Source organism: Leiobunum rupestre, chromosome 7 (assembly GCF_980474605.1).
Source record: "Leiobunum rupestre chromosome 7, qqLeiRupe1.1.hap1, whole genome shotgun sequence".
Lineage (NCBI taxonomy): Eukaryota > Metazoa > Arthropoda > Arachnida > Opiliones > Sclerosomatidae > Leiobunum > Leiobunum rupestre.
The window spans coordinates 7,143,860-7,287,540 of NC_143390.1; the positions used below are offsets into that span (position 1 = coordinate 7,143,860).

General features: G+C 36.4%; 13 protein-coding genes and 1 long non-coding RNA gene across 14 annotated transcripts; 8 read left to right on the forward strand and 6 right to left on the reverse strand.

The window, feature by feature from the left end:
* Window positions 1-31,115: 31,115 nt before the first annotated feature.
* On the forward strand, window positions 31,116-43,758 carry LOC149934313 (sialin-like; the record flags this gene model as incomplete). Its single annotated transcript, XM_090153408.1, has 11 exons — window positions 31,116-31,247; window positions 33,233-33,467; window positions 36,448-36,489; window positions 36,651-36,811; window positions 38,037-38,270; window positions 38,337-38,514; window positions 39,379-39,509; window positions 40,104-40,250; window positions 40,336-40,468; window positions 42,878-43,033; window positions 43,703-43,758. Coding segments are annotated over exons 1-11 (1,605 nt in total), but the record flags the coding sequence as incomplete, so codon positions are not given.
* LOC149934314 (uncharacterized) lies at window positions 43,737-46,666 on the forward strand. Its single transcript, XR_016472304.1, has 2 exons — window positions 43,737-43,788; window positions 46,242-46,666. It is a non-coding gene; the product is annotated as an uncharacterized LOC149934314 (long non-coding RNA).
* Window positions 46,667-48,539: 1,873 nt separating this feature from the next.
* On the forward strand, window positions 48,540-50,547 carry LOC149934315 (uncharacterized). The gene is made up of 6 exons (XM_090154315.1): window positions 48,540-48,883; window positions 48,959-49,099; window positions 49,172-49,271; window positions 49,333-49,382; window positions 49,441-49,709; window positions 49,772-50,547. Exons 1-6 carry the CDS (start codon window positions 48,787-48,789, stop codon window positions 50,462-50,464), a joined length of 1,350 nt encoding a protein of 449 aa, XP_090010441.1. The 5' UTR covers window positions 48,540-48,786; the 3' UTR covers window positions 50,465-50,547.
* Window positions 50,483-53,795, reverse strand: LOC149934316 (uncharacterized). Its single transcript, XM_090154314.1, has 5 exons — window positions 53,245-53,795; window positions 51,318-53,165; window positions 51,049-51,255; window positions 50,859-50,988; window positions 50,483-50,791 (listed from the first exon to the last, which is right to left on the reverse strand). The coding sequence occupies exons 1-5, from the start codon at window positions 53,497-53,499 to the stop codon at window positions 50,544-50,546; spliced, it is 2,688 nt and encodes an 895-aa protein (XP_090010440.1). The 5' UTR covers window positions 53,500-53,795; the 3' UTR covers window positions 50,483-50,543.
* On the forward strand, window positions 53,723-54,959 carry LOC149934317 (uncharacterized). The gene is made up of 3 exons (XM_090153409.1): window positions 53,723-53,780; window positions 53,853-54,121; window positions 54,184-54,959. The coding sequence occupies exons 1-3, from the start codon at window positions 53,723-53,725 to the stop codon at window positions 54,874-54,876; spliced, it is 1,020 nt and encodes a 339-aa protein (XP_090009535.1). The 3' UTR covers window positions 54,877-54,959.
* On the reverse strand, window positions 54,895-58,207 carry LOC149934318 (uncharacterized). The gene is made up of 5 exons (XM_090181286.1): window positions 57,657-58,207; window positions 55,730-57,577; window positions 55,461-55,667; window positions 55,271-55,400; window positions 54,895-55,203 (listed from the first exon to the last, which is right to left on the reverse strand). Exons 1-5 carry the CDS (start codon window positions 57,909-57,911, stop codon window positions 54,956-54,958), a joined length of 2,688 nt encoding a protein of 895 aa, XP_090037412.1. The 5' UTR covers window positions 57,912-58,207; the 3' UTR covers window positions 54,895-54,955.
* On the forward strand, window positions 58,135-59,371 carry LOC149934319 (uncharacterized). Its single transcript, XM_090153410.1, has 3 exons — window positions 58,135-58,192; window positions 58,265-58,533; window positions 58,596-59,371. Exons 1-3 carry the CDS (start codon window positions 58,135-58,137, stop codon window positions 59,286-59,288), a joined length of 1,020 nt encoding a protein of 339 aa, XP_090009536.1. The 3' UTR covers window positions 59,289-59,371.
* A 357-nt stretch (window positions 59,372-59,728) lies between these two features.
* On the reverse strand, window positions 59,729-62,619 carry LOC149934320 (uncharacterized). Its single transcript, XM_090181340.1, has 4 exons — window positions 62,069-62,619; window positions 60,142-61,989; window positions 59,873-60,079; window positions 59,729-59,812 (listed from the first exon to the last, which is right to left on the reverse strand). The coding sequence occupies exons 1-4, from the start codon at window positions 62,321-62,323 to the stop codon at window positions 59,753-59,755; spliced, it is 2,370 nt and encodes a 789-aa protein (XP_090037466.1). The 5' UTR covers window positions 62,324-62,619; the 3' UTR covers window positions 59,729-59,752.
* Window positions 62,547-63,783, forward strand: LOC149934321 (uncharacterized). Its single transcript, XM_090153412.1, has 3 exons — window positions 62,547-62,604; window positions 62,677-62,945; window positions 63,008-63,783. Exons 1-3 carry the CDS (start codon window positions 62,547-62,549, stop codon window positions 63,698-63,700), a joined length of 1,020 nt encoding a protein of 339 aa, XP_090009538.1. The 3' UTR covers window positions 63,701-63,783.
* Window positions 63,719-67,031, reverse strand: LOC149934322 (uncharacterized). Its single transcript, XM_090181283.1, has 5 exons — window positions 66,481-67,031; window positions 64,554-66,401; window positions 64,285-64,491; window positions 64,095-64,224; window positions 63,719-64,027 (listed from the first exon to the last, which is right to left on the reverse strand). Exons 1-5 carry the CDS (start codon window positions 66,733-66,735, stop codon window positions 63,780-63,782), a joined length of 2,688 nt encoding a protein of 895 aa, XP_090037409.1. The 5' UTR covers window positions 66,736-67,031; the 3' UTR covers window positions 63,719-63,779.
* LOC149934323 (uncharacterized) lies at window positions 66,959-68,195 on the forward strand. Its single transcript, XM_090153413.1, has 3 exons — window positions 66,959-67,016; window positions 67,089-67,357; window positions 67,420-68,195. The coding sequence occupies exons 1-3, from the start codon at window positions 66,959-66,961 to the stop codon at window positions 68,110-68,112; spliced, it is 1,020 nt and encodes a 339-aa protein (XP_090009539.1). The 3' UTR covers window positions 68,113-68,195.
* A 357-nt stretch (window positions 68,196-68,552) lies between these two features.
* On the reverse strand, window positions 68,553-71,443 carry LOC149934324 (uncharacterized). Its single transcript, XM_090181341.1, has 4 exons — window positions 70,893-71,443; window positions 68,966-70,813; window positions 68,697-68,903; window positions 68,553-68,636 (listed from the first exon to the last, which is right to left on the reverse strand). The coding sequence occupies exons 1-4, from the start codon at window positions 71,145-71,147 to the stop codon at window positions 68,577-68,579; spliced, it is 2,370 nt and encodes a 789-aa protein (XP_090037467.1). The 5' UTR covers window positions 71,148-71,443; the 3' UTR covers window positions 68,553-68,576.
* Window positions 71,371-72,607, forward strand: LOC149934325 (uncharacterized). Its single transcript, XM_090153414.1, has 3 exons — window positions 71,371-71,428; window positions 71,501-71,769; window positions 71,832-72,607. The coding sequence occupies exons 1-3, from the start codon at window positions 71,371-71,373 to the stop codon at window positions 72,522-72,524; spliced, it is 1,020 nt and encodes a 339-aa protein (XP_090009540.1). The 3' UTR covers window positions 72,525-72,607.
* LOC149934326 (uncharacterized) lies at window positions 72,543-75,841 on the reverse strand. Its single transcript, XM_090181284.1, has 5 exons — window positions 75,305-75,841; window positions 73,378-75,225; window positions 73,109-73,315; window positions 72,919-73,048; window positions 72,543-72,851 (listed from the first exon to the last, which is right to left on the reverse strand). The coding sequence occupies exons 1-5, from the start codon at window positions 75,557-75,559 to the stop codon at window positions 72,604-72,606; spliced, it is 2,688 nt and encodes an 895-aa protein (XP_090037410.1). The 5' UTR covers window positions 75,560-75,841; the 3' UTR covers window positions 72,543-72,603.
* Window positions 75,842-143,681: the final 67,840 nt, after the last annotated feature.

A 143,681-nucleotide genomic window follows, 5' to 3' on the forward strand; every position in this document is an offset into this window, starting at 1 on the left:
CTTCCTTCGATAAAGGTCCAGTAATCCTCAATTCTGTCGCATTTCGCGAATTGAAGACAAAACGTAGAATGTAGGCGGTGATATGAATGAGTTTTTTAAGCGCTGAAAATTTGGAAAGGAGCGTGAGAGATAAGTGGGTGCGTATGCCGATAAGGGGGCACCTGCGGGCGGGGGAAACGGGGGTGAAACGGGCCCCTATAGGGGCCCCATTTTGCGTACATTTTCGGCAGGTCAAAAGGTTACCTGTTTTACGAGGTTGATTTACGATGTTAGGTCAATAGGTTATCTGCCCCTATGGACACGACGCAAACAGCCGTTAAATAAGGGTGAAACAGGCCCCTGTAGGGTCCCCCATTTTGCGTACATTTTCGGCAGGTCAAAAGGTCAATAGCTGGAGGCACCCCATTTTAGGGTCAATAGATGATTTACGAGGTTGATTTACGATGTTGGGTCAATAGGTTATCTGCCCCTATGGTGGCGACATGATGTTATGCAAACAGCCGGCCCGTCATAGTTAATAGCTGGAGGCACCCCATTTTAGGTCAAAAGGTTAGATGATTTACGATGTTATAACCCATAAAACCCATGTGCTAACCCATTATAGGTCAATAGGTTATCTCCCCCTATGGTGGTGACACGATGTTATGCAAACAGCCGGCCCGTCATAGTTAATAGCTGGAGGCACCCCATTTTAGGTCAAAAGGTTAGCTGATTTACGATGTTATAACCCATAAAACCCAGGTGTTAACCCATTTTAGGTCAATAGGTTATCTGCCCCTATGGCGGTGACACGATGTTATGCAAACAGCCTACCCGTCATAGTTAATGTCGGGCACAATTCGAGTATGTTTTCGCCGACAAACACTTTCGGGCCCCTAAGCGTACCGTAAAATAGCGGGCGGTCATCGGTAAAAGTGTTTTGGGAAAAAAAGAGAAGAGTGTATACAAATTATAAGGTTTTATTATTGCTCCCAATCGCTAGAAATTGGCTTTTTTTTCCCATTCACTATAAATCGCAACAGTTTGCCAGAATTAGTTTTATCTCTCCGAAATAATTAATGTACCCAAAATTGGACCGCCAGTTTATTATTCTTTTTAGGGGGATCTCTATGGGCGTTTAACATTACAATAAAGCTAAAAGGTCCAGTTTGGGGTACATTTGGTCCGAAATGGGGTACATAGGGGCGAAAATGGTGACTTTGGTCGTTTTTAGGGTACATTTGGTCCATTTGGGTCCATTTTTGGGTACATCCGAATTGCAATTGGAAAAACGAAGAGCCGTAATTTGTTCCACCCATCCCTAAACTCCTTAAATTTATTGCTATAATTTATTTATCGCTGGCGAACCCTAGAATATAATTAATAAGGACAAGTTATTTAAATTTAATTTAGAACTTTTGTTTACATGATTACGACTAATCCGATATGATATATAATCCGTTTAAATCGTAATTTATCTATATAATTGTAATTAATTCGACATTTTAAAGGGTTGAAACGAACTACCTTCTGCAACTTGTATAAATAATTTAATTAAAAGTTCTAACTCACGTATTTGTAGTGTCTAGCCGCAGTATCGTCTGACATACGAGGGACAGCGACTTCCCACCCCACCACACCCCACAGTCGCATTCGAATCTTCTTTAACTAAGAACTCTCTGCATAATTAATTTTTATAAAGTAAAAAAATAACCTTATTAATAGTTAATTAATAAGATATATAAATAATTATGCTTTATATGCTTTACGTAATGTGTTTACTTCTATATTAAGCTATTTTAAATACCATTATTGGGCTCAAGTACATACCATAAATATAATACAGCAAATTTGAGGGTGTGTATTGACAATATAAATACCAAAACAGTAAAAAAAAATAACCTTGTTTAGCGTTTTTCGATTAGAAATTTATTATCAATGATCGTTATATAGTGATATACCATTTCTTATCTTGATAAGTTTACAGATAGAGGTAACCATTGTTACGTTACAATGCGGTTTTTGTTACGGAACCAATGACAATAAGCTTTAAAATTTGCTTATCTTTGAAAAAAGTCTCTTATTTCCAAGAACTATCTTATCGTGTGTAGATGCTCTAGAATTTTTAAAGAGGAAATGGCTGTGCGATATAATATTATTTTGGCGTATTTCAATAGGTTTTTCTATAAAATGTTCAACGGCCGGTCTCCGTCACGCAACGCCAACTTCACTAATAAAAGTTGGCAGTACTTTTTTATTTCCTCTTGACCATCGAAATCTCATATGTATCTAGAATGCTGCCGCCTACGGCCGAGCTTGTCGCCAGTTCGTTTTGAACCTTCAGCCAATGAGAGGCCGTAGAGTGGTTCCACCAAGGAGGATAATAATTCTCCTTGGTAAATATAATAAAATAGAAACTTACTTTTTTTTCTCTTTGACGGTACAAAGGGATACAATATTTCCATCAACGTGACTTCCCACCCCACCACACCCCACAGTCGCATTCGAATCTTCTTTAACTAAGAACTCTCTGCATAATTAATTTTTATAAAGTAAAAAAATAACCTTATTAATAGTTAATTAATAAGCTATATAAATAATTATGCTTTATATGCTTTACGTAATGTGTTTACTTCTATATTAAGCTATTTTAAATACCATTATTGTCTCAAGTACATACCATAAATATAATATAGCAAATTTGAGTGTGTGTATTGACAATATAAATACCAAAACAGTAAAAAAAAATAACCTTGTTTAGCGTTTTACGATTAGAAATTTATTATCAATGATCGTTATATAGTGATATACCATTTCTTATCTTGATAAGTTTACAGATAGATGTAACCATTATTACGTTACAATGCGGTTTTTATTATGGAACCAATGACAATAAGCTTTAAAATTTGCTTATCTTTGAAAAAGTCTCTTATTTCCAAGAACTTGTATAATTATCTAGAATGTACTAGAGCTATTAGATATTTTGGATGAAAGGCGATCTAAAATTTATGCTTGTTTACTTAATTATTTCATTTAACCTCATTTTGGGTATGATCACTCTAGTACAAACATTGATCATAATCGATATCCTGAAACAATCATCAAATTGATAATATTATATTTTTAATGATTAATTAATCGCTTGTTTTATTTTTTATTACCTTACATTATTTATCGTTATTTAGTTTTTCGTTGAGCAAAGTTTTTTGTCTATGATTATTTGATAAAAAACGTCTCTTATTCACAAGAACTTGTATATTTATCGAGAATGTACTAGCGCTATTAGATATTTTGGAGGAAAGGCGATCTAAAATTTATGTCTATTTACTTAATTATTCCATTTCACTCTAGCCTTAACCCAACCAGTGTTTATTCTTTATATTTAAATAAAGCATATGATGTTTTTTATATTGACAACATTCCGATTAAACAGAAGCGAAGATATAAGAAAAGGTTTTTATTGGAATATCCATTTCAGAAGACCAACGTCAGTGAATGAATTGGGCTAAATTTGGAATGATGTAATGAATAAGGGAATTATACATAACATAAAACTGAATTGTTGGAAGATACAGGGTTATATCAAATGAAGGTGCTGAATAAGTAAACGTTATCTGAAACACTTAACTTGGAAGAAAATCAAAATAGGGCTGATATTATTTCTACCCTCAGAACCCACATTTTATACTTTATATACGGAGATCCCTCAAAAATCGAGAACAGTTTATGAATAGACTCGATTCGAGTAAAACGTATGTGTTTGTCTTCTTCGAATATAATCCAAATGGGTCGAAACAAATATATTCAGTGTCCAAGTTGCGAGAAACGAATACGTGGCTATAGATTAAGAACCCATAAATGTAAACGTACATCGTGTACAACATGCAATAAATCGTTTAAATCACAACTGAGTCGGCATATTAGACGGTGCAGTCTAAGCCCTCACAAAGTAAACTTGGGTAAAGTAGAAGCGGAAATTGATAAACAACGAGTCCGCGCAGAAGCCGTTGCTCGATCGGGACTACCATCGCATCTTTTTGGAAATTTGACAAGTGCTTGGGTGGAACAAATGAAAACCCCTAAACGAATAAACAAAGATATAGAACTTAGACCATGGCAGAAAAGTTTATTGGAACATTTAATTCTCTCAGACAGAAAAATAATATTTGTAATAGGAAAAGATGGAAATGAAGGAAAATCGTGGATGTTAAATTACTTGAAATCCCGTAAGCCCGACTTTGTACATTGTCAGCAAGTGACAGTTTCGGGGAGTGAAATGCTTTTTCAATTGAAAAAAGTTTGCTCTGGTGTGAACCACTTTTTCTTTAACACCTTGAGAAGTATAAAAATATGCGACGAACACTTGGCAGTATTTGAAAGTTTAAAAGATGGTGAAATTGTTAGTACGAAATATAATTGTGTGAGTATAAATATTAGTACTCCAAATGTAGTTTGTGTTTTTGGAAATTATATGCCTGAATCTTACGGTTTAAGTTCTGATAGAATTGTACGATTTTATATAAAAAATAATTATTTATGTAAAAATTAATTATGAAATATGTATAGTAGAAATGTTAATATAAAATTTGCATAATTGAGGACGTGTGAATATAAAAATAGTAAACTTAAGGTTGTTTGTGTTTAATTCCCGATTTTTTTGGTATATGTTCATATTATAGCCGTCCTCAGGTTATCTATATAAAAACAAATGGTTGTACAAAAAAATGAAAAGAAAGAATAATAAAATTGTTGATTTAAACCAGAAAAGGTATGTCGGTCAAATGTTTGAGTTTTCTTAAATTTATTTCATATACATTTCTACATGTTTTTATTTCACTGTAATAAAGTCTCTAACACTTATGAATAGATAATTGTATAATTGATTTACAAGTTATTAGAGTTAGAAATTTAGTCTTAGCAATTGTTTTTTCACGCTTTATTTAAGTCAAGCAATAACATTTTTAAAAATGAAAGCTGTTAAACGAAATAAAATAAGCATTTCTGAACTTTTTATATTAATTATGTTTTATTATTTATAACGATATGGATTTCAATACATTTGAAGAAGCGAGTAAACTCAGCTTATCAGACTTGGGCAAAGTGGTTTTTAATTGATGGTGTTATATAATAAAATATACTTCAGCTTTTGAATAAGATTTTTTTCTATCCAACCGATATCCTTTATATAAAAGCTGAAGTAATTTATCCATTCAATTCAACAAGCATTAAAAAACCCGGTTCAAGTCAGAATAGCTGTGCAAAGTACTAATAACGTAGAAAATGTTTTTGGGGGTTCCATTGACCTGATGAAAAATTTTCATAAGATAAAGTTACTGGACTGATGGAAGCTTCAGTGTTTTCAGAGCGAAGTCTTAATTGCATATTCTAAGTTTTTTTAAAAACAAGTTTATTTCTAAAAATGAAAAGGACATGTTTTATCGGGGGCAAACTTTTTCCGTGTGAATGGAGAAATGATAATTAAAGAGTTAGCTATTTACGATACGGAAACGGAGAAGCATAACGTCTGGACCTTTAAACCACCATATCCATATTCCAGTCTTACGGAAGACGATAAATGGCATTGTAGATGGTTGTATTGGAACATTTGTGATCTCCGTTGGGACGACGGACAGGAAGACTACAACAGCCTAGGAGCCATCGCGAATTATATAAAAGAACAAGGGTTAAAGTTTTTTTTTGGAAAGGTTTAGTAAAGGCCAAAGTTTTATCGGATTTCATAGGAGTTAACGTCAAGAACGTCGAGGATTTAGACTGTCCTACCATTCTTTGTATAAGTGCTCCTAAACATTGTCATTTTCACCGTGACCCTAATAATTTCGGCGTTGTGAAATCTCACAAAATCGCTGTGTGGTACCGAAAAATCGTGTGTAAGAAAATATAAGTCGTTTTAAGATTATTTTTGCTACTTTTTCATCACATTGGTTTTACGTTATGTCTGTTTTCTAAAATTACGTTTCTTAAATAGCGTAATGTATTAAAGTTGAATAAAGAGTTTTTCATTTTATTTTAATTTTAGTGTTTTTATAATATCTTTCTGACTACATGTGTATTGTTTAACTTCTTTCATTTTTAAAAATGAAATTGCTTGATTTAAATAAAGCGTGAAAATTATTAGTTTCGAAATGATATTTACAAATCTTATCCAATCTAAAGTCCATCGTTCGGGTATTAGTAAGTATTTCATACAAACTAACTTAATTCAGTATTTTTAGAAGTGAAGAGAAAACACATTGTGAAAAACCAAATGAAAAGAGACTTTAAACGGTTTTAAAAATCTTAATATATATATTTAAAAAATCCAACGTTTCGGCAGTGTAGCATATGAAAGTATTAAGTTTCAAAAAGTGCATTTAAATTGAAGTGAGGCCTGTTTTGGGATTCCCCTTGTTCCTCCTTCTTTCATCTCAGCATGTTTCCCCTTTTATCATGGTTTCTCTCCAAAAAATAGCCAAAAATCTTAAATCAGTAGGTCTCGATCCTATTTATCTCCCACCGCCCAAATTGTCAGCTTTATTATGTAATAACAAAGAACCAACAAGGCCATCATTTATAAAATCTCCCGTGTTTGTGGTGATTATTACATGGGGGGGCAATGCCGTAGCCCATGTAATAATCACCACAAACACGGGAGATTTTATAAATGATGGCCTTGTTGGTTCTTTGTTATTACATAATAAAGCTGACAATTTGGGCGGTGGGAGATAAATAGGATCGAGACCTACTGATTTAAGATTTTTGGCTATTTTTTGGAGAGAAACCATGATAAAAGGGGAAACATGCTGAGATGAAAGAAGGAGGAACAAGGGGAATCCCAAAACAGGCCTCACTTCAATTTAAATGCACTTTTTGAAACTTAATACTTTCATATGCTACACTGCCGAAACGTTGGATTTTTTAAATATATATATTAAGATTTTTAAAACCGTTTAAAGTCTCTTTTCATTTGGTTTTTCACAATGTGTTTTCTCTTCACTTCTAAAAATACTGAATTAAGTTAGTTTGTATGAAATACTTACTAATACCCGAACGATGGACTTTAGATTGGATAAGATTTGTAAATATCATTTCGAAACTAATAATTTTCACGCTTTATTTAAATCAAGCAATTTCATTTTTAAAAATGAAAGAAGTTAAACAATACACATGTAGTCAGAAAGATATTATAAAAACACTAAAATTAAAATAAAATGAAAAACTCTTTATTCAACTTTAATACGTTACGCTATTTAAGAAACGTAATTTTAGAAAACAGACATAACGTAAAACCAATGTGATGAAAAAGTAGCAAAAATAATCTTAAAACGACTTATATTTTCTTACACACGATTTTTCGGTACCACACAGCGATTTTGTGAGATTTCACAACGCCGAAATTATTAGGGTCACGGTGAAAATGACAATGTTTAGGAGCACTTATACAAAGAATGGTAGGACAGTCTAAATCCTCGACGTTCTTGACGTTAACTCCTATGAAATCCGATAAAACTTTGGCCTTTACTAAACCTTTCCAAAAAAAAACTTTAACCCTTGTTCTTTTATATAATTCGCGATGGCTCCTAGGCTGTTGTAGTCTTCCTGTCCGTCGTCCCAACGGAGATCACAAATGTTCCAATACAACCATCTACAATGCCATTTATCGTCTTCCGTAAGACTGGAATATGGATATGGTGGTTTAAAGGTCCAGACGTTATGCTTCTCCGTTTCCGTATCGTAAATAGCTAACTCTTTAATTATCATTTCTCCATTCACACGGAAAAAGTTTGCCCCCGATAAAACATGTCCTTTTCATTTTTAGAAATAAACTTGTTTTTAAAAAAACTTAGAATATGCAATTAAGACTTCGCTCTGAAAACACTGAAGCTTCCATCAGTCCAGTAACTTTATCTTATGAAAATTTTTCATCAGGTCAATGGAACCCCCAAAAACATTTTCTACGTTATTAGTACTTTGCACAGCTATTCTGACTTGAACCGGGTTTTTTAATGCTTGTTGAATTGAATGGATAAATTACTTCAGCTTTTATATAAAGGATATCGGTTGGATAGAAAAAAATCTTATTCAAAAGCTGAAGTATATTTTATTATATAACACCATCAATTAAAAACCACTTTGCCCAAGTCTGATAAGCTGAGTTTACTCGCTTCTTCAAATGTATTGAAATCCATATCGTTATAAATAATAAAACATAATTAATATAAAAAGTTCAGAAATGCTTATTTTATTTCGTTTAACAGCTTTCATTTTTAAAAATGTTATTGCTTGACTTAAATAAAGCGTGAAAAAACAATTGCTAAGACTAAATTTCTAACTCTAATAACTTGTAAATCAATTATACAATTATCTATTCATAAGTGTTAGAGACTTTATTACAGTGAAATAAAAACATGTAGAAATGTATATGAAATAAATTTAAGAAAACTCAAACATTTGACCGACATACCTTTTCTGGTTTAAATCAACAATTTTATTATTCTTTCTTTTCATTTTTTGTACAACCATTTGTTTTTATATAGATAACCTGAGGACGGCTATAATATGAACATATACCAAAAAAATCGGGAATTAAACACAAACAACCTTAAGTTTACTATTTTTATATTCACACGTCCTCAATTATGCAAATTTTATATTAACATTTCTACTATACATATTTCATAATTAATTTTTACATAAATAATTATTTTTTATATAAAATCGTACAATTCTATCAGAACTTAAACCGTAAGATTCAGGCATATAATTTCCAAAAACACAAACTACATTTGGAGTACTAATATTTATACTCACACAATTATATTTCGTACTAACAATTTCACCATCTTTTAAACTTTCAAATACTGCCAAGTGTTCGTCGCATATTTTTATACTTCTCAAGGTGTTAAAGAAAAAGTGGTTCACACCAGAGCAAACTTTTTTCAATTGAAAAAGCATTTCACTCCCCGAAACTGTCACTTGCTGACAATGTACAAAGTCGGGCTTACGGGATTTCAAGTAATTTAACATCCACGATTTTCCTTCATTTCCATCTTTTCCTATTACAAATATTATTTTTCTGTCTGAGAGAATTAAATGTTCCAATAAACTTTTCTGCCATGGTCTAAGTTCTATATCTTTGTTTATTCGTTTAGGGGTTTTCATTTGTTCCACCCAAGCACTTGTCAAATTTCCAAAAAGATGCGATGGTAGTCCCGATCGAGCAACGGCTTCTGCGCGGACTCGTTGTTTATCAATTTCCGCTTCTACTTTACCCAAGTTTACTTTGTGAGGGCTTAGACTGCACCGTCTAATATGCCGACTCAGTTGTGATTTAAACGATTTATTGCATGTTGTACACGATGTACGTTTACATTTATGGGTTCTTAATCTATAGCCACGTATTCGTTTCTCGCAACTTGGACACTGAATATATTTGTTTCGACCCATTTGGATTATATTCGAAGAAGACAAACACATACGTTTTACTCGAATCGAGTCTATTCATAAACTGTTCTCGATTTTTGAGGGATCTCCGTATATAAAGTATAAAATGTGGGTTCTGAGGGTAGAAATAATATCAGCCCTATTTTGATTTTCTTCCAAGTTAAGTGTTTCAGATAACGTTTACTTATTCAGCACCTTCATTTGATATAACCCTGTATCTTCCAACAATTCAGTTTTATGTTATGTATAATTCCCTTATTCATTACATCATTCCAAATTTAGCCCAATTCATTCACTGACGTTGGTCTTCTGAAATGGATATTCCAATAAAAACCTTTTCTTATATCTTCGCTTCTGTTTAATCGGAATGTTGTCAATATAAAAAACATCATATGCTTTATTTAAATATAAAGAATAAACACTGGTTGGGTTAAGGCTAGAGTGAAATGGAATAATTAAGTAAATAGACATAAATTTTAGATCGCCTTTCCTCCAAAATATCTAATAGCGCTAGTACATTCTCGATAAATATACAAGTTCTTGTGAATAAGAGACGTTTTTTATCAAATAATCATAGACAAAAAACTTTGCTCAACGAAAAACTAAATAACGATAAATAATGTAAGGTAATAAAAAATAAAACAAGCGATTAATTAATCATTAAAAATATAATATTATCAATTTGATGATTGTTTCAGGATATCGATTATGATCAATGTTTGTACTAGAGTGATCATACCCAAAATGAGGTTAAATGAAATAATTAAGTAAACAAGCATAAATTTTAGATCGCCTTTCATCCAAAATATCTAATAGCTCTAGTACATTCTAGATAATTATACAAGTTCTTGGAAATAAGAGACTTTTTCAAAGATAAGCAAATTTTAAAGCTTATTGTCATTGGTTCCATAATAAAAACCGCATTGTAACGTAATAATGGTTACATCTATCTGTAAACTTATCAAGATAAGAAATGGTATATCACTATATAACGATCATTGATAATAAATTTCTAATCGTAAAACGCTAAACAAGGTTATTTTTTTTTACTGTTTTGGTATTTATATTGTCAATACACACACTCAAATTTGCTATATTATATTTATGGTATGTACTTGAGACAATAATGGTATTTAAAATAGCTTAATATAGAAGTAAACACATTACGTAAAGCATATAAAGCATAATTATTTATATAGCTTATTAATTAACTATTAATAAGGTTATTTTTTTACTTTATAAAAATTAATTATGCAGAGAGTTCTTAGTTAAAGAAGATTCGAATGCGACTGTGGGGTGTGGTGGGGTGGGAAGTCACGTTGATGGAAATATTGTATCCCTTTGTACCGTCAAAGAGAAAAAAAAGTAAGTTTCTATTTTATTATATTTACCAAGGAGAATTATTATCCTCCTTGGTGGAACCACTCTACGGCCTCTCATTGGCTGAAGGTTCAAAACGAACTGGCGACAAGCTCGGCCGTAGGCGGCAGCATTCTAGATACATATGAGATTTCGATGGTCAAGAGGAAATAAAAAAGTACTGCCAACTTTTATTAGTGAAGTTGGCGTTGCGTGACGGAGACCGGCCGTTGAACATTTTATAGAAAAACCTATTGAAATACGCCAAAATAATATTATATCGCACAGCCATTTCCTCTTTAAAAATTCTAGAGCATCTACACACGATAAGATAGTTCTTGGAAATAAGAGACTTTTTTCAAAGATAAGCAAATTTTAAAGCTTATTGTCATTGGTTCCGTAACAAAAACCGCATTGTAACGTAACAATGGTTACCTCTATCTGTAAACTTATCAAGATAAGAAATGGTATATCACTATATAACGATCATTGATAATAAATTTCTAATCGAAAAACGCTAAACAAGGTTATTTTTTTTTACTGTTTTGGTATTTATATTGTCAATACACACCCTCAAATTTGCTGTATTATATTTATGGTATGTACTTGAGCCCAATAATGGTATTTAAAATAGCTTAATATAGAAGTAAACACATTACGTAAAGCATATAAAGCATAATTATTTATATATCTTATTAATTAACTATTAATAAGGTTATTTTTTTACTTTATAAAAATTAATTATGCAGAGAGTTCTTAGTTAAAGAAGATTCGAATGCGACTGTGGGGTGTGGTGGGGTGGGAAGTCGCTGTCCCTCGTATGTCAGACGATACTGCGGCTAGACACTACAAATACGTGAGTTAGAACTTTTAATTAAATTATTTATACAAGTTGCAGAAGGTAGTTCGTTTCAACCCTTTAAAATGTCGAATTAATTACAATTATATAGATAAATTACGATTTAAACGGATTATATATCATATCGGATTAGTCGTAATCATGTAAACAAAAGTTCTAAATTAAATTTAAATAACTTGTCCTTATTAATTATATTCTAGGGTTCGCCAGCGATAAATAAATTATAGCAATAAATTTAAGGAGTTTAGGGATGGGTGGAACAAATTACGGCTCTTCGTTTTTCCAATTGCAATTCGGATGTACCCAAAAATGGACCCAAATGGACCAAATGTACCCTAAAAACGACCAAAGTCACCATTTTCGCCCCTATGTACCCCATTTCGGACCAAATGTACCCCAAACTGGACCTTTTAGCTTTATTGTAATGTTAAACGCCCATAGAGATCCCCCTAAAAAGAATAATAAACTGGCGGTCCAATTTTGGGTACATTAATTATTTCGGAGAGATAAAACTAATTCTGGCAAACTGTTGCGATTTATAGTGAATGGGAAAAAAAAGCCAATTTCTAGCGATTGGGAGCAATAATAAAACCTTATAATTTGTATACACTCTTCTCTTTTTTTCCCAAAACACTTTTACCGATGACCGCCCGCTATTTTACGGTACGCTTAGGGGCCCGAAAGTGTTTGTCGGCGAAAACATACTCGAATTGTGCCCGACATTAACTATGACGGGTAGGCTGTTTGCATAACATCGTGTCACCGCCATAGGGGCAGATAACCTATTGACCTAAAATGGGTTAACACCTGGGTTTTATGGGTTATAACATCGTAAATCAGCTAACCTTTTGACCTAAAATGGGGTGCCTCCAGCTATTAACTATGACGGGCCGGCTGTTTGCATAACATCGTGTCACCACCATAGGGGGAGATAACCTATTGACCTATAATGGGTTAGCACATGGGTTTTATGGGTTATAACATCGTAAATCATCTAACCTTTTGACCTAAAATGGGGTGCCTCCAGCTATTAACTATGACGGGCCGGCTGTTTGCATAACATCATGTCGCCACCATAGGGGCAGATAACCTATTGACCCAACATCGTAAATCAACCTCGTAAATCATCTATTGACCCTAAAATGGGGTGCCTCCAGCTATTGACCTTTTGACCTGCCGAAAATGTACGCAAAATGGGGGACCCTACAGGGGCCTGTTTCACCCTTATTTAACGGCTGTTTGCGTCGTGTCCATAGGGGCAGATAACCTATTGACCTAACATCGTAAATCAACCTCGTAAAACAGGTAACCTTTTGACCTGCCGAAAATGTACGCAAAATGGGGCCCCTATAGGGGCCCGTTTCACCCCCGTTTCCCCCGCCCGCAGGTGCCCCCTTATCGGCATACGCACCCACTTATCTCTAGCGTGAAATCCATTTGATGATGTGTTACTAACGAAATAATTCGTCTTTCCTCGGATAAACATTCATTTGGCTCTGAGAGTTCATGTAGTTCTTGCGTTGTTGCGGCGAAAATAAGGCACTGCGGTCCATGCCACCAGAGACCATGATTTCCCAGTTCGCTAGCGGATATTCCTCGAGAAGCGCAATCTGCAGGGTTGCTGTCTCCTGAAATGTGATGCCATTGCGCTCTCGGTAGTTTCTCGTGGATTTCTGACACTCGATTGGCTACGAACGTTTTCCAACGTTGCGGTGGAGCTTTCAACCAAGCTAGGACGATTGTTGAGTCCGACCAGCAATGTACATCAGCTATATCCAATCTCAATGACTCCCTGATCAGTTGAATCAGAGAAGCCAAAAGTAATGCACCAGATAATTCCAGTCTCGGAAGTGTGATTTGTTTGAGCGGAGCGACTCTTGTTTTCGCAGCGATCAGTTGTATTTTGATTTGTCCGTTGTTATTCACCGTCTTCAGGTATACGGCAGCTGCGTACGCTTTCTCCGATGCGTCACAAAATCCATGCAGGCTAATGTCTGTAGCATTAGCTTGCGAAATGTGCCGTTGAACCGTAATGTTTTCAATTTCTGGTAAATCGGTTCGAAACGACCTCCATTTAGCTTCAAGTGGTTGGGGAAGTTGCTCATCCCAATTCAATTTTAGCTGCCACATTTCCTGTAACATCAGTTTCGCTCGAACGGTTACTGGTGCCAACAGTCCCAGAGGATCGAATATCCTTGCTGTATCCGAAAGAATCGTACGTTTAGTGATTGAACTTCTTGACGCTGGAGAAGTAACCATAAACGAGAAATTATCAGCCGAAGGAGTCCAATATAGGCCGAGAGTCTTGACTGATTCGTCGTTCTCGATGCATAGTGGCTTTTGTAAATCCTTCATGTTGGCTGGTAGTGTATCCAATAATGCAGCTTCATTCGACGCCCATTTCCTTATTTCAAATCCTGCTTGAGATGTAGCTTGAATGATTTCTGACTGAAGTCTTAAAACGTTCTCAATCGTTTCGTCTCCTGTCATTAGATCGTCCATGTAGAAGTCATTTTGTAAAGCCGAAGATGCCAACGGAAGTGTCTCTTTCACGTCATGGCCGAGTTGCTTCAAGACTTTAGTTGCTAGGTATGGCGCTGATCGATATTTGCAACTACGGCATCGTGAACCTCATCCAAGTCTTTCGATAGTTTTTCCACCTTGATAGATTCGTTGCTGTTTGACCCACCGCATTTTCAATCCTGGTGATCTGTCCCTTGATAGCTGCTCTTCTTCTCACCAGAACATCCATGATGACTTATGTTGATTCGTTTACGATCGGGATATGATCGATGGTTTAAACGGTTTCCAACGGAGAATCCACGCTAATTTTCACTGTCTCTCACGGAAAGATAGCCGATTCGATGATTAGTTGAGGAACATAATCAAGTTGACGAATGTATCCGGCTCGACTTTCACGCGCGCGTGCGCTATATAAACATTTGAAAACTAATATAGGTAGATGTACTATACAAAATTACGATGTGTACAACCGAACAGCTAGAGTAACACTGCTGAATTAATTAATTAATTTAAACGACTATCGAGTATTTAAATCAGGCAAATTTAATTATTGAAATTGAAATTCTACCTGGGAGGGGGCGCCAATGTTTTGTCCCGCCCCGGGCGGCTTAAAGTCTTGTTACGCCACTGTTTTTATCTCAACTGCAGGCGTTAACGGAAACTCGGAAAGAAATTGTATTAGGCCTAACGAGGATTTCATAAGTTAGCGCCCGCCGTCACGGCGTCACGGCGATTTTGCCAATTGACGGCTTTTAAAATTCATTTTGCGCGTGAAAATACCTCTCCATGTTATGGTCAAAAAAGCACCCAAAGAAGGCTGTGTGCCCAAGACATGTACCTGTAGTGTCGCGCGCTAAAACGTCATTTCAAAATCCGTCAATTAAAACGCAAAAAAACTGAAAGCTTTTTAATGGCTGTAGCATTTGGTTTATAAGATTGATAAACATGAATGAGATTGATCTTCTCAATATACTGCATTAGTAATCCACATATTTCGAGTTGTTGGTTAATTTATAATTTCACTCCATTTGCCCAAATGAAAAGATTTAATGTTCGAGAAAATACAAACAATTTTTGAATTTCTTCCATTGTTATTTTGTTAAAGTTTCCGTGGCGAAAACGAACTTATTATAAATACGCCTTAATATCACGGTCCCGGAAGTTGAGTTAGATTAGTTCACGCCGCCGCTACCGAGTGGCGCTATTTCGAAATTTTTTACGTCACTGAAAGGATGTAGTAAAACATTCATACCTGCGATATTATGTTACTTATCATTTAACTAGCTACCAATGCACGGGCCCATTTTCGTTACTCCGTGGCTCCGTGCATAGCTCTTACTAAAATATTTCCCAAAGAATCATACTTTTTGATGAATATTACAGACTTAGGTTTTAAGCAATGAGGCAAAAAGTGCCCAGGTTTAAAGTATCATTGTAAGACGTTATAACTTCTAAGGTACACTGTGACATCGTATTTCCCGCCCCTAGCCAAGTAATAACATTACGTACGACGGTCTGAATAGTGAATACACACAATCCTCCTGATGTGTTAAGTTTGTTTGAGATATACAAAACCTACAACGCCGGTGACGGTGACATAACCAATATATATCCACAGCCATACTTATTTTTACTTACACTTCTTTGTTACTTCGGTGGTCACACTTATTTGTTATTTCTGATCACACATAATTGTTACTTCTGATCAAACATAAAATAGGGTTCAAAAGTCGCTTGATGACTTAGGTGGTGCCTTGGGTATTAGCTAGCCTAGCTGATTTTTATCATTATTATTAAATTCGAACGCCGGCAGCACTGTAACCAGGATTTAATTTCAGGGTGGGCACGCAATGGAAAAAATTAAAAAAAAATTAAAAATTGTACATACAACCCGAGCGCCCCCCCCCCCCCTGGTTACGGCCCTGAACGCCGGTGTGGTTTTTTAAACTTAAAAATTATTATTATGTAATTATTAGGTAATTTTTATCACAACAATTAACAACATCGGCGCGGGTTACAAGAAATTTAGATATTAATTCATAATAATCTTGATTTTGTGGCCCTTTAAACTTAAAGATGATTAATATCATGTAATTATAGAAACCCCCTCCCCGTGTTAGGTAATTTGTGACAACTATAAACAACATCGGCGCTGTTTACACGAAATTTATTTATTCATTCATAATAATTGTAATTTGGAATTTTTGTTGTATTATAGCCTAAATAAATACTATTTTCAAAATTGGCTCGCCATCCCGTGAGCAGCTCTCGGCGAACACACTATACCGTAGCTCGACGTGAAAAATGTCGCGCCCCGCCGGTTCTCAAAAATGAACAGCCCATTTAGTCGCTCGAGAAAAAGTATCTCAGCGGGCATTCAGCGCTTTGTATTGAACAGACAACTTCGTGGCTAGAGGGGGGAAAGCTTAAAAGTGAGCAGGCTAGCGCGACTATCGGCGGATCTTGTTCACCGCGTCGTGAAAACTCACCGGGTGAGAGAAACTTTCGGTTCTCGTCGAGAGCTTGTTCAGTTTCTCTCTCGCACTGAAAAGAGCAGCTGACCTTCGAATTTTAACTGCTCACTCGTTTCGAGGTGATTTTCCAAAACGAGCGCTCACAATTTTTGCCCACCTCTGCTAAATTATGGCAGTGATAATACCCAAGGCCCAAAATTTTAACCTAACTTTTATTTAAATCGATTTAGAATTATCAAATACCGTAAAGTGACAAAACTTAGGTTGAAAAGAAAGCCAACTATATTATTTACCTTTTATCATCGAAGATTTGTTCGTTTTAAATCATTATGTTTAAATATGTTAGAATATGAAAATTAACATTTCACGCGGGCAGCCGGGCACGCGGCAGCGGCGGCATTAAACCCGCCGTCAAAACGAAGCCGTGTCGGCAAGTTGGCAACTTTTTTCCGACTTCCACCCGTTTCCGTTGCGCATGCGCGCCAATCTGAAACTTAAAAGGGAAAATGGTTGCCTCGAAACCGTAATTTCCTGGCTTCAAAAACTTATAATTTCTCGGCGTTATTGATTAAATTATAAATCGTGAAAAGACGGGCCTCTGAAGTGAAACACGCTGATTTTAAATCCGTTTACAGAATTAAAATACGAGAAGTGGTTGAGGTTAGAGTGCGACACAAAAAAGGCCTAAAAGTCACTCAAGCTGAGTTAACGTCTTCCACGACCAAACCGGTAAATTGCCAATAAACGCGCAGCAGAGGTGGAAATGGGGAAAAAAGATGAGCTCTAAATATACTCCGCGGCATACTCCGCGGCCGCGGAGTATAATACCCTTGAGCTTTGAGCCCGCCTATTTCAAAATAAAACGATAAAATATATCTTATAGGCTTTTTTGGGGTCGATTAAGCTGGCCCTCCTTTTTTGATTTCCCAGAAAATTTCTATCAATTTTACGCACCCACAATGCGACAAAATGCGACAACAAGAAAAAGAGATGCGACTTAACCATTATCGAGATATAATTAAAATTAGAAAGGGGGCTAAATTAACGTCTGCCTCCCTAATTTCGTTATTCAACCAGGATACAATATCATAGCCACAACATGTCAATGCGAAGAAATGCGACAGATATAATTTTGATTGCGAAAAAATAGTTTATGAGAAAATGAATAGTGACAGTGTGGGGGGCTAACTTAGCAGTAACCCCCCATATTAATTCATAATTGTAAATAACCTTAATATAAAGAGACGTCAATGCGAATTAATGCGACAATATTTTTAACGAATGCGACAAATTAGGTTATGAGATAATAGACAAACGAAAAAAGGGGGCTAATTTCATGACAGCACCCAAATTTTTAATATATAATTTGTAAAAAAAATTACGTCGTTAACGCGACAATCATTTCTTCAAATGCGACATCAATAGAAGTAGTTCTTCCTAACCAGGTTGTTATGTGACCAATAATAGATAAAAAAGGGGGCTAATTTAATGGCAGCCCCCAAAATATAAAAAATAAGTTAAAAATAATTACATTACGTCCTTAACGCCAACCAATGCGACAATCATTTTGGAATATGACCAATAACAGATAAAAAAGGGGGGCTTGTTTAATGGCAGCCCCCAAAATATAATAAAGAAGTTTAAAAAATAATTTGCGTGTTTAACGCTAATTAACGCGACAATCATCTTTTCAAATGCGACCTCAATCAAAGATAATTTAAACTCGTACCCTAGATTCGAATACTGAGATCTTTCCCATTGACGGTTTTGTTACGAAGCGTTTACCCTTTTCCGGCACGTGACCTCAGAAAAATCGGGCTCCATCGGTTGTGGCACGGCCAACTGCGATCACGCGCTTCCGCGCTATTGCGCGGCAGCGCGTGATCGAAGTTGGCTGTGGTTGCGGTAAGGCGCAAACCATGGAGCGAATTTTTTCTGAGTTCCGGCGGGAAGTGGGTAAACGCTATCGGCAACGCGCGAGAGAGTGATTTCGAATCTAGGGTACGAGTTTAAATTATCTTTGCCTCAATAGAAAGAGTATTTCTTAACCAGAATTTTTTTTATTAGAATTAGAAAAAAAAATGTAAGGAGGCGTCAATCAAATTAATGCAACACTATTTTTAACGAATTCAACAAATTAGGTTAAGTAAAAAGGGGGACTAATATATTGGTAGCCTCAAAATATTAATGTGATAATGAAAAATGTGATAAAAGGTTTGCGCTACAGACTAAAGATGAATTTTACCATATGTTGAAGCAGCTTCAAGATTCGAATTGCAAATCTGCTGTGCTTACTATTCGCCACCGAAAACTACAGCTGCGCCACCTAGTCACACTGCCTAGAACTATATTTGGGTGATACGGGTAATGGCGTTATGCGAAAATGCGCGTTTTATAACATCAATTAAACAAGTTGGCAAGCCAAAATATACCTCTCCTCGGAAGCATTGTCCCTAGTGGTATTAATTTCTCGAGATGACCCTCTAAGTTTTATCTCCCCAATTCAGAGTTATTTACTAATAACGTAATCCCGGTTCAATCCCGCCCGGTATAAAATTTTAATTTGAATTAAAATAATTGAGACGAAACAACCGAGATTAATTTATTCAGAATATTATAAATTAAGTAGTTACAACAGTGAGTTAGACGTACTAAAACAATGCACAATTGACTTTAACCCTATTTACGGTACACGTTTAGCAGTTAAATATAATACGAAGTCAATTTTAATGAAAGAAATATCTACAGAGGGTATTTGTATTTTTGTCGCTTACGAAATACTTGCCGCATAGTTAACGCTCATTTTATTTCAACGTTCGCCCGATCAAGATACCGTAGATATCTGGTAGTGGACGACTCGTAGACTGTCGGAACCATCCTGTTGACGTTGTGACACATACCGCATGAAAAAGACCAAAACCGTCCAATTTCCAATATCATATAATGACTCGCACACCCAGGATATCAATGACTGCATTAGGAATCGTAGATATCCAAATATCCACACCACCAAAAAACTTATTAACAAGAAGCGAAAAACTTACCATTCACAAAGCACAGAAAGCCACTTGACTAAACGTATATCAATAAATGACCGTAGAGGGAATAGTTAGGGTTCTTTATAAATAAACACAAACGAACCCAATTGATGAACTGCATTAAACATATTAATCAGCCGAGAAAACGTTTAAAATAAATTACGACCGAGATGAAAACCAGACCAACTCGATATGTTGTTAATAAATGAATTATTAAGCTTGAAAACCAATACGCTAAACCTAATAGATAAGAATATACGACTGAAAAAACTAAATAAATTACAAAAAACTAACGGGTTCTACCCTTTATTTTATCTGCTGACTGCGCTAAAACAAGATTTGACCATTAAATATTTTGAAAATGCGACGTATACACTTTGAAGGTTCCGTCAAAAATAATCCTTTCCCAAACGTAAAGGTTCTCAAAACATTAATACACAAAAAATAAGTTACAAGGTTCCTCCAAAAAATGAACCATTTTGCGGAAGAAGTAAATAATTTTAAAAGAATAAAAGATAAAACAAATATACAACCGCAAAAATAAAACGTCAAATAATAGAAGAAAAAAATCTTTAACTCCATTCATTAAAAAAACCCTAAACAAAAGTACCAAATTGAAATAAAGCAACTTATTATATTAAACAAGATTAAGTCTTTATAATTTTTTCGTAAAAAAACCACATTAGGCCTTCACAATTTCATTCGTAAAAAAATTCAAGACTTTGTTAACTATTATGCTTACAATGAGTGTCTTATTTGCAGTATAGCGTGAAGTTATCGTTGGTTCTGTGGTAGAGCGCTCGACTGCCTAACTGAACGGCCCGGGTTCGAAACCTGGGTGACGCATTTGTTTTTAATCAAATGAGAAATCGCTAAATTAGAATTTCTTCGATGCAATAATTTAAATCTTCCACGAAATCTTGCTCTATTTCAATTAAACCAAAATTTCGTACTCTATTAAATACGCTTTCGATAAAGCTGAAGGTCTAATTTTCAATGAAACGTAATAAGTGTCGGTGGTTCTGTGGTAGAACGTCCGCCTGTCAAACAGGCGGTCTCGGGTTCGAAACCCGCCCGATGCGATCGCAAATTGATACTAAGACGAATACCGTGAACAATTGGTGGAAACCCTGCCATTGGATGTTGAGAGGTAGCATTACACTCAGCACTCGGTCCGTCCCAAAAGTCAATAAGAAAGAGTTGGAGAGATGCCACCCGTATATACACACCACAAACTCAACACCCACAAACGTCATAACAATAACACAACATTACCACCTTACACATAAACATTACAATAGCGAAATATCCAAACCACTGAATTAAACCTGTCGTGACGGCGAGCGTTGACGAAAAAAAACCACCAAACCAACCCCGACTGCAAATTAATCCGTTAACGCTCACCGTCCCACGGTGGTTTTGCAAACACGGGTTTTTCGACTTTGTTCCCTAATTACTAGCAACTGCGAACGCAGAGATCTCGAGAAACTGCGTACGCAGTGATTACACTTTGCACCGAAAATGCGAACGCGTTCGCAGGCCTGACAGACAGACAGACCCACAGACCTACCCACAGACAGACACGGTCGTTGTATAACCCCTCCTAGGGGACTTTGTCCCCTCGGAGAGGTAAAAATTTTACTAACGATTTTAGCAATTTTTAAAGCGTGTTCTAATGTTTTGTATTAACAAAGGTGTATATACGACATTTATTTTTTAATTTTGAACTGTCAATAGGTATTGAATTCGTAAATATAAGTATAAATATTCGAGTTTAATAACACTATGAGTAGGCCTTGGAGAATTCATACAAGGGATCAGTTTGAAAGTTTTAAAGGTATGTAGGAAATTTATTATTATCTTCACATTAGAACAAGCCCAGATTGTTCTAATTTCATAGACTAGTAGCTTCAGCATTTTGTATAATGTATAATGTATTTTAAATAATTTTATTTGGTATATTAGTGAATCGCTCCATGCTTGAAATTTTTAAGTATATTGGAGAGTAGTCTACTCTTGATCCATAGAATAAGGTGCGCCGATGCTTAAAACAAGAGTTAAAATTTGAAGTTGGTGATGGAAAACACAGCATTGAAAGTGTCCATTGTTCATGCAATAGTGGGTAAATATATTTTTTATTAAAACCCAATTCTTTAATGTAACCTGTTTTATTTATTATTCTAGAAATTCAGGCTTTTGCAAACATGCAGTAAATTGCTGGTCTATTTTATAAATAAAGATACTGAGAGCTATCCCAACTTTCTGACTTTAGAAGTGGGGTAAAATGAAGGAAAAGAACGAACTGTGCCTTCGGTATTGTACGGTAATAAAATGGTTAGAGTTGCGAGGGTTAAATTTGCCTGGCTCAAAAAGGTTTATGTACTCTTATTTGGTCACTTAGTTAGTCTCAAAAATTTATTTCTAGCTTTTAGTCGGGATGAAATATTTGTGGAGAGTCCATTTGTAGCGAAGATAATATCAATTGAAGAGGCAGTGGCACAAAATAACTAAGTTGGAAAGGAAGGAATCTACTGGCTAACGACTGTAGAGGCTACTATGGAAAAATTCAGCTAGGCCTTTTCATTTTTTTGTCTATTCTCTCAAGGGCTATTTTTAATTGATATTAAGAGAGACTGACAATATTTGAAGAAAAACGTTGTCCAAATATATAATTTTTATTTTAGATTTTAGTTAAAGAAAAGTTATAATTAAATTTTTACTTCTAGTCAAGGAAAGTTATATTTATAATATGTTAAATTAGTTCCTATTTTAAATTTTGGCCAATTAGTATTTGTAGATAACAAATGAACTGAACTATTTATGTTATGAATTTTCTACTCAAAGCCATGTTAACTAAAAAGGCAAAAACAAATGTATTATATAATTAATTCAAAGTTAAAAGCAATTAAATTCATTGAAGAAACCACTTAATTAGAAATTACAATAGAAGTGAATAAAATGTTAAGATATGCAAATAAGTATTAAAAATAAAAACCATTTGAATTTACAGTATTATTTTTAATCATATTGGGATCTGCGGCAATAGCTCTAAATGTTATTAATCAACTCGAAAACTCATACCGAACCATCAGGGTGGCAAAGATAGGAAAATTGGGGTACTTTAGACATAGAAAACACACGTTCCATTGCATCTGTTCGTATCCATATTGAACGAGTAATCTATATTATAATGAGCGCTTGGTACGTTGGTCGTCGTCGTCGTCCGAGCTTTCTGGAATGTTTGCTTAGTCTGTCACGAAGCCAAAGGCGGGGCGGCGAGGAAAAAGCGACCCGCGGAACAGAGGGAAACCGAGACTGACTTTGGCTTCGTTACTGAAGAAAAATATGCCCTTTTAACGCATAATTTTGTGGGCCTCAATGTAATATTTTCCAGCGATAATGACAATCGAACGGCTTGACCTAAAATTAATTTAATTCATTAGCATTTCCTTATTTTGCAGTATATAATAAAACAGATCACCTTTAAAACGATTCACAAAACGTAGGGTCCTCTCTTTTCATTTAGTTACATTGGATTTGTAATAAGTCTACATGGTAAATTATTGCTTGGAATGGCACTGCATTTCATGCGTCTCTTGAATTATCTTCATCTAAATGACAGTTATTATGATATATATTTAATAATATTAACTTTAAAATCAGTAATAACAAGTCAAATTTGTGTCTCACCATTTCTTTCTAAAAAGTCTTTATCTTTAAAATGGGCGCTGCAAATCTGTGCCCACTAACTAGGCGTCTTCCCTGATTTTATATTAGTTAACCACACATTAAAAAGATTTTTGCATTTCGGAAAATTGTGAAACGATAACTCCAACGTTCTTTTCTCACCATTTACTCGAATTGTAATATTTTTAAGGGCATTATTACTACAGAAAGGTACTTCGCAATTTATGCTACCTCTGCGCCTACAATCCGCCATATTAATCATTTGTTTTGATCAACAAAGTACGCAGACAAACCAAGCTGCAGGGGTAGCGAATGTGGCGCCGCCTATACCCGTTTCGCTAGCGAATTGTTTCTCCTTTCTTAGACCAATTTTTCACAGAATCAGAATTGGATAAAGTTCTATTTAATTTTCGAGCTCTATTTTCACAGAAAAATTTTAGATTTTCCTACTTGTGAAGCTTGGTTCTGAAATAAATATTAAAGTCACTGAAGAAGATTCAGAGTTCATTGAAAAAGAAAGTAGACTTCAGGCGTTGAGTTCCAAATATTTTAAATTTAGGGCTGAAAGAATTATACAGCGTTAAATCTTAAGGCAACTTGCCACGTTAGAAGTGCAACTTCGTCTCCCAGTTTTATCAAATCAATTTGCTTTCCAGAAATGGTGAAGTTTTCTACTAAAGCAACCCAGTTTGGTTGTAACCACGAGAAAGATGCTGTCGAAAAATATAAATTGAGTCAGTCTTCTCTGCACCAGGATTTGAAAATTGAAGATGTTGGTTTAGTAGTAAATCCAAAATTCCCGGTTTTCGGTGCTTCTCCGGGTGGTATCGTTAAATTCCAATGTTGTGGAACAAGCTTTTTAGAAGTGAAATGCCCTTTCTGCTTGAAAGGAAAATCTGTGGAAGAGATGGCAAAAGAAAACCAACTATTTTGTCTGAGAGAAAGTAATGAACTTTTGAAACTAAAAACAAACCACTCCTATTTTTACCAAGTACAAATGCAACTTTTTGTTACTGGTTATAGTTACTGTTATTTTGTAGTTTGGGTTGAAAACAGTGCTCCTCATATAGAAAGAATATTTCCTGATAAAGAAATCTGGTCAATCTACTCTAAAAGTGCCATTACGTTTTTTTACAATGCAATAATTCCTGAGTTACTAGGAAAAGTTTTCACAAATTTAGCAGGCAGTGATGTACTCGAATTTGGAAATTCAAATAATGTTACGTTGCCAGAAAATGCAACTTGTCCGCCTAAGAAAATTTGTGCATGCCAAATTTCTACCGAAGATGACTGGTGTATTGGAGAAAATTGTAAAGTATTTTTTTCTATGCATCATGTGTTAAACTAAAGCGGGTTCCTAAAATATGGAAATGTAGTTCCTGTAAAAAATACTCAAAAATCAAAGAGAAATTTCTTGCAAAAAAAAGGTTGAGTAAATAGTTTACCAATGAATTATTTTGCATTAGACAAGCAATAAATTGTTCAGTATTAAAAATTTTAAAAAACATTTAATTTTATTTAAAATGAAATAAAAAACATTTTCCAAGGAATATAACCATCTTTCTTATCAAGAAATATTTCTACACAAAAATAAAGCAGATATCTTTAATTTTTACAGTTTAAAATTCTGTAGAATGATACTGTTCAATATTTAATCTAAAAGCACAACAGACGGGCAAATATTTACAAGATTACAACACACTCTCACGATACTGTCTACAAGTGAATCATCACCACTATCGCTTAACATTTCTAGTAGTAGTGGCCCTTTCAGGATAGTGAATTTTTGTCTTATATTACCAGCTAGCCGAGAAGCCCGCCTTACGGGCGGGCCCTCAACTACTTGTGTTTTTCGAGGCACTCTAACCCAGTACGCCCCCAACCCCTTTTTCCCATGGGATAATTTCCGTGCCACCCTTTTCCCCATAGTCGAACCACCGCAGTAAAGCCCCTCCCTTTTTTTCCACGCGATAATTTCCATGGTACCCTTAACCCCATAGTTGACCTCCCCCTGTAAGGCCCCCTCTCCCTTTTCCCATGTGATAATTTCCATGGTACCCTTTTCCCCAAAGTAGAACCACTCTAGTATGGCCCTTCCTCCTCATTTTCCCCATGTGATAATTACCGGGGTACCCCTCCCCATTTTCCCCATGTGATAATTACCGTGGTACCCACCTTCCCCTTTTTCCCATGTGATAATTACCGTGGTACCCACCTCCCCCTTTTTCCCATGTGATAATTACCGTGGTACCCACCTCCCCCTTTTTCCCTTGTGATAATTACCGTGGTACCCTTTTCCCCATAGTCGAACCACCGCAGTAAGGCCCACTCCCTTTTTTCCCCATGCGATAATTTCCATGGTACCCTTAACCCCATGGTTCAGCAAAAAACCGCCCACCGTTGAGCTGAGCGCTGAGCTTTTTTAGAGTTGTTGTACGCAGCCACGGGACTTTTAAATCGGAACGACCCCGAAACCCCCCGCCCCTTCCCGTTTCCGAAACTCACAGTCCTTCTTAAACTACCCCATACGATCCCCCCTTCCGAAATTCGAGGCGGAAACAGAGAGAAAATTTCGGGTGTATTGCGGGTTGGGACAAACACGGCCCATCTCTCAGGGACGACAGATTTTGAGAAAATAGATAGTCGAACCGCCTCAGTAACGAAGCCAAAGTCAGTCTCGGTTTCCCTCTGTTCCGCGGGTCGCTTTTTCCTCGCCGCCCCGCCTTTGGCTTCGTGACAGACTAAGCAAACATTCCAGAAAGCTCGGACGACGACGACGACCAACGTACCAAGCGCTCATTATAATATAGATTACTCGTTCAATATGGATACGAACAGATGCAATGGCACGTGTGTTTTCTATGTCTAAAGTACCACAATTTTCAGTAATTTCTTTGTCACTTACCCGACCACCATACCCAAGTGTTATGTATATTACTGCTCTTTGAAGGCAAATACCTATTAGAAATTTAGCAGTGTTATGGTGCTTATATCAAGACCATGTTTAGCATTTTGCCATACTGTTTGATGGGGTCTTCAAAGCAATCTAAAATTACTGTGATAGATCGGCCAAAAGTATCAATAAAGCAAGGTGGCATAGTTTTTCTCAGGGCGTCTCTCTATCAGGACAATGAATGAAATGGTGTAATTTAGCATCTAAAACTTTCAAACAGTTGTTAAATATTCTGGAGGCTGATCTGTCAGATATTTTAAAACGATAACCTAAATCAACAAATGATAGATTCAACCTTAATTTCATTAGGGTTAAGAGAATTTGCTGATTTTTCGATAAAGCTGATCTCCAAGTTACATTAAGACAAGTTTCAACTGCTGAGTACAAAATTTTAAACACTAAAATTTTCATAAACCGGTATAAAATGTCACTTTCATCCAATGTTAAGGATGACACTTGCTTTCTAAGGTCGTACTTCTCTGAGTTAGCTATCAACAATTCTTTTTCAAGGTTTTCAATACAAGAATATGTAATATCCGTTTGTGTAAACTGAGAAGTTTTACTTCTTGACTCATTCATTTCTTCCACATTGTGAGTTGCGATAGTTGAAGTATTTTTAATTGGATGAAACAGCTTCTTCCATGCCTGGGTTTTCAAGATTTGAATCATCCTCTTCACCAATACTAGCGGTATGAGATTTATTTAAAACATTTTTTAATACAGTTGCTTCTTGACATTTAATTTTTTGGTCTTCCAAAACTTTACTACGCTTGCTTTTTCGATTTGAGCGGCTTAAGCTTGCCTCATTATTTAACGCCTTGAACTTCCTTGACTCGTATCCTAAGCTAATGCACGGTGTCCAATCAGGACTTTTCAAATCATCATATTCAACGGGTTTCCCTAAAGCAAAACAAACATTATCAGAAACAAGTTGGCAAGCCAAAATATACCTCTCCTCGGAGGAGTTTTTAATTTTCAATGAAGCGTAACTGTATCCGTGGTTCTGCGGTAGAACACTCACCTGTCGTACAGGAGGGCTCGGGTTCGAATTTCAGCCTAATAAAAATATTATACTACACCCAATGGCAAAAAGAGGGCGTTTTTGGAAAAACCTTTTCCCTGATTCTAAGAAACTGCGTACGCAGCGATTACACTTTGCTCCGAAAATGCGAACTTTATGAAAGTCAGAAATTTGTTAATCTGGTGTTTAATGCAATAAACACCGCTGAAAAATCGAGGAGACAATGGCGAAGAAGGTATTACATGATTTAATTTCGTAGGATGAAAAATGCGAATTTTTTAAAAAAACAAAGAGACATTTTATTTATCTACTTACAAACAAAATTTATAAGTACGTTTCGAAAATACCACCTTCGGCTGCGATGCAGGCTTGGGTGCGAACAATCATATTGTCGAAGGCGGCTTGAATAATTTCCGGGGTTACTTCCCGGCAAGCGCTTACAATTCGTTAACGCAGCTCTTCAAGGGTCTCAACCGGAGTGGCGTACACCTTGTCCTTGACGAAGCCCCAAAGAAAGAAATCCAACGGAGTCAGATCGGGCGATCTTGCTGGCCAGTGTACGGGACCATTTCTCCCTATCCATCATTGTGGAAATTCGTTGTTTAGGTAATCTCTAACGGCTCTGTGGTAATGAGGCGGGGCACCGTCTTGATGAAACCCCAAGTTGTTGTTCTAGCTCATTTCTCAAGAAATCTAAATAACTCTGGCCATTAAATTTTGCAGCAAGAATACTGGACCAATTAACCGGTTTCCAACAAGACCAATCCAAACATTCAAGCGCCCAAATTGAAATTGGTGATGGTGTTCATATCCCCAGTGTGGATTTTGTCTTCCCAAACACGATTATTTTGGTGATTGTAAGGGCCGTCTCTTGCAAACGAGGATTCATCCGAGAATAGCATGTTGCGGAGGAATTGTGGGTCGTTGTGCACGGAATTTAGTAGCCAGTTGCAAAAATCCAGCCGTTGTTGAGCGTCTCCATCTCGTAAACCGTGGTGAAGCGTTTCTCTGTAAGGATGGGACTTATGCCTATGTAAAATTTCCCAAATGCGAGTTTTACTGCAAGCCAAATCCTTACTCGCCGTGGCACAACTACTACGTGGGTATGCGACAAAACAGGCTAAAAAGGTGTTTTCAAAGTCCAAATCCCGCTGACCAGGCCCACGAAATCCAGGTTGTACGTTACTGGTGGAAGTCTTTTACAGCTCGCCTTACAGTAGTTATGGATGGTCTTCTATCTGGATGTCGTTGCTCAAATATTTCTTCCACCTTCCGCGTAGTAAATGACCATAGTTACACAGTATCAGAAGAAAATAGGGGAAGTACGTATCTGTAGCTTTGAGCCGTAGAAGTCGTCGTGTGACCCACGAAAACGCCTTTTTACGCATAATAAACCAAACTGAAAAAGTAGTTCTACTTTTGTTTTGATTCAACACGGCTATAATCGACGAAAGCAAATACGCCTTAACTCAAATAGCAGATAATGAGAAGGGCAATATGTTACAATTGTTCAATTTAAGAAAAATGACTTTTTAAACGATGCATTCATCCGCGATTTCCCGCCAAACCGTTTTGGCGCGAAAATTCGTGAAAAGTGACGCCTTTCCAAAGCTGATTAGAAGCGTACTTCCCCCTATTTTCTTCTGACAGTATGTATTACAGTTATTTAAATACTAAATAAATTTAAGGTTTTTACTGACCTTTAAACCTGTGGTCTATTTATCTTCTCGCCTATCAGCGTTAAAATAGGTTTCGAATACGACTAGATGCAAACACAGGCCTATTAGATTAAAAAACTAATAGGAAAAGTCAATAGCTAAATGAGCCAGATTGTGGTTTCATAAATAGTGCCACGCCTCATGACCCCCGAAATGTGAAATACTGTATTTCAAAACGATGAATAGGGTGAAACGGTTCGGCACATTGGCTAGCAAGGTCGCCAGATCTTATGTAATTTAAATCGCCATTAATAATTTAATTAATTAATTTAATTTCTTAGGCATAATCTCCTCGATTTTTCAGCGGTGTTTATTGCATTAAACACCAGATTAACAAATTTCTGACTTTCATAAAGTTACAACTACTGTCCCAATGGAATTCAAAAAAATTATTTTAACTTGCCCAACTTGTCACGTTTTCAAGTCGTATTTTGTCAGTGAAAAAGACGTCTTTTTTTCGCGCCAACGCTATTTGTACGTATTCGGTGACTCTTTACAATTTTCTCATTGACAATTTTCTTATAGCACCTAGCGGTTAAAATTTAAAATTTCAAAAAACGTAAAAATAATTTTCGATTTAGATGCAATTTTGGTAGAAAGTATCCCCCGGCACGTATAATGTACAGTACAAATTTAAACTTTCTACAAAATCACTTTTTCGAGCTAAAAAAAACCCTGTATACCACATAGTGACGTCAGTTGTCGCTTCCCTATAGGCGTCGATCAAAATCGCAAAATGTCGGTGGGTAGCGCTCGAGAATTTGAAAGATATCATGGTGTAAACGGTTTGGAAGTCTCGGGTTAATGAGTTATCCAAAATGGATTATTATTTTGCTATTAAGTATACATAATTGATTTAAAATGGGAAGAATAAAACATTGTACATATCCAAAGTGCAATAGACTATTATCATGGGTGAAAAATGCAACGTCACACTCCATGGCCAGCTATGATGGTCGCCGACTCCCGTTTACCGAGTTCCGGCGATCGGGATATGATAGACGATTTTGGGGCGATTCGTGACTTCGATGGTCGACTGACGGTTGACGATGTTGGTCACGTCGGTCGTTGGACGAGGTACGATAACCGTCCCAGCGGTCGAGCGACGGGGAACGGTACCGGTTGCTACGGCTTACTGGATGAGACTGGTAACGATCTCGACTCAGGAAGTCATGGTCGTACATGTACGTGCAATAGGAAGCGAGATGATTGGGTGATCCACAATTAAAGTAGCGCATCGCTGGGCTTGCGTCTCGGCGTTTGAGGAGATGCCGTATTTCGTCGACGTTGCGTTCTAGATCCCGCACCTCGTTGCGAAGAGAGTCAATGTTGTCGGCTGCTGGTGAAGCGTACAAGTGAGGAGCAGTCGATTGGGGAGGCGGAGGCGTGGTCAGCAGTGTGGATTGAGTTTGAAGTACTGCAGCCAGTAGATCCAGTATGCGGCCATCAGTGGTGGTGTTAAAAGTAGAGTTAAGAGTGGTGGAGATGGTTGCTAAAAGTTGAAGTTTCTCCAAAAATTGAGCGGCAGTGGTGGGATCCGGGAGGACCATCTTCTCACGGACCTCCGGTGCAAGTACACGAAGGAGGTGGTTGATCTTTTCTTGCTCTGTCATAGCGGGATTGTTAAGGGAGCAGAGGACAAGGACGTCTCGATAATACTGGGTGGGATCCTCACCTGGTTTCTGGCATCGTGACAGTAGTTCATTGAATAATGCACGTGACGAGCGGCTAAAGTCAGACTTGAGCGACGCTTCCCAATCAGCCCAGGTACGCTAAACACTGGCGGAATCGCGCAATTGGAGCGCTTACCAACTGAGAGCTTTGCCATGCAGGAGCGTTGAGAGGGATGATACCCGGTCAGGCGCGTCGACCCGTTGGTGGAAAATCGAGAGCCAATCGTTGATATCGGTGCAATCGGGGTTGAATTTAGGCAGGTCTTGTTTGAGTGATAAGGTGCTAAGAGCCGCGGTAAGGGCAGCGGCGATATCAGCAGCGGTGGCCATCGTAGTCCGAGAGGGGCGAGTTGATTGCGGAAGAGGGTCCAATTCCGGCTGCAAGTTACGATGACGTCAGGAGAGGCGGATTGTAGCGGCGACGGAGTCAGTGGCACCAACGACCGGGCGGTCGGCGACGTGATCGTGGGGAGAATCAGGAGAGATGACGGCAGGCGCAGGAACAGTAGCAGTCCACCCGTGGTTACGTAGGGAAACGACGACGCAGATGCTTCGAGTTTTGTAATCCGCCCACCTAACATAAACGCTTTAAAAGTTGCTTGATGACTTGGGCCTAAGGTGGTGCATTGGGTATTAGCCTAGCTGATTATTACTAACATTATATGGGAAGCTGTAATGGAGGAGACGCTGCCTCGACAAAAAGGAATTTTTTCAATTCCAATGCTAATAAATCCCAGAATTACAAGTGCGACAATCCATATTCAATGGAAAACCAAAGTATATATTTCATATTTGACGTTTCACATCTATTGAAAACTGTACGGAACTGTATATTTAACAGCGCAGATGATCAGGGCCGTGCTTAGGGGGGGGGGGTGAGCCGGGCGGTCGCCCAGGGCCGCTAAAATTTTCCCATAGGGATGTATATACCGGAGGGCCGCTACACTCAGTTTCACACATGCATTTCGCCCGGGGCCGCGAGACCTCTAAGCACGGCCCTGCGGATGATTGCCAATTAGAAGACTTTTCATAAATGGGCCAAACATATTGTGGCAGACATTTGTAGATGTGTTCGAGAAACTGCAAAATTAAATCCTTTTAAAAGTTGAAATGACCACCGCCTCGAGGTGTATATATTTTTGTTTGCAGCATAATTTTTTTTTACAAAAGCTGATTTAAATAATTTTTTAGTTTCAATGAAAGGTGTTTTTGCCTTACTTGGTTAATTGGGGAAAAGAAATTCTCTAAGCAACTTAAATATTTAAATATATTCTACTATTCTAATAAAATATTCGTTATACTATGTTGAAAATAATAAATTTTTCTATTGGTAAGGGAGTTTAAATTAAAGTAAATCGATAGGTTTACTGTTTATTCCTAGACTCGATTCCTCCCTTCTGCAAGCCTATGCCTTAAAGAAGGTAAACTGTTACGGATCGCATGGCTTGACCTATACTGGATCCGTTAGTCCGAATTTGCGAAGAGTTTTGGGAGTGGATAACATTTTTACACTCATTTAATACCGCGGATCTAGCGAAAAAACTACTCATCAAAGACAAATTCTGAAACCACCATCGGATTCCTGAGTCCTGACACTACAATGCTCCGCTTTTTCTATAATTCGAGGCAATTAAAGTTAGTTTTAATTAGGAAATCATTAAATACAAATTAAGTTAATAATGTTTCGGCTCTGAATGCTATTGCCCGGATAGTTAAGCCAGGCGCTCACTGCTCTTCGTAACGTCTCCGTCCTACCTTTCACAAGCCTTTGCTTCGTAACGGAGACAATGTCTTGTGGAAGGCAGGACGGATACGAAACGCAGAGGCAGTGTGTGCCTAGTTTTACGGGACTCGGCAGCGTTGCCAGTCGTACGATTATTATCGCACTATTCCACGATAGGACCTCATTGCTTTCAAGATGCTGGTGACTTGTGCTTTCATTTTTAGTTCCAAAATGGGTATCAAGGACATCCATGAAGAAATAATGCTGATCATCTCCTTCATCTTCTCCACACTTCGCAATTAACCTTTCAATTTTCTTTTGTAGCCTTTTAACTTTGAAACCCTCAATTTGCATAATAGCTCAGACTTTTATCAACTTTTAAACTTTTTTTTTGGGTATTCGTCTCGTTATGACACTGAAGCTAGCACAATGTTTTGTGCATTAAAAGTATCTTTTTTTGTCATGCAGAACGAGGGCGCAGTTTTTACTGTCACTGTGGACCGCTTTATCAAAGCTTACAAATCCTATCGATTCACCACTCCTCGAGCCTTTTTCTTACTTTCGTAGTATCCATATATTGTTGTTGTTAAATCACAACATGTACCGACTGCGCGGTCTGCGAAGTAGAGGTTTCAGCTAAATTATACACTGTGTCATATAACGGTGTTCACGGCAGTGTAGTTCTGTTAGATATTTATCAGTAGTGGTAAACTTACAAGTTTAAAAACAGTCATACGAGACACCAGAGTTCCAAAAACGAAATAAAAAAAATTATACCATTCAGGGTCGTAGAGCACAAAGTGTAGAGCCTTCAAACATCGCCGAGAACGCGGCCTCCAGCACCTTCAACCTAAGGCGTAGGAGGACCTATTTTGGAAGAAAAAACGTTGTCCTTTTCTTCTTCCGTCGATCCGTGGCCATTGTTGTAAAAATAACAGGAAAGCGTTCTGTTTATTTGGCGAGAGGTCTACGGCAGTCACTAGACGCCGAAAAGCTCGCCAAAACAATGGCGGATTGTGGTACGCAAAGAACTCGGGAAATAAATTGAGAAGTAGGCCTAAACACTTTTTACCTACATGTACTTTAATAAGATAACTAATACAACACGATAGGTCAGAATCTTTTAAATGATAAAAATTTGAGTTTCTAGCTCATTGTCGCTTTCCGAAAAATGTTTTTGTAAAATTATTGTCAGAGTCAAGGCCTAACCACAATTAATCATGATTTACGAAACCCTAAAATTAGCAGGCCACTCTTGGCAATTTTACAGGTCAGAATAAATTATAAAAGGGTATCTTATACATTACTACTTTGGGTGTATTCTAAGCCTTGGTTTATTTATAGATTCTTAATTGCTGGTAGTGTATGCAGTGGTTTTTAACTAATGAGTCAGTAATGACCTGGTGAATTGGTTCAGTGTATCAAAGATCTTTAGCTATCAAACAGCATTTGTACCGATTCAAACAGTTTCATCTACCGAGAAGAAACCTTTCCTAAGGTAGACTAGGAGTGGCGATAAAAGATGTATTAGAATATTCAAGTTTATTTGGCATGAATCAAGAGCTTACCGAGTCAATTGGATGTATTACCTTAAAAGGGTTTGCCAGTTAATTCTACACGCTTATATAATTTGTTACAATTTATACCTTGACTAGGCTATGTAAATGCCAAATAATTAGGTAGAACAACAACTTATATCAAAAAGCGGGGCCATTGTTTTACGTGTGATCAATATAGGATATTTAGCTAGAAGTTGCTTTAGACAATTACCAATTTTTGAACGCTCGTGAAATTGCAATTTTTTCATTTATTTATTGATTTATTTTTTAAACTAGATTTATTTTAATCGCTTTCAGCGAAGTTATGAAATAAATATTTTCCCAAAACCCAAATGATGTGGCTCATTTTCTAACATAGAATTATTTTCGGAAAATGTTGGCTTATAATTGTAATGAATCTTATTTTCATTCGTTATTTTATTGGTGTACCAACCATATTATAAACACATATTTTTAAAACAACTTAACCATTAAACTGTGTAATAAATACAAATAATCTAATAAATAATAAGAGTAAGAAAATTATATAATGAGTAGAAACTAATTTTTATGTACTATTTCATTGCTTTAAAAAAGATTTTGGATAACCTCTCATTCTTCAGAAACTGATTTGCTGCCTTTCATGGCTATATTATATACATATATTTTAATAAAATAACGGACTAAACTTTAAATTCTAAAACCTAATAATAAAATTAGAGTAAGAAAATTATTTTTTAGAAGAGCCAGGCTTTCATCGTCCAAATGCAAGCCAACCATAACCACGTGATAGCTTTTTGCGTCAAAAATGGAGCTCTCCTATTGGTCCGTGACTTTGGTATACAAATTCGTAAAACAGCAAGCACGCCGTTTACCAGGAATCGCTAAAACGTCTCTGCACCGGGATTTCGATTGCTAGGATCGCCAAATAAACACCTCGCTAAATCTGAATCGCAAAATAGCGATCCTGTTTAAATTAACGGGAATCGCAAAACGTCTCTGCACCAGGCCCTAAATACGTTTATTGTGACCTTGGCCAAGTATCGGGCCAAGAATTTAATTCAATTCCTCAATGACTGAATACTTCGAAGCGTAAACAGTGATTTACCGAATTTTGGAACTGAAAACTACACATTTCCTTCAGATATACGTTCGCCCTTTTTTAAAATATTGCGAATTCGAATTTCGAAATGGAAATCTCGTGAGATTCGATTAAAAACTGGATTTCGGTTGTTCTTAAAATCCTTTTTGGAGGGCACACAGTCACCAAAGCTCCGGATTTTCGCCGGCTTAGACCCCCCCCCGTTCAATTCTAATAATTTAAAGTGAAAATAGCCTGCAAATCAATCTTTATGGAAGACCCCTTCGAATTTTCAAATTTCCCTGTACAGTGGCGTCAATTATTTTTAAAGCCAAAGGCAACAGCGGCCAGAGCTGCAACCGTACATGTTCCACACCAAATACCTAAAGTTATATTCCCTTTAATATTAAAGGGACAGTTATTATAACGGAGTTCCACTTCCAAGCCACGCCTTTATTCAAAACTGAATGAAGGGGGTCCGCGATTGCTCCAAACTTCTTAATGAACCTCCGGTAACAGGAATCGGTGCCTATGAAACTTAGAAATTGTTTTCATATTTTAGGTGGGGTGCGCTCGCTAATTGCGGGATCGACTGTCACACCGGCCACCTTAATGACATGACCTAATATAAGGGCTTCGGTTTGGCAAAACTGGGTCTTGCTCACCTAAAGATGACGAAATAATTATTAAATCATCGAGCTGTTCAACCATTCGCTGGAAGGTAACACATTCAATAGAAATTTATATGAAAAGACTACACCTAATACAAAAACGAGCCTTTAGAAGAATAAACGCTAAGCCTTACCTTGCCTACATAGCACCCATCTTTTCGTCATTAAATATTTTAAACGTGGAACAAACACACATTTATAGTTCACTTTTGTTTATTTTAAAATCATTAACAACACATTTTCAAAATTCATTTCAATTTAGTATGCTTTCCCTATAATTAATAGGAAAAAACTACATTATATGCACTCCTTTCGCGCGCAACTCTCTAATGTTAAAATCAATATTATGTGAGGGAACAAAATATTTTAATGCATTTAATATCTCCACTTCTATTGGTAACAAAAATTAAAAAAAACTGGCCAAATTATCTCTTCAGTGCAATATTGAATTGTATTTATGTGTAATTGTTTATTTTAGCTTTTAACGATGTATTTTCTGTTCAAAATAAAACATTCTCTTAACAAATAACTTTTAGTCCTCCGGTTTCAAGTCATCTAAAGAATTAGCCGGAGCACGGATATCTGACTTTAAACTATACAATTAAAACAATATTATTATCAACTTGTATTCGTTATCGGCCTTTTCAGACAGGTATAAAACACCTGGTTATTTTATTCGGCTAGTTTGGGTGTTTACGTTTACTCGAAGGCGTGCTAAACACACACGCCTATCCAATGCCAAGGCGTAAAGGTAATCCAGCGGACGGTTTTCGTACAACGAATACGAAACATTTAGCTTTGAAAGGTCTAACTAACGTAATATTGCAAATCATAGTAGCGATATACAAGACTTACTACTCCCAAGTAATTTAGAAATCATGGTTCAAAGGCGATATGTCATGACATTTTTAGTGTCCATTGGAATCGGTGTGCTCTACTGTCTCAGAAATAGCCTTAATATTGGAATAATCGCGATGGTCAAGTATCGGGCTACCAACGAAACGACCAGTCGCGGAACGCAATGCCGTTACGCTGGAAATGTCACCGAAGACAGACAAAGGCTAATAAAACAGGTTTCATTTTGCATTTGATAGAATTTTATAATTGTAAATTTTTTATAAAAAATATGCCTTATTTAGTTCATTAAATTCAAAATCTTAAATTATGTCACAGGAAAATAACCAGTTTCGTTTTGGTTAAAGATTTACCAGGGTTGTGTTTTTAGTCAAATACGATTTAAATTGAGACACCAATCATATGATTTTTTGGATGACGGGCTTGCTAAGTGGCTTGAACTTTCTGAACAAGAGCTTCCTTCCCGCGATCACCAAGACACGCAACTTGCATGGAAGCACCCGCTGGTAGCAAAGACGATTTCAAATCTGTTGGACTCAGCGTCCGATAACCGGGATAAAACCCGTTTACTCTCTTTCACGTGTAAAGAGTCGGGAGCCGGTTAAACGCCTTGCCAGCTTCTTCCCTTGGAACTCTACTAGACAACGACTCCTTTCGTTGGGTGCTAAAATTCGTGTACCTCACACCTGTAAATGTGGCTCCATGGTAGATTCTTTGGGTACGCGTGGCTTGAGTTGTAAGCGCCACGCCGGTCATTTGTCTAGACACGGCTCCGTCAATGACATGCTCAAGATAGTTTCCGCTGGTTTGCCTTCCGTGTTTGAACCCCCAGGTCGGTCGACGGACGACGGCAAACGTCCAGATGGTAGGACACTGGTGCCGCCGGTAAATCACCCGTGTGGGATTTCACCTGTACGGACCCTCTCGCGCCTTCGTATTTGGAGTCTTCTTCGTCAGCCCCTCTCTGGGCCGCTACCCAGCTGCTGAATCGGGGAAGAGGGCAAAGTATGGCAGCCTCGAGAACCGTTTTATTTTTTACGCTGTTGCAATCGAAACCCTAAGTTCATTTCACAAGGAGGGTCTCGTTTTGGTTCATGCCATCGGTCGGATTATGTTGTTACTAGCCCATATTAATATTTATTAGTAGTTGCAAGCTCTTATACATTTTTAGCGTGGTTTATATGGGGGTATTAAGGTCAACGATATGCCCGCTGAACTTCGTGAGGCTTTACTAGGAGAGAAAGTTAAACGAAAAAAGGCATAATTCTTATCTCGCGTTTTTACTCGAAGTTTCTCAGTAGAATATTGATCGTTCTGGTTATTGGGTGGGTCTGAAAGTATATTATGGACTTACCCATATTGTTAAACCATGGCACGCGCACCGTCATTTCGACTCAATTAATTCGATGAGGATTACTTCACAATTCCCTTCTGTCCATTTAGGAAGGGCCTTTCGATTGGGACGAAAGGGTTCAAGGCTTGGTCTTAAGTTCCTTCTATTACGGATACGTGGCCAGCAACTTCTTCGGTGGCCATCTGGCGGAACGGTTCGGAGGAAAGATTGTCTTTGGACTGGGAGTTATTATACCTTCAATTTTGACCATAATAAGTCCACCAATAATCCATTTTGGATATCAGTATTTCATCGCACTTCGAGTATTAACAGGTATATTTGAGGTAACTATTTACTTTTTTTTTGAAGTATCAAATGTTTAAAGCTTATCGCACATTTTTCCACTGTAGGGTATCACCTTACCAGCGCAGCACACTTTGACCTCAAAGTGGATTCCGAAAAGCGAGAGTGCCTTCTTATATTCGTTTACGATCGCCGGTGGGCGATTGGGCAACGTCGTGGCCACACCGGTCACTGCTTTTTTCTCATCTTCAAGTTTGGAGTGGCCATTGGCCTTCTATTTTTTCGGTTCGTATTAAACGTTTTGTACTTCGCAGGGTTTCTTCCAAAGGTGAACGGAAATTTATAATTTAGATTTGACGGTATACGTATTGCTGTGTACCAATAAAAAGGAACGTGTTACTTCGTTGAATCGGGGCTCTTTTCAAAGGTCGTTAGATTTTTGGAAAACCGCTCAAACATTTACCCAGTGTTATTTATCTCTTCACGATGTATAATATACTAATTACCGTGTATAGGGTGGTGCCGTGCAACGTCCGAAACAGTGTGGAGAAAATACGCCCACATGCATTGCTTTTCTACAAAACATTAAATAATTACAAAGGTTGACATAAATTAGGTTTTTTTTTAAACCCGGTTTTGTCGCGTCTTGTAATTAGCTTCGAAATTTTATGTGCCTAAAACGCGTTTTTATTTTTAAAATAAAGTACATTTGAAATCCTCTAGCGCTATGAGCAAAAGGGCACACAGATACATTTTGCTAGAGACAGCTCCGTGCAGAGATAATTCGGCCGTTCGGGATCAATTATATCATCGGGCCCTGGTAACTTAATTTCCTAAAGAAGGGTGTTGTGGGCATTCGATGGGCCCCTGTCCTACCTGGCACCTAAATTGCACGCTTGTGAGCCGTTTTACGCCGGGCCTCCGGGATTTGGGGTGCCAAAATGGTTAGCTTCGCATAGTTCGTCAGCTTTTGTTTTCCGGTCACACTGTTTTTCACACACGATCGCCATCTATATTTAAATTTGGTAACAAATATCCGAGGATGATACCAGAGGCCGATGCTATTATTAGGTTATTGAACGTTTTCAAGGCATTTATCAACTTTGATCAGATCCGATTGTTTTGAAAATTTTGCTTAATTAATTTTAGGTGCTTTGGGAGTAGTCTTTTCCATTTTCTGGTTTTTAATAATTAAAGAGAGTCCCGCAGACGACAAAAGTATTACTTTGGATGAACTCTTAACAATTACCAAAAGTCAAGGTGATGGAAAAATAATGAAAGTACGTGTACGCTAGAACTTTATTTTCGTAACCAAATTCATGTGTTTAAAAGAGCTGGTTTCCAAATTAATCGTGTTATTAATTTTTTATGCACTCTGGATGCAATGAATAAATAAATAATTCAATTATCATCGTGTTATCACTTCGTTATCATAATGTAATTACTCCGCTGTATTAGTTCCGTAATCTCTGTTATCATTCGCTTCTTACGTTATCAGAGTACAGGAAAAAGGGAAGTTGCTAGGCTCTCAACTTCATGGCGATTATCGCTTTCAAATTAAATGTTTCTAGCGTTTCGCTCTTAGTTAACTATAATCATGGAAACTTTAATCACTAAAATTATAGCCTTGAAGGGTGATATGTTATAGATTAGATACTATATAAATTCATATTTTATTAATTCCTATTTTATCAATTCATATTTTATTATCTACGTTTCTTTGAGAAGTTGTTACCATTTAGAAGAGGTCCATTTATGCACAATTTCTTGTTCCCTACGGAACAAAAATATCTTTTTCAGCGTGGGCTGCCATTACTTTCCCTGTTAGTAATTAGAAATGTTATCTGTATTTAAATAAATTTTACTGTATTTAGCGTTCTGTTCCATGGAAGAAAATGTCTGTGTCTTTTCCCATTTGGGCTGTCATTATCATCGCCGTTTCTGATACTTGGGTGTACACTTTTCTTCTGACGGAATCACCAACGTATCTCAACACTATACTGCACTTTCAATTGACTTCGGTAATATTTCACAGTTAGAAACTAAATGAACGAGGAACTCCCGCTTGTAGTTGGTTTCTAATGAACAACATCTCATTCTTGGTAGAATGGACTTCTCAACTCCCTTCCGTACCTGCTGACAATGGCGGCTACTGTGTTGGCGGGATACATGTCCAAATTGATCATTCTTAGCAGAAGGGTTTCAATTACGAACACCAGGAAACTCATGGTTGTAATTGGTTTGTATCAAATATTGTTTTTTATTATTATAGCTAGTAGAAATTTTATAATGACCTCTGTTGATTGATTTTTAACAATTTACAGATTGCAAGTTCAGTGAATAAGTAACTTCCCGTTTTAAGGTTGTTCTTTGTATAAACTATAGTCTATTGCATGTGAGTGAAAAATTTAGAGTATTTAAAATTGGGTAATCTCAGAAGACCATAATAATTCTTAAAGAAAAGTATTAAGTAAATAAAAAATCCGGTGTCTGCTTATAGCAATGCTCTCGGAAGCACTTGTAACAGGGATTGTCTAATTTGCTGAATTTCTGGACGTCTGGACCGCTGAATGTTGAAGGATTCCTCCTACATAGAAGCTACTATCTTATAAACCGTCTGGACCAAATTGACTAATTTGCTGAAGTGCTGAATTTCTGGACCGAAAATTTTTGCTTTATTTTCGAATAGTTTCTTTAATTTTGAAACCGTCTGGACCAAATTGACTAATTTTGTTGGAGTGCTGAATTTCTGGACCCGAAAATTTTACTTTATTTTCGAACCGTCTAGACAAAATTTACTAATTTGCTGAAGTGCTGAATTTCTAGACCGAAAAATTTTACTTTATTTTCGAATAGTTTCTTTAAGTTTGAAACCGTCTGGACCAAATTGACTAATTTGCTGGAGTGCTGAATTTCTAGACCGAAAAATTTTACTTTAATTTCGAATAGTTTCTTTAAGTTTGAAACCGTCTGGACAAAATTGACTATTTTGCTGAAGTGCTGAATTTCTAGACCGAAAAATTTCACATTATTTTCGAATAGTTTCTTTAAGTTTGAAACCGTCTGGACCAAATTGACTAATTTGCTGGAGTGCTGAATTTCTAGACCGAAAAATTTTACTTTAGTTTCGAATTGTTTCTTTAAGTTTGAAACCGTCTGGACAAAATTGACTAATTTGCTGAAATGCTGAATTTCTGGACCCGAAAATTTTTCTTTCCAGACGGTTTCAAACTAAAAGAATATTCGAAAATAAAGTAAAGATTTTCGGTCCAGAAATTCAGCACTTCAGAAAATTAGTCAATTTGGTCCAGATGGATTATAAGATCGTAGCTTCTATGTAGGAGGAATCCTTCAAAATTCAGCGGTCCAGACGTCCTGAAATTCAGCAAATTAGACAATCCCCTTGTAACATTATTGAGTGAAGCAGATTACACGACTACGCAACAAACTGTTTGTATTTAACTGCAGCTTTAGACTCAGTCCTAAGCTTAATATTTATATTTTGTAGTTGCAACTACACAGACAAACTGCTATACTATATGGTAACCGCAATTAATACCTTAGCATGACGGCCAAGTTGATATTCATTTTTTATTCTTCAGAATAAAGCTTGGGTGACGACCTATGCCAAGTTACTTTGGTCTATGCACGCATTTTGTCGCAGCGGTTCTCCGTATGAGGCTCTGTCGCCCTCTGGGTAGCGGTGTGCCCTTTGTCCACCTTTTGGTTATGACTCATCTTCTTTTGTGAGCTGGGTGTCTGCCAGGGGGCATCAGCCCAGTTTCATTGGTCTATGAACGCATTTCGTCGCCACTTGTTCGGCGTCGGGTCTCCGTATGAAGCCCTGTGGCCCTCTGGGTAGCGGTGTTCCCGTGGTTCGCCTTTTGGGGCCTTCGCTTCAGGGCGTTGACTCATCTTCTTTGTGTGCTGGGTATCTGTCAGGAGGTGCTACAGAATACATCTTTATTCCCACAGCTGTACGCGAAGTGGTTATTGGTCGTCCCATTGTTGCGCCTTTAGGAGGGTTGAATCGATGGCGGTAGGGTTATCCTGTTGCATATGGTTGTTGGTCACCCGTTCGGGCTGTGGATACTATCGTCGGGCATTATTAAGAAATAACCGGTGATATAGGATGATATGATATTTGAGGTGACCGTTATATTATTTCTATGCCTCACACAATGCGCCAGACTTTGGCTATGATTAAAAAATTTGTAGGTGATAGATTTAATTGGTAATTTTTAGAAATTTATTATTTATAAAATATTTAGTTACTAAGACAAGTTTGGCATCGAAGGCTGAATCTACTTTTAAAACATATGTATCGAATAAATCGCTATAAATTTTAAAAGTGAAGAAGATTATTATTAAATTTAAATTAGCTAATTTGTTGATGTAAATAGATACTACACTTTGATCTAAGATAAATGAAGAAAAGGTTCTTAAATTCCTAAAAATATGTTAATAACGAAATCATCCATTTGTGAAATCATCATCAACGTAGCATTAGTTATCACGACGCGTCGTGACAAAATACAAAACATAAAAAACGTTTCCAATCTACTAACAGTCGTCGTTGACTTCACTCGCTCCACCAATTAAAGTTAAGCTTTCTGGGCCTCCCTAAACATTTGTATTTATTTTCCAGGTAGCGTGGTACCTTCTTTAACCTTTCTGGGAGTAATTTTGTCAGGCTGCGATAGAGTGCTGGTCTTGACATTTCTGTTCATTGGTGAAATATTCGTCTCTTTCATAACTTTAGGTGGGAAAACTGCCATGTTGGACCTGGCTCCTAGTTTTGCAGGTAAATTATTCTTCTTAAACATTAGCCATTTTCATACGTTATATCATAAAAATAAGAATAACACTTACTTTAATACAAATTATTCGACCGAACCTTTTCTCGACACTGACACACTCGCGAACAAACTGAGTAGTATATTATCGTCCTTGGTTGGACTAATTTTCGCTTTGGGCATATTTAGTCACTAGGGGGGCTCTGTGCCGAACTAAACAATGATTGCTCAACAACTCTAAAAATCTGATCAGTATTAATTTTTCCAAATTGTCATATTTATTTGTACTAGGTTACTTATGCTATAATTAATATAAACAGGCCGTCTAATTGTGAGAGGCCCCGGATTTAAAAGAGCTATTGATCGATATAAAAAAACGTTTTTAACTCGATACTACCTCTACAATTTTAGGTATATCAGGCTATTTACGTGGTGCCAGATTTTCACTTGCAACATGAGATTTAAAAGTCACCGATTAGGATGGTATTTTCACAACAAAGAAAAGTCTAAACTGACTCCCTTATTGCACGTGCCGATATATTAAATTTTTATTTATTAATTTTTATTAATTAGGGCCTTGTTCAACAAATGGAATAGCTTGCCTTGCCGTTTCAAATAATCACGTGTTTTGAACAAATAATCATTTGTCAATTGAAAAGTTTCATCCTACATTTCAGGTACTTTAATGAGTTTGGCTAACGGTCTGGGAAACGTGAGTGGCATTTTGGCACCAATTATGATCGGTAATCTAACCAATAATAACGTACGTATGCAAATTGGGTTTTTCATTTATCCTCAAAGATTTTTTTTTCAAAAATATTCACTGAATTAAATATGTTCAGATATTGAACACAATACATGAACACCTTCATGCATCACTTTTCTGCTCATGTAGGAAAATGAGAACGTGTTCAATTAGAAATATGGTAATGTTTCGAACGTGTTCAATAAGAAATATGGTTAGGTTTTGAACGTGTTCAAGTGGCAATATGTTCGTGTTTAGAACGAATTTATGATGTCATGTGTTCTGGGTGAAAAAGTGTTCTAAAGGTAATTTGTTCAGGTTTTGTAAATGATTTACTGGAAATATTCAGCTAGTGAACATAATGAAAATCTCAGGATCCTTATACTGTAATAAAAACCCTTTTAATGGAATATTTATTTGGTTTCAAAAATATTAAATATATTTAAAATTGGCTAAAAAGACTAGTTACAAAACGAAGCTCTTGGATGGTCAAAAAAACTAGTTGAATTATATCACAGGATGTTTAAATCACTTTTTAAACAAAACTAAAAATTATTATCACGTGAATACACAAGTTTTTATCACATGAATACAGAATTTTTTATCGCATGCATACAGGAATTATTATAACAGTCTTGTTATATAGAAAATGTTAATTTTAAACGCCTGTATTTTGTTATGGCTCCGTTTTGATGAGACCAAAATCTTCAACGAACTTAAAGTATGACATTTGCTTGGTAGATTTTGGGAACGGTCATTCAGAAGGAACTCTTGGAAAAAACCGAGAACTTGATGTAAGATATTATGTGCTGGATTTGAGTTATCCTGCTATGTAATGAGCGAAATATAAATGCATTCTAGGATAGAGGTGGCCTCGCAATCAATAACAGCTTCATCTACCACAATAAATCCGTTGTTCAACTGTTGTTTGTTACTTAAACAAGCTGGGGTGCTTGAATATTACTTACATATTCCAGTAACTCATGTACAAAACCTGAACACATTACATTTAGAACACTTTTTAACTCAGAACACGTTCTAAACACGAACATATTGCCACTTGAACGCGTTCAAAACATGACCATATTTCTAATTGAACACGTTCAAAACATGACCATATTTCTAATTGAACACGTTCAAAACATGACCATATTTCTAATAAAACACGTTCAAAACATGACTTTATTTCAAATTGAACACGTTCTCATTTTTGTACATGAGAATAAAATTTTGCATGGTGGTGTTCATGTATCGTGTTTAATATCTGAACACATTTTTTCTGTGTAGTTCTGCTTTCAAAAGGTAACTTTCTCAAAATAGCTAATTATTTAAGTGTTACTAAATGTAACAGAGTAAACGAGTGTTTTAAATAGGTTGCATAACAAGTCATAGTAAAATACCGCCAATAATTTATATTAAGATACCGTCAGTAACGGCGCCAGGAACAGGCCGGGGTAGCCCTGGGCCTACTTGAAATTTTGATAGGGGCCTCCAAAAGTTATCTTAAGGGGCCTCCGAAATTTAATTTATGGGCCCTCCAAATTATTTAATATCAGAAAATTCTGTAATTTCTTTGCGAAATAATTTTTATATTTATCAATTTTTCAATATTGAACGCGAGTGATTCCCTAAACGACACTGCTATTTTTATTCCTCTCAAAGGTACGAGTATCTTTAATTTTATCTTTACAAATAAATGGTTCTTTAACTTATTTTACTTACATTGTTAGTGTACCTACGTACATTCATTTTCGTAAAGTTGTAAGTTCTGATGTAACGAATGTACATGCGAAGTACCGAAGGAATGAATGTAAATTGATAGACTGGAATTCAGTCGTAGAAATAAGTACATAAACACTCATTTGTTAAGTGTTATAGGTACACAAAAAAGGATCAACACACACTTTGGTTTTAGTAATGTTTAAATTCATAATCAATTCTAATTGTTTCGTCGGGTACCCATTTCACCCAAACATTTCACCACTTGCTTAAAAAAATTAAATAATTCAAGTGGACGGATTTGAAAAAATTGTTGGGGAAGGGGGGGGGGGGCTCCAAATGGTTGACCTACCTCCCCAAAATTCCTGGCGCCGCTACTGGATACCGTCAAAATTTATGAAGAAAAGTTATCGATAATTACCCCATGCTTAAAGTTAAATATTTAAAATTAGACCAATTTCATAATAATTTCATCGTGTTAATAAGGTTAGTGGCACTACTATTAAAAATGAAGGTGACTTATTCGTGACGTAATGAATAGTTGTGGCTCCTTCCAATTTGCCGAATAGGGAAATTAAGCCACACGTTTTGGAAGGAAAAACACCTAGACTTCCTGTACATGCGTTTTTCAAATGTTTTGAAACGGAAAATGTGTGCCCTTTTCCCCTCTTATTGTTGTAAAACTGTTTTCTCTAACAGAAAATTAAGTTTTCGAGCCTGCCTTAATATTAAAACTTTTTCCCATCAAACAGCACACTTTACAGCAGTGGAACAAAGCTTTCTACATAACAATCGCGATTAACTTGTTTGGCGCGTTAGTTTTCGTCGTCGGTGGATCGTCGGAACTTCAACCGTGGGCGAAAATAGAAGAGAAATCTGACAATCCCCATAATCTCAAAAAAGAAACAATGGAAGACAGTAGCGCTGAAGACGGGAAAGTAACTAAACTCTAACGCGATACTAATTTCCGTGTGGGTTGTTTTACTATAATCAATTCCTCATCATTATCATATTCGTTTTCTCTTTAATCAAATCTATTTTAATTGAGAATATGTTCGGGGAAGTTCAAGGAATGGAACTCGAAGTGGGTGTTGTTAAATGTTCCCCCTAAATTTTCCGTTGGTATGTATCTTAAGTTAAGTTAACATAACTGGTTTAAAATGCAAATAATAATTAACGCTCCCACGATCAATATATTTTTGTAGAAGTAACGCGTAATGTACCCCTAAGTAAAAACTTAAAGTATTAAAATTTAAAAAACAGTAACGATTTAAAGATTATTTATATTATAAAACATTTTATAATAATAATAATATAATAATAATAATAATTTTATTTTAAATTCCAAAATTGTTATACGAATTAGGAAAATACACATTGTTTTTGTTTATTAATTATTAATAAAGATAATTGTTTTAAAGTTTTTGGCAGAGTAAACAAACTTGATTTCAAATGAATATTTAATTTAATTTTTTTTTAAATTACAAAATATTGAAACTGAAGAAATTATCACCTTCCATATCTCGATTATCTTTACACGCACAAAGGTCTGTACAACTGAAATTATTCTTTGAGTAACCACATCTGCTATGGTAACCCTTCTTACAAGAACACTGAGAGAAAAAACCGTAGTTTTAACAGAACATTTTTACATGAAAATACGATGCAACACGTTGACAGAATAGTCCTGTAAATATTACCGAGTTTTGGTATTTTTTAAAGAGAATATTTACCGAAATAACGTGTATTCTTTCAGAAAGGTATTTACCGTAGAAAGTACCGAAGAGGTACGTAAAAACCTTTAGCACACTTGAAATCTGTATAAATTACAGGGAAAATTTCTGTGAAATTGTCAGTGCACATAGCGAAAGCATTATATTTATGTTAATTTCGCAAAGTAAGTTAGCTTACGTTAAAAGTACAGTTTGATGTCGTAAATACGTTTTATGTAATTGAAAACTGTATGTTTTATATATATGGGAAGCTAAAATATACATGTTTGAAGGGAAAAATTCACAAGTTCATAACGAGAACTTTTAATGAAAAATCAATTTTAAATATTTTAGACCACATTTATTACATAACACCATAAGTTTATTTTCGCAACGCTATTTTTTAATGCCAGTATGTTTTACTTATAAAAATATATTTTAAAGGTAAAAGTATACTCTTACTTTTACCAAATAATAATAAACTATTCAGTTGGAACCAGTGGCGTAGTTAGGGGGGGGGGGCACAGGTGGTTCGTGTATATACAATTTATGCATTTTATTTGTTTCCATTGTGTGCCCCCTCCGAATTTAAATCCCGGCTACGCTACTGGTTGGAACGTTTCATTTATTATTATAAGCGCTCACTTAAATCCCAAAATCGTCTGCTAAAACTCGTTCTTAGGTAACTAGCACCAAACACTCCTAGCTTTGTTAAACCTGGTGGTATAAATGCGAAACTCGTTGATCTACCATAAACATGGAACTACGTACTCCCTTTAAGGTACTAATTGTTATCTCTCCGAGGGTACATTCCTGTTACGCGGTATAAAAAAATCTCTAATATTTTATTCAATGACGTTTTCGTAACTCTTTAATCATCAATATTTGAATTACTTCTGTGATACGCTAATGTTTTAAGTTGCTGAATTCCAGTCAAAAGAAGGAACTTATTGTACTTTTGTTGACCTTTTTGTACTGATCGACATAACGATTTATTTTCTTTTATTTTCGGCGTCGGACTCTACTGCATACGATGGTCGACGTTTGTTCTGCACTTCAGCAGTGCTACTACTAGCGCCTCTAACAGCTGGGCAGAAGCTTCTCCCGTGTTTCTAATAGGGTAACAATTTTTTTGTAGGACGACGTCTGTCTAGTTAGCGAAGCCTACTAAAAGTCTTTGCAGGAAAAATTTAGAGTCTTAGATCGTAGAACTTCGTTTCTTCAAACTCTCGAACAATGTTGCCACTCCTTGGCATTTATCCAGGATCTTGGCATTTTGAGGTCGATCTTGGCATCAGGGTATATATTTTCAACACTTTGGCATTTCACCATGGACTAATTATAGTACTTCGTACAGGGACGCCCCATTCCCAAAATCTACGCTGGGCGATTGTTAAATGTGCGCTCTGGCGGCGGGTTTTGAAAGCTGCGGAAGTCTAGGGTCAAAAGAGGAGAGGGGGGGGTTGCATTAGGGATAAAAAAATTGTGATCTGTCGTCTGCCGGTACTAGCCCATGCTTTTGTAATTTGTACACATTCTTTGGTTAATTTTGGTTATTTGTATGTTTTTTTGTAAATTTTAAAATATGAATTTATCTTCTTTGACGGATAAGACATTATTTAAGTCCCCTACTAAAAAAAAAGTGAAAAAACTAGGGGAAATATATGATGAATTGTCTTCTGGTAAGTGTTTACTAAGGCTTAATACCAGCCTTGTGTTATTTTTAATGTTGTTTGGGTTATATTTTATTTTTATAGATGATGATGAACTTAAAGAATGGCCAAATTTGGCAAATGAAATTAATGATTTTGAGCTATTAGAAAGGAAAAGTGATCATTCAAATATATCAAAATCGCAAAAAGCTGCACCATTTAGAGTTTTTGATGATATCTCAAATGGTAAATTCTATTTCATAAAGTCATATTAAGTTACAAATTTTTATGTCACCCAACTTTGAATAATAATTTTAGATTCTGATCTTCAAATTCATTCTCCATCTAAAACATCAGTAATTAACCCAGTTTCGGAGGAAATAAAGCAGAACTCTCGAAGTGGAACTGCAAGTGCATGGTACATCTGTTTTATATCGTTCTTATATTAAGTTATTAACTTTTATATAATTTTTAAATAGCGCAAAAAAATCAAGAAAAAAGAAATTGTTAAAACAGCAACTTTTAAAAGGTATACTGTAACATTAAAATTTAAACACCAACTTTAAATTAAATGTTATAATTTCTAGATACGCAGTTTGATGTTAACTTTAATGGTGCATGGCAAAAAGCACAAGAATCTGTCCAATCATTTTTGGTTCTAAATACAGAAAAGCGTACAGAGGAAATATTGAAATGGGTAGCTGGCATAAAAGAAGGGGACTTAATCTTTGATAAAGTGAAAATTTTATATGAACCTGTTTTTACTCAAACCCGAGAGGATTGTGTTTATGAGAAACACAAAAGCATTTTCCTTTCACGATTGAGTAATGTTTTGTCAGAAGAGCAAAATTGTGATGTAAGGCAACTACTTAACCATAACTTTATTTCTAAGGTTTAATTTGTTCATTATGATTGCAGACTGATTTAAGTGAAAAGGAGAAAGAGATTGGCATTAAATACATTTTATGGCCATTATTTAATTCATTGAGGGAGGTGGTTGGTGAAATTGAATCTACCAGCGAAAACATAGTCAACAATCAGGTCAACGAGGACTATCAAAGTTTATATTATATCACTGGATTCGTATTACATAAGCTACTGAAACCCAAAAACACAGAAGCTAGTCATAAAATAGGAGCTGTTTTAAGGGAGTTAAATAGTGAGAAAGTTCCAAAAGGGGTTAGAGATTGGGTTGACAAACAAACTCGTAATGGTTTAATTTATCCCACTGAAGAAGCGTTTAATTTTTTTAAGTTGTTAAATTTTCACATATTAGAATATTTTAACTCAAATTATGTTAAGGATAAAAAGATATTGGCAGTGAGAGCTATTAGGGAAAATATAAATATTAATGCCCAATGGGATAACATCTGTGAAAAAGCGAAAGTAAACAAGGAAGCAGGTGTAATAGTGTTAAATTGTATCATAGATACCATTACCAATACGGCAGGAAATGGACACACCAATAAATTAAGAAATGATATAAAACTAAATCAAAGAAAAAAAAGATTTGTTACCAAAGCCAACACAAAAGAAAATACGAAAAAGAAAATTGAAAATGACGTCAAAGCGAGAATAAGTTCCAAGTACCAAATTGATGTAGATTTGTGATAGGTTCTGTAAGCTTAGTGATAAACGAAAAATGCAATAGAGTTCAGTTCCTATTTTAATAAAGATTTCTTTTACATTTTTAAGAGTTAGTAGTTTCAGTGTTTCCACCAGAAACTTTTAGGTGAACCATCATTTTTCCATCTTCCATTACTTGCAGTCTTTGACTGGTCCTTCCGTATTGATACAGGGTTGGCTTTGACCCAGATTTGCAAGCTTGCCGTTGCTTACTGAATAGCTGCTCCAACGGATCTTGGTTAGCATGGGCAGTTAAAACAAATTTCGCACCTTTTCCCAACAAAAATGGGATAATTTCCAACATGGCATTTGCTAAAAGTAAAATTACGCTTGCGGGTTAAAATTAGAGACCATTTTGAAATAAGTATTCAATACTGACTTGTTTGACGCAATCCTGACAATGTTTCTGTTGTAAGAAGCATTTTCTTTTTGTGACTACTTTTTTCATTTAAATTATGAACATAATTCTCCCACTCGGTTAGGTAGCCAAGGAAGTCGGTCTTAAGCCACTGAAAAAGGGGTGAATACAATTAAAACTCTGAGAATCAGTTGCCAAACATTTACTTTACTTCTAGTCTTTTATCATTTGGTGATGTGAATGGTTTGATATCGTTGTTTCGTAAATAGTATCCATCATATAAATGGCCAACATTCAATACATCAAACCACTTATTAAATGTTTCTATAAAGCGTATCAACTCCTTATGCTCTCCAGGAAAATATGATCTTAAAGCGTTTGCTACTGATTTGCTCAGGATTTGAGTAGCGAGCTTTACCTAAGTTTGAATAAAATACAATTATCAGTGAGTAATTTAATAAGAACTTAATCATAACATACCTTCATTTTGTTTTCAAGTGACACGTGGTCTATAGTAATTTTGTGAAGCTTTCTGAAATTAGCCCCATTTTCCATATCTTTACGATACAATGCTTTAATAACATCCCATGTGAGTTTTTCACCATTAATTTGCATTAAGCGATAGGTACATCCCTCTGTACTACTGCCTAGGCAATTTCGAACGGTTTTTATCAAGTGGGGTACGTCACATATGAAGAATAGTGGCCTTTCAGGAGCAAATGGGTTGTCACATTTGTAATTGTCTTCTTTAGTGTTCATATTAAAGCATTTCCTGTTAGTGGAAGCTCCGTCTCCTACCACGCCTAACACTTTAAAGCCTGTGAACTCCAGCTTTAGGATAGCTTCCCACACAAGTGTATCCAATTTCTCAGCAGTCAGTGAATTAGTTGCAAAATGCGCAAATGGACGTTTAAACCCTGTTGTAGCTCCCCTAATCATAAATTGCAATACGTGGCTTGCCAAGGGTTTATCCTTGTAAAACTCGGAACGAAGTTCGCTTAGCCGCTGCTCAGCGCTACTTAAATGAGTGTATCCAATCACTTCACCAGTATTCTTCCGGTACACCAGATCTTCTTCGATCTTAATTTCATCACAAACCAGGAAAAAATATTCCTGGTGTTCTTGTGTTTTTATTACTTTGAAATCTTTCTTCATTCTTAGAAAAACTTCGTCATGAAAACCTGGTGTTACTCCAAGATTTTCTGAGTGCCTGGCTAGCGTGTTTTTTGAGGGCAGTAACATAACTCCTGATTCATGCAATGATTTGTAAAGAGCAGGTGATTTTGCGTACATAAACATGCACCACTGTAAAACAAGCGGGTGCCACCTCCTCCCATTTTTATGTTTGGTTTGTAGCATTTTCAGTTGGGTTTTAAGAAAAAGTCTGGAAAAGTCACTATTAGTCTTGTCGTAGCCCTTTTTTACACTTTCTTCTAAAATTTCAAGAAGATAATTGTGATCTTGTCCAGGAACTTCCTCTCCAAGTTTATTAATTTGTTTAGACATTTTAGTTTGAAGTCTTTTTATTTTGGTCTTTAGTTCATATTCTTTGTTTTTACTTTCTCGTAACTTCTTGGCAAGTTCAGTTTTATTCAAGTTGGAAAATCTTGTGATACTTGTGTCCAGTTTTTTCTTCTTGCGACTAATTGTCACTTGCAAGCTTAGTCTTTGTTTAGCACAAGCAAAACACCTTGATTTATTTCCGATATTTAAAATAAGTTCACATTTGTCACTATGGATTCCACCAGATATTAAGCTGATAAAACCCTTATTTTGCGGCCTATTTTCAAAAATCTCAAAAAATTCTCTAGCATTATTCCCTGGGCAAAGTTTATACGAGTTGAAAAGAGTAAAAACATCCTCCAAATCTTGAAGAGACCTCATTTTCTTGGGAAATTGTGAAAAAATATCTGGATGATCCAATGGCTTTCCTTGAACTTCATATTTCGGTATACAATCATGATCTAGCTTGATACAATAGATAACTTTGTCCGTTCCATCTTTGAATTTGCATATTATCAGTCCATTTTTAACTTCCGTAATTCCCCATTCCAGTGGAGGAGAATACGCTTTAATAATGGAAAATAGATCGACTGAGGAAACTGGTGGTTGTATGATGTTGTCTTTTTCCGTTAATACATTATTACAAGGTACTGGGGCTGTAGAATCTATATCCATATTAATAACTGGTTCAATTAGGGTCACTATCGAATTATTAACTTCTACTATTGGTGTAGTTGTATTGACAACATTAATTTCACGTTCACAGTCCCTAGATTGAGCTACTGGCTGATCTTCATGCCGCGGCTTTAATACAGAGACCAATTCCTAAAGGAAAATGAGTTGCTATAACATAAATATCCTATGCTTAAAATGTAACTATCACTTTCTATAATATATAACTTACATGACTATGCACAGGGTCAGGAAATTCCGGAGTAGGGCCTTTTCCTCCTACGAAATGCTTTGAACATAAATACGTATTTGTATTTACTCTGCTAATGGGGTAATCTTCCCTGTTCAACCAATTAATCCATTTTTGGCATTTTTGATGACTTCTCTTAGGTTTGGGAAATGGTATCCAAAACACATCCTTCATAAATTCCTTATTACTGTATCTTGAATCACTTTTGCAAGATTTGTAAACACAGAGTTTTTTCATTGTATTGAAAATAATAAGAACTAACTTAATTTGAAATAGAAAAAGTACAAGTACACCGTGCAAAATAACGAACCGTTTTGAAAATAAAATTTAAAAACCGTCTGCAAGACTGCAACTCTCACGAAATAAATTGGCGTAGATGGCGACAACATCTTCCGTTTTGTGACGTTTTGACCCTAGTAAATTTTTGGCGGGCGGGTAAAAAAAGGGGTTTGCATTTAACATGCGCCTTTCAGAGCTTTCTAAAGGAATAGCTTGGGAATGGGGCGTCCCTGTACGAAGTACTATAATTAGTCCATGCTGTAACATTAAAATTTAAACACCAACTTTAAATTAAATGTTATAATTTCTAGATACGCAGTTTGATGTTAACTTTAATGGTGCATGGCAAAAAGCACAAGAATCTGTCCAATCATTTTTGGTTCTAAATACAGAAAAGCGTACAGAGGAAATATTGAAATGGGTAGCTGGCATAAAAGAAGGGGACTTAATCTTTGATAAAGTGAAAATTTTATATGAACCTGTTTTTACTCAAACCCGAGAGGATTGTGTTTATGAGAAACACAAAAGCATTTTCCTTTCACGATTGAGTAATGTTTTGTCAGAAGAGCAAAATTGTGATGTAAGGCAACTACTTAACCATAACTTTATTTCTAAGGTTTAATTTGTTCATTATGATTGCAGACTGATTTAAGTGAAAAGGAGAAAGAGATTGGCATTAAATACATTTTATGGCCATTATTTAATTCATTGAGGGAGGTGGTTGGTGAAATTGAATCTACCAGCGAAAACATAGTCAACAATCAGGTCAACGAGGACTATCAAAGTTTATATTATATCACTGGATTCGTATTACATAAGCTACTGAAACCCAAAAACACAGAAGCTAGTCATAAAATAGGAGCTGTTTTAAGGGAGTTAAATAGTGAGAAAGTTCCAAAAGGGGTTAGAGATTGGGTTGACAAACAAACTCGTAATGGTTTAATTTATCCCACTGAAGAAGCGTTTAATTTTTTTAAGTTGTTAAATTTTCACATATTAGAATATTTTAACTCAAATTATGTTAAGGATAAAAAGATATTGGCAGTGAGAGCTATTAGGGAAAATATAAATATTAATGCCCAATGGGATAACATCTGTGAAAAAGCGAAAGTAAACAAGGAAGCAGGTGTAATAGTGTTAAATTGTATCATAGATACCATTACCAATACGGCAGGAAATGGACACACCAATAAATTAAGAAATGATATAAAACTAAATCAAAGAAAAAAAAGATTTGTTACCAAAGCCAACACAAAAGAAAATACGAAAAAGAAAATTGAAAATGACGTCAAAGCGAGAATAAGTTCCAAGTACCAAATTGATGTAGATTTGTGATAGGTTCTGTAAGCTTAGTGATAAACGAAAAATGCAATAGAGTTCAGTTCCTATTTTAATAAAGATTTCTTTTACATTTTTAAGAGTTAGTAGTTTCAGTGTTTCCACCAGAAACTTTTAGGTGAACCATCATTTTTCCATCTTCCATTACTTGCAGTCTTTGACTGGTCCTTCCGTATTGATACAGGGTTGGCTTTGACCCAGATTTGCAAGCTTGCCGTTGCTTACTGAATAGCTGCTCCAACGGATCTTGGTTAGCATGGGCAGTTAAAACAAATTTCGCACCTTTTCCCAACAAAAATGGGATAATTTCCAACATGGCATTTGCTAAAAGTAAAATTACGCTTGCGGGTTAAAATTAGAGACCATTTTGAAATAAGTATTCAATACTGACTTGTTTGACGCAATCCTGACAATGTTTCTGTTGTAAGAAGCATTTTCTTTTTGTGACTACTTTTTTCATTTAAATTATGAACATAATTCTCCCACTCGGTTAGGTAGCCAAGGAAGTCGGTCTTAAGCCACTGAAAAAGGGGTGAATACAATTAAAACTCTGAGAATCAGTTGCCAAACATTTACTTTACTTCTAGTCTTTTATCATTTGGTGATGTGAATGGTTTGATATCGTTGTTTCGTAAATAGTATCCATCATATAAATGGCCAACATTCAATACATCAAACCACTTATTAAATGTTTCTATAAAGCGTATCAACTCCTTATGCTCTCCAGGAAAATATGATCTTAAAGCGTTTGCTACTGATTTGCTCAGGATTTGAGTAGCGAGCTTTACCTAAGTTTGAATAAAATACAATTATCAGTGAGTAATTTAATAAGAACTTAATCATAACATACCTTCATTTTGTTTTCAAGTGACACGTGGTCTATAGTAATTTTGTGAAGCTTTCTGAAATTAGCCCCATTTTCCATATCTTTACGATACAATGCTTTAATAACATCCCATGTGAGTTTTTCACCATTAATTTGCATTAAGCGATAGGTACATCCCTCTGTACTACTGCCTAGGCAATTTCGAACGGTTTTTATCAAGTGGGGTACGTCACATATGAAGAATAGTGGCCTTTCAGGAGCAAATGGGTTGTCACATTTGTAATTGTCTTCTTTAGTGTTCATATTAAAGCATTTCCTGTTAGTGGAAGCTCCGTCTCCTACCACGCCTAACACTTTAAAGCCTGTGAACTCCAGCTTTAGGATAGCTTCCCACACAAGTGTATCCAATTTCTCAGCAGTCAGTGAATTAGTTGCAAAATGCGCAAATGGACGTTTAAACCCTGTTGTAGCTCCCCTAATCATAAATTGCAATACGTGGCTTGCCAAGGGTTTATCCTTGTAAAACTCGGAACGAAGTTCGCTTAGCCGCTGCTCAGCGCTACTTAAATGAGTGTATCCAATCACTTCACCAGTATTCTTCCGGTACACCAGATCTTCTTCGATCTTAATTTCATCACAAACCAGGAAAAAATATTCCTGGTGTTCTTGTGTTTTTATTACTTTGAAATCTTTCTTCATTCTTAGAAAAACTTCGTCATGAAAACCTGGTGTTACTCCAAGATTTTCTGAGTGCCTGGCTAGCGTGTTTTTTGAGGGCAGTAACATAACTCCTGATTCATGCAATGATTTGTAAAGAGCAGGTGATTTTGCGTACATAAACATGCACCACTGTAAAACAAGCGGGTGCCACCTCCTCCCATTTTTATGTTTGGTTTGTAGCATTTTCAGTTGGGTTTTAAGAAAAAGTCTGGAAAAGTCACTATTAGTCTTGTCGTAGCCCTTTTTTACACTTTCTTCTAAAATTTCAAGAAGATAATTGTGATCTTGTCCAGGAACTTCCTCTCCAAGTTTATTAATTTGTTTAGACATTTTAGTTTGAAGTCTTTTTATTTTGGTCTTTAGTTCATATTCTTTGTTTTTACTTTCTCGTAACTTCTTGGCAAGTTCAGTTTTATTCAAGTTGGAAAATCTTGTGATACTTGTGTCCAGTTTTTTCTTCTTGCGACTAATTGTCACTTGCAAGCTTAGTCTTTGTTTAGCACAAGCAAAACACCTTGATTTATTTCCGATATTTAAAATAAGTTCACATTTGTCACTATGGATTCCACCAGATATTAAGCTGATAAAACCCTTATTTTGCGGCCTATTTTCAAAAATCTCAAAAAATTCTCTAGCATTATTCCCTGGGCAAAGTTTATACGAGTTGAAAAGAGTAAAAACATCCTCCAAATCTTGAAGAGACCTCATTTTCTTGGGAAATTGTGAAAAAATATCTGGATGATCCAATGGCTTTCCTTGAACTTCATATTTCGGTATACAATCATGATCTAGCTTGATACAATAGATAACTTTGTCCGTTCCATCTTTGAATTTGCATATTATCAGTCCATTTTTAACTTCCGTAATTCCCCATTCCAGTGGAGGAGAATACGCTTTAATAATGGAAAATAGATCGACTGAGGAAACTGGTGGTTGTATGATGTTGTCTTTTTCCGTTAATACATTATTACAAGGTACTGGGGCTGTAGAATCTATATCCATATTAATAACTGGTTCAATTAGGGTCACTATCGAATTATTAACTTCTACTATTGGTGTAGTTGTATTGACAACATTAATTTCACGTTCACAGTCCCTAGATTGAGCTACTGGCTGATCTTCATGCCGCGGCTTTAATACAGAGACCAATTCCTAAAGGAAAATGAGTTGCTATAACATAAATATCCTATGCTTAAAATGTAACTATCACTTTCTATAATATATAACTTACATGACTATGCACAGGGTCAGGAAATTCCGGAGTAGGGCCTTTTCCTCCTACGAAATGCTTTGAACATAAATACGTATTTGTATTTACTCTGCTAATGGGGTAATCTTCCCTGTTCAACCAATTAATCCATTTTTGGCATTTTTGATGACTTCTCTTAGGTTTGGGAAATGGTATCCAAAACACATCCTTCATAAATTCCTTATTACTGTATCTTGAATCACTTTTGCAAGATTTGTAAACACAGAGTTTTTTCATTGTATTGAAAATAATAAGAACTAACTTAATTTGAAATAGAAAAAGTACAAGTACACCGTGCAAAATAACGAACCGTTTTGAAAATAAAATTTAAAAACCGTCTGCAAGACTGCAACTCTCACGAAATAAATTGGCGTAGATGGCGACAACATCTTCCGTTTTGTGACGTTTTGACCCTAGTAAATTTTTGGCGGGCGGGTAAAAAAAGGGGTTTGCATTTAACATGCGCCTTTCAGAGCTTTCTAAAGGAATAGCTTGGGAATGGGGCGTCCCTGTACGAAGTACTATAATTAGTCCATGCTGTAACATTAAAATTTAAACACCAACTTTAAATTAAATGTTATAATTTCTAGATACGCAGTTTGATGTTAACTTTAATGGTGCATGGCAAAAAGCACAAGAATCTGTCCAATCATTTTTGGTTCTAAATACAGAAAAGCGTACAGAGGAAATATTGAAATGGGTAGCTGGCATAAAAGAAGGGGACTTAATCTTTGATAAAGTGAAAATTTTATATGAACCTGTTTTTACTCAAACCCGAGAGGATTGTGTTTATGAGAAACACAAAAGCATTTTCCTTTCACGATTGAGTAATGTTTTGTCAGAAGAGCAAAATTGTGATGTAAGGCAACTACTTAACCATAACTTTATTTCTAAGGTTTAATTTGTTCATTATGATTGCAGACTGATTTAAGTGAAAAGGAGAAAGAGATTGGCATTAAATACATTTTATGGCCATTATTTAATTCATTGAGGGAGGTGGTTGGTGAAATTGAATCTACCAGCGAAAACATAGTCAACAATCAGGTCAACGAGGACTATCAAAGTTTATATTATATCACTGGATTCGTATTACATAAGCTACTGAAACCCAAAAACACAGAAGCTAGTCATAAAATAGGAGCTGTTTTAAGGGAGTTAAATAGTGAGAAAGTTCCAAAAGGGGTTAGAGATTGGGTTGACAAACAAACTCGTAATGGTTTAATTTATCCCACTGAAGAAGCGTTTAATTTTTTTAAGTTGTTAAATTTTCACATATTAGAATATTTTAACTCAAATTATGTTAAGGATAAAAAGATATTGGCAGTGAGAGCTATTAGGGAAAATATAAATATTAATGCCCAATGGGATAACATCTGTGAAAAAGCGAAAGTAAACAAGGAAGCAGGTGTAATAGTGTTAAATTGTATCATAGATACCATTACCAATACGGCAGGAAATGGACACACCAATAAATTAAGAAATGATATAAAACTAAATCAAAGAAAAAAAAGATTTGTTACCAAAGCCAACACAAAAGAAAATACGAAAAAGAAAATTGAAAATGACGTCAAAGCGAGAATAAGTTCCAAGTACCAAATTGATGTAGATTTGTGATAGGTTCTGTAAGCTTAGTGATAAACGAAAAATGCAATAGAGTTCAGTTCCTATTTTAATAAAGATTTCTTTTACATTTTTAAGAGTTAGTAGTTTCAGTGTTTCCACCAGAAACTTTTAGGTGAACCATCATTTTTCCATCTTCCATTACTTGCAGTCTTTGACTGGTCCTTCCGTATTGATACAGGGTTGGCTTTGACCCAGATTTGCAAGCTTGCCGTTGCTTACTGAATAGCTGCTCCAACGGATCTTGGTTAGCATGGGCAGTTAAAACAAATTTCGCACCTTTTCCCAACAAAAATGGGATAATTTCCAACATGGCATTTGCTAAAAGTAAAATTACGCTTGCGGGTTAAAATTAGAGACCATTTTGAAATAAGTATTCAATACTGACTTGTTTGACGCAATCCTGACAATGTTTCTGTTGTAAGAAGCATTTTCTTTTTGTGACTACTTTTTTCATTTCAATTATGAACATAATTCTCCCACTCGGTTAGGTAGCCAAGGAAGTCGGTCTTAAGCCACTGAAAAAGGGGTGAATACAATTAAAACTCTGAGAATCAGTTGCCAAACATTTACTTTACTTCTAGTCTTTTATCATTTGGTGATGTGAATGGTTTGATATCGTTGTTTCGTAAATAGTATCCATCATATAAATGGCCAACATTCAATACATCAAACCACTTATTAAATGTTTCTATAAAGCGTATCAACTCCTTATGCTCTCCAGGAAAATATGATCTTAAAGCGTTTGCTACTGATTTGCTCAGGATTTGAGTAGCGAGCTTTACCTAAGTTTGAATAAAATACAATTATCAGTGAGTAATTTAATAAGAACTTAATCATAACATACCTTCATTTTGTTTTCAAGTGACACGTGGTCTATAGTAATTTTGTGAAGCTTTCTGAAATTAGCCCCATTTTCCATATCTTTACGATACAATGCTTTAATAACATCCCATGTGAGTTTTTCACCATTAATTTGCATTAAGCGATAGGTACATCCCTCTGTACTACTGCCTAGGCAATTTCGAACGGTTTTTATCAAGTGGGGTACGTCACATATGAAGAATAGTGGCCTTTCAGGAGCAAATGGGTTGTCACATTTGTAATTGTCTTCTTTAGTGTTCATATTAAAGCATTTCCTGTTAGTGGAAGCTCCGTCTCCTACCACGCCTAACACTTTAAAGCCTGTGAACTCCAGCTTTAGGATAGCTTCCCACACAAGTGTATCCAATTTCTCAGCAGTCAGTGAATTAGTTGCAAAATGCGCAAATGGACGTTTAAACCCTGTTGTAGCTCCCCTAATCATAAATTGCAATACGTGGCTTGCCAAGGGTTTATCCTTGTAAAACTCGGAACGAAGTTCGCTTAGCCGCTGCTCAGCGCTACTTAAATGAGTGTATCCAATCACTTCACCAGTATTCTTCCGGTACACCAGATCTTCTTCGATCTTAATTTCATCACAAACCAGGAAAAAATATTCCTGGTGTTCTTGTGTTTTTATTACTTTGAAATCTTTCTTCATTCTTAGAAAAACTTCGTCATGAAAACCTGGTGTTACTCCAAGATTTTCTGAGTGCCTGGCTAGCGTGTTTTTTGAGGGCAGTAACATAACTCCTGATTCATGCAATGATTTGTAAAGAGCAGGTGATTTTGCGTACATAAACATGCACCACTGTAAAACAAGCGGGTGCCACCTCCTCCCATTTTTATGTTTGGTTTGTAGCATTTTCAGTTGGGTTTTAAGAAAAAGTCTGGAAAAGTCACTATTAGTCTTGTCGTAGCCCTTTTTTACACTTTCTTCTAAAATTTCAAGAAGATAATTGTGATCTTGTCCAGGAACTTCCTCTCCAAGTTTATTAATTTGTTTAGACATTTTAGTTTGAAGTCTTTTTATTTTGGTCTTTAGTTCATATTCTTTGTTTTTACTTTCTCGTAACTTCTTGGCAAGTTCAGTTTTATTCAAGTTGGAAAATCTTGTGATACTTGTGTCCAGTTTTTTCTTCTTGCGACTAATTGTCACTTGCAAGCTTAGTCTTTGTTTAGCACAAGCAAAACACCTTGATTTATTTCCGATATTTAAAATAAGTTCACATTTGTCACTATGGATTCCACCAGATATTAAGCTGATAAAACCCTTATTTTGCGGCCTATTTTCAAAAATCTCAAAAAATTCTCTAGCATTATTCCCTGGGCAAAGTTTATACGAGTTGAAAAGAGTAAAAACATCCTCCAAATCTTGAAGAGACCTCATTTTCTTGGGAAATTGTGAAAAAATATCTGGATGATCCAATGGCTTTCCTTGAACTTCATATTTCGGTATACAATCATGATCTAGCTTGATACAATAGATAACTTTGTCCGTTCCATCTTTGAATTTGCATATTATCAGTCCATTTTTAACTTCCGTAATTCCCCATTCCAGTGGAGGAGAATACGCTTTAATAATGGAAAATAGATCGACTGAGGAAACTGGTGGTTGTATGATGTTGTCTTTTTCCGTTAATACATTATTACAAGGTACTGGGGCTGTAGAATCTATATCCATATTAATAACTGGTTCAATTAGGGTCACTATCGAATTATTAACTTCTACTATTGGTGTAGTTGTATTGACAACATTAATTTCACGTTCACAGTCCCTAGATTGAGCTACTGGCTGATCTTCATGCCGCGGCTTTAATACAGAGACCAATTCCTAAAGGAAAATGAGTTGCTATAACATAAATATCCTATGCTTAAAATGTAACTATCACTTTCTATAATATATAACTTACATGACTATGCACAGGGTCAGGAAATTCCGGAGTAGGGCCTTTTCCTCCTACGAAATGCTTTGAACATAAATACGTATTTGTATTTACTCTGCTAATGGGGTAATCTTCCCTGTTCAACCAATTAATCCATTTTTGGCATTTTTGATGACTTCTCTTAGGTTTGGGAAATGGTATCCAAAACACATCCTTCATAAATTCCTTATTACTGTATCTTGAATCACTTTTGCAAGATTTGTAAACACAGAGTTTTTTCATTGTATTGAAAATAATAAGAACTAACTTAATTTGAAATAGAAAAAGTACAAGTACACCGTGCAAAATAACGAACCGTTTTGAAAATAAAATTTAAAAACCGTCTGCAAGACTGCAACTCTCACGAAATAAATTGGCGTAGATGGCGACAACATCTTCCGTTTTGTGACGTTTTGACCCTAGTAAATTTTTGGCGGGCGGGTAAAAAAAGGGGTTTGCATTTAACATGCGCCTTTCAGAGCTTTCTAAAGGAATAGCTTGGGAATGGGGCGTCCCTGTACGAAGTACTATAATTAGTCCATGCTGTAACATTAAAATTTAAACACCAACTTTAAATTAAATGTTATAATTTCTAGATACGCAGTTTGATGTTAACTTTAATGGTGCATGGCAAAAAGCACAAGAATCTGTCCAATCATTTTTGGTTCTAAATACAGAAAAGCGTACAGAGGAAATATTGAAATGGGTAGCTGGCATAAAAGAAGGGGACTTAATCTTTGATAAAGTGAAAATTTTATATGAACCTGTTTTTACTCAAACCCGAGAGGATTGTGTTTATGAGAAACACAAAAGCATTTTCCTTTCACGATTGAGTAATGTTTTGTCAGAAGAGCAAAATTGTGATGTAAGGCAACTACTTAACCATAACTTTATTTCTAAGGTTTAATTTGTTCATTATGATTGCAGACTGATTTAAGTGAAAAGGAGAAAGAGATTGGCATTAAATACATTTTATGGCCATTATTTAATTCATTGAGGGAGGTGGTTGGTGAAATTGAATCTACCAGCGAAAACATAGTCAACAATCAGGTCAACGAGGACTATCAAAGTTTATATTATATCACTGGATTCGTATTACATAAGCTACTGAAACCCAAAAACACAGAAGCTAGTCATAAAATAGGAGCTGTTTTAAGGGAGTTAAATAGTGAGAAAGTTCCAAAAGGGGTTAGAGATTGGGTTGACAAACAAACTCGTAATGGTTTAATTTATCCCACTGAAGAAGCGTTTAATTTTTTTAAGTTGTTAAATTTTCACATATTAGAATATTTTAACTCAAATTATGTTAAGGATAAAAAGATATTGGCAGTGAGAGCTATTAGGGAAAATATAAATATTAATGCCCAATGGGATAACATCTGTGAAAAAGCGAAAGTAAACAAGGAAGCAGGTGTAATAGTGTTAAATTGTATCATAGATACCATTACCAATACGGCAGGAAATGGACACACCAATAAATTAAGAAATGATATAAAACTAAATCAAAGAAAAAAAAGATTTGTTACCAAAGCCAACACAAAAGAAAATACGAAAAAGAAAATTGAAAATGACGTCAAAGCGAGAATAAGTTCCAAGTACCAAATTGATGTAGATTTGTGATAGGTTCTGTAAGCTTAGTGATAAACGAAAAATGCAATAGAGTTCAGTTCCTATTTTAATAAAGATTTCTTTTACATTTTTAAGAGTTAGTAGTTTCAGTGTTTCCACCAGAAACTTTTAGGTGAACCATCATTTTTCCATCTTCCATTACTTGCAGTCTTTGACTGGTCCTTCCGTATTGATACAGGGTTGGCTTTGACCCAGATTTGCAAGCTTGCCGTTGCTTACTGAATAGCTGCTCCAACGGATCTTGGTTAGCATGGGCAGTTAAAACAAATTTCGCACCTTTTCCCAACAAAAATGGGATAATTTCCAACATGGCATTTGCTAAAAGTAAAATTACGCTTGCGGGTTAAAATTAGAGACCATTTTGAAATAAGTATTCAATACTGACTTGTTTGACGCAATCCTGACAATGTTTCTGTTGTAAGAAGCATTTTCTTTTTGTGACTACTTTTTTCATTTAAATTATGAACATAATTCTCCCACTCGGTTAGGTAGCCAAGGAAGTCGGTCTTAAGCCACTGAAAAAGGGGTGAATACAATTAAAACTCTGAGAATCAGTTGCCAAACATTTACTTTACTTCTAGTCTTTTATCATTTGGTGATGTGAATGGTTTGATATCGTTGTTTCGTAAATAGTATCCATCATATAAATGGCCAACATTCAATACATCAAACCACTTATTAAATGTTTCTATAAAGCGTATCAACTCCTTATGCTCTCCAGGAAAATATGATCTTAAAGCGTTTGCTACTGATTTGCTCAGGATTTGAGTAGCGAGCTTTACCTAAGTTTGAATAAAATACAATTATCAGTGAGTAATTTAATAAGAACTTAATCATAACATACCTTCATTTTGTTTTCAAGTGACACGTGGTCTATAGTAATTTTGTGAAGCTTTCTGAAATTAGCCCCATTTTCCATATCTTTACGATACAATGCTTTAATAACATCCCATGTGAGTTTTTCACCATTAATTTGCATTAAGCGATAGGTACATCCCTCTGTACTACTGCCTAGGCAATTTCGAACGGTTTTTATCAAGTGGGGTACGTCACATATGAAGAATAGTGGCCTTTCAGGAGCAAATGGGTTGTCACATTTGTAATTGTCTTCTTTAGTGTTCATATTAAAGCATTTCCTGTTAGTGGAAGCTCCGTCTCCTACCACGCCTAACACTTTAAAGCCTGTGAACTCCAGCTTTAGGATAGCTTCCCACACAAGTGTATCCAATTTCTCAGCAGTCAGTGAATTAGTTGCAAAATGCGCAAATGGACGTTTAAACCCTGTTGTAGCTCCCCTAATCATAAATTGCAATACGTGGCTTGCCAAGGGTTTATCCTTGTAAAACTCGGAACGAAGTTCGCTTAGCCGCTGCTCAGCGCTACTTAAATGAGTGTATCCAATCACTTCACCAGTATTCTTCCGGTACACCAGATCTTCTTCGATCTTAATTTCATCACAAACCAGGAAAAAATATTCCTGGTGTTCTTGTGTTTTTATTACTTTGAAATCTTTCTTCATTCTTAGAAAAACTTCGTCATGAAAACCTGGTGTTACTCCAAGATTTTCTGAGTGCCTGGCTAGCGTGTTTTTTGAGGGCAGTAACATAACTCCTGATTCATGCAATGATTTGTAAAGAGCAGGTGATTTTGCGTACATAAACATGCACCACTGTAAAACAAGCGGGTGCCACCTCCTCCCATTTTTATGTTTGGTTTGTAGCATTTTCAGTTGGGTTTTAAGAAAAAGTCTGGAAAAGTCACTATTAGTCTTGTCGTAGCCCTTTTTTACACTTTCTTCTAAAATTTCAAGAAGATAATTGTGATCTTGTCCAGGAACTTCCTCTCCAAGTTTATTAATTTGTTTAGACATTTTAGTTTGAAGTCTTTTTATTTTGGTCTTTAGTTCATATTCTTTGTTTTTACTTTCTCGTAACTTCTTGGCAAGTTCAGTTTTATTCAAGTTGGAAAATCTTGTGATACTTGTGTCCAGTTTTTTCTTCTTGCGACTAATTGTCACTTGCAAGCTTAGTCTTTGTTTAGCACAAGCAAAACACCTTGATTTATTTCCGATATTTAAAATAAGTTCACATTTGTCACTATGGATTCCACCAGATATTAAGCTGATAAAACCCTTATTTTGCGGCCTATTTTCAAAAATCTCAAAAAATTCTCTAGCATTATTCCCTGGGCAAAGTTTATACGAGTTGAAAAGAGTAAAAACATCCTCCAAATCTTGAAGAGACCTCATTTTCTTGGGAAATTGTGAAAAAATATCTGGATGATCCAATGGCTTTCCTTGAACTTCATATTTCGGTATACAATCATGATCTAGCTTGATACAATAGATAACTTTGTCCGTTCCATCTTTGAATTTGCATATTATCAGTCCATTTTTAACTTCCGTAATTCCCCATTCCAGTGGAGGAGAATACGCTTTAATAATGGAAAATAGATCGACTGAGGAAACTGGTGGTTGTATGATGTTGTCTTTTTCCGTTAATACATTATTACAAGGTACTGGGGCTGTAGAATCTATATCCATATTAATAACTGGTTCAATTAGGGTCACTATCGAATTATTAACTTCTACTATTGGTGTAGTTGTATTGACAACATTAATTTCACGTTCACAGTCCCTAGATTGAGCTACTGGCTGATCTTCATGCCGCGGCTTTAATACAGAGACCAATTCCTAAAGGAAAATGAGTTGCTATAACATAAATATCCTATGCTTAAAATGTAACTATCACTTTCTATAATATATAACTTACATGACTATGCACAGGGTCAGGAAATTCCGGAGTAGGGCCTTTTCCTCCTACGAAATGCTTTGAACATAAATACGTATTTGTATTTACTCTGCTAATGGGGTAATCTTCCCTGTTCAACCAATTAATCCATTTTTGGCATTTTTGATGACTTCTCTTAGGTTTGGGAAATGGTATCCAAAACACATCCTTCATAAATTCCTTATTACTGTATCTTGAATCACTTTTGCAAGATTTGTAAACACAGAGTTTTTTCATTGTATTGAAAATAATAAGAACTAACTTAATTTGAAATAGAAAAAGTACAAGTACACCGTGCAAAATAACGAACCGTTTTGAAAATAAAATTTAAAAACCGTCTGCAAGACTGCAACTCTCACGAAATAAATTGGCGTAGATGGCGACAACATCTTCCGTTTTGTGACGTTTTGACCCTAGTAAATTTTTGGCGGGCGGGTAAAAAAAGGGGTTTGCATTTAACATGCGCCTTTCAGAGCTTTCTAAAGGAATAGCTTGGGAATGGGGCGTCCCTGTACGAAGTACTATAATTAGTCCATGCTGTAACATTAAAATTTAAACACCAACTTTAAATTAAATGTTATAATTTCTAGATACGCAGTTTGATGTTAACTTTAATGGTGCATGGCAAAAAGCACAAGAATCTGTCCAATCATTTTTGGTTCTAAATACAGAAAAGCGTACAGAGGAAATATTGAAATGGGTAGCTGGCATAAAAGAAGGGGACTTAATCTTTGATAAAGTGAAAATTTTATATGAACCTGTTTTTACTCAAACCCGAGAGGATTGTGTTTATGAGAAACACAAAAGCATTTTCCTTTCACGATTGAGTAATGTTTTGTCAGAAGAGCAAAATTGTGATGTAAGGCAACTACTTAACCATAACTTTATTTCTAAGGTTTAATTTGTTCATTATGATTGCAGACTGATTTAAGTGAAAAGGAGAAAGAGATTGGCATTAAATACATTTTATGGCCATTATTTAATTCATTGAGGGAGGTGGTTGGTGAAATTGAATCTACCAGCGAAAACATAGTCAACAATCAGGTCAACGAGGACTATCAAAGTTTATATTATATCACTGGATTCGTATTACATAAGCTACTGAAACCCAAAAACACAGAAGCTAGTCATAAAATAGGAGCTGTTTTAAGGGAGTTAAATAGTGAGAAAGTTCCAAAAGGGGTTAGAGATTGGGTTGACAAACAAACTCGTAATGGTTTAATTTATCCCACTGAAGAAGCGTTTAATTTTTTTAAGTTGTTAAATTTTCACATATTAGAATATTTTAACTCAAATTATGTTAAGGATAAAAAGATATTGGCAGTGAGAGCTATTAGGGAAAATATAAATATTAATGCCCAATGGGATAACATCTGTGAAAAAGCGAAAGTAAACAAGGAAGCAGGTGTAATAGTGTTAAATTGTATCATAGATACCATTACCAATACGGCAGGAAATGGACACACCAATAAATTAAGAAATGATATAAAACTAAATCAAAGAAAAAAAAGATTTGTTACCAAAGCCAACACAAAAGAAAATACGAAAAAGAAAATTGAAAATGACGTCAAAGCGAGAATAAGTTCCAAGTACCAAATTGATGTAGATTTGTGATAGGTTCTGTAAGCTTAGTGATAAACGAAAAATGCAATAGAGTTCAGTTCCTATTTTAATAAAGATTTCTTTTACATTTTTAAGAGTTAGTAGTTTCAGTGTTTCCACCAGAAACTTTTAGGTGAACCATCATTTTTCCATCTTCCATTACTTGCAGTCTTTGACTGGTCCTTCCGTATTGATACAGGGTTGGCTTTGACCCAGATTTGCAAGCTTGCCGTTGCTTACTGAATAGCTGCTCCAACGGATCTTGGTTAGCATGGGCAGTTAAAACAAATTTCGCACCTTTTCCCAACAAAAATGGGATAATTTCCAACATGGCATTTGCTAAAAGTAAAATTACGCTTGCGGGTTAAAATTAGAGACCATTTTGAAATAAGTATTCAATACTGACTTGTTTGACGCAATCCTGACAATGTTTCTGTTGTAAGAAGCATTTTCTTTTTGTGACTACTTTTTTCATTTCAATTATGAACATAATTCTCCCACTCGGTTAGGTAGCCAAGGAAGTCGGTCTTAAGCCACTGAAAAAGGGGTGAATACAATTAAAACTCTGAGAATCAGTTGCCAAACATTTACTTTACTTCTAGTCTTTTATCATTTGGTGATGTGAATGGTTTGATATCGTTGTTTCGTAAATAGTATCCATCATATAAATGGCCAACATTCAATACATCAAACCACTTATTAAATGTTTCTATAAAGCGTATCAACTCCTTATGCTCTCCAGGAAAATATGATCTTAAAGCGTTTGCTACTGATTTGCTCAGGATTTGAGTAGCGAGCTTTACCTAAGTTTGAATAAAATACAATTATCAGTGAGTAATTTAATAAGAACTTAATCATAACATACCTTCATTTTGTTTTCAAGTGACACGTGGTCTATAGTAATTTTGTGAAGCTTTCTGAAATTAGCCCCATTTTCCATATCTTTACGATACAATGCTTTAATAACATCCCATGTGAGTTTTTCACCATTAATTTGCATTAAGCGATAGGTACATCCCTCTGTACTACTGCCTAGGCAATTTCGAACGGTTTTTATCAAGTGGGGTACGTCACATATGAAGAATAGTGGCCTTTCAGGAGCAAATGGGTTGTCACATTTGTAATTGTCTTCTTTAGTGTTCATATTAAAGCATTTCCTGTTAGTGGAAGCTCCGTCTCCTACCACGCCTAACACTTTAAAGCCTGTGAACTCCAGCTTTAGGATAGCTTCCCACACAAGTGTATCCAATTTCTCAGCAGTCAGTGAATTAGTTGCAAAATGCGCAAATGGACGTTTAAACCCTGTTGTAGCTCCCCTAATCATAAATTGCAATACGTGGCTTGCCAAGGGTTTATCCTTGTAAAACTCGGAACGAAGTTCGCTTAGCCGCTGCTCAGCGCTACTTAAATGAGTGTATCCAATCACTTCACCAGTATTCTTCCGGTACACCAGATCTTCTTCGATCTTAATTTCATCACAAACCAGGAAAAAATATTCCTGGTGTTCTTGTGTTTTTATTACTTTGAAATCTTTCTTCATTCTTAGAAAAACTTCGTCATGAAAACCTGGTGTTACTCCAAGATTTTCTGAGTGCCTGGCTAGCGTGTTTTTTGAGGGCAGTAACATAACTCCTGATTCATGCAATGATTTGTAAAGAGCAGGTGATTTTGCGTACATAAACATGCACCACTGTAAAACAAGCGGGTGCCACCTCCTCCCATTTTTATGTTTGGTTTGTAGCATTTTCAGTTGGGTTTTAAGAAAAAGTCTGGAAAAGTCACTATTAGTCTTGTCGTAGCCCTTTTTTACACTTTCTTCTAAAATTTCAAGAAGATAATTGTGATCTTGTCCAGGAACTTCCTCTCCAAGTTTATTAATTTGTTTAGACATTTTAGTTTGAAGTCTTTTTATTTTGGTCTTTAGTTCATATTCTTTGTTTTTACTTTCTCGTAACTTCTTGGCAAGTTCAGTTTTATTCAAGTTGGAAAATCTTGTGATACTTGTGTCCAGTTTTTTCTTCTTGCGACTAATTGTCACTTGCAAGCTTAGTCTTTGTTTAGCACAAGCAAAACACCTTGATTTATTTCCGATATTTAAAATAAGTTCACATTTGTCACTATGGATTCCACCAGATATTAAGCTGATAAAACCCTTATTTTGCGGCCTATTTTCAAAAATCTCAAAAAATTCTCTAGCATTATTCCCTGGGCAAAGTTTATACGAGTTGAAAAGAGTAAAAACATCCTCCAAATCTTGAAGAGACCTCATTTTCTTGGGAAATTGTGAAAAAATATCTGGATGATCCAATGGCTTTCCTTGAACTTCATATTTCGGTATACAATCATGATCTAGCTTGATACAATAGATAACTTTGTCCGTTCCATCTTTGAATTTGCATATTATCAGTCCATTTTTAACTTCCGTAATTCCCCATTCCAGTGGAGGAGAATACGCTTTAATAATGGAAAATAGATCGACTGAGGAAACTGGTGGTTGTATGATGTTGTCTTTTTCCGTTAATACATTATTACAAGGTACTGGGGCTGTAGAATCTATATCCATATTAATAACTGGTTCAATTAGGGTCACTATCGAATTATTAACTTCTACTATTGGTGTAGTTGTATTGACAACATTAATTTCACGTTCACAGTCCCTAGATTGAGCTACTGGCTGATCTTCATGCCGCGGCTTTAATACAGAGACCAATTCCTAAAGGAAAATGAGTTGCTATAACATAAATATCCTATGCTTAAAATGTAACTATCACTTTCTATAATATATAACTTACATGACTATGCACAGGGTCAGGAAATTCCGGAGTAGGGCCTTTTCCTCCTACGAAATGCTTTGAACATAAATACGTATTTGTATTTACTCTGCTAATGGGGTAATCTTCCCTGTTCAACCAATTAATCCATTTTTGGCATTTTTGATGACTTCTCTTAGGTTTGGGAAATGGTATCCAAAACACATCCTTCATAAATTCCTTATTACTGTATCTTGAATCACTTTTGCAAGATTTGTAAACACAGAGTTTTTTCATTGTATTGAAAATAATAAGAACTAACTTAATTTGAAATAGAAAAAGTACAAGTACACCGTGCAAAATAACGAACCGTTTTGAAAATAAAATTTAAAAACCGTCTGCAAGACTGCAACTCTCACGAAATAAATTGGCGTAGATGGCGACAACATCTTCCGTTTTGTGACGTTTTGACCCTAGTAAATTTTTGGCGGGCGGGTAAAAAAAGGGGTTTGCATTTAACATGCGCCTTTCAGAGCTTTCTAAAGGAATAGCTTGGGAATGGGGCGTCCCTGTACGAAGTACTATAATTAGTCCATGCTGTAACATTAAAATTTAAACACCAACTTTAAATTAAATGTTATAATTTCTAGATACGCAGTTTGATGTTAACTTTAATGGTGCATGGCAAAAAGCACAAGAATCTGTCCAATCATTTTTGGTTCTAAATACAGAAAAGCGTACAGAGGAAATATTGAAATGGGTAGCTGGCATAAAAGAAGGGGACTTAATCTTTGATAAAGTGAAAATTTTATATGAACCTGTTTTTACTCAAACCCGAGAGGATTGTGTTTATGAGAAACACAAAAGCATTTTCCTTTCACGATTGAGTAATGTTTTGTCAGAAGAGCAAAATTGTGATGTAAGGCAACTACTTAACCATAACTTTATTTCTAAGGTTTAATTTGTTCATTATGATTGCAGACTGATTTAAGTGAAAAGGAGAAAGAGATTGGCATTAAATACATTTTATGGCCATTATTTAATTCATTGAGGGAGGTGGTTGGTGAAATTGAATCTACCAGCGAAAACATAGTCAACAATCAGGTCAACGAGGACTATCAAAGTTTATATTATATCACTGGATTCGTATTACATAAGCTACTGAAACCCAAAAACACAGAAGCTAGTCATAAAATAGGAGCTGTTTTAAGGGAGTTAAATAGTGAGAAAGTTCCAAAAGGGGTTAGAGATTGGGTTGACAAACAAACTCGTAATGGTTTAATTTATCCCACTGAAGAAGCGTTTAATTTTTTTAAGTTGTTAAATTTTCACATATTAGAATATTTTAACTCAAATTATGTTAAGGATAAAAAGATATTGGCAGTGAGAGCTATTAGGGAAAATATAAATATTAATGCCCAATGGGATAACATCTGTGAAAAAGCGAAAGTAAACAAGGAAGCAGGTGTAATAGTGTTAAATTGTATCATAGATACCATTACCAATACGGCAGGAAATGGACACACCAATAAATTAAGAAATGATATAAAACTAAATCAAAGAAAAAAAAGATTTGTTACCAAAGCCAACACAAAAGAAAATACGAAAAAGAAAATTGAAAATGACGTCAAAGCGAGAATAAGTTCCAAGTACCAAATTGATGTAGATTTGTGATAGGTTCTGTAAGCTTAGTGATAAACGAAAAATGCAATAGAGTTCAGTTCCTATTTTAATAAAGATTTCTTTTACATTTTTAAGAGTTAGTAGTTTCAGTGTTTCCACCAGAAACTTTTAGGTGAACCATCATTTTTCCATCTTCCATTACTTGCAGTCTTTGACTGGTCCTTCCGTATTGATACAGGGTTGGCTTTGACCCAGATTTGCAAGCTTGCCGTTGCTTACTGAATAGCTGCTCCAACGGATCTTGGTTAGCATGGGCAGTTAAAACAAATTTCGCACCTTTTCCCAACAAAAATGGGATAATTTCCAACATGGCATTTGCTAAAAGTAAAATTACGCTTGCGGGTTAAAATTAGAGACCATTTTGAAATAAGTATTCAATACTGACTTGTTTGACGCAATCCTGACAATGTTTCTGTTGTAAGAAGCATTTTCTTTTTGTGACTACTTTTTTCATTTAAATTATGAACATAATTCTCCCACTCGGTTAGGTAGCCAAGGAAGTCGGTCTTAAGCCACTGAAAAAGGGGTGAATACAATTAAAACTCTGAGAATCAGTTGCCAAACATTTACTTTACTTCTAGTCTTTTATCATTTGGTGATGTGAATGGTTTGATATCGTTGTTTCGTAAATAGTATCCATCATATAAATGGCCAACATTCAATACATCAAACCACTTATTAAATGTTTCTATAAAGCGTATCAACTCCTTATGCTCTCCAGGAAAATATGATCTTAAAGCGTTTGCTACTGATTTGCTCAGGATTTGAGTAGCGAGCTTTACCTAAGTTTGAATAAAATACAATTATCAGTGAGTAATTTAATAAGAACTTAATCATAACATACCTTCATTTTGTTTTCAAGTGACACGTGGTCTATAGTAATTTTGTGAAGCTTTCTGAAATTAGCCCCATTTTCCATATCTTTACGATACAATGCTTTAATAACATCCCATGTGAGTTTTTCACCATTAATTTGCATTAAGCGATAGGTACATCCCTCTGTACTACTGCCTAGGCAATTTCGAACGGTTTTTATCAAGTGGGGTACGTCACATATGAAGAATAGTGGCCTTTCAGGAGCAAATGGGTTGTCACATTTGTAATTGTCTTCTTTAGTGTTCATATTAAAGCATTTCCTGTTAGTGGAAGCTCCGTCTCCTACCACGCCTAACACTTTAAAGCCTGTGAACTCCAGCTTTAGGATAGCTTCCCACACAAGTGTATCCAATTTCTCAGCAGTCAGTGAATTAGTTGCAAAATGCGCAAATGGACGTTTAAACCCTGTTGTAGCTCCCCTAATCATAAATTGCAATACGTGGCTTGCCAAGGGTTTATCCTTGTAAAACTCGGAACGAAGTTCGCTTAGCCGCTGCTCAGCGCTACTTAAATGAGTGTATCCAATCACTTCACCAGTATTCTTCCGGTACACCAGATCTTCTTCGATCTTAATTTCATCACAAACCAGGAAAAAATATTCCTGGTGTTCTTGTGTTTTTATTACTTTGAAATCTTTCTTCATTCTTAGAAAAACTTCGTCATGAAAACCTGGTGTTACTCCAAGATTTTCTGAGTGCCTGGCTAGCGTGTTTTTTGAGGGCAGTAACATAACTCCTGATTCATGCAATGATTTGTAAAGAGCAGGTGATTTTGCGTACATAAACATGCACCACTGTAAAACAAGCGGGTGCCACCTCCTCCCATTTTTATGTTTGGTTTGTAGCATTTTCAGTTGGGTTTTAAGAAAAAGTCTGGAAAAGTCACTATTAGTCTTGTCGTAGCCCTTTTTTACACTTTCTTCTAAAATTTCAAGAAGATAATTGTGATCTTGTCCAGGAACTTCCTCTCCAAGTTTATTAATTTGTTTAGACATTTTAGTTTGAAGTCTTTTTATTTTGGTCTTTAGTTCATATTCTTTGTTTTTACTTTCTCGTAACTTCTTGGCAAGTTCAGTTTTATTCAAGTTGGAAAATCTTGTGATACTTGTGTCCAGTTTTTTCTTCTTGCGACTAATTGTCACTTGCAAGCTTAGTCTTTGTTTAGCACAAGCAAAACACCTTGATTTATTTCCGATATTTAAAATAAGTTCACATTTGTCACTATGGATTCCACCAGATATTAAGCTGATAAAACCCTTATTTTGCGGCCTATTTTCAAAAATCTCAAAAAATTCTCTAGCATTATTCCCTGGGCAAAGTTTATACGAGTTGAAAAGAGTAAAAACATCCTCCAAATCTTGAAGAGACCTCATTTTCTTGGGAAATTGTGAAAAAATATCTGGATGATCCAATGGCTTTCCTTGAACTTCATATTTCGGTATACAATCATGATCTAGCTTGATACAATAGATAACTTTGTCCGTTCCATCTTTGAATTTGCATATTATCAGTCCATTTTTAACTTCCGTAATTCCCCATTCCAGTGGAGGAGAATACGCTTTAATAATGGAAAATAGATCGACTGAGGAAACTGGTGGTTGTATGATGTTGTCTTTTTCCGTTAATACATTATTACAAGGTACTGGGGCTGTAGAATCTATATCCATATTAATAACTGGTTCAATTAGGGTCACTATCGAATTATTAACTTCTACTATTGGTGTAGTTGTATTGACAACATTAATTTCACGTTCACAGTCCCTAGATTGAGCTACTGGCTGATCTTCATGCCGCGGCTTTAATACAGAGACCAATTCCTAAAGGAAAATGAGTTGCTATAACATAAATATCCTATGCTTAAAATGTAACTATCACTTTCTATAATATATAACTTACATGACTATGCACAGGGTCAGGAAATTCCGGAGTAGGGCCTTTTCCTCCTACGAAATGCTTTGAACATAAATACGTATTTGTATTTACTCTGCTAATGGGGTAATCTTCCCTGTTCAACCAATTAATCCATTTTTGGCATTTTTGATGACTTCTCTTAGGTTTGGGAAATGGTATCCAAAACACATCCTTCATAAATTCCTTATTACTGTATCTTGAATCACTTTTGCAAGATTTGTAAACACAGAGTTTTTTCATTGTATTGAAAATAATAAGAACTAACTTAATTTGAAATAGAAAAAGTACAAGTACACCGTGCAAAATAACGAACCGTTTTGAAAATAAAATTTAAAAACCGTCTGCAAGACTGCAACTCTCACGAAATAAATTGGCGTAGATGGCGACAACATCTTCCGTTTTGTGACGTTTTGACCCTAGTAAATTTTTGGCGGGCGGGTAAAAAAAGGGGTTTGCATTTAACATGCGCCTTTCAGAGCTTTCTAAAGGAATAGCTTGGGAATGGGGCGTCCCTGTACGAAGTACTATAATTAGTCCATGATTTCACCTAGGGGTTTTTTGGCCCAAAGATCTTATATTATCCGTAGGATTTTCCTTTCGAAAACGTTACAAATTGGGATTTTACCATAATTTATCCTATTTAAGTTGGGCTTCTAGGTCACTACGAGGCCGTGCGAACAGGGTTGGCACCCTTGCGTACGAAGTATAAGTCAAACTATAAACATAGAAATTAGAAAGTAACTACATGTAGAACGATTTATGCAAAGGCGGAACGAACACCGATTAGAACCGTAGCTTTGTCTTTACAAAAACTTGCCGGAATCCGCCGGTAGCGGTTTCTCCCGCTAGTTTTGTAACTTAAAAGGCTACCTACGCTACGAATTAAGGATATTGTTAAAAAAGGCGTTACTGACTAATCCGCCAGTTTCAAATCGGTACGTGGTCTACCATTGTAAAAACTTTCTAGTTTCTTTCGGATTTCTATGACTCTAAATTGATCTACGCGTCGTTAGAGCTGTCACAGTTTTGAACAGTCGGAGGTAATATTTGCGCTCAATAAATGATTTTTAGTGAATGTGAGATTCATTTTTCCATCTACAACACTGCGACCTGTATAAATCACGCTTATTTGTGGCTTCTGCTCTGAAATTTCACGCTTGACATTAATTGGCATTTTGAAAACCACAGAGTGGCAACACTGCTCTCGAACAAAGCTCTCGAGCACGTTAGGCTAAGCGGGAAACATCAAGGCTTAAGAATCAAGCGAACAGAAATTAAACGATAAATATGTTTATTAGTATATTTTAAAGGGGTAATTCAATATTTAATGTCTACAATCTATGGGTTTTGTAACTGGACTTAGGAACTAACACAACGTTCCAAGTCAAAACGTAATTAAGGTAAGTTGTATATGTATTGTAATTAGTAGACTAGACTTTGAAAGAAAATATAGGCCTAATTGTGATTTCGATTGCATTTATTTTTGTATAACATGGTTGAATTGTGATTAGAGTTCAGTCACGGCCGTCTCGAGATCTGCTTCGCGCTCATAGCGGCCCAGGCGATCGTACGAAAATCGCGTATGGGAAATTAGTTCAAAAACTTCTCACATCGTTTTCTGGCGCTAGTCTAGCCCCCCCTTGAGAAAATTCGCAGCCATGTTATCGAATGGGAAGAACTGGGCGGAACTTTGGAATTTCAATTATTATCGCGTAATGTGTAATTTTTTGTAAAATATTGTTTTAGTAATATTTAAGTTAATTAATAATAAAAAAGTTAAACACCTCTTGAGATTTTTTAACGCAAAGTAAAGTTTTGAAAAACGTTATTAAAATTTGGTCATTCTGGAGCCGGAAGTCGCCGTCGACGTTTTCTGTATATAAATGTAAACATAAACACGTGGTTCTCCTTACAGCTGTATTTTTGCTATGTAGTAACTCCCAGAGGCCTTTGTTTTGTATTAATGTTTAAAAATTTATTTTAATTAAAGTAGTGAAATAAATGAATTTTAATTAACTAACTGACACTTGGAAGATCACTATGAATGAAAATAGTGATGAAAACTTGGAAGGTATTTAAATCTGATAAATATAATAAACCAATGTGAATTTCCCACTGAATGATACACAACTAAAAATTTAGAAAACTAGAATTTACAACTTGAGTACTTTTCAAGAAAGAGGCTTATTTCACTTTCTCAAATTTTGCGGACATAGTTTTGGTAATATTTGTGATAATTGGAAGTACGACCTTTCAACAAATTAAATCAGCAATTTCATTCGGTGATTATTATTCAAATCACATTGGATGTAAGGGCATAGAGCAATTTTTGGCCACAAGTGGATTTCAATGTTTTTTTAAAATGGCAGGTGAATCCCGGAGATAGGGTACAGCTCTCTCTATGAATGTTGTTACTATAGCCAATTAACATGATAAAGCTTTGCTGCGGATACCTAAGGTTTCCTCTGTCAATCCAACTAATGGTGAGTCAGAATTAGGCTGTGATACATTTTCAAGGCACAATTCGCAAAAATGTTTTTCCTCTAGGATACTTGCTAGCCGTAAGGTGCATCTCTGTGTATCTGGGTACTCATAACTTCAGATGGTAACGTAACTTCATTGCCGTTAAAAATAGTTGAAAATCCATCGAGTCTAGTATCAATCATGGCTGATAGATCTGTGAAGCTGTCTTGGGGAACGTTAGATGTTTTAGGTTTTGTTAATGATATAGTGCCTCTCTTAAGGTAGGATTCCAAACTGAATATAGTTTCTCTTGCATCAAGCATGTCATTCCCTCCAGCCATTTTCCTGATAATGCTGAAAAACATTTCAATAGCATCGCTTGTTAACTTGTCAAGACCAACTGGAAACCAGATTTAAGGAGGTATGACACGCAAGATATTGTAGACAATGAAGTTATTCTAATAGATATTATAGATTCATATGTTTCCTTTGTCAATATTTTCTTTAATTTGCGGATCTTTAGACCTTGATAGTAATCACTTTCCTTAAAATGTCCCACTACAAACAAATCTTGCGTGATGCGTAAGCTTCATTGACCCCAAAATCTTTTCTAGATATGTTCTTAGTCCATAATTTGCATAAACTTTCATCAACTGGAAACTGATGAAATTATACATTGATATTCTTCTTAGATTCACAGAATGGAACACAACAAAATGTTTGTGGTGGGCATTTTTGCAAATTAAAAATAGGCAATATTTTAAAACTTAAGTTTGAGAAATGTGAACTTAATTTAAAGAATAATAAAGGTATTTATTAAATAATATGAATAATATTGTGGTTATTTATTTAAAATTCTGATTAAAAAAATGCGAATACTGGTTTGAAAATTGTGAAAAACAAAAGAAACTTTGGTTAGGCTTAGCAATTAACTAATAAAACTCAATATAAGCATATTACTTTAATTAAATAAATGTTTTAAATGAAAACTTATTAGATAAAGATCAAATCATAAGATGTATATCCCAAACTTTCCAGAAGTTTTTGAAAAACAATGCAAAAAGGATTAACTAGTTGAATTTACCGCCATAGAAAACTATTAAATATCCCGCTAATTTTTACATTTAAGGGGGGCTTAGACAGCGCTCCTAGTGTTAAAAGAAGGTATTCGCGGAAATGCATAGGAGAGGAAATCTTTGCCTGGGCCGCTATGAGCGCGAAGCAGATCTCGAGACGGCCGTGGTTCAGTGGAACAGATAAATGAACTACAAAAATGTGGCTTAATTATAACAATTGTTGTTAACCGTATATTACTGTATAATAAACGATTTAACATGCAAAACATAATTTATTTTCGGCTAATTTGCGGCCATCGATTCAAAACAAATAAACGGTTAATTTATTATCCAAACGCCGAACCCTAAAGCCTGGTTTTCATGGTCAATTGTTAACGGAAATAAAACGGAAGCGTTAAGGCGGACGTCGGGGGTTTTGTGTTTCGGGAAAAATGCAAGAGATGGCGTGTCTTGGCTGGTGGTTTTCGACAATATATTTATATCAATTTAACGTGATTCGATCCGATTAATAGGTGTTTCTATAAAATGCGATAGGTTACGTGAAAATGTTTGACTGTAGTTTACATCTGCCACAATACTAGTTTTGGGTGACGTAGAGTTCGCGACGATTGTATTAATAGTTGTAGACAAGAATATTGATGTTCATATTGATTAAATACGGAGCAGCTACAAAAGAGTGAGAAATGGCTCGTTTCAAGGCTTGTTAGGTTAGGTTAGTTTAGCAATTTCTGGTTCTTTTGTAGCTGATTCGTAATTAATTACCTTGTTTTCCATTGAAACCAGCCATCTTTGGCCCATTGTAGCTTCTCCGAATGCACATTCACTGTTTTTCATTGATATAAAAAAATTGTTTCTTTTGTAGTTATTTAGTATTTAATTACCCTGTTTTCTATTGAAACAAGCCATTTCTCGCTCTTTTGTAGCTGCTCCGTATTTGAATACCCTGTTTTCTATTGAAACAAGCCTTAGTTTAGTCTACAACTATTAAACAATCGTCACGTTACCTTCGTCACCGAAAACTAGTATTGGGGCAGATGTAAACTACTTTCAAATGGTTATTCTACGTCACTTGGCTGATGCTTTAGTCTTAGTCGATATTTCTAAATAACGGATAAAAAGCCGCCGACGAGTTTCGGTATATTTTTCCGGCGGCCCAACAGAGCGCCATCTTCGGTGTGACATGGCTGCCAGCTAGATTTATTATAACTAGGTATTTCTGCTGGGTTGCCAGATCCGTAGGCAGGTAATATATATATTTTTATATCACTCCGAAAATGGCTACTTATCACGTGACCTCGCGATTTACCGCCAAATTTAGCCGCAAGCCAAACATTTGTGCGGCGTACGTATCGATTAGGACTATTGAAGTTAGAGAGAGCGCATTCTAGTCACTCTACCCTTCGGAGTTGTTATTCCGCGTGCATAACGCGCGTGCCTTTAAAGTACAAAAATATACTTACATGTACGCTCGTGACGCGGAGAAAACATTTTATACTTATAAATGTTATTGTTTTATTTTATGGAAAAACCTATTGTACTGAACTTAAAGTTGAAAACGCGTTTTTATTAAACATACCCGCGCTGAAATATTAGATCGTGAAATAAAACGATACAGCGCGTTGCATTAGAAATTAGCTTTTTATACGAAAATCGCTCACTAAAACCGTAGCGACTTCCCACGTCAGTTTTTCCAAATTCTCAAAAAAGTGCCGTTTTCAATCCTATTGTTTTAAAGGGATAATGAAATGGTAAATTACCCTATTGTGTATCGATTGGTGATAATAGGTAAAAAAAATTGGTTAAATCTATTAAGCGTCAACAAACACGCCCGCCTTTCACACAATCATGTTTGTTAGAGAGTGCATCTTTGGTAGCTTTTTTACTATAGAGTTATTTAAATTACAATTGAAACAACTACAATTTAACTGTGATAAAGACCTTATCATTATTTCTGTATATTATTTCATGTTTAAAAGCATTAAAATAAATCTAAAATTTAATTTAAAACTCTATAGTAAAAAGCGTTTGGTGCGGAGCCGGCGCGACGCACAGTGGGGTATTTGTGCGATCTGGGCGGACAAAATTATTTTTTAATTTTATTCGATTTAGAAAATGTTCTTAGGTTAATTTCTAGTATTATAAGCGATAAAAAGTAGGTTTTGGAATAAAAAAAATTCTGGGTATAATCGAGGGGCTGATCACTCCGCGTAATCGGTGTACAGAGCCGTACCTTTGACTGTACTAATGGGACTTTGCGTAATCTTTGAAGTCCCTGCCTTTGGCAGTGCTAATCTAAGCGTAATCCGGTGTACAGACTTTCTAAGAGTGGTTAGCCCCTCGGGTATACTTGCCTCATTCCGGTTAGGACAAGATCGGAACTTAACAGTAATCGGCTTATTTCAGATACGTGTATCTTCAAGAATAGCAAATAGTAGCAGACAATTCTAAATGGGTCTTGAAGAATAAGACATGAGCTTGCTAACCAACTTAAAATATATCCCGGGAAGTACTTGGAAGTACAACTAATCGACCCAGATTTAGAGAAAAATAATGAATAAAAACCGTTAAAATAACTCATTTAAAACGTTCGCGCGCTTTTTAAAAAAAATTCACTTATCATATCCAAAACCTATGAATAGTACACCCACTTGCCTGCCTGATTAATATCCATACCTTACACTTCAAATTATACGAACAAATAACGAAGTGTCAAGGTCGTGAAAACAGTGGCGGATTTACACATTTCCCAAAAGGAGGCTGTTCACATTTTGCCGCCCTTACCTTTACAATTGTCAGTTCCCATTTTTTTTACAATACAACAACTTGGTTAAAATTGCACAGGAAATAGTTTTTGGGTATATTTTTTTTAATAAAAAAACGACTTTTATTGCCTTATTTACGAGTGGCCCTTCATTCCACGCGAGCTTACCGTCAGCTCCCTACACTCATAGCCGGCTGTATTAGAGAAGGCCGGGAAATCTCGGCGGTTGAAAAAATATTTACTGGCACGCGGCCAGACCCCAACCGCCGATAGATGGTGCTTATTGGAGTAGGAAATATTTAATGATGTCATTGCTTTTTGATTTTTACAATTTTTCTTCCACGGTGAGCGTCTGCTAGCTAGGCGGCGGTGTCAGCTGTCTAATTGTTATAAGTACCTACAAAAAATGTAAGTACAGTTTTGTAATAATTCGTTTCATAATGTAATATTTATATCTTCCTTTTTTGAGATTATACCGAGATATTTTTTCATTGTTATGTAAACTATAAGAAAAAGCCTTTATCTAGAAAATATCTTAAACTTTAAATTAAGGTTTGTGATATGTGATTTTGTAAATCAAAAACAAATTTTCTTATTTTTAAAGTACAAAGTTCCTGTCCCTAGAATGGGCTTAAAGTTTAATATAATAGCGAAAAATCTGCATATGCTAAAACTTTATAAAGAAATAATAAATTCCTTAAAAATTAAATGGTTTTATTAAAATAAGTTCAAAATAAAATTATTTTGTTTCATTTTTTAAGTAGAACAACACTAACAATATCATAGACGAAAATAGTATTCCTAAATGGGTTTCAAATAGCTTGTTCAAAAACTTACAGGAAAGATAAATATATATAATATTTGAATCGCGCGCCTTTAGTTACTACTCCAATAAGTACCATCTAGCGGCAGGAAAAAAATTACTCATGTCGCCGCCTCCGAAAATTCTATTTCCTGGCCTTCTCTAATACAGCCGGCTATGCTACACTTAACCGTTAAACTCCGCAATTTTCAGGGTTTTAAAAAAAAACGCGGGTTTTTTGTATGGGTTTTTTTATTTCGAACCCTGCTTACAAACAGTTAAAAAAAATACAAATTGCATGAAGCTATGAAAGTTCTTACAATACCTAAAGTGCACATGTGATACTGATTAAGCTTTTTTAATTTTTAAGAGAATAAAATTGTTTACACGTGTTTGAATTTTCGGTAAAGAATATAGATAATAACTACAAAGGTGTTAAAAATATATTTTAGTTTAGTTTTACTTTCGGGCGTTTCGGTTATGTAAAATTTTCGATTTCAAAGGTTAATTCGATATGAATAGTGAATAAACTTGGTTAACAATAACAAATACCTATATATATCAATGCCATGTAAAATTAATGCCATAATAAAAAATACAGAAAATAAAAAACTAATAACCGCCTGACTCAGGAAAACAAAATTCGTATTTGGAATCTTCGATAATACTAATACAGATGTATTTATATTTATTATTTAATTTATTTATTATTTATATTTAACTCCGTAACTTAATTTTTTAACGTGTATCAGATACATTTTGCAGGATAAATGTTTCTATTTTTTAAATTAAATTAAAACAACTTCCCAACGCTGCCACTGGGCCAACTAAAAAAATTTGCTTACCTAATAGTCCTAGAATTTTTTGCGCCCCAAAAAACCCTGGCGCCCGTACGCAGTTGCGTACCCTGCGTACCCTATTTCGCCGCCCCTGACCAGTTACTATAGTCGGACTTGTATGACAGGGGGTACTGTAATTTTGCTTTCTTCTCAGAGACGCAGAAGCCAATTACTGGTTGTGGGCCGGGAACTGGATGTCTTAGCATAGAACTTAGAGAACTTATATAAATTTGCGGTACGTTGAATGAACAATGAAATTGAAAGTCACCGGAAAATTTCTTGTAGACTTCTTTAGTTGCAAGACATCAGAAAACCGGCTAAAAAAATTCGGTCCCCAAATTTGCCGCCCCTAAAATGTGCCGCCCTAGGCTCCAGCCTTTTCAGCCTTATGGTAAATCCACCACTGCGTGAAAAACTGTACCTGCTCTCCATTTGACGAGCAAGTTCAGAATGGCACGGGCGCGAGCGCTAGCGTGATACAGTGAGGGGGGAGGGGGTCGTTGTAAGACATTCTTCAGACACTTCAGTATAAGTAGTAACCATTGTTTCTATCCCCGCGTTAATTTTTGAAATCGACTTTTGTCCGGCCAGATCGCAAAAATACCCCATTGTGCGACGTTCCGATTGCCAGAGACGCGCTCGCAAAACTGTCTGTGTGATTCCCGTGGCTGATTGAATATGAGTATTCCACTGATTTCATACTAATACCGTCTAGTTTTGCAGAACGTTTTAATTAATAACATATTAATTTTATTCTATACTAGCATTTGAATATCGTTTTGTACTTATTGTTCAACTACAAATCGATAGAAAATAGGTTATTGTACCATTTCACTATTCCTGAAACATAGTGTTCAACGGAAAATGTTTTGCTCAGCCTTAGCCCTTCCTCTCAGTTTTTCAACCCCAGTAAAAGAGTATCAAATATCTAACAGATATTAACAAAAGATATTTCATTATTATTTGACCGAAGTTAAAGAAAGCTATAACGTTATTCAATAAGTGGTTTGTATTATGATTTTTTTAGATAATGAATTTCACGTGTTCAAAAAATGATTGTACATTTTCTACAAATGTGTTTAAAAGCTATTTCACACATTGTTCAATGCATAAACATGTGCCTAATGTAACATTTACTTGTTGTGGAAAGTATTTTAAAGTCTTTGGCTCCTTTAAGACGCACGCTTATAGACAACTTAAACCTGAACTTAAATTAGAAACAAAACGACGACAACTACATGACAATGAGGTTTTTCGATGTGTTATTCCGAATTGCATCTACGAATCTCGTGATTTGAAAAGCTTCCACTATCACTTAAATGTTCACATAAACGAAGGTTACGCTGTTTCTTGTCCGAGTAAAGAATGTAAAGCAACTAAATACACTACAACAGATTCGGTCAGGTGTCACTTCCGTCGCAAACATAAAATAACCCTAAAGCCAATCGCAAACCCCGAAGGTGACATTGAAGAATTTGAAAATCAGGAGGACGAACATGATGCTATCAGAATTTACCATGCTGTATCTGATTCTGCAAGCAATATCATCGGCATAAACAAAGAGTTTGAGCCCGAAAAAAGTTCAATTGAACCGCAAGATTTTGTGGATAATTTAGGGATGTTTTTCCTGAAACTACAAGCCGACAAATTTCTTCCCAGCACTACGATACAATTTATTGCCGACGAGCTGGCTAGTTTGAAGTATGTAGAAAAAAATCTGATTGTCAATAAGCTGCAGTCTGAGCTTGTTTCAAACGGAATAAGTGATGAAGTTATTACCCACGTTCTGGATTTATTTTCCCAACCAGATGTTATGGAAGTAGCTATCGACAAATTAAAAACTACTCATCTTCGTCATAATTTTATAAAGAAAACTCTGAACTATGTTTCGCCTGTCCCAATTTTCCTTGGTTATGAAAATGGGATAAAGACATTTTACCATTATGTACCCATAAAGGATTCTTTAACAACAGTAATATCGAACACGGACGTTTTAAACATCCTTAATTTTCCAAAACCAACGTTCATGTCTGGGAAAAATCAAATACTTGAAGACATCAGCGATGGAAAATTGTTCTGTCGGGACTATATGTATATTGAAGATAGCAAAAATTTCATTCATCTCTAAATTTTTCAAGACGCTTTTGAGACGGTTAACCCTTTGGGCTCTGCAAGGTGTATACACAAGATTGTCGGAGTGTATTACACTCTAATTAATATACCTTTGGAGTACAGATCGACAATAAACCACATACAGTGGATATTATTATGTAAAGATTCTCATTTCAAAAATGTGAATAATTGCTTGAATAAATTAGTTAGCGATCTAAACGCTCTAGAAACAGAAGGCTTGAGAATTGGGGGTAAAAGGTACAACGTTTTTGTTACCAGCTTTATTGGAGATAATCTCGGGAATCACGAGATCGGGTTATTTCAGAAAACCTTTTCGCACGGATATATCTGTCGTTTTTGTCTTATTACATCTGCTGAGATTCATGAAAGCGGACCATTCCCAGCGAGGACCCCCGATAATTATAGAGAGTGCCTCGAAGAATTAGCTAGAAGACCCGACTTAAAATCAGTGAAGGGTATAATAGGAGATTCTATCGTAAACAATCTGAAATATTTCCACGTGTGCAATCCTGGACTAGGGCCTTGTGTAGCGCATGATTTATTCGAGGGTGTTGTAGCGTACGATTTGTATCAGTTCCTGAAATATTTTATAACTCAAAAGAAATGGTTCTCGTGAAATTACTTTAATTGGACACTATCGAAATTTAAATTTAAAGGAAAAGACGCTGCTAATAAACCCTGCGCTGCCAGACAACACTGTGAAAAGCTCACAGGAGATGCTTCTCAGATCTGGTGTCTTTTGCGCCTTTTATCTTTAATCCTAAAAGACAAGATAAGAGACTATTTAGATCCGGTTTGGAGCCTTTACCTGCAGTTAAAACGAATTGTAGAAATAGTCATGGCGCCAAAGGTTTCCAAGGTCGACATCGCGTTGTTAGTAGTTTTGCTTTGCCAATACAAAAACGAGCTTTTGGACATTTTGTCAAATTACAAGTTGAAAGCCAAACATCATTATTTGTTTGAACATTACCCTGAGCTTATACTACACTTTGGACCTCTGATACGCATTTGGACACTTCGCTTTGAAAGCAAGCATGCTGTTTATAAGAAAATTTGCACAAAACACCAAGAACTTCATTAATATTACAAAGACTCTAGCAGAAAAACACCAAATACAGCAAGCTTACTATATGACTGGAACACCATTTCCGCCCTCTGTCCAGTTTAATAGAAGGACCAATTACATTTGAGCTGCAGCAAGAAATATTACGATGTGCCCTACTAAATGAATACATTGTTTATTTCTCGAAGTTAGATTACAAGGGTACGACTTATGGAAAGGGTCAATATGTCGTTACAAAATCATCTGAGGACAATTTGGTATTTGGATGCATAAATACAATGTTGATTTACAAAACTGTAATTAACGAAGTATTGTGTTTCGTTACTCTATACGAGTCGAGCCTTTCTCTAAATTTACACGTTTATGAGCTGAATGAAACCAAGAATGTTTTGATAATAAATATCAACGATCTAGCTGATTATTACCCTTTACCATGTTATGATATCTTTGGCAAGAAATTAATTACACTGAAGCACAATGTTCAACATTTCGAAGTGTTAGTTTCGGTACGTTTGAATTTTACAAATTGTTGTTTTACCAGAATTATTAAACTACCTGGTATGGGTCTATATTACATTTTAATGAGTATAACTTATAACTTATAGCTGGTTATTTTAAAGGTGTAGCATTATTTTAAAGGGTTAATGAAATCGACAAATACATTACCTTCAACAGTGGCGTAGCTGATAACTCAAGTGGCCTCCCCAGGTTTACAGGTTTACAGGTTTATTGGTAGCCGTAGTTATACACCCTTTTATAACAGGGCGGCTCCGACACAGGGCCGGAGCACAGCCTACAATTTTAGTTTAAAGTTACGAAAATTATAACAACATTTAAAACTATAACGTCCTCATACCATAAACACTCTACAAACGCAAAACAATAAAAATAAAATACAAATATAAGTCGTATTAAAAGTCTTATTAGTCTTATTAGTCTTATTAGTCTTATTAGTCTTATTAGGCGGCTCAACTTCTTTTCCTTTACACATCTCAACCACCCTTACTTCAAGTTGACCAATGTCTTTTATAACTTAATTCCGATCATCCCTAGCATCCTCTGACAAAAACAAGAAACGTAAAAGGGTCAGTGCAACTTATCGCGGCGCCATTGCTCCCTGGCATTGTGCCATTCCAACAAGATACATTTAACTCCTACAGGGTTCCAATCAGAGCGCCCAAAGCCAACCATATCTTTGAGAGACGAGTCAAACCATTCAGCCCTCCAGTCATTACTCGTGGTACTCGTACCCACAGCAGGACACTCCGCCAAAACATGTTCAATATCTTCATAATACCACCCGCACAAAGGACATTCAGGTGACCAGTCTGTCAGCTGACTCTGACGCCCCGCTGTCAACAGTGACCCAGATCGGGCCTGGAACAGCAAACTGCTGCTCTTTGTTCCGTCATAAAACATCTCCGGAGCTGGTTTTTCCTTAGCCGAGTATTGTCGTAGGCTGTCTTTGCTCAGCACTCTAGCCTTCCAAGCACATTCAGACGCCTTTTTTACCTCGTTATTCACTATGTTGATCCACTGTATATACGTTTCAGCCGTTCCTCTGTTTGTACCAGCCCCATGCGAACGATCCAGACGCTCCACAGCTTTTGTCCACTCCGTGCGAATCCCGTTTTTTCGTATATAGAGGAACATTTTCTTTACTAGCCTTCTCTCAGGGAGAAATTTAAGTCTTCCCAAATACTTCAATTTACTCTTAGCTTCCCTATCACGAAACAGGCTCCACCCCATTTCGCCTTGGATCGCAGCATCTGCTGCCATTGGACCCGCATTTAGGAGTGTTTTACCAACATCCCGCTGAGCTCTATCCAATACCTCTAGAGTTTTGGGTGAATAACAGATTACCTCGTTCGCAAAAGTCAAGGCAGGGATAGCCACAGTTTTCCAAATGATACGACCTATTGCATAAGGGTTATAGGACTCCCTTGCTGAGGTGCACACACCCCAACGAAACCTTTGCGCCTTCGTAATGAGTGCTCTCTCTCTTGTTTGCTGTTTGAGATCCGTGTTTTCAATTTTTACGCCCAAGTACGTGTATTCTGTGACCTCCTCCATTTCGCGACCCTGGAGCAGAAGGATCTGGTCTGGTGGACCGTTGGAGGACATAAATTTGGATTTCACAAAACTGAAGGTAAGCCCCACATCCTTTGCAAATGAGCTTGCTATATCAAGTAATCCCTGCATGTCGTTGGGGTTGTTCGCGAATAAAACTATATCGTCAGCGAAGAAGAGGTAGGCCAGGCTGAAGCCGTAATTTTCTGAGGTCATCGGAGGAAGCACCGCTCGTATACCAGAGGCATCTAACTTCCTGGCCAGCGGGTCCAAAAACGCAATGAAAAGGATGGGGGACAGAGGACAGCCTTGACGAAGGCCCACTAAGCTTTTAACCGCTGGAGTCGATACTCCATCCAGGCTATAGGAGTAATCGCAATGTTCGTACAGACTCTTTATTGCCATTGACAGCGGCCGAGGTATGCCCATTTCATCTAGTCTTTTCCATAAAAAGTCTCTCGATACACTGTCATACGCCTTCTGAAGGTCCAGGAAAGCCACCTTAAGAGGAATTGATCTAGATCTTGAAATTTCAAGCAGGTGGCAGATAACAAACAGATGATCCCCAATACGCCGATCCCTTCTAAAACCACCTTGGCCCTCACTGAGTAAGTCATTGTCTTCCAAGGTCTCACTCAAACGGTCCTTTAAAATCCAGGCAAAAAGTTTGTACAACAATGAAGTGACTGCAATCGGCCTATAGGAGTCCATTTCCGTAGGATCCTTTCCTTTCCCTTTGAATATTAGAGACACCTTTGCTGTATGCCACGAGATAGGAACAACGCCATTATCGAGGATACCGTTAAAAATCATACACAGAGCAGAACAGGCTCGAGGGCCGAGGTGTTTAAGACACTCGGCATAGATGCCATCCAAACCAGCTGCTTTACCCGACTTTAGACCTTGTATGGCTCGAATGACTTCTATCACAGTGAATTGTAACGGAGCAAAATCAGGGGTCGGATTAGGACATCCCGAAATTGGGGCCGGCGCCGAGAGTAGTTCTTGTTCAAGATCATACACATACTCAATAATCCTCTCTATAATTTCATCGCGGGTATGGAGCAGCGAGCCCCGCTTAGCCTTCAGACCCAGGCCCGATCTCTTAACAGACTTGCTTCAATTACGTAGCTTTTTCAGGTAGCGCCAAAAATTTTTTCCTTTGTCCTTCCCTGCACTACAGATACTTTTTTCAAGTTTCTTGTCAAACGCTCTCTTCTTTACCGCAATCAGAGATGTGGCCGATGTTTTAGCGGCTCTGTACCGTTGCCACAAGCTCAGAATAATTTCCGGTGACTGTCCGGAGGCCAACGCTTTTCGATGCTGTCTATTTGCTTCCTTTCGTTTATTAATTGCCGCTTTCACTTCACCATCCCACCACTGCTTCGGTTTATACCCTGTTTTTCCCTTTGCGGTACCTGTTGGTTTCCTTTGAAGAGTAGCCATCATGGTATCACGCATTGCCGCTGTGAAGTCTTCATAATTTTGCAGCCCCTGTTCAGCAAGCTCCTCCATTCTATTGCGGAAGGCAACTAAACTATCTTCATCATCTAATATCCAGAATACTGGTAGTTCATTTACATCTTTTGTATGTTCTGTCGACAGAGGTAAGGCCCCCCCTTGTGGCGGCTGAAAATTCATTGTCACAAAAATGGAGTTATGGTCACACATCTCAATGGGGGCCCCCTTTTTAACAGTTTTTGGGTGAACGGGCCCCTCCGAAGCTCGGGCATCCCCGCGCCGCGGGCCCTGCGGACCATCAGCTACGCCACTGACCTTCAAGCTATTCAGCTTCCTAAATTACATCTTTTTCAAATTTACAGTCATTAAAACATTTAAACTCAAATTGTAAAAAAATTAAAATTACACCCACAAAGGCAGACGCCGCCAAACGCGAAATCGCCGTGTGTTTTTGAGAATCCCGCTATAAGTTCCGACGCCCAATGCGAAGCGACTTTGCTTAATATCACATTTAAAAATGGAAAGTCGCCTCTCATTAGACTCATTGGCCTTCGGATTTTATAGCGGGATTCTCAAAAACACACGGCGATTTCGCGTTCGGCGGCGTCTGCCTTTTTGGGTGTAGTTTTTATTCTTTTACTATTTGAGTTTAAATTTGTTTTAATGAATGTAAATTGGAAAAAGATATAGTTTTGGAAGCTGAATAGCTTGAAGGTACTGTATTTTCCGATTGCATTATCCCTTTAAACAATCATGATATGCATCGTATTAAATTGTGTTTTAGACAATTGTCTCTTAGATACCTTTGTCTAAAAAGGTTTGTTTTTCAAATTAATCAGATATGTTAAATAGCATTAAATTGTACCGGGGCACTTTGCTTATGTCATCCCTTCTCCCATATATTAAGATGAAATATTAACAATTCATTTAATGCAGATGGAAACCGGAGAATTGACGTCTATGGACGGTGATGTGGCTTCTATGGAAATGAAAGTAAAATCAACAATAGAATCATTCATAACCAATTCCCTGCCAAAGCTGGATTCGGGATCTGTTTCCGAAGTGGCTACTCTTTTGATAAACATACACGTCGAAAATGTATTAGACATACAGCATGTCACAGAATCAGATTTCATTGGTTCGATATTAAAACCGTTGCACGTTCGAAAGTTGGTTATGCGTTCGAAAACAGTTCAATTGAACGAAAAGGAAGGTGAACAAAGTACGTTATACACTCTTTTACGCGCGTCTTTCCCCCTATCAAGGACCCTCCCACGATTTGCTCCACAGGCAGCTGCCATAGACGTACTGCGCGTAGCTCTACCGTGGAAAGTTCTTTCCCCCAAAACCCGTTCTCTCGCGTTTAGCACGGTAATGGCGACTTCCATGAAATACGCGCATAAAAGAATCTATACTTCAACATTTTACAAGTACCGTTGTTTAATCGTTAAAATCCTAGGAAAAAACTTATTCAGTAACAGTGAAATGGAACATTTACAATTGTCCAATAACCAAGCTGGAACAAGTGGTTCAAGTAGTGTACAGGAAATTGATCCAAACCAGGTTCCTAGCCAGGTATAATGTTTAAGCAACTCAGATTCAATTAAATTCAAGATTCATTGTTATATATTAATCTTTATGTTCAATTCCAAAAACGTTTTTAGGTTCTGGAAAACACGAACAAACACTGGGCGGATAAATACGTTATTAAAATATCAATTTTTACCAAACCTCTACAAAAAACCCTTATGAAAAATTAAGATTCCACGATAGTGGAATCTTAATAAGGGGCCAACATGCTTCTCCAAAGACTTTGAAAGCACTATTAATGCTATCAAAAACGTAAGCTTTTTTGTTCACTTTTAAATTTTAAGCGATTCTCATGCCCAAGATTCAGTATTAGGGAGGATAGCGATAGCTTAACGAGTTTGTTATTACTGTCCACTTAAAATATAAAACACTTCATAATCGCAATACATTGCATGGTTTACTCGACAGTAGGTAAAATCCTACCGAAGGCTTTGCTTTATTGAAACATTTTTGACATGACGGCTTTACTTATCGGCTGGGAAGTTCATGAGCAACCCTGTTCCAAAGTTTGAAAATAAAATTTTTGGTCGGTACCGCCTTAAAAGTTTTAAATCTTCTCAGTGTTAATAAACGTATTATTTGTAAATAAATTTGGTTGTGGTGCATTAAATTATACATAAAGAATTATTTAAAAAATTAAAATAACCATAATCTTGTGTAAATTAATTGTAATCAACATTTAAAAACTTAAGCCTTTGCACCCCTGTAGCTAAATTATACAACTTTCTTATATAATAATTAACCATTCTGGATCGATTAGTTTTTACATATTTAATGTTAGCTATCACATAGTACTAACTATTATTACTAAACATTTTTATTAAAGTTGATGGTTTATTTGGTTGAGCTGCGTTGAAAGGAACGGATGATTCGCTGTTTTCAAAGTACATTTTGGCCAATAACTTTTTATTATTTAGCTTTTAGGTTGTATTCATAGACATAATAAAGAAATAGACCCAAGATTCTACGGGGGGTAAATACGGGAGCGATAACGAGCAGACAGCCGGTATTTGTTCCGTATTCCTGTGGTACCACGTTTAAGCGACGCCTGTCGATTAGGCGAGAAAATACAAAATCATCACGTGACACGTCACACATGTTCGTGTTTGTAATCTTTTAGGTACTCTGACGTGATTCGCGAATATTTTGGCTGTGAGAATTTAAAATAAGGTAAATTTTTATTATAATTTTTAAATAAGTCAATTAATTCTTTCAAAACCCAAATAAAAAGCAGCAGATGATCTTATAATTAAAAACAAAAAATTATATTTGCGAAATGATATTTTGTCAAAGGCTTAAGTAACTATCCGGTTTGTTGTGGAACTTGTGGTTATGGCTTGTTATGGGAATATTCTGAGATTCTAAATTGTAAACAAAAGTAAATGGAATTTTGATGAAAAGGATGATTCTACCTTGGATTAATAATGATTCTACTAAAGGTATGTAGCTATTGTCCTTGAAAAAAAATTAGCTTTGACAATTTAAGTCTGATGGCTTGATTTTTGTCCTTCGCTAATTTGTGGAGTCTGAGCTTGCAATATAAATTAATAACTTTCTTAATGATGATGTTCGATTCCAACTTCAGGATCAAACATGTTCGTGGTGATCTGGTAAGATGTCCATGCCAACAATATTTCGTAATACAACAAGTTCTAGCAAGACTACATTTCTTTTATAGAGAGAGGAATATCTCTTCATAACAACTAAACAAATTTGGCTAAATACCAAGGAGATCTTACTCAAATTATAATAACATAATTAAACCTACACGAAATGATCCTTGGTCAAAATTTAAAGGTGAGAAGTTAGCATCACCGGTTTTTTCTATTTCACTTTCAACTGGATGTAATTTCTTTAAATTAAATAAAAAAATTATTTTGACTTTTGTTACTTGTTTTAATTCTATGGAAACCAAACCAGAGTTGGAATGGCTTTTGGTGTGACCCACCTTTTGCCATTTACAATTTGTATATCCCGTTTTAAAAAGTGATCATTACAAATTAAATCATGATTTGAATGTGTCGCGATTTACAGCAATTGTCCATTGAGAAAGTATTGTAGGTTTCGTTAAAAAAAGATTTTAAATAAGAATGAATATTCATCGAAATAATATGATAATTTAATCCTACTTATGGAATGAAACCTTTTCCGGTATTGTTTTACTTGTTATTGCAATGCGTAAAAACACTTAAATTAACCTTTTTTTACCAAATAAAAACAAGATTTTTAGTAGAAAACACTTTTTTCTATAACTTTTTAATAAAAAAAAATCACCAAAACGAATTATGAAACATGTTAGCTAACATAAAAGTACTACCCGTTTATCAAATTCACTCCTTAAGTTTTTGCATCTGATTTTAAACCGGATAAATATTCCTAAGCGTTAGGTACTACATGGCCTAGGCCAAGCGCTCACTACTCCTCGTAACGTCTCTGTCATGGCTTCCACGAGCCTTTGCTTCGTAACGGAGACAATGCCTTGTGGAAGGCAGGACGGATACGAAACAGAGAGCCAGTGGGCGCCTAGTCCAAAGCGCCACTTAAGTTTAGTGGCGCTTTATAAGTAGGATTAAACTATCATATTATTTCAATGGACAATTGCTGTAAATCGCGACACATTCAAATCATGATTTAATTTGTAATGATCACTTTTTAGAACGGGATATACAAATTGTAAATGGCAAAAGGTGGGTCACACCAAAAGCCATTCCAACTCTGGTTTGGTTTCCATAGAATTAAAACAAGTAAAAATAGTTAAAATAATTTTTTTATTTAATTTAAAGAAATTACATCCAGTTGAAAGTGAAATAGAAAAAACCGGTAATGCTAACTTCTCACCTTTAAATTTTGACCAAGGATCATTTCGTGTAGGTTTAATAATGTTATTATAATTTGAGTAAGATCTCCTTGGTTTTTAGCCAATTTTATTTAGTTGTTATGAAGAGATATTCCTCTCTCTATAAAAGAAATGTAGTCTTGCTAGAACTTGCTGTATTACGAAATATTGTTGTTATGGACATCTTACCAGATCACCACGAACATCAATCCTGAAGTTGGAATCGAACATCATCATTAAGAAAGTTATTAATTTATATTGCAAGCTCAGACTCCACAAATTAGCGAAGGACAAAAATCTAGAAATGAAGGGTCAAGCCATCAGACTTAAATTGTCAAAGCTAATTTTATTTCAAGGACAATAGCTACATACCTTTAGTAGAATCATTATTAATCCAAGGTAGAATCATCCTTTTCATCAAAATTCAATTTACTTTTGTTTACAATTTAGAATCTCAGAATATTCCCATAACAAGCCATAACCACAACAAACCGGATAGTTACTTAAGCCTTTGACAAAATATCATTTCGCAATTAGAATTTTTTGTTTTTAATTATAAGATCATCTGCTGCTTTTTATTTGGGTTTTGAAAGAATTAATTGACTTATTTAAAAATTATAATAAAAATTTACCTTATTTTAAATTCTCACAGCCAAAAAATTCGCGAATCACGTCAGAGTACCTAAAAGATTACAAACACGAACATGTGTGACGTGTCAGGTGATGATTTTGTATTTTCTCGCCTAATCGACAGGCGTCGCTTAAACGTGGTACCACAGGAATACGGAACAAATACCGGTTGTCTGCTAGTTATCGCTCCCGTATATTTTTGGCAAATCAAACTCCGCGTAAGGTGTCTATTTCTTTATTATGTCTATGGTTGTATTATTGTTCAATCTCATTCAAGGGTTCACTTAAAGCCCTAATTTATAAAGCAGTAGTTTATTTAGTGAAATTGTAACTCCAAAAGTAAGTTTTGCGGTGGTCTCCTTGAAAAGTAGCGGAACAATCACTGTTTTCAAAGTAAATTTGGGCAATAACTTTTTATTATTTTGCTTTTAGGTTGTATTATTGTTCACTCTCATTCAAGGGTTTACTTAAAGCCCTAATTTATAAAGCAGTAGTTTATTTAGTGAAATTGTTACTCCAAAAGTAAGTTTTGCAGTGGTGTCCTTGAAAGGAACAGATGATTCGCTGCTTTCAAAGTACATTTTGGCCATAACTTTTTATTATTTTGCTTTTAGGTTATATTATTGTTCAATCTCATTCAAGGGTTTACATAAAGTCCTAATTCATAAAGCAGTAGTTTATTTAGTCAAATTGTAACTCCAAAAGTAAGATTTGGGGTGGTTCACTTTGACCCATTACATTTTATTATTTTTCACTCTCAGTCAAGGGTTCACTTAAAGCTCAAATTTATAAGCTCAAATTTATTGAAATGCATTAATGAATATATAGCTTTCAAAGTTAAAATAGCAGAAAATATGTATGGTTTGCAATATTTTTTTGTAATTCACAATTGTATGTATTTCCTATTTTAAATTATTAAATAAAGTTTCACTGAAAATTTTAAATTTACTGTGAATAAAATATTTTTAACATTAAATAGTAATTAACGTCCCTAAGACGTCGTTGCTGGCGCAAAATTAATCCAAAATAAAACCCCAGATGAACTATTAAAAATCCAGCTGACATCCCTAGGATCGTCCATAGGCTCTAGACAAACTATGGACAAACCGGACATTTGGCGTCTGTACGGTCTGTTAACGTCCGACCGACAGTGATGTCAATTCGCCAAATTGAAATTTCCCTCACAGGGACTTAAAACTTCCCTTTTTGACAAAAATTTCCCTAGTTTCTTTGTTAGCCTTCAGAAAGTGATATTTAATACATAGCGCCTTCTAGGTAACCACTATTAAACTTTAATTTATATATTTATAATTTTCTATTTATCTTAATACATTTCATGGCTTTATATGTAATAGAATAATTAGCTGAAAAACAGTAAGTTATTACTTTTTTCCATTAGTTTAATCAACAGAGTTAGATGACTAGAAACTAGAAATTATTAGATTAATTATAATTGGTTATATAATTTCTCACACTGCACGCGACCACAGTCACCATTCCGAGGAGCAGACGAGTCCTCGATAATAAAACGAAAAAGTGGAAAGCAAAATTGCAGGGGTGCCAGGTTAATAGAAAACATTAAGCTTTCTTGCTAAATTATTACTCTCTTTTAATATTTTCATAAAAGGACATCGCACTTCTTCTATGGGATTTGGCTTTCGACCGAATTTTTTCAAACTGTAACATGTTGTTAAGCTTGCTCAAAGGAGCAAAATTGTCCATTGTCATTTTTCCCTAGCTTCTATAGTTTGTCCAGTATCAGCGGTCAAAAGTGGACGAAACGTAGTGTAGTCTATTTGTTAAAAGAATTCACGGCTCATCGGTTAGCGTTCTACGTTCGCGCGTCGCTAGTCCGGTCTCACTATGAAATGAGTTTTCTTGCCAAGATTCGGGATGCTTCCCAAAACAGAGCGTCGGATTTGGTTTCGTTCTGATCGCACGATGAAGGAACTCAGTAAAAAAATAGTTAAATATTGAGTTTTAACAGTTGTGTGACCGTGACTTTAACCGACTGTGTGTTGGTTTCCTATCAGCGAGTGTTGAATGGAGGATTTAACGAAACGGTTAATCACATGGGCGCCCACAGGGGGGGGGCAAAGGGGGCAACTGCCCCCTTAATATGGTCTTGCCCCCTTTGCCCACCCTAAGAACGGAGTTTGCCCCGTCCCAATTTTTAGTTTGCTGTTTAGTTAAGTTCAAAAATTATTTCAGATTTTTCAGACTCATGATCCTTACTGTAGACAAAGACGTAAGTTGGGCGATATCCGTCCAGTTCTCGTAACAGGTGGGGGCCTCGGCCTTTAAGAAAGCTTTGTATTGGAGAAACAATATTTCAAGTGCAGATGAGTACGCAAAATGCTTTATATTTTCGACTAGACTAACATAACTGTATACCAAATTATATCTAAAATCAACAATGTAATAAAAACAATCGTGAGTCCTACTCTACAACAGAAGCGATTAACTGACCATAAAGAAAAAAAAACACATTTAATAATATTTCTTATAATAATATAGAGTCACATCATTGTAAAAATAATTTTGGAAAATGGTCTGTGGGCGCCCATGGTTAATCATATATATTCTGATTTCTTAAGTATATCTTTTATGGTATGTTTTATTTTATTATTGCTCATAAAATATTGTGTAATCAATAATTCCACGTACGAAAATTCATCGAATAATTATTTGCGAGAAAAGAAATAATGAAGTAAAGGTTTAAAAATCTTGGCCAGAAAACTTTATTGATAGTGAGCCCGGCCTAGCGACGCGCGAACGTAGAACGCTAACCGATGGGCCGTGAATCCTTTTAACAAATAGACAACACTAAGTTTTGTCCACTTTTGACCAGTGATACTGGACAAGCTATAAGAGCTAGAGAAAAATGGCAATGGACAATTTCGCTCCTTTGATCAAGCTTAACCACATGTTTCAAATTGAAAAACATCTGTCGAAAGCCAAATCCCATAGAAGAAGTGCGATGTTCTTAAATCAATTATTTTAAATATTGTGATTATTTAGATTAGTAACTTCATATTAAAATAAACCTACGTGGAATTTCGCAAATGTTTAGCCTGATTTCCCTTTTCCCTTTTTGGATTTTTAGGGGTAAAAATTTCCCTAGATCTGGGAAATTTCCCTCGACTAACCATCAACCGCGGTTTTGGGGCGTCCTACGGACGAAGTAAAGATCCGAGTGTGATGTCAATTTGATGTCCAAAGGACGATTTTGTGTTTGTTGGGTAGACAATGTGGGTTTGAGAAACAGAGTTGCCAGATCTGAAATTATCGTATCTAGGCCAAAAATTCTCGATTTTCCTGGAAAATTGTCGTACATTTCTTTTTAGAAGTCAATTTGACATAAAACAATTATACATTGTTTAGTATAACATATTTAAAACTATTTTAAGTACCGTTAATTACATAATAATAATAATATAGTAAAATATCCTACAGCAAAGTATTGATCTGTTCTATTTAAAATATTTTTATAAATAAAAAAAATTATTTTCCAATTTATGGCTTTCTTTTACAATCATTAATTTTAAGCAAAATATGCCCTGTGAGGCAGAGCAAAGGGACAGCTATTAAATAAAAAATGCTTTTATCAAAGCAGTTGAAAGGTTGAATTAAGGGGGAGTAGTTGAGATAATGAAGGCGCAGATATTGAAAATGTTTTAGGTTTAAAGAGTTTTGTTTTTGGAATTTTCAAAAGCGAAATATATTTCTAAAATAATTTCCATCGATTTTCCTCACCTTTTATATAGTTTAAAACCCTTCCCTTAAATTTGAGCCTTGAAACTGTAACAGTAAACTGAGAAAATTTTTAATTGTGAAGGATTACGTGTAAAATGACAGCATTTAACTTATATATACACATATAGAGTAGTTTCACTCAAAAAGCATGGGTGACGTCGTATCACGTGACACTGAAATCACTGTATAAATACATATATAACAGAAACTGAACTAGAAAAAGTCATAAATAAATGAGATTTGCAATAATTTTAATCAAGACGGTGTTTAAGTTAACAGAGAAAATTGGGATGTAACTATAGCTTCTATTTTCACAATCAACAGATGACATTCTCTTCCTATAGAGCCTGCAAGTGCAAAGAGAGCCGTGTGTCTTGCCCTGTGGCTTAGAAAAGATAAGTCATTGTTTTTCTTTCAATAACAATAAATTCTAATAGGCCTTTCTTGAAAGAAACATGGCGTTTTAATGTAACTCTTAAGTCTCTTTTTTTACTACCAGCGCTTACTCGACTTGTGTGGAGCTTCAGATTTTCATTAGGCATGGCAAAACTGTATAATGCTCCGTGTTGTTATGTGTAAATCTACCATGGATTAATGAGGTTAATTAATAGAGTAGTATCGCTCTGTAGCTTTGGGCTATGGCCGCCATTTTGAGGGCAGTTTTTATCTATAGGAAAAAGCATGGGGGACGTCGACATACGTCACGCCGATATTACTCTATTCATGATTCTACTTTAATCGAAAATCAACGCCAGAAGCCCAGAAATAAGCTTTTCATTTGAAAAATATGGTGCCGTATCAACTATCAAGCAATGTAGCCTACCTCGTATTTTTGTCTTTTTCTTTCTAGATTTTGGTCATACAGCCCTATTAATTTATCCATGGCTAAATGCGTGTGATTTTAAAAATTGGTTTAAATATTTCGATTAGAATAGCAAAAATTCAGAACTAAAAACGCGTACTCATTTACAATTTAAAATTTTCTCAGTTTACTGTTACAGTTTCAAGGCTCAAATTTAAGGGAAGGGTTTTAAAATATATAAAAGGTGAGGAAAATCGATGGAAATTATTTTAGAAATATATTTCGCTTTTGAAAATTCCAAAAACAAAACTCTTTAAACCTAAAACATTTTCAATATCTGCGCCTTCATTGATCTCAACTACTCCCCCTTAATTCAACCTTTCAACTGCTTTGATAAAAGCATTTTTTATTTAATATGAAATTGGAGCCAAGCCAACGAAATTTAGTTGACGACTCGCTTAAACACTATATTAGGCCATCAAGAAGCGATATGCGCATGATCGCGAAACACTTTGCGAAGCGTTTACCCAATGCGATAGTGGACGAGATCCGTGGTAAAACAATTGGCTCGGGTTTAAGTTGTTTTGTACAACAGCTTTACAACTGATTAGAACACCTCTCCCGAGAATCTGTAGGCGCCATGGAAAAAACTAAGAATGTAAAGCAAACCAAAAAACCTAGGCTAGATTTAGAAAACACAGCTCACTCTAATAAAAGCCCTGCAGAAATGAGCAAAGGCAACCTGAAACATTGGGAAAAGGTTAGAAGAGAACTTATCGAGCTTCATTTACAAATGGAGCCTAATACAAAAGATATCACCGACAAAATGCGTGTAACATACCCTCTTCAAAGGAAGGACATCGATAAGGGTACTGAAATTAGCGAGTGTAAAATTAAATGGCCATTTTTGTTTAATTCTACGGGAATGAAAGTTCACCTAGAAGAACTTATTGGAAATGACATTATTAAACTATTCATAGACTTTTTTAAAGCAAAATGCCAACTGTTTTTACAATTTTTTGCATTAAGTAAAAAAAAACTATGCAAAGAGATCATTGAAACCTTGAAAACGGAAGACCACACTGAAGCCAAAGTCATTGGATCGGTAATACTCATGATAATGAATCACCTTAAAGAAGAACCGCAACACATTTTCCCAACATTTGAAGTAAGAAAATTATTCCAGGTTTTGATGTGGAATGAACTTTCAAAGTTATTTTATTTTGGCAGCCTGGAACTCCAACCATGGACATCATAAAGAAAATAGACAAATATTCCACATTAATAGTGATTGGTAATGTCTTTTACAGTTAGGGGCCATTCACAAATCACGTTACCCAATAAAGGGGGGAGGGGGTTGGTTCCGGTATTACTAAATGTAACCGGGCGTGGGGGAGGGTTCCCCGCAATTTTAAGTAGCATATCATCATTTTACATCGGCATTTAAATTATCATTTATCAAATTAATTTAACTTACAGTCGCAATTTAGTGCTTGTTCCTCATTTATAATAGTGTAATTACGTTTTACTAGGCAAACAGTGCCGAAAATGATAAAAGATAAATAGCTTTATTATATTCGAGGGGGGACGAGTACGTCTTTGGTAATATAAGGGGTAGAGTCTTTCTATTTGTTACTCTTTGTTACAAAGGAGGGAGCGGGTGTCGAAATTTTTTGCGTAACCTAATTTGTTAATATCCCCTTAATTGTAAAAAATGAAGCGTGTTAATTTTAGTCATGTAATTAGGGGAAAGCTTGGCCACAGCGTCACATTTTATGTTGGCCGCTGAAAACACCGTTTTATTGAAATACATCCCCAGTGACCAAATTGCCACGGCGATTGGTATGTTTTATGGTATATATTATATCATGAATATGGAGTACCCATCCAAATGTCCGGCAACATTGGAATTTGTCCAAAGGTAATTCATAATTAAAATTTTTAAAATGATACAGTGGCACAAGGGCCCGACAATAAATGAAGGGGGAAAACAGTAACTTCAATAATAGTATAAATTAAACGGGTTTGTTTTTATTGTGTTACGTCGATTATTAAACTAGACGTTTTAGGGAACACAATTTTGATATAGACTTATTTATTTTGCAAAATGTATTTAAAATGCAAGTGTGGCTTTAACCGAATATATTACTTAATACATTTAGTTTGTATCTTATTTTTAATAGTGTAATTCAATTGCTTTGTGACCGAGATATCAGTTAGTTTCAAGTTGAAGGTTTAACCCTTAACACCGCGATATATTTCAGCCTAGTTTACTATTTAAAGTACAAACCCGGTCTTTGTCCTAGTTTTAGCATTTTATATTGATATTGTCCTGGTTCTTTTAGGTTCGTAGCCGTTATAAATCCTGAAAACCCCAAGGATGTGGTTAATACCAAAGTTATAGGATTAATAAATAAGGTATCCGCTCTCGAGTGGACCCAGCCTGAGAGTACCAATATTTAAACGTAATTGTTTTGAAATACTTCATGGTAGAATAAATGCATTTAAAGTGTACATCTTTTGCCGAAACAATTGAATAAAATATGAAAACATTATCATAAATTATTATTTTTTTAAATAAGGTAGTTCACGTAAAAACACAGCTCCGAATTGTATATTTTACATATTCTTCAATATAATACACATACCTACCCGTAAATTATACAGTACTTCCAACTGTATAGTTTATACATTCTTCAATATAATAAACATGAGTACCCGTAAATTATACAATACTTACAACTGCATATTTCACACATTCTGCAATATAATAAACGTGACTACCCGTCAAATATGCAGTACTTCAAACTGTATATTTTACATATTCTGCAATGTAATAAACGTGACTACCCGTCAAATATGCAGTACTTCAAACTATATTTTACATATTCTTCAATGTTATAAACGTGACTACCCGTAAATTATACAGCACTTCCAACTGTATATTTTACACATTCTTCAATATAATACACATACGTACCCGTAAATTATACAGTACTTCCAACTGTATAGTTTATACATTCTTCAATATAATAAACATGAGTACCCGTAAATTATACAATACTTCCAACTGTATATTTCACACATTCTGCAATATAATAAACATGACTACCCGTCAAATATGCAGTACTTCAATCTGTATATTTTACATATTCTGCAATGTAATAAACGTGATTACCCGTCAAATATGCAGTACTTCAAACTGCATATTTTACATATTCTTCAATGTAATAAACGTGACTACCCGTAAATTATACAGCACTTCCAAATGTATATTTTACACATTCTTCAATATAATACACATACGTACCCGTAAAATGTACAGTACCTCCGACTGTATATTTCACATATTCCTCGATATATTAAATATATCTTACTGTACAATATACGGTAATTTGAGCTGTATATTTTACAAATTCTTCAATGTAATAAACATTTCTTACGGTAAAATATACTGAGGGGCGAACTGTAGTTTAAACATTTTTAGCTAGAAACTGTACTATAGTGTATGTAAAATGTATAGAGTAACCTACCGTTATGTTTACATATTATCCTGTAACAACAAAAACCTCTACCGTAAACTTTTAAATGCAAAATCTACATTTTGTTTATGTACATAAATTTCATGAAAAGATCCAGTTCCATCTACAGTAACGACATGGACACCCGTGGGTCCAAAATATACCTGTAAATTCGACAGCATATTTTTCTCTCAGTGAAAATTTCCGTAGAGCCAAAAGGGCGGCTCGTGCTGTTGGTAGATTAGAGCGATGTGGGTGAAAAATTTAATTAACTTCCTTCCGGCCGGGGATGGTTTGGCAGAGGGTTCTCGGATTTCTTGATAATTAGAGATTGTTAATGAGCTCTTTTGGTGTGAGGAGTCAAGGTGGCCAACGTTGGAGGAAGTGGTCTACCTTCCTTGCCTGATTTGGCAAACTTACCCCTACGAAGTTCTTTCAAAGAGCCAAAGGAGTGATACGCGTTCGTTTTGTAAAGAAGGCAGACGTAACTTTTTATTTGCACCATGAAACTATCACACATTTGTATTGTGGTTCCAAGGAGGGTAAAAGCATCCAAAATGTGTTAATCACAGAAAGTTTTTTAAATTGTATTTGAAGCCCATACTCGTTAAGAATCCAGTGCTGTCACAGCCTTTAAAACGGTACCAATCAATTAATGCTGACGATATTTTTGGTCCAAATGTTTAATAGAAATTTTGCATTTTATAGCGGTTCTTTTTTTGGATCATTGTTGTATTTAGAGGTTTTTGGGGATCGAATCCAGTTAGAAACCATAAAGCAGCTGTGTCTAGAGGAAACACATCAAGTTGACTGCCTTTGGTACCTTTTCTCGCCTCGTCTTGGGCACTTACACGGTGGGAATAGTCCGCCAGAAAATTATCCAGATCAAATTGAACTCGGTCTGGAGGATACACTAAGAAGGGAAAAACTGAAAGTCTTCGGGTTCATTAAATCTTGCCGCAACATGGCAATCACCCCTTAAACTGACTTGGATGTGGAATGGAATCTAGAAATACCTAATTCGAGTACATGTACTTTTGTATTCGTACCTAAAAATTAAATTGACTCTAACAGTAATTTTACATACATCCCTGATTTGAATTTCCGAACAATGGATATTTGAATACTCCACCAGCTGAAACTAGGTTTTTGAAAAAATTCAACGTGAACGGAATTATGGAAAACATTTATACTTTCTCTGGTAGTTGATAAATATTAAACTTATGAAATTGATAATTTATCTTCCAACCTTTATAACATCAACCAAATTACTTTTAGAAATTATAACGAAGTATGATTCCACGCAAGTGTGTGAAGATTTGTTTGAAAGAATTATTTCTAACAATATTCATCTTTGTCCATACATCAACCATATACGTCATAGTAGTTGCAAGCTATTGCGAATGGTGACCAAAATGATTTCCCATATAAAACAAAAAAGTAAATCAACATTAACAAAGAAGAATTGGTGTTTAACTTAAGGAATAAAATATCAGAATGATAATGAAAAAGAACTAAACAACCTAAAATAAAAAATAAAAAAACACATATAATCCAAAGAAAAGACCATTGACATATAAGAAATTAAACATGATGTTTTAATTGGTACTCGTGAGCCTTCGTCAGTTGTTGTTGACTGCCTTAGCACTCAGTTTTAAATTTAGTACGACTTATGAAGGCTCACGAGCCGATACGTATCTACTAGGGTTCCTTACAACCAGTATTATTAATAAATTTTAAATTATTTATTTATTTGATATAAATTCATTTATTTAAATATGAATTTAGTGTGCAATACAAAAATGTTGACTCTGCGTCTAAATAAAAAACAGGTTAAGCAAGAGCCCAAACACATGTTGGAGAACTTGCAGCAGTGTAGACGTAGATGATGTTATGGAAGTTATTTTTCTCAGAAATCGCGGGAGAAAAGGATTTAAGTGCAATGAATGCAGGTAAGACTTTCTTTTTTAACTCATGTATTTTTTTAAGAAAATTGGGCGAATTTGTCGGGTTTGATAGTTTAAATACATACCTATTAGTCTAGTACAGTGGCGTAGCCAGAAATTTGTCAAGGGGGGAGTATTACGTATGTTAATGTTAAGAGAGGGGTCAAGAGGGGGTGAAAATTTAGTACAGTCAAAGGTAGGCCCAAGGGGGTGGGTCTGGACCCGGCAAAATAGACAAAACTGTGGTCCTAGTAGAATGGTATATAAGCCATTCTTTAATTATTACCTTTAATCTGTGTCTTGAAAATTTTATATAATAGAGTTTACAGCCTAATCGTTTGTTTCAAATATTTCAGATGATTTAACAGGAAACAATTGATGAGAAAATAATTGATTTTATTTAAACCACCTGCCAACCTTTCACAATTGTTGATACTCGTGTCCTTTGTAGACCTAATGAAAGCTGCTAATCCTAGAATCAATATTTTGGGGCTGACACAGTTAAGCGCAGAATTTTTTAACTTTTCGAGGATGAACGTACTGACTTTCAAAAATTATTGAATGTAATAATTTAAAACAATATAGTGACTAGATCACGTCAAAATTTGTCCTAATAACTAAATTTATCTCATATTTGTATATTTAAAAGGAAACGAAAAGCAAATTTACATTTGTTATAGATACCTGGACATCGGCCACTCAAATATCCTCCCATGGTATAATAATTCGTTGGATTGATGAAACATGGACATTTCAAGAAAGGGGGCTCGACCTTAAAATTCTTAAAGGAAGTCACACTGGAGAAAATTTAGCCAAGGCATTTTTTGGAAGTTCTAGAAAGTTTTCAGCTTACTGATCGAATATTTTCCATAACTTCCGATAATGCAAGCAATTGCGATACATTTTTTCGCCATTTAACAAGGGCTCTCGATGAAAAGGTATATATTTAAAATATTTATATTTAATTTATATATTATACTGCACATGTCTATTATTTACAATAGGTAATTAGCTTTTCCGAGAAAGATTTTCGAATCCAGTGTTTGGCACACGTAATTAACCTGGCGTGCCAAGATGCACTTTATGTACTAAAGATTATTGTTTCCCCAACAAGTAATATTTTATCGAAGAATTTCGAAAATAGTTCACGTAGCGAAACTGATTCAGAATCCGATGGCGAACCAGAATTAGTAATCTCAAATACCAAATTATCAATTTACGACCGCGTAAGCCAAATGTAATTTCTTAATTTAACTTCTAAAAATATTTTTCTATAAGAAATAATTATTTAAGATTCAGAAAGGAGTTGTAAACATAAGAAAATCTACACTGAGGCGGGAGATTTTCTAAAAACCTTGCGAACTCGGAGGTATAAAACATCGAGAATTAGTAAGTGACGTTAGTACCAGATGGAATGCATCTTATTATATGTTGAAACGAGTTCTTAAAATGAAAGTCGTATGTATTACTAATTTTACTAAATTGAATTTTAAATTATTAATTGCTGAATGAAATGAAATTCCTTAGCCATTCGAGAATACTCTAAGAACAGAGAAAACCCTCAGGCATATAATTCTGACAGAAACTGAATGGAAAAGCATTGAAGAAATTGTTAGGTTCTTAAAGGTGCTGCCACTAAACTACATTTTGCAGCTTATTTAAAAATATTTCACGCGACTTAAATTGTATCTAACTCTTTATATTTAATTAACGTATAAGCATCTTTGAAGTTATAATTAGTAAAAACTGAATAGGAAATAATAATAATTAGAAATGTTTTTTCCCTTAAATTTAACCTTTCCAAGAAGTCACTGTGATGATATCGAGTCAGAATTCACCGACTATGTCGTTATCAGTAGCAGTTTATACGCATCTATTTAATCATTTGGAAAGCTACAAAGTAATTGTTTAAATTAATCAATTTTAATGTAGCTGATTGCATTTTGGTATAATCTTCGATTATACCAAAATGCAATCTCACGAGCTTTTAGTGGTATCAAGTGCTGCGACCTCTTGCGATAAATTAAACAAGTACTATCCATCGTCTGATGGTTTGGTTTATGTCATGGGCACACGTAAGCCAAAAATAATATAATTAAAGTGTAGATTAGAAAAAACCTAATGGAGATCTGTATTTGCATGCTACGGGAAAAAATGGATACTACATTCAAGTACAAACTCAATTATTTTGTACAAAACGAAAAGTGTGCCATTTCTTTGTTTATACTACTAATGAATCTGTTCGGGTGCTCGTTAATTACAACGAAACATTTATGATAGAATTATTAATGAGAATGCGTAAGATTTATTTTAATGATATGTTACCTTACTTGGTAGATACATTTGGTAAAGGGAAATTAACATTATATAGTTTAAAGAAATTTTTAATTACTCTTAATAAATCTGATTGAAGGTACAGTTATGCTTTGTTTTTGTTTAAATATTCGGGTTTTTTTTTACCACTTATCGATGGTTGTAAATTACACAGTGCAGCGCAAACTAATACAATTTTGTCTATTTTTTTGGAAAAATGTAAAGGTAAAACACCTTGCAATATTCTATAACATTTTAGTTTGTTTATTACCCTTTCTACTTCTATTCTAACGGTGGCTATTCTTCTTGTTCGTGTTATGTCTTCTTCTTGTAACTGTTGTTCATTGCGGGTGAAAGCTGGAATATTTAATTTCACTTGCAAGAAATCTCGATCCTCTTGATTAGTATAACCTCGGTCCGATATGACTTCATCACCTGGCCGGAGCAAGCTATATAATCCACTGTCCCGGGTAATGAAATTATCACTAGCTCCCCCACCGTAGCATCGTGATACATGCATTATGTAACCTGATGGAGCTATTGTAATAAGTTTCTTTGCAGTATTGTGGCTCTTATAGTTACTGTAGGTAATTGCCCTTGGTCTTAACTTTCTGGGTCTTTGGGTAAATATTTAAGTGCAGTCGATAATGCAAGTAGTGTTAGGATAGTTGACTTTAAATGCGTGTGGAAGTGTACCTCTAATAGTTTCCCTAGGGAGCCAACATACCACATCAGTAATACGTTCATATAGGACATCAAGCCAAAATTTAAAAATACGTCCAGCGAGTGATCCCGAAATATGGAACTGTCGCCCTAAAACTTGGAAGAGCAAATTAAGCCTTAACTTCATTAAAACGAGAAGTAACTGATCCGCTATTTTCAAACCACATATGAATTCTAAATTAAAATTCATTATCATAGCTACTAAATAGTTGAACTTCAGAATATCTAAACCCATAAAGAATTTACAATCCTTAGTAGTTAACCTTTCTTCGCAGTGGTGCATTTTCAGCTGTGTTCCAACGCTGTGTTTCGAAGTGCAAAAACTTGGGTCTTTTTGCTTCATATAGCTATGATCTAACAAAGTCAAGTCTTCCCATTGTGTTCCAATACTAGAAGTCTCTACTCTCTCCTCACAGCTACATGGTTTTACTTCATTAGTATTGCTCTTCTTCGTAACACTTTCAGCGCTTTGTGAGCAAAACACGTTCGTTAATATTTCCTCAGATACATCCATACTACTTTGCACTTCAAGGCTGGTATTGAAACTAGTTTCTTCTGACCGACTTGAATTAAAACTGAGTTCCCCCTGACAACTTAAATTAGGTTGGCCACTTTCATTCTCCTTGAAAGTAGAATTCAAAAACACATCTGAAGTTGATTTGCTAGTACATTCGGACATGCTTAAGACAGCTGCTTTTCTTTTGAGTAACCGTCTACCCGGAGTTCATTTGAAATTGTGACCTAGGTTAATGCTAGGATACGGATGAGTCTTCGTTGGTCTCCCATCCACGAAATGAAGAGAGCATACCTAACAAAAGAGATTTTAAATGATTTGATTCTTTATTTAAATACGTTTAAACCCACCACTGATCTTTTCCGGGGCAATAATCTTTTCTTTGAAGAGCATATAACCATTTAAGCCTGTCAGCTTCATTTGTAGGGAATAGATGAAAGGAATATGGAACGCAGCATGGACAATCTCTCCTTGGCACTCCTAAGCCTTGAGCATCCGTATGCAAATCGTAAAGACCACTTTTCCACTCTTTTAAATATCTATCAGTACTTGTACAATTCACTACCGAACAATATCGAATTACAGTGGCCTTTTTCACCATCTTATTAAAACTTTCCCTAAAAATAAACTAAAACTTCGTTACCCGAATCCGAACTTTTACACACTCGCGAAGACGTTATAGCAGACGACGTATCGGTGTAAAAAAATTTAGCGTCAAGTAATGGCCGCTTCCTTGTAATTTTCGGGGTAAACAGCGTATATTGAGCTGTTCAGCAGCGATAATTTTGATCGAGCAGACAGCTTTCATATATTCAATTTAAAACTCAGTCGGTAGGCGGTGATACTTATGACCAAACTACGCACGAAGGGAGGAGCTTAGCGATAAAAAATAGCCCTCTACGTCATAGCTCACCTTCAACAAGTCTGCGAGTGCGAGCTAATGTCAAGGGCCAAGCCTCAAACGCACGTGCAAATCACGCGTGAAAAAAACCTTAATATAAAGCTTCGTCTCGTGATGTGAAGAGCAACATTGTTCTACTCCCTGGTAATTCTACATGAATTCATTTTAGTTTCTAAAAAAACTATTTATTTATAGAAACAGCTATTTGATTTGAATTTATTTTCGCGGTGTTATATACGCCATTTAAAAATTGAAAATTTTGATTCAATTAGATGGTCCTTGATTTTTGAATTCAATAATTTTGATAGTATTTTTGTTTTAATTATTTTATAGTGTATTTATTTTTATTATTTTATAGTATATTTATTTTAATTATTTTATAGTTTATTTATTTTAATTATTTTATAGTTTGTTTATTTTAATTATTTTATAGTAATTTCTTTTATAGAAATTTATTTTATACAAATTGATTTTATAGTAATTTATTTTATTATAATTTCTTTTATAGAAATTTATTTTATACAAATTGATTTTATAGTAATTTATTTTATTATAATTTATTTTACAGTAATTTATTTATTATAATTTATTGTACAGTAATTTATTTTATAGTTATTTATTTAACAATAATTTATTTATAATAATTTATTTTACAGTAATTTATTTATTATAATTTATTTAACAATAATTTATTTATAATAATTTATTTTACAGTAATTTATTTATTATAATTTATTTATAGTAATTTATTTGTTATAATTTATATTTTAGTAATTTATATTTTTAGTAATTTATTTATTATAATTTATTTAATAGTAATTTATTTATTATAATTTATTTAAAGTAATTTATTTATTATAATTTATTTTACAGTAATTTATTTATTATAATTTATTTTATAGTAATTTATTTATTATAATTTATTTTATAGTAATTTATAGGGGTGTCCCAAATATTTAATAATAATAATAATAATAATAAAAATAATAATAATCAGCTACGCTAATACCCAAGGCACCACCCTATGCCTAAGTCATCTAGCGACTTATAATGCCTTTAAACAGGTGGCCGGGTTACAATGCGTACGAGGGTGGTGGCAAGCCCTTCGCACTGAGCGTCGCCCATCTCTGTCACAATGGAAAGAATATCGTAGGGCCTTGGCAATTTGCAATAAATTTAAACAAGGGAGCTCATTACGCTCTTCCGCTGAAATATCAACACAACAAAAATAAAAAAATTAAAATATGGGAAAAATTTAAATTATAAATAATAAATTAAATTAAAAATATTCTATATACCTTTAGAATCCAAAATTAAGAATGTTTTCATGGAAACGATGCAAGAATGGCGCAATTTTTTTAATTTTCAGTCTTCCAAAGACTACAAGTTCGATGGACACATTTTCGAAGCTCATATCGTGTTTGGCGCGTGGGAACTTTAAATTTGATAGTATGACCCAATTTTGGGTTGCTATTATATTATCTTGAGAACAACCTAATTTTGTTTAGACCAAATTTTGCGTTTCAAGATTTTCAACTACATTTGGGTTATTTTTGACTCAAAAAGTAGTTAACATTGAAATAACCAAAATCATTTAACCCAACGTTTTTAAGAGTGTAGCTGATTATTATTATCATCTATTTGCAAAATCATTATTTCAATAATTATTTGGAAATGGGCCTCGGGAAAAACCCCTTGATAATCTCCATCCCGAAACTTCGATTCAGATTCCCAGAACTCTTTCATTTTAAATCAACGATTGCGAAAAGTAAACAAGACATCAGCGTTGATAAGCTCCTTGAAGTCCAGTTCGTATTCCGAATTAAGGTTTCGTTGTCATGGAAATTTAGAACCGCGTTTATCGCACGATATTTATTTGTCCTTCACTCGAACTTTTTGGTTCCTCCCCAAATTTTGAAAGTTAATTTCGTTGGCGTTTTCCGTCAAGTACAAAATCTCCAAACCAAAGACGGTTATTTTAAGCATAGCATAATGATATGAAATGTAGAAATTACACTACTTAGAGCTTTTTTATTATTAAAAAAATCCACATTCACAAAACGTTCAAGCGTTTGAGCACCATTGAGTCACACCAAAAGATTTAAAATGCACATTATTGTAAAATGGACTAATTAACACAGGGACACCCCGTTCCCGAATATTTGCTTCGGGTGATTGTTAAATGTGCGCTCTGGCGGTATAGTTAAGAACTATCGGAAAACTAGGGTCAAACGGGAAAGAGGTAAAGGGGGGGGGGGTGAACATAAACCTAGTCAATGTGGCTACCATGTTCTGGCGCGTTCAGTTTCGTTTTTCGGATTTAAATTAGCTAGAATTATCCTTCTTAATTTGAACTAAATATAAAATGAATTTTTCTTCATTAACTAATGAATCGATGTTCATTTATCCACCTAAAAAAAGGGGAAAAAAGAACTGGGTGTCGATTTTGTCACTACACTTGCTATTATCGTTAACCTCAGCAAGTTGCTTCTGTTTAGAAAGCTACCGTATAGAAACTCATAATAGTTTTCAAAAGGGATTACGTTTAGAATATATAACTTAAAATGGCAAATTACAGGTATTTCTCCCCCAAAGTAGCCCAATTTCTCCCCAATGTATATTAAAATTAAAAGAAATTAAAGAAAATAATAATCATAAATAACAAACGCAAAAATAAGCTTAGGAGCATTGTGTCACTAGAAACAGGTCAAGCAGGTTAGTAGACTGCTACTGTTCTATATTCGGCTCTGAACACTCTTAGAGAGTTTGCAACGCGCCAACCCTAAATTGGTGAAAGTTGTTCAAACCCTATTTTCCTCAACGGTTGGCGGTAAACATATTTGATGATGATACTTTCTAAATAGGAATCGACGATTGTGAACACGCTTATTTCAAATGTCCTACGAAATGCAATTTATTACTTTCGAAAAATATCAAATTTGGCCGAGATGGAATTCTTTTTGCCTTTCTTTCGCAAAAAGCATTTTGTTACTTTCGACAAATTTGAATTTTTTTCCCTTGTGCAAACATTATAACAAAAAATATTTTTTTTTAAATCACTTTAATTGCATTTTGTAAAAATGAAAGACTTTGGGGTTAAAAGTTACACTGTAAAGTAGAATTTTAAAAATGGACGTAAATTTGAAATAAAATTTGGAAAATACTGGTTAAAAATAAATATTACTGTCACAATAAAGAATTAAACTTCAAAATACTTGGAAAACCGTTAATTTTAAAAAGATTCTAAATACAATATTTTAAAATTTACTTTTAGATTAAGAATAAATTCATAATTTTTTTTTAAATATACAATAATTTTAAAAACCCAACCTAGGTCTGCCTTAAATTTATAGTGGTCCAATTGTTATCGCTAATTAAATTTTGTTTGTGGTCTTTAATAAATTAAATATAATGTTTTTAAGTTGATCTGTGAATGGTCATTTCATGTCTTATGCGGTTGCCACTTTGGCTGAAATTCTTCCCGCACTTAAACTGACACGGGTATGGCTTCTCGCCGGTGTGGGTTCGCGAATGCTTCTTCTGCGTTGAGCTATCGCTGAAACACCGATCGCAAAATGAGCATTTGTACGGCTTGGCTCCCGAATGTATACGTAAATGCGTGTTAAGCGAAGAACGCTGCACAAAACATTTCCCGCAAAAATTACACTTATATTTCTCATCGTCTTTGCTTTTGTGGCGCAAGCTGTGCGCTTTGAATTTTTGATGGTCGTTGTATTGTTTGCCGCAACGGCTTTACGTAAGATTGTCTGTATGACCACATGTAAATTGCACGCTACACAAAGCACTCAAATCAGCCCTAGGCTGTTCAGACACGGTTTTGGAATTAGGGCTGTTCATTACAGTGTGCGTATTTGAATTGGAGGGAAACGTGAACTTGCACGCAATCTCGTTGGTGGATGTTGCCCCCTGTGGTTCCGTCGTACTGCTGAATGACGAAACATTGTCCGCGGCTTCGGTGGCCGTCGTTTGTTCGGAAACCGGAAATGTTGACGAGGCTGAAATGGACATTCCAAATAAGTAAGTGGAAATTGTCTTTAAATGTAATAAATATAGTTACTCGTATCACTTGTGGCGAATGGTTCATCCAGCGAACAGGTTTCGACGTCGATTACCGGCGCCACAGCGCCTTGCCGGCTGATGGAATACAGATTAATGGCCGCCTGGCAGTCATCTTCCGTCATATTTGGGTAGGTGGACATAAGACGTGGTGTTGGACGGGGCATCGTGAAAGACGTGTTTGGTTGGTAGTGCAACTCATAGAGCGATGAAGATAACTGGTATGGCGCTTGATGGTAGTTTCCGTCTAACACGCGCGACTGGTACCCCGTTGAAGGTTGGGGCAGCAAACACCGGTTGAAATATCTTGGGTAAAATACTTGGCCAGGAACAGAGGCTACTGAATATCCCGCACCAGGAAGGGAAGTCCTGGTCATGAATTCGCGTAGTAAGTCCGATCCGGCTTCGTATGACGGTGGGTGATGTCCCATTGTTGCCTGCGTGGAACCTGTATTGTAACTGAGGAAGAGCCAGAAATAAGTATTATCTCCAATTCACGTAAATTAACACATTTAATTGAAACTACCTCTAATGGTCTTCGGTTCATTTACCAATGGTGTTTACCATACCAAACAGAAGTCTTTTAACGCGTGAGACTTAAAAGTTGTGAATATAATCACGATTCCATTACGGCCGGGGGAAGAACTGGGGCCAATCGAAAAGGAGCATCACGTCCAAAAGTAACAAAAGCAGACTGCGCAGGTTCCGCAAGAGGGAGATAACTTGAATTCGAATTTTCCGCCTTAAAAACAAGTCAAATAACATTAATAAAAATTGATCTAAAAATACAAGGTTTGATTCCCAGAGGTGGACTGGACACTTAGGCAGGCAGGAAAAATCCAACGGGGCTGCCATCAAAATTTTGCTTTGAGGCTGTTCGCCGTACTACGGAGGCCGTTGGGGCCACGGGGGTACTATGCCCTAGTAACTAACACGTGCCCAGTTCGCCTACATTTAACCCCCAACACTACTTTCTTCCAACAATTCAGAGACGTTTGAAAATAGTGAACCACGAGAAAGTTTTTCAAACCCAGTCATTAAAAATAACATTTATTTATTAAATGTAGATTTCTAACAAAGTTTCATTCAAAAATTATTTCAAATAATTACACAAATTGCAATCGCACCGGCTCTCACAAGTGACAAGTTAAATTTGAAGCATAATTAAATCAGTTGGAATAACACGGGTTAAACGTGAAAAATGAGCTGAAGGTACTGGAATAGATGTTTCCATCAACTCCCTGTCATAAGTTAAATATAGAGTTTGGACATAATCTAGTTTTTCACAATTCGTAGAATTCGGACCTACGGCTTGAAATAAACTAGAGGCTACAGCACTTTTTGTAAACGAGTCGGTTTCAATTTACATGACTACCCAGTACCCACTACCCAGATTACAATACGTATTTCCAACGCGTTCTGTGAAGGCCTCATAATTTCTCATTATGGTAAATTATATTTACGGTCTGTTCGCAAATTATATAACGCAAATCCTATTATTTACCCGCGAAAAATGATTTCTGAAATAGTTTATTTTAGTTGGCGCTTTTTTATCTCTAACTATCCCTAATTATTTTGACTAAAAGACACGCTTACGGATCTCAGTCAGAGAACTACGCCGACCACAATCGAATGAAAAGGGGTATCTTACCGAAGGCCGAATAGCGCCTGTTGGAGGACAATGATTGCGCACGTGTTGGTCGTGGTGTAAAACTGGAGCCATGATGGTCGCGAAAGAGACACTTCGTTGAGCGGCGAAGACTGAAGAGAGCGAGAGGACGTCTTGGCCGATGGTAAGATGCGGAAACACGGACCTCTCGAACTCGGTTTTATACGAAGACCGCGTCCGCAAACAGTCCTTATCTGCCGCGCCAGCAACCCTTTGAAACCTCTCGTTTCAGCAGATTAAGTTTCTTATCACCCCCGAAAGTAAGAGCTCCCTTCTAATTGGCGGACCACAGACGCGAGAAAGTTTTTCTGGGGTCCATAAGCGGGAAATTTTTACGAGAAGCATACAATTACAAATAAAATAATCATCTCAACTCTGATAATGTTTGTATATATATATATCTGGTCCTATATCTAGTTTAGCTAAGCCTAGTTTATAATAAATTTTAAACATTTGAAACAATGTAAATATATAAATATATTTCATACCATTCTTAAACATGGCTTCAAAGTAATATATTACACTATGATTTTAGTAAGCCGATCTCACCTTGTCACGACGATGAGCCCATTACAGCAGCACAAGTGGTGCCATCTCCCGATTCATTGCTTAAATATTAATTTTCTTGAAATTGTAGCTAAATAGTGCTTCAGTAAAGAATTCAGAGATATCGCTAGTGAAGGTACAACATTTTGTGTGCTATGAGAGAAAGTTACATTAAGTTGAATCTCTAATTTATTTTTACCAATCTAAACAGTAGGAAATACTTGATACTTTGAGGAAATATGATTTTTAAAATATTTTGCATTGGGATTGCCATTTTAGTCCTTCGTTGTTAATAAGAATGCATTTATTTATACCATAAGTAACAAAATAAACATAAGTATGGCACAGAACGAATTCGGACATGGTGGTCTGTCGTGGAGCGAAAAACACGTACAAGTAAATTATCTTTCAATGAAGCCCAAACTGCCATTTTGAATAATTATCGTCTAATAAATTTAATTTAATTTAAATTAAAATGGTCGTATTTAACCCTAAGTCATTTATATTATATTTTTTTATAATAATATAATTTTTATTATATTTATATTTTGACCGGTGGTGGCTTTCCATTGATATAAATACAGTGTCAAAGTTCGTTTTCTAAAACATTTTGGTATTTTCATCGCGCAGTAACGAAAGAGTTTGAGTGAAAGACAAACAAATAACGTTTGATAAACGCAGTTTTAATTTTTCCATGGAGACCAAACCTGGTTTCCAAGTACAAGCTGGACTTCAAGGAGCTTATCGACGATAGGGTACTTACTTCTTTACTAGCTGCAACAATTCCGGGAATGTTTAAGGGCTTTTCGGGATGCAGATTCCCCGAAGCATTTCTTCAATATAGTCATTGAAATTATCATTTTTCAAATTGATAAGAAAAGTAAATCAACAGATAAAACATTTTAAACTATTTAATAGCATTTAAAGTGAATATACAAAGTTGAAATTATTTTCCTTGAGACCGTTGAACACTTTTTACGCTTGTTGTAAATTTTGTAAAATATCGTCTGTTGCGGCGTCTGCAGCTAGCCTTACTCCACGCTGCGATGTCACGTGTCAGTTGAGCAACGGAAAAACCTGCTCAACGGACGGGCAACGTGACGTGAAAACCGGAAGTCAAAAAACCCGTTCAGATCAGCGTTGAGCTTATTTAGAGTTACTGAACGCAGCCCAGGCTCGTGCGGTGTTTTGTCTCGTGATCTAAAGTAAATAAATCTTAAGAAATTATTTTCATAATTAATCGACCCACCATAGTTTAGTTTTTACAATTATCTACAATAGAAGGCGTTGCCGACTAATGAAAATTAAATCTTCCACCTTCAACACGGTGCGGGAAGAAAAATTACTTGTTGTGGAACACGCGATTTTATTTCTGGTACCATAAATCAGTATTAGGATTGTGCGAACACTCGTTTTAAGCGAGTACTGGAATCGAGTTCGAGTTCGAGTACTCGGCTCGAAACTCGATAAGCCTTGCCGCGAAACTCGTCGAGCTTTCGAATTCAAAGTTTGCCAAGCTCAAACGGGGTAAAACGTGTTAGGTAATTTTAAGAGTTTTTTGTTATCGAGTTTAAATAACATCACAATTCCTATTGTCAATTGACTCCTATAAAAATGACGTCATTTTTTCTGCCCACGCTATTGGTCCATGTGACGTATGTTTCACGTGTAGCTTTTAAACAGCTTAAAGTTTAAGTTTCAGCAAACTACAAAGACTTTTTAGACATTAACAGTCAGGCATAGAGCAGCTTTCAAGTGTAGTTTTTAGTAAGTCATGGAGGAATCTGGCGATAATAAAAAATTAAAATTTAAGGAAATAAAATAAGGTTCTGTAATTAAGAAAACAAATAAATTTGTTTAATTTTTGAAGTTCATTTATTTATAAAATGTTTAAGACTCGTTATTATTTCAAAACTCGTTAAGAACTCGTTAAGCACTCGAACCTTTGAAAAGGAGTAATTTAATAACTTATCTTTAACCCGCTAGGTTTTTCAAGCTCGATCTCGAACTCGGTAAGAAATTTTTGAAACTCGAAGACAACTCGGTGCGAAAAAAACGAGACTCACACACCACTACATGTAAGTCTATAATATTTTTCCATAAGTTTGTCACTTTGGGGAATATTTTACTGAGAGCTAGTAACGGAGTGACATCATTACAAGTGGAAAATCTCCCCCTAGCGAGGCGCTGTCAAGGCTAGTGTGACGTGGGAGCAAGCGGACGCAAAACGGCGACGAAGGCCGTAATGCAGTCTGTCTTGTTAGTAGCTCTCTGTTAAACTTTTGTATGTAAAGAATAGGAAGTGCCACACTTATGTAACAATTTTATACACTTATGCTGGTAAACGTCGTATTTCAACCTCCTAAAAGTTGAATAACCCTGCTATAAGAATTTTTTATTTTCATACGTAAAATGATACGGAGTCGTATCATTTCTCGATTTCATCTGCTGAGATTGAAAATAAATAGGCTGATTGTACAAAAACTAGGGACAAATCGATATGGGTATAGCCATAGACATATGAAATAAAATAGACCTCCGGCGAAGAGGCTATGCCTAAAAATAAACATGCAAGTCGTGAGGTAAATTCAGTAAAAAGTGCCATCTGAAATAACAATTCGAAATTATCAAAACTTAGTTCGCGACATCTACTAATGGTTAAAAACAAGAAACGAAAAGAACAATAGCAGAATTAGACGTAGGCTTCAAAGAGATCCCAAAAGGTTTGCTCTCTCAAACTACAGACCCATACTTCGATCACGAATCTATTCGTGTAGGTTTAAGAATAAATATTAAATTAATAATCTACTACTACCTTGCGGAAATTACAGTTAATGGGGGAATTAAAGGGATATTCCACCTTATAGTTGAAATTTCATTTTACTATAACGTAGTAACCTACTTCTTAAGCCTCGGTCAAGTATTATTTACATTTTAAATTTATATTTTAATATATATTTTAATTTCATTATTTATTTTAAAATAATTTACGATTTGTCTACCTTTCATTTTGTACGAATTAATATATTTATTTGCATAATTAAAATTAAATAGCATCTTCATCAAATTACCAAAGAATCATTTTCTCGACACCCGTGACCTTCGTGAAATCAAGTGATATTATTTAATTTATTATTTAATATGGTCATCGATAGAAGGCGCTTTCCGAAGATTTTACCTCACGACCGGGTCTTGCTGGCACACGCTCTCCGTGTAAAATCGGGGGTCTATTTTATTTCATATGTCTATGGGTACATTCCCACTGTCCCTAGCTGAACTGTCATTAATTCTATAACCTTTCGGGGAGGATAGTTTGCAGTGGAAGAATAAGTCACTCTAGTCAGGTCAACTGCGCGAGGGTGGGTTCAGGGCAGCCCATGGTGTCGCCTTTAGTCGGGCCGTGATGAGGGCGTTTGTTTGCTATATGTGTGGCAGAAACGAAGGCTGTCTCACTGGCGAACGTTGTTTCGCAAAGCGCACTGTTGCCCTAAGGGCCGGATTAACCAATAGGCCGAATAGGCTTGGGCGGCGGCCTAGGGCACCAAGCCTACAAGGGGCACCAAGAGGGTTCGAAAAAAATAAAAGTACAAAACTTTAATCATTTGCGTTTCACAAAATATTTTCCGGAGTAATTTTAGTAAATGCGTCCACCCCTATGAACGGAAAACCTTTGATTGTCACATTCTCTGACGAAGTGCCGTCTAGCCCCTGACGACATACTAAATCTGGCAGCAAAATGATTTTTCCTTCCATTTCCCAGTTATAAATTGAGAAAGCGCCTAGCTCGAGATTCGCTCCGAATCTTTCTCTGACGTCATAGACCTCGCAACGATCGACTCGAGTAAAACCGCAAATGGAACATTCCATGAACATATTTACGCGTTTTTTGGTTTTTCGTCTGCTTGTAATTTAAATTTTCGCGTCTTATTGATTGACTATTTTTTGGGGGGATTTTTTCCCCAAATTTATTCTCTTTAAACCCCAATGGCGTGTTCGGCTAATGACGATCGAACGTTTTTTTTATTAATTTTAGTATTAATACCAATGATGCTAGAAGGTGGAATGATTAAGCGCAATGTTATTGAAAATGGTAATCTTTTCGACTTACAAGGGTGTGTTTTATTTAAGATGTTAATGTTATTCCTCTTTTAAACTCATTGGATTTAAAACCATATTACCATTTCATGAAAATATATTAATTGAAAGTGGACTTACTATGAAAGAAGCTCAAAATGTGGATGAAACCCAATGATCAGATGGAAAATGGACATCCGAAGAAAGCACGTTCATGCTCGATAAGTATGGCGAATGTTTTTCTGTCATTGGGCCACGAAATATCTTCCCAATTAAAAGAGCAATGTGGAAAGAATTTCTGAAGATCTATTAATAATAATAATCAGTTAGGCTAATACCCAAGGCACCACCTTAGGCTATAGTCATCAAGTGACTTTTGAGGCCATTAGTTCAGGTGGCCGGGTTGCAATGCGTTTGAAGGTGGTGACAAGCCCTGCATGCCACGCGTTCGAGCCAACAGCTCCCTATCACCAACTATTGCCGTTAACCTCAACAAGTTTTTATGGAAGTTGAAACAGAAGAGCTCGGAGGACAACCCCTTAAACAGCGGGGGAGAACTTGCAAACGCAACGCGAAAGGAGTTGTTACGAGTTTTCACCCAATGCCACAAAGTTGGGATCGAACCCGGCTCCTCTTGCTGCGAGGTGAAAGTGCAAACCACTTCGCCACCCCACAATTATCTATCAATGCTAATTAAGATTACATTCAATGCTAAATCCACTTTAAAACAATCTTGATATGAAACTAGTTCGCCAAAAAGGCGATAAAATTATTTCGTTGCCCGTATTCCATTTGAACAGGCAGCATAAAATCGTTTGGATATAGAAACGACCCATTAATCGCCGACCATTTCACAAATATCTAAAAAATTTTGAAATTTGTATAGGTAGGCGCCGATCCGAAAGTTACCCAATAAACTTTCGAGCGAGCAAATTTAGCAACAAGCTCGTTTTTTGGAGCGATCTTAACTGAGTGTGCCTAACGAGCTCGTTTTCTTCGAGTACTCACTTTTTGAATCATCAGCTAAGAAACGTCGCGTCGTAACAAACCGACGCCAGAGAGTATGAAGGAAACCTAACTCCACATTCATCAATTACACTCTTAAAAATGAAGAGTTAAAAAAATTGGGTTGTCTCACTTCAACAAAAATTTGGGTTAATAACAACCCAACATTAGTTAATTTTTTTAAATTTGTTAATTTTTTGTGGGTTGTTTTATTAAACAAAATTAGGTTAAAAATTTGGGTTAAAATCCATATAGAATCTTTTCAAATCTCATTTGGTTTCAAAATTTTCAACAATGGCTAGCTAATTCCTACCGATTCTCATATTTGTTGAAAAGTACATATTTTATTACTGTAATAATTAAAAATAAAATGTGTTGAAAATACCAAAAAATTGCATAAAAATAATACAACGAAACGGACATTTAGAAATTTTCAGTATCTACTCTCTCGGGGGAGATCGTTATTATTTGTAAATTTCAGAAAAATCGTGAAATGTTTCACGGTTTTAGAAATGTTAGTTTTTGAACGCTACGTGGTAGACGAAAACTTTCAATAAGCAAGTTGTAGAGCATACTCGAAAACCTTAAATGGAATTGGTATGTTGGAAATCGGACATTTCGTCACTGAAATAATTGGTCATGAAAAACAAACACGCTGGTACTACCACGTAGCGTTCAAAACCTAACACTTCTAAAGTCGTGAAAAATTACATGATATTTCTGAAATTTACAAAACAATTACGATCTTCCCCGAGAGCGTACAATACTGAATATTTAAAATTTCTAGGAAGTATAGATTTTGAGAAATATTCCTGGGCGGATCAAATGCTGACACCCTGTATACGAAATTTAAACGTTCCTCTTAGATATGAAGTTTATTTCCTGGAGAAATTGTAGGAGTAAAAGTTAAAAGGAGGACACACATGGATTATTATTTTCAATACAAAAACTGTTTTGAGTTTTCGACCCGCGGGTCTTTGTCGAACTAACTTGGACGAAACGAATTTTCTTATATATATCGTATCGTAAAAAACCTAAAAAGTTATCAATCGTTAAAAAAATGTATTTTTATTTTTAACAATTGATAACTTTGTAGGTTTTTTACGAAACGATATATATAAGAAAATTGGTTTATTCCAGTTTAGTTTAACAAAGACCTGCGGGTCGAAAGCTCAAGACAGTAACTATCTTGAGGAATGCCGGGAGTAGTGGCGTACTCCTGTAATCCCAAGCGTCTGGGAGGCAGAGTTTGAGGAAGACCGCCAATCCCCCAACAGGTGGTCGGAATACTTCCGCCACGGGTGTCCTCACCCCTATCCCCCCGTTGGCCTGGCCGTTACACATATCTCGCCCTGGTTAATCTAATGGACGAGAGGACTGAATTGTCCCACACCTCACAGTCGACTATCTTGAGGAATAGTAATCCATGTGTGGCCTCCGTTGAAATTTTATTCCTGTAATTTCTCCTTGGATCCTTTAAATGATTCATATCTAAGAGGGACATTAATTTGGTCTTATATAGCCACACGGAAATTTTAAGGTCTAAAATTTACCTACCTATCTGCACGGGAATTACGCGACTAAAAGTCAACCCAAGGCGGGGTAGATTTCAAGCAAAAAGGGGCTGGAGGAAACGCCAAAGGTAACACGAGTTATGCGGTAAGTTTTCAGCTCTCCATTGACCTCAGGGTTGAGAATGTCTATCCACAGAAACCTTACAGAATCTCGGTCTTCAGGTTTGAGAGATATTGGTAGAAAAGCCTTCTCTATATCTCCCGTGAAGGCGATTTTTTTCTCCCGAAACCAGATTACAACATCCAGAAGATTTGGATTTACATTCGGTTCCACCTCTAAGCAGTCACTGAGGCTGGGAATTTCGATGAGATGTGAGCCAGCGTCATAGACAACCCTTAGCTTAGTTGTCTCGCTGGTTCCGCGGATTATACGCTCGGTGAGGAAGATAGTATATAGGACCAACAGTAGCTTCAGCTACAGGCACTTCTTCGATTACTTCAGATTTGAGCTGCTCAAGCATGAAAATGTTGTATTCAGAGAAAAGTATAGGATTTGTTCTAAGTTCTTAGCAATTTCATAGTTGCCTCTGAGATCCTTCTTGTTGGGCTTCCAGGGAAGCGTAACTTGCTAGCGGCCGTCGCTGAATGAAACGTTATTTTTTAAATTCTTGAGGGTTTTGCTACACAGAAAAAACAACGTTAAGAAAATAAACGCCATTCTAAACGCCAAAATGCAACGCCCTTACAGTCATGTGTAAAAGCTGTACATAAGTGTAGCAATTCTATTAAAAAAATGTTAAGTAAATACGAATCTCTTAATAAAAAATATATTTTTTCTTTTGAAATGCCATAACTCAATTTGCCACAAGCCACTATCTGGTTAAAAAAAAACAACTACCGATAAAACTTGACACGTGTCACTCTTCTAAACGTATTTTTTTTTTATCTAAACGTTTTCCTAGACGCCAGCTTGCAACGCTATCACATACATGTGTAAAACCTAAACATGTGGAACCCTTTTATGTAAAACCTATACATGTGCAAGCCTTTTGTGTGTAGTTACGAAACGCGTTTAGACTACCATCGAATATTTGATAAATCTAAAATTTTCAACTAAGTTCAAAAATTCTTTAAGATTTAGAAAATCTCAAAATGTTTGAATTATTGTATTTAGGTTTTTTGACTATTCTATAGATTGTATTACATTGAAACAATACTAAAGAGACTTGATCGACTAGGAATTTTATCACTTAATAATTTAAAAACGAGTAAAAATATAGCAATGCTTTTAGTATGAACCAAGATTTTCATATATGGATGGTGGAAGGTAGCTATCTTAAAGGGTGGTTTCACCCTTGACTGAAAGGTGGTTACTGGCAAAGTCAGTTACAAAACATACATATACCTTTCACCTACTCATACTTTACTGACTGCCTACTTACTTACCTATAATCATACACTTACTCATTGTTTACTGCCTACGCACCTACCTACAATCATACACTTACTCATTGTTTACTTCCTACACACCTATCTACAATCATACACCTACGCCTACCTACCTACAATCACGCAGCTACATATACCTACCTATAATCACACACGCTAATACCTACCTAAATACCTACATACCTTCTTTAATCATACTCCTACTTACCTACAACCCCCCCTCCTCGCCTACTTATATTAATCTACAAACACTCCGACATGAACAATCGTAGTCAACGTATTTACTCACACTAATATGTATCTTACAATTAAACACAAAGTCTGAGTGACGTAGGAAATCGTTCCGTAATAAGTACGATCGCCCCCTCACGTCAATTTAAAACGTGCATACACATTTGCTAATTTCTTTAGTATCTGTCACACTCTCATATAACCTAATGTTATAGTGAGATATTTGTGATTTTTAAGGTTTAATAGGTAAATTCAAACTAATATAAACCACTACTGGTTACTATCGCATGAGCGACTTTATCGCCTGTTGCCTAAGACGATTTCCACATATCAAAATCCTAGATAACATCAAAGAAGACCGCAAGATTCAACCAATTTGCAATTTCTAAATTGAAAACATAGCTTAACACCCAAAGCTTTCTGTATTTTGTGTAAAATTATGCGTTCGTTTGATTAACTAAAAAATAATAATAATTCCTTAATAATATGGCCCGTGTTACGGCTATTGATTTTACCAGGATACTCCTGATTTTACCGAACAAAGTATTTTTTAGACGCGAAAATGTCTTGGGCTCCAAAATTATATCTCCCGCCCTCCCCCTTTCCCCGTGAAATAATATTTTTAATAATATTTATGTTAAACATATTATTTTTTTACTATAAAATGCCTATTTTTTAATTTTTGTTCACCAAACATTTTTTAAAGTGTTGCTACATATATGAATAAGTATTATACATGTTTAAATCAACTCTGGAGGTTTGGTGTTTAGGAAAACGTTTATATTCTCAACGTTGCTTTTCTCGGTGTTTACGAAAACGTTTAATTGTCTGTACAGTTATCAAAATGAACATTTCGTGGTGCATCGTAACGCTTTAATATGTTTAAAAGTTTGGTGTTTAGGTTTTCAACTGCTAAGTGTTTCGTATTTAAAACAAATAATTAGAAAAACACGTGTTTAGATCTGTAAAAAGTGTTTAAAAGCTAAATGTTGTTTTTTCTGTGTATATTTTGAATCGCAGTCTTTAGTGTAATGCTTTCTTAAGCAGATATAACATCGTTGTTTAGTTTTGACGATATTTCGATTTTCGGCTAATGTGAACTTGTCACACTCGGAGGTTTTGCGCGTATTTTGGCCGCAGTAAAAACAGGTTTTCACTTAAATTTGATGTTGCTGGCTAGATCCCGAGGCTGCGATGTTCAACTCTGAGGCGGTCGAATTGAAAGTTTCTCGGTTTCTATTTCCGTTACGTGAGCTGAGATTAGATTTATCAGACCCATTTTTGCGCTCTGAATAGAGATTATTAGCACGAGAACCATAAGCTCTCTCGCGACAATTTATTTCTTTGCGCAGAAAAGTTAGAAGACCATCTATTTTGTAAGACACGTTGTCGTGCCTACGGTTAAACTCAATTTTTAATTCCTCAGGTAGAAGACCTTTTAAAACGTGGCAAAGCAATATCCCGTAAGAGTCACTAACAACCTCCAAAGATTGGAGGCTTCGAATTTGAATTTCACAAGTAGTATAAAGCTTTTTAAGCGTGTCGATTTCGTAACCTCTTTTAACAGGGGTTAGAATAGTTAAAATGTCCATATGTTTCTCGGCAATCATACCAAGGTTACCAAAACGTTCTTCTATAATGGATAGAGCAGCGTCGTAGTTTTCAGCTATCGGAGGCAACCCCGCTATAGACACACCGGCCTCGCCTTCCAAATAGGATAAAAGGTAACTAAACTTAACTGATTTGTCGATCGCGTGACTGTGGACTGCGGTGTTAAATTGTGTTCAAAAGGCTTGCCAGTGTTCCGGATTGCCGTTGAAACGTTGCATTTCCAGTTTCGGTAGTCGCACAAACACAGGAGGCGTGGTGACTAGATTCGTTGCAGACTGTGGCAGTTAAATCGGTTGGGATGAAACTGAGGAAACATAGTCGGAGAGTGTGAGGGTGGTCCGAAAAAGTGACGTTCGGTGTCGTAAGTGAGTTTCCCGAACGCGGAAACGGCGCGACGACCGACGTGATCGGTTGACCGCAGGAAGAGTGGTCGACGGAAATTCAGATTGTCCAAAAAGCTGAGATGCTGTCGTAAATACCGAATGTCCAGATGTGACCGTGACTGAGGTACTGGGAGCGCTGGAACCCGGTGAAGTTACCGAAAGAGAAGTCAACGGTAGAGTTGATTGCAAAGTACACACTCAAAACTTACTGTTGAAAAAACAGCAAATACGGTTTATAATTTACAGTAAAGTTTAAACCTAGCAAATACTCTATTTTATGTCAAACACACTTTGAAAGTAATTGTTTCGAGTTCAGTTCAAATGCGGAATTTCTTCAGTCTATTGGTGTAGCAAGCTCATCTAGACGTTAAGCAAGACTGACTAAAGGTGCAATTCCAACAATATTTTCGTATGAAAACAAAATAATAAACAAACCAACAAGGAGCCTTGTTAGAAAAAGGCAAAGGAAACAGGTAATTGTAAGAATTACAAAGATTCCAGTACTCAGTACGTCCCTAATGATGTCCGAACTGAGGATTGGGTTCCTGATGACCCTAATACTTCATTCTACGAACCATCTTCAGAATCAGAGTAACTATAGCTTTAATGTAATCATGATATAATTGGGTATAAATAATACTTTTTTTATAATAGGAATGATTCTGACATTGATGAGAGTAATGAAGAATTTGTGGAAGGTCCAGATGGAAAAAAAACCTCTTGGTGTTTATGAGGTGCTTAATGCAAATTTTGGCATTTTGTAGAAACTGCTTTGGAGCAGCGGCTGCGAATGTTAAATATTTTAAGGGGTCAATGGTTTGCGTTTAATCTCTTTGCGTGGATGGACACGTACACTGCTGGTACAGCCAGCCTTTCGATGGAAAATTGCCTATTGGAAATTTATTATTAGCAGCTGGCATGCTGTTTAATGGAAACCACCCGACTAATATCATCCAAATGTTAAAAACTCAAAATATTCAATGTTTCTCTTTGTCAACTTACTTTTTAATTCAAAAATATTATCTTTATCCATCTATTAAGGAAGTGTGGAAAAAACAAGAAGCTGATAACATCACTGAGTGTTTAACATTGGATGATGATGATATTAATCTTGGAGGAGATTCGAGATACGAGAGCCCTGGTGACTAGTTTTTTTACTTTGGTCCTAATTAAAAACAGCCTATAACATGCTATAATTTTAGCAAAATCCCCAAAAAGTCCTATAATTTTGAAAAATAGTCCTATAAAGTCTTATATTTTTAGAATTAGAATCCTATTTTTCCTATAAAAAAAAACTAAAATTTGAGGGGGGGGGAGGCTGGTATATTCTCATAGGTCACAATGCAAAATATGGAAGCTACTCCATGATGAACCTCAAAACTAATAAAATAATAACATTCCAGTTAGTTCAGGTGAGTAAATATTCATTACGAACTAGCATTTAGAGGACTAATGTAACTAAGTATTTTTAGTCTAACGAAGTGGCAAATTCCAATGCAATGGAGTTCGAAGGTTTGAAGAGGTGTGTTTAAAAGTCATTGGATCTCGTGGAGTGAAAATAAGAAGGTTGATAACTGACCGGCACCTTCAAATAACCAAGTACATGAGAGAAACAAGATCTGACGTAATTCACGAATTTGATTCTTGGCATGTTTCAAAAAGTAAAATAGTTGATAAATATTCTGGGGCTGGAAATACATTTTTATCATTACCATTACAGCCTTGAAGAAAAAACTAGCTGTGGCAAGTAGAATTAAAGATTGTGCCTTAATAGCAGACAGGACTCAAAGTATTACGAACCATTTATATTTCTGCGCTGCCAGTGACACTAAAGCTGAGAAACGAGATAAGTGGCTTAGCCTTCCGAATCACATTTCTAATGTGCATAAAGGTCACCCAGGAAGTTCTTTCCCCAAATGTTTACACGCACCGCTGGATAAACGAGTGGAAAGAAAAAAATCTTGGATTAAAGATGGTACTTTTAATAGCTAGTAAAGCTTTGGGAAATGACATCAAACCCCCTCCCCTTTCATTCTCCTACAATCATCCACTTAAAGAAAGTTAATTGCCAAGTTTAGTAGTAGATTTTATAAGAAAATTTAATTGACAGTGACTCGCCAATAACATTTAAAAATTTCAATAATTGTAAAACATTTTAAAATGAGATCTGTTTATTAAACTTTTGAGTTAAATGTTTCATACAAAGTGTTGAAGTTTTGTAGCAGCAGCGCTTCGCAGTGATGATCAAGAGACTCGAATAAACGATAAACTGGTTATATTTATTAAAATAATGAGAACAAGTTACATGATTGAAAGCTGGTAAATTAGTGACACACTGATACGCAGTGTAAAAGGTTTTTACCTCTCCGAGGGGACAAAGTCCCCTAGGAGGGGTTATACAACGACCGTGTCTGTCTGTGGGTCTATGGGTGGGTCTGTGGGTAGGTCTGTGGGTGGGTCTGTCTGTGGGTCTGTGGGTCTGTCAGGCCTGCGAACGCGTTCGCATTTTCGGTGCAAAGTGTAATCACTGCGTACGCAGTTTCTCAAAGGGTTGGCAAAACCACCGTGTGACGGTGAGCGTTAACGGATGCATTTGCGGTTTGGTCGTGACGGTTTGGTGTATTACGGTTTTTGTAATGTTTATGTGTAGGTTGTGAGTGTTGAATTTGTTGTGTTTGTGTTCTGATGGATGTGCATGTTGAGTCTGTTGTGTTTATATGGGCGTTTTCTCTCCAACTTCTTCTTAATGACTTTGGGACGGACCGAGTGCTGAGTGTAATGCTACCTCTCAACGTCCAATGGCAGGGTTTCCATCAGTTGTACACGGTATTCGTCTTAGTATCAATTTGCGATCGCATCGGGCGGGATTTGAACCCGAGACCTCCTGATTGACAGGCGGACGTTCTACCACAGAACCACCGACACTTGTTACGCCTTATCGAAAATTAGACCTTCAGCTATATCGGAAGCGTATTTAATAGAGTACGAAATTTTGGTTTAATTGAAATAGAATTGAAATTGAAATTATTGCATCGAAGAAATTCTAATTTAGCGTTTCTCTATTGATTAAAAACAAATGCGCCACCCAGGTTTCGAACCCAGACCATTCGGCTTGGCAGTCGAGCGCTCTACCACAGAACCACCGATAGCTGCTTAGATTCACTGAAATTAAGACAGGCATCGTAAGCATAATAGGTAATAAAGTCTTTTTTTATTAATGAATTTATGAAGGCCTAATCTGGCATTTTTTAAAGGTTAAATCTTGTTTTAGCGCAGTCAGCCGAGATTAGAGGGTTAAAGGGTAGACCCTGTGGGTGGTCCACTTTCTTAACGACCTATATATAGTTCTGTTAATTCAAAGGAGATAATTTAACGTTAATTGCTTTAAGAGCTGGCGGTTAGTCAAGTGGCTCTCTGTGCTTTGTTGATGGTAAGGTTTTTGCTTCTTGTAAATACATTTGGTGTGGATATTTGGATATCTACGATTTCTAACGCAGTCAATGATTTCTTGGGTGTGCGAGTCATTATATGATATTGGAAATTGGACGGCATTGGTCTTTTTCATGTGGTATGCGTCACAACGTCAACAGGAAGTGAACGAGTGTTGAAATAAAATGAGCGTTAAAGATGCGGCAAGTATTTCGTAAGCGAGTAATTCCAAAAAGCCTCTGTAGATATTTCTTTCATTAAAATTTGCTTCGTATTATATTTAACTGATAAACTTGTTCTGTAAAAGGGTTTAATTCAATTGTGCATTGTTATAGTACGTCTAACTTACTGTTGTAACTACTTAACTTATGATATTCTGAATAAATTAAAATTGGTCGTTTCGTCTCAATTATTTTAATTATAATTAAAATTTTATACCGGGCGGGATAGAAATGGGTTAATATTTTTAACAAATAACTCTAAATTGCGGAGATATATCTTTAAGGGTTATCTCGAGAAATTAATACCACTAGGGAAAATTCTTCCGAGGAGAGGTATATTTTGGCCTGCCAACTTGTTATATTAAAACCCGAGCGGAAAACATTTAAAAAACAAATATAAAATAAAGCGGAGAGATAAAGTAAAGAACATCTCTCCGTGGTTTTGTTCTCTTTCCCGCTGTGTTGGAAAACAATCTTCGTCGGTTATCTTCAACACTCTCCCTCGACGAAGATATGGTTAAATGCGTGGAGATTCAGGCTTTGGCGAAGGTGTGTGAATATCTCGGCACATAACGGCTTCGTGAAAATATCTGCCAACTGCTCTTCACTTGGCACGTAGGTGACATCAATCTGGCCGTTGATCACAAGTTCTCTCACGTAGAATTGACGGACGTTGATGTGCTTTGTACGACGATGAAATTCTGGATTCCGGATCAATTTGATAGCTCCGGCGTTGTCAATGCGCAGAACTGGAATCTCATTTTCTCGTTCAATGCCCAAGGACCTTTTGATGGGTTTGATCCAGACAATATCTTTCGCTGCTTCTGTGGCGGCAACCAATTCAGCCTCGGTAGTGGATAATGCAACGGACTGTTGCTTTCGACTTGCCCATGTAATTGGCGTTGATCCCATCAGGCAGACAATTCCCGAGGTTGAGCGTCTGGTCTTTTCACATCCGGCATAATCGGCGTCGCAGTAGGGGACAAGTTCCGATGTGTCATCTGATTTGAACAAGAGACCCAGGATTGTCGTTCCTCGTAGATAACGAAAAATGCGTTTTACGGCGAACTCGATGTCAGGACGTGTACCCATTGCAGCATACCGAAGGCTTCCAATGGCTGAGGCGAACATCGTTTGAGCTGCGAATTTCTTCTGACCATCTTCGCTGGTATCTGGCATAGAGGCTGGTGTTTTTACAGCTTTACAGTCAAGCATATGGAATCTTTCCAAAACCTTCTCGAGATAGGCGCTCTGATGAAGGAAAATTGAGCCATCTTCCGTGAAGTCGATCTTGAGACCAAGATATGTTGAGGCGGCTCCTGTGGTAATCTCGAATTCATCAGTGAATTGACGGAGGAATGCATCAACATCTGTAGCTGTAGTTCCGGCAATGAGACCATCGTCGACATAGAGGATTAGGATAAGCAATGTCCTTCCAGATGAAAAAACGTAGAGGCAATGATCACCATTAGCACGTCTGAAACCGAAATCTTGTAGAACTCGATCAATTCGCTCGTTCCAGCAGCGTGGTGATTGTTTAAGGCCGTACAGACTCTTTTTAAGCCTCCAGACTTTGCCGCTACTGTCATTATATCCTTCTGGTTGGCGCATGTAAATCTCCTCGGACAAGTTTCCATGAAGAAGGGCTGTCCTTACATCAAATTGCTTTAAATGTAAATTCTTCTGAGCAACGATGCTGAGGAATATTCTCAGGGTCTCGAAACGGGCAACTGGAGCGAAAGTCTCTTCATAATCGATCCCTTCTCGCTGTGCATATCCCTTGGCTACGAGTCTGGCCTTATACTTGGAAATCGTTCCGTCTTCGTTTGTCTTCGTACGAAAGATCCATCTATTTCTAATGATTTTCCGGCCCGAAGGAGGATTGACCAATTCGTAAACTTGGTGGATTCGGCGCTTGAACGAGCTGCTTCGGCTGTCTTTGGAAGATCATCACCGATCAGGAAAACTTTGTCTACAGGCATGCAGGTACAACAAGTGTGCCCTTTTGCCCTCAGTTTTGAACGATCTCGAAGTACGGGTCCGGTGGCTGCAGATGGTGATTCGACGGATCTGGATGTCACGTCTTCGGGAACATTGACGGATCTGGATGTCACGTCTTCGGGAACATTGACGGATCTGGATGTCACGTCTTCGGGAACATTGACGGATCTGGATGTCACGTCTTCGGGAACATTGACGGATCTGGATGTCACGTCTTCGGGAACATTGACGGATCTGGATGTCACGTCTTCGGGAACATTGACGGATCTGGATGTCACGTCTTCGGGAACATTGACGGATCTGGATGTCACGTCTTCGGGAACATTGACGGATCTGGATGTCACGTCTTCGGGAACATTGACGGATCTGGATGTCACGTCTTCGGGAACATTGACGGATCTGGATGTCACGTCTTCGGGAACATTGACGGATCTGGATGTCACGTCTTCGGGAACATTGACGGATCTGGATGTCACGTCTTCGGGAACATTGACGGATCTGGATGTCACGTCTTCGGGAACATTGACGGATCTGGATGTCACGTCTTCGGGAACATTGACGGATCTGGATGTCACGTCTTCGGGAACATTGACGGATCTGGATGTCACGTCTTCGGGAACATTGACGGATCTGGATGTCACGTCTTCGGGAACATTGACGGATCTGGATGTCACGTCTTCGGGAACATTGACGGATCTGGATGTCACGTCTTCGGGAACATTGACGGATCTGGATGTCACGTCTTCGGGAACATTGACGGATCTGGATGTCACGTCTTCGGGAACATTGACGGATCTGGATGTCACGTCTTCGGGAACATTGACGGATCTGGATGTCACGTCTTCGGGAACATTGACGGATCTGGATGTCACGTCTTCGGGAACATTGACGGATCTGGATGTCACGTCTTCGGGAACATTGACGGATCTGGATGTCACGTCTTCGGGAACATTGACGGATCTGGATGTCACGTCTTCGGGAACATTGACGGATCTGGATGTCACGTCTTCGGGAACATTGACGGATCTGGATGTCACGTCTTCGGGAACATTGACGGATCTGGATGTCACGTCTTCGGGAACATTGACGGATCTGGATGTCACGTCTTCGGGAACATTGACGGATCTGGATGTCACGTCTTCGGGAACATTGACGGATCTGGATGTCACGTCTTCGGGAACATTGACGGATCTGGATGTCACGTCTTCGGGAACATTGACGGATCTGGATGTCACGTCTTCGGGAACATTGACGGATCTGGATGTCACGTCTTCGGGAACATTGACGGATCTGGATGTCACGTCTTCGGGAACATTGACGGATCTGGATGTCACGTCTTCGGGAACATTGACGGATCTGGATGTCACGTCTTCGGGAACATTGACGGATCTGGATGTCACGTCTTCGGGAACATTGACGGATCTGGATGTCACGTCTTCGGGAACATTGACGGATCTGGATGTCACGTCTTCGGGAACATTGACGGATCTGGATGTCACGTCTTCGGGAACATTGACGGATCTGGATGTCACGTCTTCGGGAACATTGACGGATCTGGATGTCACGTCTTCGGGAACATTGACGGATCTGGATGTCACGTCTTCGGGAACATTGACGGATCTGGATGTCACGTCTTCGGGAACATTGACGGATCTGGATGTCACGTCTTCGGGAACATTGACGGATCTGGATGTCACGTCTTCGGGAACATTGACGGATCTGGATGTCACGTCTTCGGGAACATTGACGGATCTGGATGTCACGTCTTCGGGAACATTGACGGATCTGGATGTCACGTCTTCGGGAACATTGACGGATCTGGATGTCACGTCTTCGGGAACATTGACGGATCTGGATGTCACGTCTTCGGGAACATTGACGGATCTGGATGTCACGTCTTCGGGAACATTGACGGATCTGGATGTCACGTCTTCGGGAACATTGACGGATCTGGATGTCACGTCTTCGGGAACATTGACGGATCTGGATGTCACGTCTTCGGGAACATTGACGGATCTGGATGTCACGTCTTCGGGAACATTGACGGATCTGGATGTCACGTCTTCGGGAACATTGACGGATCTGGATGTCACGTCTTCGGGAACATTGACGGATCTGGATGTCACGTCTTCGGGAACATTGACGGATCTGGATGTCACGTCTTCGGGAACATTGACGGATCTGGATGTCACGTCTTCGGGAACATTGACGGATCTGGATGTCACGTCTTCGGGAACATTGACGGATCTGGATGTCACGTCTTCGGGAACATTGACGGATCTGGATGTCACGTCTTCGGGAACATTGACGGATCTGGATGTCACGTCTTCGGGAACATTGACGGATCTGGATGTCACGTCTTCGGGAACATTGACGGATCTGGATGTCACGTCTTCGGGAACATTGACGGATCTGGATGTCACGTCTTCGGGAACATTGACGGATCTGGATGTCACGTCTTCGGAATCCGAATCATCGGAACTCTGCTCTCCCTGACTAGAGACATCCATCCATTCTCCAGGTTTGGTTTCGAGTATACATTTCTCAGGATCGAACTTGACATCTCGAGATCGGATGACGTCATTTAGCTCTGGAACGTAGACTCGATATCCATCCATGTTATCTTCATAGCCAACGAGAATGCCTCTCAAAGCTTTCTTAGACAGCTTCCTTCGCTTCTCCTTTGGCACATGAACGTAACAATCGGTTCCAAAAATGCGCAAATGCTTGACTGATGGATTCGGCTTTCCAGTCCATAGTTCGTACGGTGTCTTCCCTTTGATGCAGGTTGGGGCTGTGCGATTTAGAATATACGTCGTCGTGTTGACTGCTTCGGCCCACAGATTTGGAGGTAGATCGGGTTTTGAATGCAGCATTGCACGAACAGACTCCATGATTGTTCGATTCTCACGTTCAGCTACTCCATTTTGCTCAGGAGTGTATGGTATTGAGGTTCGATGCTTCAGGCCGACTTCTTGTGTCGTTATTCGGCGAAACTCATCGTTGACGTACTCGGTCCCGTTATCCGTGATAGTATGAGCAACAAGGCCATTTGCCGCATAAAGACCACCGCCATTGTCGGCGCCAGTGTTGCTTCTGCTTTCTCCAGTTCTCAGATTGCCGGATGGTTTCTTCCCTCCTGTGCAGTCCCTCGAGAGATGTCCTAACTTCTTGCATTTGAAACATCTCGGTCGATTTCCTCTTGAGCTATTTCCAGTGGAATTGACATTTTTTCTACCGTCTCGACGAGCTAGAAGACCAGAAGACTCTTCAAAGGCGTTTCCATCACGTGTTGAACGGCCTATCAGTAGGCGCTCCAACTCCGCGACCGTCTGCTTTTCTTTAGGCAATGTATCCCAGAGCATACCAAACTCTCGGTATTCGTCTTGAGGTAATGACTCGAAAATGCAGGCGATCAGAATACAGTCATCAAATGAAACGTCCTTTTCAAACTTCGCTGTCGTCAGGATGTCTGACCATAGGGAACGCATTTGTGCAAGATGGGTGGCCATGTCATCTTCAGGAGCTTTCGTCGTTTTTATCAGTTGGGCGAGTAATTTTCGAAGCCGGTTGGACGACTTTTGTTCGAAAATTTCCAGTAGTTTACTCCACATTTCCCTTGGTGTTTCACAATCAGCAATCATGTTCTGGACCTTCCGGGATAACGCTGACCAGATGACAGTACGGGCTGTACTGAATGCAACTTGGTATTTCTCTAGGGCTGCAGCGAACGCTGCCTCTGTCTCATCGGTTCGTACTGGTTCCGTACGACTTCCATTGGCAATGTTGTATACGCTTCGAATTGTCAAGACGTCACAGACTTGTCTTTTCCAGCTTCGCCAATTCTCTGGACCAGACAGCTTCTCGACGTCATGGCGTAGAAGACCGTCCATCTTGGCAGGAATTAGTGTGCTGTGATACAGGATACGATGAAGACAGGTAACCAGTTCAGTTGATCATCTTAGTCAGCGGAGTGGCGCAGTGGGAGCGTGCTGGGCCCATAACCTGTTGAAGTTTTGTAGCAGCAGCGCTTCGCAGTGATGATCAAGAGACTCGAATAAACGATAAACTGGTTATATTTATTAAAATAATAAGAACAAGTTACATGATTGAAAACTGGTAAATTAGTGACACACTGATACGCAGTGTAAAAGGTTTTTATATTAAAACCCGAGCGGAAAACATTTAAAAAACAAATATAAAATAAAGCGGAGAGATAAAGTAAAGAACATCTCTCCGTGGTTTTGTTCTCTTTCCCGCTGTGTTGGAAAACAATCTTCGACGGTTATTTACATAAAATATACACCGTAGACGAAATGTTAACAAAAGGAACAAAATTTGATTCATATACAGTTCTCACTAAAATATTTGGAAATTATTCTACGAATACATCTTTTTATGAAATCAATCCCAACTTTCTTGACCCGTGCCGGACGTTGCTGCCCGAACCTGGGAGGCTATTCTCTAAACAATCCAAATCGTTTAGCCAATTCCAAATCTAAATGATTTGGATCGGCTTCATTTGGATAGGGCGCGAAAAACCGTATTCTCTAACCCAAATCCAAATCTTCATTTGGATTGCTCGATTTCCCTTTCCAAATCTAAATGAACGTCATTTCCGCTCGCACTACGTCATGTGTTTTTTTGAAACGTTCTTTTTTATTGGTTATTTCATTTGGCGGGTTTTCAAATGGGTTTTCCCAATCAAAATGTGGTTTTCCACATTGTCAAAGAATTATTTCCAAGAATTTCGTATTATTCCACAACAATACTCATCTTCAAAGATAGTGATATTTTTTAGAGTTCTTGAGAAAATTTTGGGTTTTAGAATCTTTTATTTGACTTAACTTAATAGTACAATGGGTGTTAAAGTACATTCAAAGCAACAGCTTATTTACATTGAGTTTTTAGAAGCCAATACTAATTTTGTGCACATGAAATTTAACATGAATTTCACTAAGGCAAAATATGATGCTATGTGGATAGCATTGAACGGTCAGCTCAATAGTTGTGGCTTGGGACCATCCAAAACTGTTGAAAAATGGAAGAAGGTAAGTTTCAATTTAAATAAAATTTTAGCGATAATTTCTATAAAATTACTTTTTTGCTTCGCTAGTCGTTTTCAGCATGGCGCTCGAACATTCGAGCTAAGGCATCGAAGGCCTTAAAGGGAAAAACTGGTGGTGGACCGCAACCCGAGCCTTTAACCGATTTAGAGGAAAGACTTCTTTCCGTTATTGGGAAAGGGACCGTGACTGGACTAGGTTCAGTGGTTGAAGCCGGATTTGGGACGCCCGTTGCAACAATTAGTGTTCCACCGCAGGAGGAGCCAGCAGCGTCTTTTATCCAATTGGATGCTTGTTTTGAGGTTGAGGTGGACCAATCCATGGTTGTTGGAGAGCCATTGATGTCCAGCGAAAATGAAGACCTTGTTGGGAACATTTCGGAGACAGTCGTTGAATCTGCAAAAAGTAATTTTTAAATAATTATTTTGGCAAAACCATTTATAGTAACCTGTCACAAATTCATAGAATTCAATGAAGCGAGAAAAGCCAATAAGGCTGCCAATAGGAGGACCCCCTATGAAAGAGCAGCAGCTTCATTGGATGCTTCCCAAAAGGCGCAAAATGAGGAGATCAGTGGCATAAAAATAGCGCTGGACAAAATTGCTGCATCCTTTGAAGATTTCGCCCGTTCTCAAGCGAGGATGGCTGTGGCTTTTGAAAAAATTGCCGAAAGTTTATCAAATAAATAGGTTGAGTGAACACAAACGGCCCTTTTAAGGGCCATTAGACAGTTAGATATCATCAAAATAAAGAGTTTATCTTTTTTGAATAATTGAATCGTCACGCATGAAGACTTAATTGTCGGATACCCTGTGACGACTAGCTTATTTAAAATTTGGAAACTCTCTATTTTGGAGGTATTTACTGTCTAATGACACTTGAAGTTTGCGATTTATTCTCTTAAATAGACAAATATCGTTGAACATGTGCGGAGTATGTTGCCTTCTCGTGGCAAGTGTTGAAAACTTGCTTGTGCAAGGCCGAAACATACACGCTCTCCTACAATACATAAATTATTACTCATATAATTTAATAGAATATTAATAATTTAAAATCTTATTTATTTAATGGATATACATATAAGCCACAAGTGGGCTTATATTAGTACATCGGTACAAATACGCTTATAAGTAACAAGGTACAAAATTAAAAATATGGTAATTAAGCACTGAAAGCAACTGGCAATAGTATACATGAAAAACACAATATAAGTGGTTGCAATGAATATTTATATGTCACTGGGTGAAAACTCTAAACTACTAATTCTTCAGCTTTAAGTTTGCTAGTTATCTCCGCACTCGGGTTTTCCCTCGAGCTCTTCGGTTTCCCCTTTGTATAAAAACTTGATAAGGATAATAGTGAGTGTAAGGAGCTGCTTAGGGCTGTGCGAGTACACGAACATCATCAAACTTGACCTTGAATAAGTAATTGGAGAATACTCCTCAATTACAGAGTACCAAAAATTGCATATTCGGGTACCCGATTATACTTGAATAAGCTGCTTTCTAACTCGTTGAGTATTGGTTTTTCTATCCTCGTTGCTTCAAATTTCAAAGAGTGGTTTTTACAACTTTTTGGGGCAATAAACGGTACTTACAAAGTGGGGGAAACTGTGGTTCATTTAAAATAAAGGAAATATTTTTCAGCATTGAAAGCTACTTTATACTCCTTTTAAACCGACTCGATTGCCTAAAATCACTAATCGCACTGCCCTAGAACTGTTATCTCGCGTGGCATGAAGGGCTTGCCACCACCCACCTACACATTGTAACCCGGCCGCCAACGATAAAGGCACTAAAAGTTGCTAAATTACTTAGGCCTAAGATGGTGCCTTGGGTATTAGTCTAGTTGATTACTTTTATATACAAAAAACATGTTTTTATTGAAATGCTTGTAATAATTATGAATGGGTTGAATTTAAAAATAAGAAATAAATTCAATATGTACTATATTTAAAAAATCAAAATTAAAAAAATTACAAATGAAAATTCACAAAAAAAGGCAGTAAATAAGGGCCAAAATATATTTTAAGTTTATCTTTGAGAGTAAAGAAAGCGTGCATGTTTTGGCCTTGCAAAAGCAAGTTTTCAACACTTGCCACGAGAAGGCAACATACTCCGCACATGTTCAACGAAATTAGTCTATTTAAGAGAATAAATCGCAACTTCAAGTGTTATTAGACAGTAAATACCTCCAAAATAGAGAGTTTCCCAATTTTAAATAAGCTCTTAGCCACAGGGTATCCGACTATGATATCACCAAGAAAGGGAAACTCTTTATTTTGATGATATCTAACTGTCAAATGGCCCTTAAAAGGGCCGTTTTTCTACTTACCCTCAGCTTAACGAAAGCGACGAACCACTCTTTCCCTCAACCTTTGTCCAAAGGGATTCCAATTTCCATTACGTGGTGGTGGAATGTGCGGATGTGGGCGGTCATCAGCGGCGAATGGGACATCATCATCTTCTTCTTCCCTGACATCTTCACCAAAGCCATTTAACATGCACATGTTGTGCAAAACACAACATGCCATGATAATTTCTGCTGCAAATTTGGGATGGTAATGGAGAGCCCTAGCTTTCAACAAGCAACGAAAACGTTGCTTTAAGCACCCATTACATCTTTCAATGGCGCATCGAGCTTTGAAAAAAGCCTCCATAAAACGGAACTCCGGGCTTCCTTCTTCAGCACCTATTATTGGAACCATTAACCACGGAGTTAATGGATAGCCACTATCTCCTACCAAAATAAAAATAACATTAAGTATTGAAATTAGATATAGGCCAAATAGTTTTCAGAGTTATACCAATTAGCCAAGAATCATTTAATGTCCCATTGACGTAAGATTCTTCTAAGTGAGTTGACACTTGTGAACTCCGGTAGATGAAGGAATCATGTGATGAACCGGGATACTTTGCATTTGCTGAAAGAATAATCAAATCGTAATCGCACACCTAAGAGAAGAACATATTAATACATTTTTCTTGGTAGTGAAAATAATTATTTATATACTTTACCAGCTGAACATTCAAAGAATGATACGTCTTGCGGTTGACAAATAGGTACTCCGGAAAGTCTGGGTCAATGTTCGCAGGTGGTACAATTGCTACATGTGTGCAATCTATCGCTCCAATTGTTCCGGGAAAGTTGCACTCTTCTTGGTACCTCAATTTAACCGCAGCTTTGTGCACTTTATGTACAATGGTACTAGATGCCGGTTGATAGCCTTTGTAACGTCTCTGAGACAACGGCTTACACTAGGTTGGCTGACTCCAAGAAAAAGGTTTTGACCTACATCCAGTTGGTATGACCCTCTCGAATAAAACCTCAAAGCGATAAGAACCTTGAAAAAGAACGTTTCATTTTATAAGTATAATTTAAAATAGTTAGATTTGTGAGGTTTCTTACCTTCAAATCTACTGGCAATGCGGTGGTTCTAATTCCTTGTAGAGGCTCCGTCAAGGTTTGACAAAGGCCTAAAACCATTTCACGCGTTAAGCGAAAATTTCTTCGAAAACGAAGGTCATCTAACTCCCACACTTGATTCACATCTCTATAAACCCTTTGAATTCGTAGATCGCGACGTTCAACGCGATCACGGTATTCATACATCAAACGAAAAAGCTCAAGTCGAAAAAACAAAGCAGCCATATTAAACGAAAAAGCAAAGGCTTAAGATATCCCACCACCAAAAAATGAATCCCAAGTTAAGAAGTAGTTTAAAGTTTGTAAAATAAAAATTTAGCCTCGCAATAAAGCTTTAAACTTACTTGAAGTAATATCAAAAAATCAGAGTAGTAAAATACCACGAAAAATATCAAACCCGCAGCGAAAAAGAACCCACTCTACACGGAATCAATGGCGACCAAAAAGGAAAGAAACGTGAGGGAAAATCGGGGGGGTAAACTACCTAAATGAGAAATAACCCCCATTTGGCTAGCTACTTGTATGGCCAAATCATTTGGCTGGCTTCGAGCCAAATGATTTGGGATTTAGACTTACAGAATAAGCATTTTTGTCATTTAAGGTGCCAACTGTCCAAATTCCAAATGATTTGGACAGACTCGATCCAAATGAAAATTACAGAATAGCCTCCCTGGACAACAAATTGGCCAAATAACGAAAAACTAGTTTCAAGTCCAAATTCTATATTCTACTTTTGACGGCGAGTTGATGGAAACATCTATTCCAGTGACTTCAGACCATTTTCAACGTTTAACCCGTGTTTCGTGTTATTCCAACTGGATTAATTATTCTTCAAATTTAACTTGTCGGTTGTGAGAGCCGGGGCGATTGCAATTTGTGTAATAATTTGAAATAATTTTCAATGAAACTTTGTGAGAAATCTACATTTAATAAATTAATGTTCTTTAGAGAGACCTAACTGGTTTTGAAAAACTTTCTCGTGGCTCACTATTTTCAAACGTCGCGTAGCTTAGCAGAACTTGCACTTGAACTAACATTAGAAGTCTCCGTATTATATATAACTTTCTACTCTGGAAATTAAGTAGCGTTGGGGGTCATATGTAGACGAACTGGGCACGTCTTAGTCACTAGGGCATAGTAACCCCGTGGCCCCACCGGCCTCCCTAGTACAGCGAACAGCCTCAAAGCAAAATTTTGGTGGCCGCCCCGTTGGATTTTTCCTGCCTGCCCACGTGTCCAGTCCGCCTCTGGGTATCAAAAAATTGGTATTTATAGATCAATTTTATTTATTTATGTTATTTAACTTGTTTTTAAGGCGGATAATTAGATTACAGATCATCTCCCTCTTGCTGAACCTCCGCAATCTTCTTTTCTAACATTTGGACCTGATGCACCTTTTAGATTCGCCCCAGTTCTTCCCCCGACCGTAAAGGAAACGTGAGTATATTAATAACTTCCAAATATCACGCGTGAAAAGACCTCTATTTAGTATGGTCAACACAATTTGGTTAATACACTCGCGCATTTAAGACCATTAGTGGTAGTTTCAATTATGTATAATTAACTGTGTTAAACTACACGATATTGGAGATAATCCTTATTTCTGGCTCTTCCTCAGTTACAATACAGATTCCGCGCAGGCAACAAGGGGACATCAACCACCGTCACACGAAGCCGGATCGGACATACTACGAGAAATCATGACCAGGACTTCACTTCCTGGCGCGGGATATTCAGTAGCCTCCGTTCCTGGCCAAGTATTTTACTCTGGATATTTCAACCAGTGTTTGCTGCCCCAACCTTCAACAGGGTACCAGTGGCGCGTGTTAGTCGGAAACAACCACCAAGCGCCATTCCAGATATCTTCATCGCTCTATGAGTTGCACTACCAACAAAACACGTCTTTCACGATGCCCCGTCCAACACCACGTCTTATGTCCACCTACCCAAATATGACCGGAGACGACTGGAAAGCGGCCATTAATCTGTATTCCATCAGCCGGCAAGGCGCTGTGTCGCTGGTAATCGACGTCGAAACCTGTTCGCTGGATGAACAAGTCGCCACAAGTGATACGAGTAACTATATTTATTACATTTATCGTCAATATCCACTTACTAATTTGGAATGTCCATTTCAGCCTCGTCAACATTTCCGGTTTCCGAACAAACGACGGCCACCGAAGCCGCGGACAATGTTTCGTCATTCAGCAGTTTGACGGTACCTCAGGGGCAACATCCTCCAACGAGGTGGCGCGCAAGTTCACTTCTCCCGCCGAGTCAAATACGCAGACTGTTATGACTATAGTATTAAGGCAGACCTAGGCCGGGTTTTTAAAATTATATTGTATTTAAAAAAAAATATTCCGAATTTAAAAGTAAATTTTCAAATATTGTTTTTAAATCTTTAATTTTTTATTCTAATTTCTACGGTGACAGTAATATTTTATTTTTAAACAGTAATTTCCGAATTTTATTCCAAATGTACGACAGTTTTTAAAATTATACTTTTTAGTTAAACTTTTAATAAAGTGGTTTAAAAAAATATTTTTTGTTCTCATGTTTTGCTAAAGAAAGGGAAAATAAATTCCCTCTCGGCAAAGTTTGAAATTTGTCAAAAGTAATAAATTGCATTTCGTAGGACATTTGAAATAAGCGTGTTCACAATCGTTGATTCCTATTTAGAAAATATCATTGACAAATATGAAATATCTTTACAGCCAACGGTTGAGGAGATATTGCTTTTAGCAAAATAGGGTTTGAGCAACTATCACCAATTTAGGGTTGGCGCGTTGCGATTCGCAACTTGGGCGTCTGGAAATTGCGCTAAAGGTTTCACAACACTGAGAAGGATTGCAATCTCTCTAAGAGTGGTCAGAGTCGAATATAGAACAGTAGCAGACCACTAACCTGCTTGACCTGTTTCTAGTGACCCAATGATCCCAATCCAATTTTTGCGTTTATTATTAATTATTATTAGTTTTTTTTTGGTATCTTATATTCAATTTCTTTGGCCTGTTTGGAAACTACTCTCATTTCCCGTTCGTATCAAGTGATGTCATCGCTCCGTTGGAGAACCACTTTCGTAAGAACGTATCAGTGGGGTGGCCAAGTGATTACCACTCTAGCAGCAAGAGGTGGCGGCTTCGATCTCAGTTTGTGGCACCGAGTGAAAACTCGGAACCGCTATTTCCTGCGATGAGTTTCCAATTTCAATAAACACTTGCTGAAGTTAGGGAAATAGTTAGTGAAGGCTTAACATCAACCTCCTACGTAATATAACACGGCCACCGGCAATTGGCGTCACAAGTCACTAGTTCAATTAGGCCTTTGTATTAGCCTAGCTGATTACATAGAAATAGAAATTAGACTAGAAGCACGATTGGATTGGGCGGGGACGTACCAGCTAGAAGGCTGCCATCAGAGTGGAATCGCGATAGTCGCGCCATCTCAAAGAAACAAT

Coding starts and splice junctions, on each gene's coding strand:
- LOC149934325 (XM_090153414.1), top strand. CDS start 71,371: ATGCGCCTTTCAGAGCTTTCTAAAGGAATAGCTTGGGAATGGGGCGTC. Junction 71,429..71,500: donor ATGGGGCGTCCCTGTACGAA/GTACTATAATTA, acceptor TATAATTTCTAG/ATACGCAGTTTGATGTTAAC. Junction 71,770..71,831: donor CAGAAGAGCAAAATTGTGAT/GTAAGGCAACTA, acceptor TTATGATTGCAG/ACTGATTTAAGTGAAAAGGA.
- LOC149934319 (XM_090153410.1), top strand. CDS start 58,135: ATGCGCCTTTCAGAGCTTTCTAAAGGAATAGCTTGGGAATGGGGCGTC. Junction 58,193..58,264: donor ATGGGGCGTCCCTGTACGAA/GTACTATAATTA, acceptor TATAATTTCTAG/ATACGCAGTTTGATGTTAAC. Junction 58,534..58,595: donor CAGAAGAGCAAAATTGTGAT/GTAAGGCAACTA, acceptor TTATGATTGCAG/ACTGATTTAAGTGAAAAGGA.
- LOC149934320 (XM_090181340.1), bottom strand. CDS start 62,323: ATGAAAAAACTCTGTGTTTACAAATCTTGCAAAAGTGATTCAAGATAC. Junction 61,990..62,068: donor CTGACCCTGTGCATAGTCAT/GTAAGTTATATA, acceptor ATTTTCCTTTAG/GAATTGGTCTCTGTATTAAA. Junction 59,813..59,872: donor CAAATGATAAAAGACTAGAA/GTAAAGTAAATG, acceptor CCCCTTTTTCAG/TGGCTTAAGACCGACTTCCT.
- LOC149934322 (XM_090181283.1), bottom strand. CDS start 66,735: ATGAAAAAACTCTGTGTTTACAAATCTTGCAAAAGTGATTCAAGATAC. Junction 66,402..66,480: donor CTGACCCTGTGCATAGTCAT/GTAAGTTATATA, acceptor ATTTTCCTTTAG/GAATTGGTCTCTGTATTAAA. Junction 64,028..64,094: donor GTCAGGATTGCGTCAAACAA/GTCAGTATTGAA, acceptor TTTTACTTTTAG/CAAATGCCATGTTGGAAATT.
- LOC149934321 (XM_090153412.1), top strand. CDS start 62,547: ATGCGCCTTTCAGAGCTTTCTAAAGGAATAGCTTGGGAATGGGGCGTC. Junction 62,605..62,676: donor ATGGGGCGTCCCTGTACGAA/GTACTATAATTA, acceptor TATAATTTCTAG/ATACGCAGTTTGATGTTAAC. Junction 62,946..63,007: donor CAGAAGAGCAAAATTGTGAT/GTAAGGCAACTA, acceptor TTATGATTGCAG/ACTGATTTAAGTGAAAAGGA.
- LOC149934315 (XM_090154315.1), top strand. CDS start 48,787: ATGAATTTATCTTCTTTGACGGATAAGACATTATTTAAGTCCCCTACT. Junction 48,884..48,958: donor ATATGATGAATTGTCTTCTG/GTAAGTGTTTAC, acceptor TTATTTTTATAG/ATGATGATGAACTTAAAGAA. Junction 49,710..49,771: donor CAGAAGAGCAAAATTGTGAT/GTAAGGCAACTA, acceptor TTATGATTGCAG/ACTGATTTAAGTGAAAAGGA.
- LOC149934326 (XM_090181284.1), bottom strand. CDS start 75,559: ATGAAAAAACTCTGTGTTTACAAATCTTGCAAAAGTGATTCAAGATAC. Junction 75,226..75,304: donor CTGACCCTGTGCATAGTCAT/GTAAGTTATATA, acceptor ATTTTCCTTTAG/GAATTGGTCTCTGTATTAAA. Junction 73,049..73,108: donor CAAATGATAAAAGACTAGAA/GTAAAGTAAATG, acceptor CCCCTTTTTCAG/TGGCTTAAGACCGACTTCCT.
- LOC149934318 (XM_090181286.1), bottom strand. CDS start 57,911: ATGAAAAAACTCTGTGTTTACAAATCTTGCAAAAGTGATTCAAGATAC. Junction 57,578..57,656: donor CTGACCCTGTGCATAGTCAT/GTAAGTTATATA, acceptor ATTTTCCTTTAG/GAATTGGTCTCTGTATTAAA. Junction 55,204..55,270: donor GTCAGGATTGCGTCAAACAA/GTCAGTATTGAA, acceptor TTTTACTTTTAG/CAAATGCCATGTTGGAAATT.
- LOC149934324 (XM_090181341.1), bottom strand. CDS start 71,147: ATGAAAAAACTCTGTGTTTACAAATCTTGCAAAAGTGATTCAAGATAC. Junction 70,814..70,892: donor CTGACCCTGTGCATAGTCAT/GTAAGTTATATA, acceptor ATTTTCCTTTAG/GAATTGGTCTCTGTATTAAA. Junction 68,904..68,965: donor CACTTGAAAACAAAATGAAG/GTATGTTATGAT, acceptor ATTCAAACTTAG/GTAAAGCTCGCTACTCAAAT.
- LOC149934317 (XM_090153409.1), top strand. CDS start 53,723: ATGCGCCTTTCAGAGCTTTCTAAAGGAATAGCTTGGGAATGGGGCGTC. Junction 53,781..53,852: donor ATGGGGCGTCCCTGTACGAA/GTACTATAATTA, acceptor TATAATTTCTAG/ATACGCAGTTTGATGTTAAC. Junction 54,122..54,183: donor CAGAAGAGCAAAATTGTGAT/GTAAGGCAACTA, acceptor TTATGATTGCAG/ACTGATTTAAGTGAAAAGGA.
- LOC149934323 (XM_090153413.1), top strand. CDS start 66,959: ATGCGCCTTTCAGAGCTTTCTAAAGGAATAGCTTGGGAATGGGGCGTC. Junction 67,017..67,088: donor ATGGGGCGTCCCTGTACGAA/GTACTATAATTA, acceptor TATAATTTCTAG/ATACGCAGTTTGATGTTAAC. Junction 67,358..67,419: donor CAGAAGAGCAAAATTGTGAT/GTAAGGCAACTA, acceptor TTATGATTGCAG/ACTGATTTAAGTGAAAAGGA.
- LOC149934316 (XM_090154314.1), bottom strand. CDS start 53,499: ATGAAAAAACTCTGTGTTTACAAATCTTGCAAAAGTGATTCAAGATAC. Junction 53,166..53,244: donor CTGACCCTGTGCATAGTCAT/GTAAGTTATATA, acceptor ATTTTCCTTTAG/GAATTGGTCTCTGTATTAAA. Junction 51,256..51,317: donor CACTTGAAAACAAAATGAAG/GTATGTTATGAT, acceptor ATTCAAACTTAG/GTAAAGCTCGCTACTCAAAT.